This window comes from Megalops cyprinoides, chromosome 11, assembly GCF_013368585.1.
Source record: "Megalops cyprinoides isolate fMegCyp1 chromosome 11, fMegCyp1.pri, whole genome shotgun sequence".
NCBI lineage: Eukaryota > Metazoa > Chordata > Actinopteri > Elopiformes > Megalopidae > Megalops > Megalops cyprinoides.
Genome location: NC_050593.1, coordinates 6,178,081 through 6,319,504, shown reverse-complemented (window position 1 = coordinate 6,319,504; position 141,424 = coordinate 6,178,081). Strand labels below are relative to the sequence as shown.

At 47.5% G+C, this 141,424-nt stretch overlaps 7 protein-coding genes and 1 non-coding gene across 11 annotated transcripts in view; 4 read left to right on the top strand and 4 right to left on the bottom strand.

Moving 5' to 3' along the window:
• Positions 1 to 5,833, top strand: part of gtf3c3 (general transcription factor IIIC, polypeptide 3) — a 12,509-nt gene extending 6,676 nt beyond the window's left edge. Inside the window, exons 11-18 of the mRNA XM_036540910.1 lie at positions 1 to 195; positions 748 to 849; positions 1,226 to 1,361; positions 1,697 to 1,922; positions 3,522 to 3,712; positions 4,209 to 4,333; positions 4,946 to 5,098; positions 5,607 to 5,833. The exon at positions 1 to 195 is cut by the window's left edge and continues 8 nt beyond it. Coding sequence (XP_036396803.1) covers positions 1 to 195; positions 748 to 849; positions 1,226 to 1,361; positions 1,697 to 1,922; positions 3,522 to 3,712; positions 4,209 to 4,333; positions 4,946 to 5,098; positions 5,607 to 5,729 — 1,251 coding nt within the window. The 3' untranslated portion in view covers positions 5,730 to 5,833. The remainder of the gene's footprint in view (positions 196 to 747; positions 850 to 1,225; positions 1,362 to 1,696; positions 1,923 to 3,521; positions 3,713 to 4,208; positions 4,334 to 4,945; positions 5,099 to 5,606) is intronic.
• A 22,807-nt stretch (positions 5,834 to 28,640) lies between these two features.
• hecw2a (HECT, C2 and WW domain containing E3 ubiquitin protein ligase 2a) lies at positions 28,641 to 55,575 on the top strand. 2 transcript variants are annotated; one of them, XM_036540214.1, is made up of 29 exons: positions 28,641 to 29,137; positions 33,808 to 33,915; positions 34,229 to 34,323; positions 35,649 to 35,724; positions 36,697 to 36,866; positions 39,021 to 39,163; positions 39,378 to 39,478; positions 39,869 to 40,644; positions 41,061 to 41,358; positions 42,126 to 42,221; positions 43,398 to 43,548; positions 43,974 to 44,071; positions 45,080 to 45,204; positions 45,610 to 45,795; positions 46,280 to 46,432; positions 47,501 to 47,603; positions 47,992 to 48,088; positions 48,251 to 48,334; positions 48,866 to 48,975; positions 50,166 to 50,286; positions 50,763 to 50,876; positions 51,307 to 51,459; positions 51,971 to 52,069; positions 52,249 to 52,378; positions 52,711 to 52,857; positions 53,435 to 53,549; positions 54,185 to 54,270; positions 54,812 to 54,924; positions 55,324 to 55,575. In XM_036540214.1, exons 1-29 carry the CDS (start codon positions 28,843 to 28,845, stop codon positions 55,433 to 55,435), a joined length of 4,455 nt encoding a protein of 1,484 aa, XP_036396107.1. In that variant the 5' UTR covers positions 28,641 to 28,842; the 3' UTR covers positions 55,436 to 55,575. The 2 variants fall into 2 exon arrangements, with proteins under 2 accessions (XP_036396107.1, XP_036396106.1); XM_036540213.1 differs by having other exon boundaries at positions 50,148 to 50,286.
• A 6,330-nt stretch (positions 55,576 to 61,905) lies between these two features.
• On the top strand, positions 61,906 to 80,221 carry stk17b (serine/threonine kinase 17b (apoptosis-inducing)). The gene is made up of 7 exons (XM_036540352.1): positions 61,906 to 62,754; positions 69,581 to 69,793; positions 72,119 to 72,257; positions 72,628 to 72,754; positions 73,362 to 73,410; positions 74,058 to 74,237; positions 77,181 to 80,221. Exons 1-7 carry the CDS (start codon positions 62,633 to 62,635, stop codon positions 77,392 to 77,394), a joined length of 1,044 nt encoding a protein of 347 aa, XP_036396245.1. The 5' UTR covers positions 61,906 to 62,632; the 3' UTR covers positions 77,395 to 80,221.
• A 3,841-nt stretch (positions 80,222 to 84,062) lies between these two features.
• Positions 84,063 to 90,474, bottom strand: c11h2orf69 (chromosome 11 C2orf69 homolog). The gene is made up of 2 exons (XM_036539962.1): positions 90,120 to 90,474; positions 84,063 to 87,390 (listed from the first exon to the last, which is right to left on the bottom strand). The coding sequence occupies exons 1-2, from the start codon at positions 90,465 to 90,467 to the stop codon at positions 86,695 to 86,697; spliced, it is 1,044 nt and encodes a 347-aa protein (XP_036395855.1). The 5' UTR covers positions 90,468 to 90,474; the 3' UTR covers positions 84,063 to 86,694.
• Positions 90,475 to 90,763: 289 nt separating this feature from the next.
• Positions 90,764 to 95,846, top strand: ftcdnl1 (formiminotransferase cyclodeaminase N-terminal like 1). Of its 3 annotated transcripts, none has more exons than XM_036541155.1 (6): positions 90,764 to 90,839; positions 92,007 to 92,125; positions 92,275 to 92,370; positions 92,470 to 92,625; positions 92,729 to 92,917; positions 94,830 to 95,846. In XM_036541155.1, the coding sequence occupies exons 2-6, from the start codon at positions 92,011 to 92,013 to the stop codon at positions 95,249 to 95,251; spliced, it is 978 nt and encodes a 325-aa protein (XP_036397048.1). In that variant the 5' UTR covers positions 90,764 to 90,839; positions 92,007 to 92,010; the 3' UTR covers positions 95,252 to 95,846. The 3 variants fall into 3 exon arrangements, with proteins under 3 accessions (XP_036397048.1, XP_036397047.1, XP_036397049.1); XM_036541154.1 differs by having other exon boundaries at positions 90,764 to 90,835; positions 94,830 to 95,845; XM_036541156.1 differs by lacking the exon at positions 90,764 to 90,839 and adding an exon at positions 91,105 to 91,155.
• A 1,730-nt stretch (positions 95,847 to 97,576) lies between these two features.
• Positions 97,577 to 101,983, bottom strand: nabp1a (nucleic acid binding protein 1a). The gene is made up of 6 exons (XM_036540534.1): positions 100,980 to 101,983; positions 100,312 to 100,450; positions 99,983 to 100,054; positions 99,224 to 99,308; positions 98,713 to 98,776; positions 97,577 to 98,303 (listed from the first exon to the last, which is right to left on the bottom strand). The coding sequence occupies exons 1-6, from the start codon at positions 101,071 to 101,073 to the stop codon at positions 98,101 to 98,103; spliced, it is 657 nt and encodes a 218-aa protein (XP_036396427.1). The 5' UTR covers positions 101,074 to 101,983; the 3' UTR covers positions 97,577 to 98,100.
• Positions 101,984 to 102,814: 831 nt separating this feature from the next.
• trnas-cga lies at positions 102,815 to 102,896 on the bottom strand. Its single transcript has one exon. It is a non-coding gene; the product is annotated as a tRNA-Ser (tRNA).
• Positions 102,897 to 109,578: 6,682 nt separating this feature from the next.
• Positions 109,579 to 134,219, bottom strand: cavin2a (caveolae associated protein 2a). Its single transcript, XM_036540645.1, has 2 exons — positions 133,399 to 134,219; positions 109,579 to 114,300 (listed from the first exon to the last, which is right to left on the bottom strand). The coding sequence occupies exons 1-2, from the start codon at positions 133,960 to 133,962 to the stop codon at positions 113,461 to 113,463; spliced, it is 1,404 nt and encodes a 467-aa protein (XP_036396538.1). The 5' UTR covers positions 133,963 to 134,219; the 3' UTR covers positions 109,579 to 113,460.
• Between the last annotated feature and the right edge of the window lie 7,205 nt (positions 134,220 to 141,424).

The window sequence follows — 141,424 nt, the reverse complement described above, 5'->3', positions numbered from 1 at the left end:
AAGGCTCTGGGCCATATGGAGGTGGCAGTGAAGAGCTACAGTAAGGTGGTGGAGATGGCGCCGCTGCACCTGGAGGCCCGCCTGTCCCTCTCCACCCTGCAGCAGCAGCTGGGCCACCCCGACGAGGCGCTGCGCGCACTCCACTCCATGCACGACCCCGACACCCTGGCGCAGGACTCCGCCGCCGCCCAGCAGGTACCACCAGGGGGCGCTGCCTCTCTGCAGGGGGGTCAGGGATGGCATGCGTGTCAGCACTCTGCTCACTGTCGTGGAGTGGTCAAGGAGCTGAACTCCTAGCAAGTTTCAGGTTTATAGAATACCTTATTTGAGGAGATACAGTAAATATAGATTATGTGTTGCTTGTGTATTTCAGCAGATGTCCTTCTCCAAGGGTCAGTTAAATGGCTCACATGTTAATAAAGTAATGTAGATTGGATGTTTGTGTTGTGTATGTGGGCTCTGAGTCTTTGCTACAGGGAGGATGTGTGTGTCATATGTATTCCTTTTGAGTCTTTTCTGTAGGACAGATGTGTGTCATGTATATGGGGTCCGAGTCTCTCCTGAAGGACAAATGTGTGTGTCATGTGTATGGAGCTTTGAGTCATTGCTGTAGGACAGATGAGTGTGTATATGGGGTTTGAGCTTTTGCTGTAGGACAGATGTGTGTGTGTGTATGGGGTTTGAGCCTTTGCTGTAGGACAGATGTGTGTGTGTATATGGGTTTTGAGTCTCTCCTCTGTTCTCCAGGAGCTGAAGCTGCTGCTGCACCGCTCCACTCTCTTGCGCTCTCAGGGCCGCATGGAGGACTACATGGACTCCCTGCTCACCATGCTAGCCATGCTGCTGAAGGTCAGAGCCCCTGCAGCCCTCACCCCACTCCTCTCCTTACCAGGGCTGTGCCTAGCCAGGGCTTGTAGCCCATAGGTTATAGGTTCGATTCTCAGGCGGGACGCAGCGGTTGCACCTTTGTAACCCAAGTAAATATCCACCTGTGTGAAAACTGTAAGCTGTGTGGGTTGCTACAGATAAGCGCATTTGCTAATGTAATATAATGATATGTGTCACAATATGGTATGTAAGATGGTTCAATTCGCATCATGATGCAGGTACTGAGGCTCTTTTAAAAAGTATAAAATACAAATTGCACTAGCTTAGCTTGACAGGTAGCATGCAGTACTACCACAGGTTCCTCTTGCTGTGTCTCACTCCTCTCTCCTGGGCCCAGGTGGCAATGAATCGGGCGCAGGTGTGTCTGATATCCAGCTCCCGCTCTGGGGAGAGACACCTGTACCTCATCAAGGTGTCCCGCGACAAAGTGTCCGATATCGATGACCAGGAGGCCGCTTACCTGGATGTCATAGGTAATGTCACAGAGGGGCAGCAGTGTGGTGTAGTGATGAGCAAAATAACCAGAAGTCTTCAGGTTCCAATCCAGCTGGAGCGTTACTGTCATACCATTGAGTTTGTGTTTATCTTGTTTCACATCTATAGCCACAGTAGATATCTCTCAGGCTGGGGCAGACAGAGGTGCTTTCACTGGACCGCTCCCTGCATTCCTTGGCCCCTCCCCATCTTGCATGGCCCCTGTTCCCCCATTCACACTTGACGATTCCCTCTCTCATTTGGCCCCTCCCTTCACGCTCGGCTCCTCCTCTTTATGCCTGACCCACCCCCTTTAATCTGGCCCCTCCCCCAGGGAAGACGAGCGTGCTGTCTCGGGATGACTGGTGGCAGCTGCTGCTGCGCTGTGTGAACGTGCTGGGCGAGCTGCGGCGTTTTGAGGAGGCGGAGCTCCTGGTGGACTCCTCCCTGGAGTATTACTCCTTCTACGACGACCGTGTCAAGAGGAAGGAACTGGAGTACTTTGGCCTGTCGGCTGCAGTCCTGGACCGCAACTACAGAAAGGCCTACAACTACATCAGGTGTGAAACGTGTGCGCCTCTGTATATCTTTATATATATTACAGTGGTGGTTACAGCTGTGTATGTAGTGCTGGGTGCGTGTTGCGGTGGGTGTTACAGTAGTAGTTACAGCTGTGTATGTAGTGCTGGGTGTGTGTTGCGGTGGGTGTTACAGTAGTAGTTACAGCTGTGTATGTAGTGCTGGGTGTGTGTTGCGGTGGGTGTTACAGTGGTGGTTACAGCTGTGTTTGTAGTGCTGGGTGTGTGTTGCGGTGGGTGTTACAGTGGTGGTTACAGCTGTGTTTGTAGTGCTGGGTGTGTGTTGCGGTGGGTGTTACAGTGGTGGTTACAGCTGTGTATGTAGTGCTGGGTGCGTGTTGCGGTGGGTGTTACAGTGGTGGTTACAGCTGTGTTTGTAGTGCTGGGTGTGTGTTGCGGTGGGTGTTACAGTAGTAGTTACAGCTGTGTATGTAGTGCTGGGTGTATGTTGCGGTTGGTGTTACAGTGGTGGTTACAGCTGTGTATGTAGTGCTGGGTGCGTGTTGCGGTGGGTGTTACAGTGGTGGTTACAGCTGTGTTTGTAGTGCTGGGTGTGTGTTGTGGTGGGTGTTACAGTGGTGGTTACAGCTGTGTTTGTAGTGCTGGGTGTGTGTTACGGTGGGTGTTACAGTAGTAGTTACAGCTGTGTATGTAGTGCTGGGTGTGTGTTGCGGTGGGTGTTACAGTGGTGGTTACAGCTGTGTTTGTAGTGCTGGGTGTGTGTTGCGGTGGGTGTTACAGTAGTAGTTACAGCTGTGTATGTAGTGCTGGGTGTATGTTGCGGTTGGTGTTACAGTGGTGGTTACAGCTGTGTATGTAGTGCTGGGTGCGTGTTGCGGTGGGTGTTACAGTGGTGGTTACAGCTGTGTTTGTAGTGCTGGGTGTGTGTTGTGGTGGGTGTTACAGTGGTGGTTACAGCTGTGTTTGTAGTGCTGGGTGTGTGTTGCGGTGGGTGTTACAGTAGTAGTTACAGCTGTGTATGTAGTGCTGGGTGTGTGTTGCGGTGGGTGTTACAGTGGTGGTTACAGCTGTGTTTGTAGTGCTGGGTGTGTGTTGCGGTGGGTGTTACAGTGGTGGTTACAGCTGTGTTTGTAGTGCTGGGTGTGTGTTGCGGTGGGTGTTACAGTAGTAGTTACAGCTGTGTATGTAGTGCTGGGTGTGTGTTGCGGTGGGTGTTACAGTAGTAGTTACAGCTGTGTATGTAGTGCTGGGTGTGTGTTGCGGTGGGTGTTACAGTGGTGGTTACAGCTGTGTGTGTAGTGCTGGGTGTGTGTTGCGGTGGGTGTTACAGTAGTAGTTACAGCTGTGTATGTAGTGCTGGGTGTGTGTTGCGGTGGGTGTTACAGTAGTAGTTACAGCTGTGTATGTAGTGTTGGGTGTGTGTTGCGGTGGGTGTTACAGTGGTGGTTACAGCTGTGTATGTAGTGTTGGGTGTGTGTTGCGGTGGGTGTTACAGTGGTGGTTACAGCTGTGTATGTAGTGTTGGGTGTGTGTTGCGGTGGGTGTTACAGTGGTATGTGCAGCGGCGCGTGTCCCTGCTCTGTGTGTTGACGGCAGCGTTTGTGTGTGTGCGCTCGGCAGGCTGATGCTGATGGATAACGTGGATCGGCCGCAGCTGTGGAACATCTTTAACCAGGTGACCATGCACTCGCAGGACGTGCGGCACCACCGCTTCTGCCTGCGCCTCATGCTGAAGAACCCGGACAGCCACGCCCTCTGCGTGCTCAACGGCCACAACGGCTTCGTCTCCGGAAGCTTCAAGCACGCGCTCGGTACGGCAAGCATGTCCCCATACTCCAGCTCTCCCTCTGTACACCCAACACACCCTCTGTACACCTAACACACCCTCTAGACACCTAACACACCCTCTAGACACCTAACACACCCTCTATACACCTAACACACCCTCTGTACACCCAACACACCCTCTAGACACCTAACACACCCTCTAGACACCTAACAAGCCCTCTATACACCCAACACACCCTCTATACACCTAACACACCCTCTATACACCTAACACACCCTCTATACACCTAACAAGCCCTCTATACACCCAACACACCCTCTATACACCTAACAAGCCCTCTATACACCCAACACACCCTCTATACACCCAACACACACTCTATACACCCAACACACACTCTGTAAACCCAACATGACTTTTGTACACCCACCTCTGCCCAGCATGCTCGTTGTGCGCTGTGTACGCTTCAGTACACTGTCTCTCTAACTCTGCCTCACTGACTCTCCCTCTCTCTGCAGGGCAGTACATGCAGGCGTTCCGGGCCAAGCCTAACGAGCCCCTCTATAACCTGTGTGTGGGGCTCACCTTCTTCCACATGGCCTCGCAGAAGTTTGTGCTGAAGCGCCACCCGCTTCTGCTGCAGGTGGGTGTGCCCAGTGCTGGTCTTCCTCTTCCCTTTAACTCTCCACCCAGTGAAGGCTGATCCAGCACTGACACACTGAAAACGTAGCCACCATAAACATTTGTAACAGAAGAGCAGAGAGGTGAAGGGAGATACTTTAGGAATAGTCCTGTTTCCAACTCATTCAGCCCAAATATTGCTGTTCGCAGAGGTGTCCGATGCTCCTGGCCTGGGACATAAACCTTGTTGTCAAATATAGTCGTGGCACTAATGACAGGGAGTTGGTTATCAGGGGTTCAGTTCTGCCTCTATCTTTAAATCATTCTATCCAAATTCGCAGTGCATTTCTGAATGAAGAGTCTGGTTCCCTCTTCCTCTCCTCTCTTCCTCTCTCTTTCTCTGTTTTACTGTATACCGCATTCTGGATGTGGTGGCGTCTGAGTACAGCTGCATTTGGGCGTTGGACTCATTACATTACATTACGTTCATTTAGCAGATGCTCTTCTCTTGTGCTGGACGTTGCACTGGATAACAGAAGCATATCCATCCAAGCCAAAGGGTTGTTCATGATGTGCTCCACGTATGGGTGTTGAAGTTCGGTAAGCCCCCTTTTCCCTCCACTCTCCCCCTCAGGGTTTCTCCTTCCTCATGCGCTACGTGGAGCTGCGTGGGCACTGCCAGGAGAGCCTCTACAACACGGGCCGAGCTCTGCAGCAGCTGGGGCTGGGACACCTCGCCATCCACTACTACGAGAAGGCCCTGGACTGCCCCCCACCATCCCTGGAGGTACGGACCTTACATGGTGCTTTGGTCACATGTGTGCACATGCTTACCAGGTGCACACTTCGTACAAGATACATAAGAGTCCCCTCCCAAAAGTTCATTCACCATTTAAATTCCAGTTCTCCAGACTTCTTTATGCAGATAATCCAGTGGTTGAGCTCACACATGCTGCTGTAATGGACTGTTTTGATCTAGTGGACTGTTTTGGTCATGTAGCCTTCCTTTAAGTGTATCATTTCAGTGCATGATTTGGTGGTTTTTCTGTAAATGGTGTAATTATACTTTTTGTCCCAGTGAAATTTACACTTCATTTTCCGGTGTTTCCCCTGTCATGCTACAGTCACATACTTAGCACTGTGCAGTAATACCTAAACAAGCACATCCTAGCACACTGGCTAATACAGGAGTAGATTACTTTGTGTTTCTTGTTCAGTTTGATGCACTGGGTTCAGCCTATCCATGCTTTGCCTCTCCCTTTCTCCCCCTCCTGCCCCTTTTTGGTCACTTGCAGGGAATTGAGGATGACCAGGTAGACCTGCGTCGAGAGATCGCCTTCAACCTGTCACTCCTGTACCAGGCCAGCGGCAACAAGGAGATGGTCCGCCACCTGCTCTACACCTACTGTTCCATATGATTCATCTCAGCACCGGCTATACACCTACTGCTGCATCCGACTGAAAGGAAAGGAGCGGGGTAACGTTCCACCAGACAGCTCAGAGCAGCGCTGCTGGACTTCCACTGCAGCCGATATATGTGTGTGTATGTGATTATCCATTTAAAAATGTTTGACTTCTCTGATACATTGTATTTTTTTAATAAATGCCTTGAAAAGCAAAAAGGTGTGATTTGTGTTTTAACTAATTGATAGTACTTCATTAACCTTTCAGCTCCTGTGGCAGTACAGTGGTGCACTTTTGCGACACAAATATAGAAGCATTTAGTAATCAGATGCATTTTAGTATTTTGTTACGATTGCAGCATATGTAGCCAAGTTGCGAAATTTTGCCAACGCCATACGGGGGGCTGTGTATCATATCACGCTGTCAAAGGAGATATTCAACAGCTGCATCTAGCACAGTTACTCAAGCAATGACACGCACTGCGGATGTCACGGTGTTCAGCCGACAGACCACCACACGCAGAGCCCAGCGAGTTCCCACACGGCCTTGCAAAGGCCTGCCCTTTGTCATCCGCGGGTGCTGGTAAGCGCTTTTGTCACTTTTGTCACAGCCGATGTTCGTCAGGTCGCGCCGGTCCCAGACGCCGTAAGTTAAGTAGAGTCTTTGTGATGCCATATGCGAGATGGCTGCTCTCTCGGGTTCGTATGTTGGGAGTAATAACTCCTCGTCGTGACGGCGAGCTTCTCACCTTTAGCTGTAGAGTCAAGCGTACAGCAGACAGGGAGGGGGTGTTCCAGCATGGCATGATAGGATATCGGAGTTCAATAGTGAGGCTCCACATTGTACAGATTCTCTGTACGTTAGTTAAAGGTCAAAGGTACTGGAAAGAAGATTTGCCGATCAGTTGACAGCTTATTTTGCTTTCTGAATTTTCTTAGAGGATATGCATGAGTTGCATATTAATGGGTAGGTACAATCAGATTATAAGTGAAAGTATTAAAACGCAACACGGCATAAATTTGTTAGAATGTTTACTCTGGAAAATCTTTTTTTTTTTCCAAAAACGGGTACGGATATTTTCACGCACAATGAGTTTACATAAACCACATGCAATATATCAAAGTAACGACTTTCTTTGTCGGTAAACAAAAAACTACATTAATGCTCCCCTCATATCATGCAACCCCTTGCACGGAAATAAATTACTGCCCTTGCTCAAATTACCTGTTTGCTATTTATTTTCGGCAGTCGTGACATTCTGGTCTGAGTATGCAGGAAGTTTGCAGCGGTGTTTTGTACACATGTGATTAACCGTGCATAGCCAGCTGAGAGAGCACATGACGATTTCGACACTTGCCTTTATAATTACAGCATCAATGCAAAGGCGTCACCTTCAGCGGTGGCCGGTGGGTCGTGTGAATTGCTTTAAGAATTTCGTCGATCACTTGTGTACATCTGGTACAGGGGTAGGCTCTATGATAAATGTTGCATTTTGATGATTATTATCGGGATAGCTACATGGTTAAATTACTCAGCCCTCTAGCATCTGGAGGCACCCGTCTCCACTGGTCCCTTGTATTGCATGATATATACTGGTATTGAGTACTGTCTCACGGAAATTAATTGCTGGCTTTGAGATCCATTTTCCACATTGATTTCCATTCAGGCAAAGGCAGGTCTCCAGGTATGACAAATTTCTTCGTGCTCCTGTTGCTCGGGGTGCTGTTACGAAAATGAACACCGGAGGTCGCTAACATACAAACTTTACCCCAGATTGAAACATTACATTGGCTTTTGAAGCAGACAAACCCGTATTCGGAAGGCTACTCTCTCAGCCCAGGTACTTGAGCTCCAGCTACCTCATTAGGATTCTACCTCAAAGCCAGAATGGCCCCAGGCAACGTCCAATATGGCCACCAAATGTGTTTCACACAGGTCAATAACTTGTGCTTACTCATTCATTTCACATTTGGTCACATTTATCAGACATTGTAGATGTGTATAAACAGCTTATTGTAGATAGGTCCCAGACAGACTCAATATGGATTCAAAGTGATACTGATGCATAACGTCTGAGCATTGTCCAACCTAATCTAGCATATTTATTGCTCATGGTGCCACAGTGTCCAACAAATGCATTTAGTTTCCCCTGGTCACACAGCCCAGCTCAACATGGCCGCCAAGCATGTTTTTCCACACGTGTGGATAAGTCCCTCCCAGCATTCAGTCAGTCCTCTAACATTTGGCACACACATCAAGGCCTGTCTCTAGATGTGTGTAAACTTGTTGCTCCCATCCTTGGTCCATAGGTACGCACTGTGCGACTGTTGCCGTAATGCAGTTTCTGTGCACCTATCTTCACTAGTGTGATCCACTCTCTCTGTTTTCCACATTTCTCAACCACTGTCTCGGGAGTCACCACACTGTTGACTGCAGCTCAAAACCACCAGCCATTTAGCTTGTAAGCCTTGTGGTTGCCTCTAACCTCTACTTTATAATGTTGTTGTATTTAACACTATTTATAGTCATGGTTTAAGCAGTGGCAAAGGATTTTGTGTCTGCTTTTAGAAAATGTATGTTGCCTGCATACACATACACATACATACATACATGTACACACACTGTGCAAATCAACACAACTCAAACCTACAGGGTTATTACATCCAGCAGAAACTAAAGCTAACTTCAGTCTTTAATTCATTAATGAAAATTAAGAGCAATCTACATTGTGTGTGGCCATTTAATTAAAATATTCTTAAAAGCATTTCTCAGTTGGTAATGGCTGTATTCTTAGCTGTGAATAACGTTCTAAATTACAAACAAATAGTAAATAAACATGTAAATCATAGATCACTGTAGGTACTTCAAAGGTTTTGGCATCTGCAGGAAATTAATCTGTGGAGCTCCTAATGGAAGGGCAAAGATATGACGCCGAAAAAGATTAAACTCGATGATAACTCTCCCTTTGTATTGGGAATAATATCAGCATCTTTTCCATGGCCACCATCTAATATTAACCACTCTGAACTGCAACAGTCTACAGAGAGATGATTAACATTGTTAATTCGGCTAAGATCGTTATTATTTATAAGGTCATCAATTTTAAAGGGTTCATCTCAACAGAGCAGCTTTGATTGACATCTGAAAATGTCAAAGTAAGCGGGTTTCTTTTTGATGTGAGACGAGTTCTTTTAACAATCCTGTAAAATTATGATTATTTATGTTATAGCAACCTTAATGGAGTTACTAAGCAAGGCGACAGGAGGTGATTTGTCCATTTTGATGCTTCAAGTCCAGAACTTCCAGAACTTCATTTCCTAATTCATACACTATACCACCATTTTTATTGGTAAGTTTTGTATTCATGCTTTGTAAAATATTTGAAAAGAGGTGTTGGTTATTATATGCAGCTGTCAACGGCAAATCCAACTAAATACTACTCTTTAAAAAAAACATAGACTTAGATTTTATGTTTTTTTCCCCACATTTAAATTTGTGTTGTTAATATTGCATTAAGGGCTAAAGCTGTCAGGCTACATTTTATCGCGTGAATGGGAAGAGACTTGACCACGGCATCATCTCTCACGAGAATTAATCGAATCAATAAGCGATGTGCTTTGTGGGCTGCCGGACTAAAGTGCAACATGTATTTTTCTCGCAGTAAGGTAAATAAAAGGACCTTGTTTCCAGAGACTCTCCCTCCCTCCCCCTCCGAGGGCTTGGTCTATCCCCCTCTCACCGCCTCCCTAGTCGTTCACGCACAGTAGCACATCAACAACGCGAAAAAACTGATGCTTCGCGTACACTCAACGTTAGACAGCCACAGCAAACGGCCTTTTAATCCCGATGCTACAAGAGAACTTACATTTTACGACAACAGTGAACGGGATAGAAAAATAGGGATAGACACTTATTAAATACATTGGGTTTTCTTACTTAGCTCATTCATACACCCATTAGCGAAGGGATAGAGCACAGAATTTCGGGCCGCCACCGGGACAGATGAAAACCGAGTCCGCTCCTGTCAAGATCAAGCTGCTGTTGCTGCAGAAGCGGAAACGGACGGGCGGATACAGGGTCCTCTAAATAAATAAAAGATGAGCTGAGGTTTATCGGGGAAACCGGTCCGGCTCTAGGTACAAGAACCCAGAACGACTCCGAAAGCAATGCGCTGTTAAATATAACGGGCTGCGTGTCTCCTCAGCCCCGCAGTTTCAGCCAACGGTGCTTGTAAAGCTTGGATGGTGGACGGGGAGACGGCCCCGCCGTCTGCGAGCGCTGGATCACGGCTGACACTCGGCAGACACTGGCCAGGGTTGGGCCCACAGAAGTCGCTACATCGTCCGCGACCCCGATTCGAGCAGGAGCTGCACGGAAGAAATTTTGCATCTTTGTATTTTTGTGATTAAAATTCGTCAATCACAACCATTTTAGATCTGGTGGAACGACTAGACACCTGTGTTTTTATTTCGCCTTTCATCGGATTCACATCCCTCGGAGGGTAAGTGGTGAGGTGTGTGCTTACGTAATGCATTGCTAGCTTTGATTTCCACATTTCTAATTGTTTTTAAGACATTGGAAAGCTTAATAGTGCCTTGCTACCGATGTTGATTATGATGAAAACGATGCTGACAATGAGTAATACTGTATACCAAATCCGCATTAACAGTATTTATGTTCCGTTTTTGTTGAGTGGTTACATTGCGTGGGTGACATACTTTGAGAAAAAAAAAACAATGAGTGTGCTTAAGGTAAGCCAGAGCGAGCTGTGCAGCGTTAAGCGAAGCTGCGGAGATGAAAACAAATACATAAAGGGAAAACCGAGAAGGGAATTCCCTAAGTAACTCTGTAGCGGACACTAGCGATGGCAGTGAGGTATGGATCCAGTTCGCTCATGACAAAACGCAACGTTACGCGTTTCGGTGGCAGTATAACCTGGCGCCACCCGAACAGGCTTGGGTTTGCTGTTCGTCGGGAAATAGGCCGGAGGTTGAAAAGGAGTCATTGTTTATTAATATATCAATGTATGCATGTTTGATAAATACACAGGCAGTCCATCTATCCGTCTGCGGCCTTAACGCAGAAACAGTGGCATGATACTGTAACTTACAGCGACTAGAACCAGATCATTACTGGTGTTGGTGGAGAGTCTTATTATCAGATCCTGGAACTGTGAGAGTGTGGCTACTGAGAGTGCAGTCTGTCGCAGCGGGAGAAACAGGGACTTGGGGTTGTATAAACAGCGAGCTGGGAACTTCTGAAGACTGACCAAAGAAGCTACTTAGTTCTGCGGTAGGGCGGTCAGACAGTAGAGAGGAGAGGTTAGGTGTTTCGGTTATTAATCAGATCACCCTCTCCCCTCTGACTGACACCGATCGCGATTCGCGTCACGCTGAGTTAACTGCCAGGCGGCACCAGCCATGTCACCTCTTTGCGAATGGCTTTCTCGGGATTTGCGCAGAGCCCACATGAAATTTGAAATCCAGACAAAAGCTTTTGCCCAAGCGTTTCAGTTAGAGCCGTGTCATAGAAACGTTCCATGTTTGACGTCTGACAACAGTCAGCCGTGACCCCCACCCCCAATCTCATTGCAAAGAGGTATCGGTTTGCTTATATTTAGCCTCTTAGTTTGTTGTGCGAGGGGAGAAGCTCTGCGAGGTCCAGAGATGGACAGAAATACTTGTGAACGCCGCAGGCCCTGTTAATATGCTGTGGAAACCTCCCCTGTTCGAGAGAGGGAGGGAGAGGGAGCGAGATGGAGAGATGAAGTCAGTAAAGTCGCTCGTGAGCAGCTGTGCAGGGGCTGAGCCGTAATGGTTGACTCAGTGCTGGTACGTCCAACGTTCAGCAGCGCGCTCGGCCCGTAGGGCAGTGAAGGGTGCACCGTGCGGACACCGTGCGGGCATTGGGCTTGGGGTGGCATGAGGTCGGAGTGAACAGTGGGACGCCCCCCCTGGGAGCGAAAAGATGGAGCGGGTGGGTGGAGGACGACGACGAGGGCTAAAAATACTCCGTGCGATGGAGAACAATGCGGTGAAATGACGCTGTTGACAGCTTTGGAATTTCCTGCGTCGAGTCCCCAGGGGACAGTAAAAACGGTGTGGGCCTGCGGCCTTGTTGACCGCTGTGAATTTTACGCACCACGGTGTTTTGCGCACTGTATTCAGTGATGGACTTTGTCTCTTCAGCTGCCAGCGTTAAAGTGCTTTTTTAACACGCTGTGAGCGTCTGCTTACCCTGCTCTGAGTTTGTGTAACTGTATTTGTGTCGATATGTTGGTAGACCTTAATGCATGTTTATAGACGCTTTGTCTGCGACAGGTAAAAATACGTTGGGCAACGTCAACAGGGCTATTGCGAGCTGTGATGTTGGGATTTGCTTGTTGACTTTTGTAGATGACTATTGGTGAACTGTTTTGAAAGGCTGTGCGGGCAATCTGTTAGGTGGCATTAGTTGGATGTGTTAGGGCAGCGTTTCCCAAACCTCTCCTGGAGGACTACTTGTCCTGCACGTTTTAGATCTCTCCCTGCTCCAACACATCTTATTTAAATGATCAGTTTGTTGTTAATCAGCTTCAGGAGTTCATAAGGAGTTGATCACTTGAATCAGCTATGTTGGAGTAGGGAGAGATCTAAGACATGCAAGACAAGTGGTCCTCCAGGAGAAGTTTGGGAAATGCTATGTTAGGGGACTATGCTAACAGGCATATGGGGCAATTGTGTTCCCTGACTGCTATAGCTCTGGTAGAATACGGTCTAATTAAAAACTGAGTGTAGAAGCCACCAATACCAGGAGTCCTCCGTTGCTTGATAGCGAGGGCATCAGTGCCAACTCCTGGGGGGAGCGGATGTGAGTTTTATGTTCCAGCCAATTACCTTGACTTAATTGTCCCAATTTGTTGATAAGCTGCATACATTTTACACTGGTGCCTTTCCCAGAATGCGGTGCGGGAAAATATTGAAGTGTAGGGCGCATTTGCAGTCTTAAGCTGTGATGTGTCCGTTGATTAAAAAAAGGCAAGCAGAGTAAATGATTGGGCTAATTAAGGAATTAAGAGCAGCCGCTGGAGCAAAAACGAGCCCGCACATCATCCCTGCGGGGATTGTGCCTGATGCCCCTGTTCTGTGGTGTGTCTGAAACAATCTGGAACGGCTCTATCTGTGGTTGGGCGCTTTGCCTTTGGAGTGGGCATTCCTGCATTTTCTGCCAGAGAGATGGAGACAGACACTGCCAGTAAGCAGGGGCTAATGTGATCCACCTCCCCCCACACTGACCTTCCCATCCCCACCCCTGCCCCACCTCCTCCCGTACACCTCTACCGTCTGGAGAGCTATGAAATCTTCTGGAAGACCAACCAGGAACTTGAACCCTGTGTTGTGGTGGCTCTGAAACTTAGGCCTGGGTTCCATCAACATTTTTCCTTAACTCAGTGATTAAATGCAAGTATTGGTCTGCTAAGTGACACATTTTGGTGGTTGTTGAAATTGCCAAACTGTGTTTGTAAAGAAACAAAGAACCCCTTGCATTTGGTATCAAGGACAAACATTGAAGGGAATCCAGGCCTCAGGTCCTGGTGACTGGTGGCAGGTTCTGTTTCAATTCTAAAGCCGTGGGCTGGTTTTTGTCATGACCAGCTGCCCTGGCTGAATAGCTAAAATGAGTGAAATGTCTGTACAGAGCACATTTACACTGATAGATCACTCAATATGCTGTAATATTTTAATATAGTCCACATCTGAGGCATTCCTCTGTATCTTGTCTGTTTATCAGAAAATGGCTAAGGATTAAGGAGTGAAGAACAGAGCCTGGAACATAAACCAGCACATGTATCAGACATCTGAGAAGTGGGTTTGAAACCCCCTCTGTACCGGACAAGTCCTAATCGGTCATACACTAGTTTGCCTGAGTGGCTCAATATTGCTGCGTGATGAAGTTCAGCACATTGTGTGGTTAGGGTGCAGTGATGGGACAGTGGGGCTTTGTGAACCTCATGATGGGTAGAGCTGCCAGGCACTGCCAATCTGGTGGTTGTGAACCAATCAGAAGGCTATGCACACAAGAGTCAATCACTGCAATTGGTTCAGCCACTGATAGCGCTTGATAGCTTCCCCTTGTTTTGGAGTATGCAAAGTCTCACCCTCCCATTGCTGGATGGAAGGGCCTGTGGCAGTAAAATCGTGCACTGTTGCTGGTATATAACCTGTTTGCTGAGTCAGCCAGCAGGTGTTACTTTGCCTGTGGTGGTTACTCAGGATGACTGATCTGAGACCAGCCAAACATAGCTCTAGCCTCTCATAGCCCATAGCTTGCAGTTGTCCACTGAGTCATTAAAGGGCACCTGTGACAGTGCCTTACTGTGCTGTTGTTGTTAATATTTATTTGCTTGGCAGACTCCCTCATTCACAACAGCTTACAAAGCATTTCATTTTTACCTGTTATCCTGTCATAAAGCTGGCCATTAGCTGAAGCAGATCTGGGGGATTCCCTGGTTTGAGGGTACAAAGGCAATGCTCAGCCTGGGAGCTGAACATGTGACCCTCTGGTCAGAAGCCCACCTCCTCGTGCCACTCAAACCAGAGCTTCTCACAAATGTGCAGGTCGTCTGTCCTGGACAGCAGCCCTTTGGCTCTGGGGTGCCCGGGGTAAACCTGGGACAGGCATTGGTAGTATGGAGGGGGTTAGTGGAGATTAGGTCATCTGAAGCTCCTCCTCTGTGTCCCAGACTGACGTGGTTGTACTCATAATACCTAAGGGACAGCACCATATTGCCTCCAGGTGTCTTCTGTAGGTGAAATCCACAGCTTCAGGAGATATGGACAGGACCCAGATAGGAACTTTTGCTTTCTTTTTATAAATATAACTTCAGAAACTGAAAAACTGGGACGGGACAAGGGGGTGGATTTGGGGGGGTGTGTGGGGTGGGGGGCTCAAAATAGCACATGTAGTGCAAATGACAAACAGTGAGAAATGAGGGTGTGCCAGCCAGACATGATGGGCGTTATTCTGGGGTTCGCCTTCATCCTGACTCTCCTAAACTATAACTGTTCTTTGGGACAGGGAGATGAGAATGTGGAAATGATTGAAGCCCCAAAAGAAGATTTGTGAGGAAAGTTTCAGACAATCCCTATGTGGCTAACCAAAAAACCGAATTATGAATACCACAGCCTTTCTGTGTTAGTTGTTCTAGGTATCCCCTCTCCACCAGATCTCTACCTTATTTCCTGTAAGTGATGTTCATATGAGGGGGGGGGGGCAGCCTCTGTGTTCTCATATCTATGGTGTAAAGCCTTGGATAGAGCATGAATTGGTCTGTCATTCTGAAAAGATCTTCTAATGTCCTCAGAGGTGTAAGTGTACTGAGCTCTGGAGCTGGGGTGTATAAAAGTGTGAATAGTTTCAAAAAGCTGTTCAATGCTAGCATTCACAAAATACTGAGACCAGCCTCACAGTCACACTCCTGTTTTCCATCAGTCCCAACATGCCTGCCTTTAAAGGTAGCAAAACATACAAACATGCGCACACACTCACACACATACACACACACACACACACACACACACAATAATCACAGCACTTTCCCATTCAATCATCCTACTGAGAGGAATTCAGCTGCTTTTAAAGAAATTGGTCATTATTTCTTTTTACAAATTAAACAGAACCTGCCACAAACTAAACATGTGAACACCAAGTGCGCTAAATTTAGAGCATCAACGGAAAATGATTTCAACAGATCTGGCAAGACCATTCATTTCTTTAACACAAAGGAAGCTGTCCTTCAATCTTCACTCAGATTTCTTCATTCTTTTCAGCCAAAAGTTTGTTGTTTTCAGCCAAAAGCCCAAATGAGCTCTGTTGACCTTGTCTAATCTGTCATTTCTAGACTCTTCATAACATGCAGGTCCCTGTGACATCTCTTCCTCCTCTGGTGTAGTGCCCCCTATTGATGTACAGCCAGAATTTGTTTCTGACTTGCCAAAAAAATACAATATAGAGAAAGTGAGGACACATTTCCCAAATTTGTAATAACATTGTCACGTTAGGGCCTTTTGTGCAGTATTGTTTAAGATAAACATCAGTGCAGGTGATTTGCATGTGACGCTCGTTACTGGTACGTCACCACATTATGCCCAGGGGCGACGGGGCAGGAGAGAGGCGGAGGTGAGAGGCTTTCAGGCCAGTTGTGCGTGCAGAATACTGCTGCCGCTGAGTCACCATGATGACCCGCAGGTCATTTCCTGTCGGTTCCGTTTCTCGGAGCTACGGGAGAAACGGAGAGACAGCCCCTCCGGCCTTCGGGGAAGAGGAGGTGGCCTCGCTGAGAGGGGAACTCCTAATAATCGCCCATCTGATCTTCTTATTCCAAGTCCCCTCCGTCCCTGTAATTATTAGCCCGCTGTCAGCGCCTCAGAGAGCCTTCTCAAAGAGGCGTCACAAGAGCAGCAATCCTCTGCAGGGTGAAACGAGCTATGCCCACCACCAGAGAGGTTTGAATCTCAGGGAGTGCAGCTTGCCCTGCCGATGTCATGTGTCAAAACACCAAATCATTTTTGTCCTCCACATTTTGTACTTGTAGCATGAGGTGATTGGTTATTGTGCAGTCAATGAAGCACATTTCTGGGCAATGTCAAGGGAAAGGACAACATTGACCCAAGGGTCATCCTCCTGGGGGTAACCAAGGCCACGTCGCATTTATACTACATCCCCTTGCGTGTCTGTATGTGTGTGTGTCTTTGTGCATGGGAGTTTGTCCTTGTGAGTGAAAGTGTATGGCTATTGTTCCTGTGAAAAGGTTAGGGCCTCAGCGGGTACTCCAACAGGAAATGGTGATTTCCATGGCAATGAATGACTCCTAAACCAACAGCCTGGGTCATGTGAGGGCATCTCCCACGCTTGCTACCTCCCTGCCCTGAGCATGTTGTCCCAGAGTGACCCACGTGGGCAGGGGGCATCGTCCAGCCTTTGAAGTTTGGGGCTGTCCACAAATGTCCCTGGACAATGACCCCTGACTCCTGACCCCTGACACTGCTGGGCTGCAGAGATCCATACATGCGCCCACTCAGAGCATGCATATTCATAGGGGATCCAAAGTTTCCCAGTGGGCCAGTGCTGTTGTACCCTTGGGGCAGGTATCTAACCTGAATATCTGTCTATGTAAATTGATAACATGTAAAATTGAAATGTAATGTAATTTAATGTAATGTAGTGCTGTAATGGCATGTTATTTGATATCATGTAATATATATACAGTATAATGTAGTGTAGGATTATGCAATGTGGTGAAATACTATTTAATGCAATGTATTGTAATGTAATGCGATATCATGTAGTGTAGTTTAATATAATGTTGTGTAATGGTATGTAATGGTGTGCGGATGCGGAAGCGGGGAGGCACCAGGCACCGCACTGCTGTGCGTGTCTGCAGGCGCGGGCTGCCAGAGCGCAGATGTGGGTCAGCGCTGGGGGGTATGGTGGCATGGCAGGCGCGTGGCATGCGACTGGTATAAATAGCACGGTCCTGCCTGCGATATAAATAGGGCCGGAGGAAATATACGGAGAGGCCCAGGGGATGGGGTGAGGAGGCTGCTCTCTCGCCATCACCCCGGCACCAACGGCCCGCCCCTCCGCTCCGCCCCGTGGGCCTTCAGACCCAGGGGGAGTGTCCCGGATGTGCGGTCGTCCTGGTGCCGCGTGACTTTGGGATGCCTCCTGTGAAGAAGGCGTCCTGCTCTGAAATGGGGTGGGGGGTCAAACTCAAAGGGCTGGATGTGCCTGTGCTTAGATTTGTTTGGGAAATGCGCAAGGGGTGCAACCCCCGTCATGCTCATTGGTTGGGGGATCTTGGCTGTGATTTCAGTGGCAGTTAGGAGAGTGTCGTAGTTCCAAACAGACTTTGCTTGTGACATACCCTTACCTGGGACCACTTCCATAGCTTACATGTAACAGATTTTATCTATTTTGTACTAGTAGATATTTACAGGAGAGGTTTAGGTTAAGTCTTCTTCTCAAGGGTCTGGTGACAGTGCCATTCCAGGAATTGAACCTGCAACCTCCTGGTCCCAAACCAGCCCCTTAAGTACTTTGCCACACACCCTATCAGACTTGTGCTTCTGACCAATCAAACCCGCCGGACAGCTCTGCCCCCACAACCTCAGCTGCCAGGGTGCATTTGGGAAGCGGGTGGGTAGGGTGTGAGTGTGTTAGTGGGAATTAGGATTGTTCAAATCCCCTCCTTTATGTCCGCAGAGCTCTGATTTCCACCCTTGGCAGATGCTGCTGGGCCTACACTCTCCCTCTGCAGCTTGTAGGTGTTTTCCTAACTGGGTGGTGACTTCAGCAGCTATGGGGGAGTAGGTGTTTCGGCTCTGCCGGGCCAGGCTTCCCGGAACCCTCCTGTGACGCCCTGCTCTCCTGCCATGCCATTGGCTGTGAGAATTTGCCAAGGAGGCCAGCTGTTGGAAATGCCTACCAGCCCCAGCGATCCTGTGTCAACAGCTGCTGTCAGAGTCAGCCAATCGAGAGAGCCATGCAGAGGGGAAGCCTCAGAGGTCATGTGATCGGGGCGAGGATGAGGAAGGGCTGGATGGAGAGAGAGAGTGAAGGAAGGGGAGAGGAAAGGTGATGGCCGACCAGGTGTGGAGTGATATACAGGTATACAGAGTTGATAGGTGAGAGAAGGATGGAGAAGGGAGGTAATGGAGGAGGTGGGGACACCGAAGGGGGGGAGAAGAGGGATTTGAGGGAGGAGATAGAGAAGGGAGACTGGGGGAAGGAGAGGGCAGAGAGGAAAGAAGAGGGACCAGTGTTGTGGTAATGCTGGGATTAGTGTTGGCGGTCTGTAGGCAGGAAATCCATCCATTCTCTGGCAGATCCTACACAAGGGATCAGGTGCACTCACCTTCTGCCTTCTGTGTGTGTGTGTGTGTGTGTGTGTATGTGTGTGTGAATGAGTGTGTGAATGCATGTATCTGTGCGTGCATGTGTGAGTGTGTGTGTGTGTGACGGTGTGTGTGCATATGTGTGAGTGTATGTTCATTTTGGAGGATGTGTGATTTTGTATTCCTGGAGCAGACATTGAAGAGCGCACAGTGTGTGTGTATGCAGAATGTGTGTTTTGTTAGAAGCATCCATTAAGGTGTGCAGTGTGTAGTGTGTGTGTGTGTGTGTGTGTGTATGTGCACGCGCACACATGCACGCATGCATGTGTGTGTGTTAACCCATCAAAGAATACAGTTTGTGTGTGTGTTAGAGACTGCATTGCGTCTGTGAGTGTGCACCCATGTGTGTGTGTGCCAGCATTGCAAGGCGTCCATTCCTGGCGCAGGAGGGCCAGCGCTGCAGTCACCTCCACCAGAAGCACAGAGGGACACCAGTGCTGACATCATCAGCCCTGCGCTACCAGCTGGAAACACAACCCCGTCCCCCCCGGCACCCCCACACTGCACAGGCCAGCGTGTCGCATCCAAATAAGAGCTGAGGGCTCCATGCGCTTTGTAGGGGTAGTCCCAGACATTACTAGTCAAACAAGGAGCTGCACATAATGGTAAAATTTAAAGTGACTTTTTTAAAGTCTATTTTTTTTTTCATCTTTCATTTTGTTTGACCTTTGATGAAGAAAGACGTTTGAAAAATGTGCGGCTGTCTCTGAGAGCGAGAGCCCTGTGCGATAGGGCAGGCGGGCGAGCCTTCCCAGCAGTCTGAGAGGGATGATCAATGAGGCTGGGTGTGTGTGGAGTGGAATCACCCTCATCGAATATCGGGCTGTAGGCATGATGCGTGATGGGTGTAATATAAGCTACATGAGTCGCCCTGGCTGCTGGCGTCAGCGGACCGGACACAGAACACACATGCAAGCGCGTGAGAGCAGGGACAGCCCTCTGAAGCTGAGCTCTGCGGGCTGGGGGGTTTGGGGGGAGGGGGATTAGGTGGTTTGTCTGCTTGTTCTTCCACACTCTGAGTCCCTTCCCCTCATCAAGGGTCCCACTACCGCTCTTTCATCTCAAAACCTCGCGTGAATGTCCCCCTGTCCTTGAAAAGTCATGGAAAACTCAGTTGTCTCTCTCCCCCCCAAATGTACAATTACAAGCATCCTGAATTATTAAATTCTATTTCTAACTGAGCCCAATTGCTGAGTCCTCCTAATCCATTAGCTTGATGTCATTTATAATCAAGTCAACATGCTTATATAGCTAGTAAATTAGCCAGCTCACTCGCTCATACATGAAGCCCACCAGTAGTCATTCATGACTAGTGTTTGCTGCTGTGTACACCTGTATATGCCCACCGTACTTGGGTCAAATACAGTTAAGTCAGTGTTGAAGTATTTCAGCATTTATTTATCAAGTGACATTTTTAGGTGTGCTTGAAGCATTTTTGGAATACATGCTGAAGAATTGAAAAAGAAGTACATTTTAAAATGCATACAGTGGTGCACAGCAGAGTTTGGTTCAAAACAATTTAGCTGTCACAGAAATAATTGAAATCTCTATTCACTCTTGGATGGTATTTTTGAAACGAAATTTTGAAATGACTTGAAATTTGGGGAAAGTGATAATTTGCCTTATAATATAGTCTTTTTCAAAAAAGAGTGAATATATCTCAAAATCTGAGTCATTCATGTTCAGAAAATTACATAAAAGCCAATATTTCATGTGCAAGAACAAATTAAAATTACACTTGACGTTAAAAGTGGACCTGTTGAAGCCTTTGGCAGTGCAAAGCATGAAACCTACTTATGTAGCTACATGATCCAAGTGGAAACACGTTATCATTAGATGATTGTATGATTGTATGATGAGTCAATGTCAACATATGCAACTGCCTCCCGAGGACAAGATAACAGTTCCCTCAATAAGCAGAGAGCAAAGGAAAAAAAATTAAATGTAAAATGAAAAAGATGTAAATGGGCCATGATATAGTCTATTAATAAGTGTAACAATATTATAGGGTAGGGGAATATTATCTTTTCATTATGGTCTGGAAAAGTAATAGCTTTAAGATCAAATATCCAAAACGTTCCACATTCTGATGGAAGTTTACATCTATTTCCAGCTCTAATGGAGTGTAGAATGATCTCAGTGGCTGCCACTGTCAGGGAGATTGGATCACTGTGATTGGCCTGTTAATAATGCTTGGCCATTGGGTAATTGACATTGTCTGTCCCAATGGCATGCTTACATTCAGCTACTCTATCATCCTGCCTGCTTTCTCTGCGGCTAGAAGAGAGGCGACTGCATGGACACACTAACATGTAGAATGCAAAGGTGTTTCCTTTCATGGGGTTTTAAATTTGATATCTTTCCATTATAAAAATGATTCACTGCAGTTTTTTAAAATAAAGGCTTTAATATAATTTGCCAATCATTGCTACTCTATATGGCCAAAAGTATGTGGACACCTGACTATCACACCTATATGAGTTTATTGGACATCCCATTCCAAAACCATGGGCATTAATATGGAGTTGCCCCCCCAGTCTCCACTCTTCTGGGAAGGCTTTCCACAAGATTTTGGAGTGTGTCTATGGGAATTTGTGCCCATTCAGCCAAAAGAGGTCAGGGCTCTGTGCAGGCCACTGGAGTTCCTCCACACCAAACTCATCAAACTATGTCTTTATGGATGTTGCTTTGTGCACAGGGACACAGTCATGCTGGAACAGGAAAGGGCCTTCCCTAATCTGTTGCCACAAAGTTGGAAGCATACAATTGTCTGAAATGTCTTTGTATGCTGTAGCATTAATGGAACTAAGGGCCTAGCCCAAACCCTGAAAAACAGCCCCAGACCATTATCCCTCCTCCACTAAACTTTATGCTGTGCATTCTGGTGGGTAGCGCTCTCCTGGCATCCGCCAAACCCAGATTCATGAGATCCATGAGATTGCCAGATAGTGAAGTGTGAGTCATCACTCCAGAAAACACGTTTCCACTGCTCCAGAGTCTAGTGGCGGCGTGCTTTGCACCACTCCATCCGTTGCTTGGCATTGCGCATAGTGATGTTGGGCTTTTGTGCAGCTGCTCGGTCATGGAAATCCATTTCATGAAGCTCCTGATGCACAGTTCTTGTGCTGATGTTGCAGCCAGAGACAGTTTGGAACTCTGTAGTGAGTGATTCAACATAGGCGATTAGGATAGGCGATTTTTACATGCTACGCTCTTCAGCACTCGGTGGCCCTGCTCTGTAAGTTTGCGTGGTCCACCACTTGGTGGCTGAGCTGTAGTTGCTCCTAGACGCTTCCACTTGACAATAATAGCACTTATAGTTGACCGGGGCAGATCTAGCAGGGCAGAAATTTCATGAACCTATGAACCTTTCGTGAATCCTATGACAGTGCCATGTTTAAAGTCACTGAGCTCTCCAGTACGACCCATTCTACTCCCAAGGTTTGTCTATGGAGATTGCATGGCTATGTGCTTGATTTTATGCACCTGTTAACAATCGGTGTGGCTGAAACACCTGAACTCAATAATTAGGAGGGGTGTCCACATACTTTTGGCCATACAGTGTATGTTGGAATTTGAGATGTATTGGCCTTTGTAGAACAAACAATTAGGAGATGTACATGCTCCTACAGTGAATTGTCTTCATTTGAATGGATTCCCAAACATATTCTAAATCTTCCCAAAAGCATTTTCAGATATATTTTGAAATATTCTGAAATTCTCTGTTTGAAATCCCTCATTTCATATAACTTTATAAAAGTTTTACTGGACATACTTTACGTAGTTCACTGGTTGCCGCACACAAACCAAATATAAGGAAGTCTGAAGGAGATTGCGTCTTCAAAGCTGTGCAGTTTCACAGCAATTTGGGTGTTTTGTTAATAAGTAAACCCTGGAAATTTTACAGTGATCCTCAAAAAGCCATAGAAAACATACATCTCATCTGAGCGGGGGCTGCCTGGTGTTCCTCTGGCTGGGAGAAAAGGAACGCAGTCTGAAAGAGACGGAGCCCGAAGGTGATCGAGCCTGTCCCGATTTCAGAGGAGAGTCGTGGATACTTGCCCCCGGGTGTGCCTCAGTGCCAGTCCACTGTCCCTTCCCCGTCTCCATGGCAGCATGCATCTCACGCTCCTCCCCCGGCGACGGCCTGATTGACAGACTGTTGCTCAGACTGACATGTGTCAAAGCCCCCCTGTTCAGGAGCCGGGAAGCTCCTAGACTGATGGGCGGGCAGAGAGATGCAGGGCAGCTGACACCCCTCCTCCTCCTCCTCCTCCAGACCCTTCCCGAGTGCTGACCATTTCGATCTGCCTTTATTGCGGCCCATTGATTTTGCTTGACGCAACCCTGCTGCTCTAAAGCGCTCTGTGCGTCTGAGGCCTGGCCCTCTCGCTCTGCCTCCCCTCGCTCGTCCGCCTGATTTTGATGGGGGTTTCAGTCATTACCCTCTGTTCCTAAATGAGCATGATGCCACATGATTCATCTCTGAAGTAATAAAAATGGTGCTCTCTGAAACGCCCGAACCATTACACTGCTGAGCAGACGCTCTTATCCAGAGTTGCTTGCATAGCTTATGTTTTTACATGTTGTCCATTTAGGCAGCCAGATATTTATTGAGGCAATCTGGGTTAAGCACTTTTCTTAAGGGTACAACAGCAGCACACCACCTGGGATTCAAACTGGCAATCTTTCAGTTACAAGCCCTGCTACTTCCCTCTCTACCAGCACTGCTGTAGCAACGCACCACTGTCTTATTTTATGGACAGATAAGCAGCTCCTGTCCCCCTTCAGTCCCACATACTTTGCTGCCAAAGACGTTCCAGTTGGCAATGAGAGGTTAATTTGGTGTCTGCATAGCTACGCACGTATATCTACACACAGAATATCTATAATTTCATCATTGGCAGAGGCAGAACTGTGAGTGTGTAGCAGGCAGCTGACTATCTGACCAATATATAGAATATTGGTGTCTTCTCTGTCAGCCTGTGCTTGTGTCCTTATGTATCTGACCATTTGCTCCTCCTTTGTGGGAATCTAGGGGTTTTATCTGTGTTTGTCAAATCACTCCACTGTGGGCGAATTATAGAACAGTGGCTTTATTTTGCTTTTCAAGCAGCTGTACCCATGACAACCCACAGAGCATGCGTAAGTATGTGCACATGTACTCAGTTGCACACGCATGTGCACATGCCGACCATATATACTGCATGTTTGTCTCCTGGGATCTGAACCCTGTGACTCTCTGTCCCTAACTGCCTATTTGTTTCATGGCTGTTTCGGGTGAGCAGTTTTAGAAAGGCCGGATCCCAGCCCCCCCGACCGCCCCTCCCTCGGCCCCAACTCCACCGCTGGGTTCAATTTGACACTGATATTACCCAGAAGTCTCTGAATTTTTTCAAAGTCTCCGATTCTTCTAAACAATACTCTTTAGAACAATGAGGTCTGTAAAGACAACTCAGAAGGCTGAGAATGCAAGAATGCTTACATGATAATATTTACCCATCTGTTTCTTGTAAAATTGTATTTAGAGCCTACTCTAACCCCCCCACCATTTAGAAAATGGCACCCCCCTCTTCTGTTTGCACTGTGGTCTGATAGAGACTTTGAGCGACACGATGAATAGAGACTTTGAGCGACACGCCGAAACCCTTCTCTCCTCTGTCCTGCCACGAGCTCCCACTGTAGTTACGTAACCAGCACTCCTCTGTCTCTCCCTCTTGCTCTCCCTCCCCCCTCCCTTTTTTCCATCCTTCCTTCCCCTCCTTTCTTCTCCCTCTTTCTCCATCTGTCTCTGCTGGAGCTCCGGATGTGTGCGTGCGAGCGTTTGCGCGGCAGCCAGCCCCCTGGCTCTGACGGCATAGCTGCGGCCCCGGCGGAGGAGAGTGTGAATGTGGGGACAGTGCGTGTTCGTGCGACTCTGTGTGCGCGTGTGTGTATGATTCTGCGGTGCATGAGGGTGTGGGAGAAGGGAGAGTGTGTTCCTGAGAAGAGAAGCTGTGGGAGACCAAGAGTGTGCATGGGAGTCTGCGTGAGAAGTGAGTGAGCGTATGTGTGAGTGTGCATGTGTGTTTGTGAGTGTGTGTTTTTTGTGTATTTGGGTATGCCTATCTGTGTTTGTGTGCTTGTGTTTGCCTGTGTGTGTACGTACGTATCTGTAAGTGTATGCATCTGCATGTGTGTATCTGTAAGTACGTGTGTGCATGGATTTGTGCGTTTAAATTAATTTGTGTGTCATTGTTTATGTGTGTGTGCATGTGAATGTGAGTATATGTGTGTGTGTTTGTGTTTATCTGTGTGTGTGTGTGTGTGTGTGTATGTGTTTGTGTGTGAATATGTCTGTAAGTGTATGTGTGTTTGTGTTTACCTGTGTGTGTGTGTGTGTATGAATGTGTGTGTGTGCGTTTGTGTTTATCTGCGCGTGTGTGTGTGTAAGTGTGTGTGTGTTTGTGTTTATCTGTGTGTGTGTTTGTGTTTATCTGTGTGTATGTGTGTGTTTGTTTGTGTTTATATGCGTGTGTGTATGTGTGTTTGTGTTTATCTGTTTATCTGTGTGTGTGTGTATGTGTGTTTGTGTTTATCTGTGTGTGTGTGTGAATGTGTGTGTGTGTTTGTGTTTATCTGTGTGTGTGTGTGTGTGTGTGTGTGTGTGTGTGTGTGTAAATGTATGTGTAAGTGTGTGTGTTTGTGTTTATCTGCGTATGTGTGTAACAGTACTCCAGCAGTAGTGTCTGGCTTGGCTCCAGGGATGTCCTGGCTTTCCTCACATTCATTCAGCTCCAGTTTCATCCCTGGACTCAGCAGCTCTCGACCTGCCCTATAACAATGACCAGCTATGCAGCGGGACTCATGCTTTTCTCTGCTCAGACCCTCCATCCTCCTTATTGTGGGTATAGCAGTAGTTGATGCTTAGACCCTCCATCCTCCTTATTGTGGGTATAGCAGTGGTTGATGCTTAGACCCTCCATCCTCCTTATTGTGGGTATAGCAGTGGTTGATGCTTAGACCCTCCATCCTCTTTATTGTGGGTGTAGCAGTGGTTGATGCTGGGTCGTGTTCATCTCCTCCCTTACATTAACCAGCAGTGGCCTCTATTAGTCTCTCACAGAGTGAGAGAGGAGTGGGAGATGTACTCAAGCAGAGTATGAAACAGGAGCTAACTGTACAAGTCACTGTCTTACACTGCAACCCCTGCGCAGTTTAGTGTCTTACACTGCAACTCCCTGCGCAGTTCACTGTCTTACACTGCAACCCCTGCGCAGTTCAGTGTCTTACACTGCAACTCCCTGCGCAGTTCAGTGTCTTACAGTGCAGCTCCCTGCACAGTTCAGTGTCTTACAGTGCAGCTCCCTGCGCAGTTCCCTGCTGCAAACTGCTGTACAGTGTACTGGCTCATACTGTAGCCCCCTGTCCAACACCCCCTTTTCCAGCCAATCACCAAGCCACCCTGGCGACCCTGGAGGAGGAGGAACAAGACAACTCAGCAAGGAATACTCCTAGAGGTCAATGAATAAAACTTGGAAATTTTACACTAAAGCTCAAAAAGCCGTAGAAATGATCTGAGCAGAGGCCCTGGCTGTTTGTTTTTGTGTTGTGATTCTGTAGGGCGATAGCGGCTGTGTAAGGGGGCTTCTGTACCGGAGCCTGTCGGATCGGTCCTGCGCCGGCATCCAGGCCCCGGCGGCTTTGCTCAGAACCACCTCCGCAGGCGGTGACGGCGCTCCTCTGGCAGGTCTGACGGACGGGGCTAATTTAAGAGCCCCCTGGGAGCCACCGACCTCTCGTTTTGCCTCCTGCAGCTTTTCGGGTTTTTGGAAAGCGGCTCTGACTGGCAGCTCAGAGCAGAGTCAGGAGCGCGCCGATTCCGTCTGTTCATTCTACATTCTTGAAGTCAGGAAGCTGTCAGTGTTTGCTGCTGCACAGTCATTGGTTGTTTGCTGCTTTCTGTCACCTCTGGTTTGGCGACGCTGTTGTATGTCATGCCTATGAAGTATCTTGGAATTTGAAAAAAACATGAAAGTATTGGGGAGAGAGGCAGTGGAGCTATGCAATGAGGAGACAGAGGGAGAGAGAGGAAGAGAGACCTTTTTTCAGCAGCGGATGAGTTGCAGTCCTTGTTTGATTAAGTGCTGTAATGTAATCTCTCTCTCTCTCTCTCTCTCTCTTCCTCTCTCTCTCTCTTCCTCTCTCTTCCTCTCTCTCTCAGATGAGATTAAAATTCCAGCCAGAGGAAATGGTTGCTGGGATTTGTCAGGGACTGCCCCATCACTGTGGCAGAGAGAGAGAGAGAGAGAGAGAAGGGCAGGCTGATGTCCTCACAGTGAGTCAGGGTTCCAGACTCTGCCTTCAGTGGTTCAGCACCCTGTAACGTAATCATCGGAGAACCATTTCAGTCTGATGCACTTGCAGCTCAGAGGAAGGCTTTATTGGCTGGAGCCTGGAAGGGGGAGGAGTCTGTGTGTTGAGTGTGGTGGTTGTGGGATTCCTCTGGGTTGGGCATGTGCTAAGTGGGATTACTATGTGTGCTGTTTGTCACAGTGGGTGCTGTGTGCTTGCAGAACCAGTGATGGTGCTGTGTGTGTCTACAGATCCAGTGTCAGTGCTCTGTGTGTCTACAGTACCAGTATCCAGGGTCAGGGCTTTGCACTTACAGATCTAGAATCAGTGTCAGTGTGTACACAGTGTTGGTGCGTGCTCATGCTGAGTGTGACCCAGGGTTATCAGAGTCTCTCCGCCCTCTGCCCTGCCCCTCCCTGGTGGGAGTGGGTTCCCCTCTGTGGGCGGAAATCAGGTCAGGGGTGACGGCCATGGGGCCCCAGCATCGCGCATTCCTCTCCCTGTGTGCACCAAGCGAATGGGACAGCACCAGAGGCTTATCTCTCCACGTTTGACTGATGTTTCCTCCAGCGTCAGTGGATTTTATCCTCATCCAAGTGTAGGAGAGAATATCCCCCTCTTCTGACTCACTTACAGGCGGGGGGAGGCGGAGGGGGAGGGGGAGGGGGGCTTAGGGTTGAAACGAGAACAGGCTGTGTGGAAGTGACGTCCGATTGCGATCCCTTGCTCACAGAGTCACTGGAGTTTGTGAAAAAGCAGCCAGAGAATGTTAGAGGGATTAGTTTGAAAGGGGAAAGGCGTTCTCCGAACCTCCCCCCGTAGCCTCCCTCTCTCGTTCCCAGTTAAAACTGAAGTCCTTTATTTGTAGAATAAGCCGTCTTGCCATTGCATAATTCTGCTATTGCATAATTCCAGGCGACAGTCAGCAACCTAGGGACCGTTGGCAAGGGGTTTAGCGGATTTTTCTCAAAACAAAGTGTTTTTTTCATGCCTCTGGATTTTGTCCTGCTATGTACCTTCCCTGGAGCGTGAAATTATTGACCCCCCCTATCTTTCCTCTCTCCCTTTCTCTCTTAGGTAAGCAGTTCAGCCCTGCCTCCTCTGCCTTGACTCCTCCTACGTTCCTGTTACTGGACTGAGAAGCGTTCCCCTCCAGATTTGGAGTCTTCGGTGGCACTGACTCCGCCCCCACCCCGAGACTGGTGAAGTCTCTCAGTCAAAAAAGGATCAAGGAAGCTAGGACCCCTGTCCCCTTGGCCCCCTCGCCCCCACCTGGTCCTCTCCATCCCACCTTCCCTCATCGCTCCTCTGCCCTGTTGGGAGGAGGCTGACTGACCCCAGATCAGTGTGGTTGTGGTGAACCCTTTCTTCAGAGAGGGGAGAAAGGGGAAACTCCTGTTCTTGGTCCCATCCTGATCGAGTTGGTGGAACATGAGGGCTGCGTAGAGATGCAGGCGTCCGCCCGATTGGAGGATGACTGAACAGGTGTGTGATCGACGACGGACTGACCGCAGCTGTGTAAGGGAAGACGCTCTAGAACTAGCCTGCCTATGACCGCAGGGCCAGGCTTAACCTCAGAGTGATCAAGCAGAGGCCGAAACTGCAGGCGGGACCCCGTTTTAAAGGAGCACCCTGACCCCTGTCTCTCAGATGACCCTTTCCGCCAGCGGCAGGCGATTCGGAGCATGCCCATTTGAGGCGTAGCTCGTCCGTTTCTCGTTCTCCTCCTCGCCGTGCCCCTCCCCCCTCACCATTTTACGGCCTCTCCTCTGCCCTGCCCGTGTCCACCATTCGCCCCTCCCTCACCACGGCCGTCCTCCCCCCCCGGCCCCGCCCCCAGCCGCCGCCGCCCGGCGCCATGGCGGCCACAGCGCGGGAGCACCTGCTGGTGGTGCGGCGGCGGAGCCCCCAGATGAGGTACACGCTGAGCCCCGAGAACCTGCAGAGCCTGGCGGCGCAGAGTGCCGGGCCACCCGAGGCGCTGGGGCTGCCGCGGGCCAACAGCGACACCGACCTCGTCACCTCCGACAGCCGCTCCTCCCTCACTGCCTCCACCTACGAGTTCACCCTGGGCCGCGCCCCCAACCTCATCATCTCCTGGGACATCAAGGAGGAGGTAGACGCCACTGACTGGATCGGCCTCTATCACATCGGTGAGACCCGCCGCTCAGTAGCAGGGCACAGGCTGAGGAAGGGAGGAGTCAGGGCTCTTTCTGATATTGTGACTGATGGTATTATGCTATTATACTGATGAGAATGCTAATAATGCTAATAGTCCTAATGCTAATAATGGTAATGGTAATGCTAATGCTAATAATGCTAATGGTAATAATTATAATGCTAATAATAATTATAGTAGTAATAATAATCATATTAATTGTTATTATTGTTGTTGTCATTGTTGTTATTATTATGTGTCATAGTTACCATTTGTTTATTTGGCAGATGATCTAATCCGTGGCAGTTTATTGGCCGTACAGTCATAATGCAGCTATAAAGCTGCAAATGCCACTGCATTTGTGCAGCAAATGATATCATAAGTTTAATTACCACGCCGGTTTAACTGCAGTGTGTAATGCCTGTAAACTAAGTGATAAAAGTTTAACTGATCAGCGGTCAGGAAATAAGAAGCCAAGAGTGTAGCTGAGGGGAACTGAAGAGCTGTGGCTGGTGAAAGTTGGAGTCTGATCTGGGATCTGTGTGGTGCACACTTGCTCTTTGCTGTTCAGTCCCACTGCGCCTTGCTGTCACCTGAGTGTCAGTGACACAGTAATGGGTCACTGCTGTCTGCTTCCCAATAGGGAAGATGACCCGTTTTCTCTCCCAGAACGTGGTGTCTGTGCACTGTCCCCTGAAAGATCACACACACACACACACACACACACACACACTATAACACCCATGTGCACATATTCATACATAAACACACGCAGAAATGCACACATACATGCAGGTACACACTGGTATGAGGTGACTGTGTTAATGATTGACTGTGAAATGACTCTCTGAGTGAACCCATCTCTATATGTGAGACAGGGCATGAGGGTGCTGCTCTGTGTCTGCTGGAAAGCGGCGTGGATAAAGCTGCACATATTCAGGCTGGTTTCAGTAGGAGAGGTGACCTCTCCTCAGCAGAATTTATATATATATATGTGTGTGTGTGTGTGTGTGTGTGTGTGGCTGTGAATGAGCATTTTTGTGTGTCTGTGTACATGTGCATGTGAATGAGTGTGTGTGTGTGTGTGCGTGTGTGTGAATGACCATATGTATGTGTACATGTGTGTTTGTGTGTGTGTGCGCACGCGCACGCGCACGTGTGTGTGTGTGTGTGTGTGTGTGTGTGTGAATGACCATATGTATGTGTACATGTACGTGTGTGTGTGAGTGAGTGAGATACGCTCTATGCGGAGTGGGTGCTGACTCAGCAGAGAGTGTGCTGCAGAGACACTTTGTCATTGGACAAGCTGACTGCTCTCACACGCATGCTCACACAGGGTCTCTCTCCCCTATCTCCTCCCCGTATCACTCTGTCTCTTTCCCTCCCTCTCCTTTCTGCGTCAGGACCCTGTGTCCCTTTTCTCTCTCTTCCCCCTATCTTCCCCTCTATCTTTCTCTCTGCTTCTGTGTCTCTTCATCTCTCCCTTTCTGCCTCTCCTCCAGTGCCTCTTTCGTTGACAACTCTCTCCCACAAAGCTGCCTCTCTGGTACTCGTGGGTGGTGCTAATAAGCACTTACTGCAGCTGTGTTTTCAGTGCACATTACTCCTATGTTTTGATAAGCAGCGAGGGCATGATGACCCTTGATGTTAGGCAGCATTAAATGCTGGGCAACAGCCGATTTGTTACCGCGTGTCACACGGTTATTACCGGTGACAAACCGGGCTCTCATTGGATCACACGCTCTTCAAAACAGGATATATTAATTGTGACTGACTGTGTGCTGTAATTGGTTAACCACACTAATCCCATGTGACACAGATGCTAAGGACTTAGGTCTGGACTGTAAGGCATGTCCTTGTAAGATATGTGTGTATACGTGCACACACAAACACACACACACACACACACACACACGGATACCTGCATGCACACACTCCAAACATACATTTACAAGACATTTCATTGTGTGTGTGCGTTTACATGGCTTTTGGGGACCAAAAAAAGAGGTTTATTTGCTTCATGTGGAGGCAGTGAGAGTGATGGCTAATGAAAGGTTATCCATCTTGACACCCCTCCATACACCCCCACCCACCCACTCCTTCCTAGACAACCTCTAGAGGGGTATTGATCCCCTGCTGCCTGGCGGATATTCTGGAGGCAGGTTTTCGAGGGATCCACACGGGCGCCATGCCCGGCCAGATTGATTCAGAAGGCCATCAGGACTTCATTACTGGCAGCAGGGTCCAGTCCCCGGGCACCGGGGTTTGATGGATAACCCAGACCTCCGGCTGCAGGCCCTCGGGCACTAGGGTCACTGGAAACCGGATACTGGATTACTTATTACCCTCCCCACGGGTCACTCATTAAACTCAATGTGGGGAGAGACTCGGACTATACTTTTATGAATGAAGGGTGAGGAGTGGGAGGGGTTACACTGTCGCCATGGTCACCCCCCTCCTTTTCATAGTGTGAGGTTGATGGTTTTGGTGGGGAGAGGGGTGAGGGGGATGTTTTCATGAGGGATCTGCACTAGCGTATTGGAGTCCTGAGCTTTTTCTGTGCATCTTGGTTAACTAGACCGTGAGCCATCAGTAATGACCTTTTTGTGGAACTAATGACCTTTTTTGTGCATCATCATGGGGTGGTAGGTCCATAAGGCAGCCAATAGGGCAGCCTGGTCCATAGGCTGTCCCTGGAAAACCGCAAGCTTTTACCATGAAAGTTAATCATAACATTCTAGATGTTCTAAATGTCCTACCAAAGCTTATGGGAACAAGAACATTTTCCCCTGAGATTAAGCACAACCAGACAATAATAATCAGGGTTTTTTTTTTAAAAACAAGTCTGATGAGTCAGCACACTGGCTTCTGATTGGACAAACCTGGAGCACACCAGTTTCTAGAAAGCAGCTCTGGCTTCCCCTGTGAGCTGTCTTTGCTGTTTCTGTGGTGTTTTTTACATGAAGAGAGAGGATTTGTGTCAGCTGTACATGGAGGGCCACAGCAGAAGGTTCATGTCTGTAATGACTGGGTGGGGTGTCCCCCTTGCATTTTGTGTTAATGTCTGGCTGTATAGGTGGATCCGCACACGTTAGCGGGTTGCCGAGGTGCTGAGCAAACGATAGCGCCGGTGAAAGGGAGGAAGGCCCGGACACTCCGAGTCTCCGCAAGTGCATTTACTCCTGAAGAATCAATTCAGTGGCCATCCCGCCTGTCAGGCAGGGTGACGTCACCGGGAAGAGCTGAGCTGGTTATTTCCCCCTTGCTATGACGTTCGGCCCTTTAAAGAGCTGCTAACAGGGAGACCAGGAACAGGAAATTAGCCTGTCACCACCTCCTTGAAAACCCCTGCCTGCCACTATACACACATATGTATGAGTGTGTGTGTGTGTGTCTGTGTGTGTGTGTATATGTGTATGTGCATGTGTGTGTGTGTGTGTGTGTGTAGGAGAAAAGATTGGGTGCTGGCCTGAAACAGTAGCAAATCAAATTTAGTAAGGCTACATTTTCAATTTCACAGGCCACGGTTATCGTATTAATGTTGACCCCCGTTTCAGAGGCTGGGGTTGAATGCCAAATGTAGTTAGCTTCTTTGTTATTGCCACAAATGTTGAATGAATGTCTGCTCTGTGCTCCTTTCTGTGTACTATCCAGCTGTTTGAAAAGGGAATGTGTAAAAATGTAAGCTATATAAGATTCCCTGTGAGTATTTAAGTTTTGCTAGGCCAGAAGAAAAAAAAACAAACAAACAATGATAATCCTAATAATGATAATAAGTGCTTCAAGCGACAGTGTCTGGTGCATTTCCCTTTTGTCAGTGTAGTGGAAATGGTATTGTCAGTGGTGCTGTGGTGGCTGTAGCAGGCCTGAGGGAGAGGCAGACAGGGCAGAGAGGGGATTGGGTAGCAGCGCCGGGGCTGGGCCTGGAGTGGGGGAGGATGGTGCATCCTGGGAAGGGAGCCGGTGCGGCCGGGACAGCAGTGTATGACTCAGCAGGGGTGTGAGGCAGAGCGTGGGAAGCGTGACCTCCGCTGTCCCCCACGTCCCCTGTGTCTCGTCAGTGTCAGTCTTGCAGCCCTGACATCCCGCCGGCGTGAGTCACGGACACGTCGAAGGGCGCGTCGCCGCGGGCGATCTGAGGAAGAGCTCGCCAAACATCCTCTGGCAGGAGGGGGGAGGGGGGTGCAGGATGTTGTAGGTCCTCTGTTTTCTTTTTGAAGCTGCAAAGATAGAATGCAGCTGATCAGTGAGTCGGTGATGGGTGCCCTGCTCAGCGAGAGCTTCCTGTTCCTGCAGAGGATTCTGGGAAGTGGTGGGTGGTGGTGGCTGGGGGGGGGGGGGGGGGGGGTTGATGCCAGCACGAGGGGCAGGATTTCCTGATTCCATGACTTCATAGCAAGGATGGGGACCGCATCACTGAAAGCCACTGCCCAAACCTCTATCCTGTAACCTCCAGGGGGCCAGACCATGACTCACACATGTGCTCGTATACACACGCACGTACACTTGCAAGCATGCACTATCCTCACACTATGAAGCACAGTTAAACTCAGACACGCAAGTGTGTCCAGAAAGAAGAGCTAGATGTGGTAGTTACTGGTGTCTGGTTGGCAGGGTGCTGTTGTAGTCTCTGATGCAGTATTCTTGTCCACCCTTCCTCTCCAGATGAGACCTGTCCCGCCAACGTGTGGGACTCCAAGAACCGCGGGGTGAACGGCACACAGAAGGGCCAGATCATATGGAGGCTGGAGCCCGGGCCCTACTTTATGGAGCGTGAGTGCAGACCACCCATGGTGGGGGTAGGGCTATCAGGGGAGGGAATGGAGATATGGGGTAATGGGGTTAAAGGCAATGGAGATATAGTGTTATAGGGTGTGGAAATATGGCGCTAGAGTGTAGATACTAGGTTAAAGGGGGTGTAGATATTGTGTTATAGGGGTGTGGATGTTTGGTTAAGGAGGGTGGAGTCACAGGGTTAAGAAGAGTGGAGATAGGTGGGAGATATTAGAGGGGATGGACGGAGGAGGGGAATTTGCCATATCATCCTGGGTCAGGTGACTTCCTGTGTCTGCGTCTTCCCCTCCAGCCGAGACAAAGATCTGCTTTAAATACTACCATGGAGTGAGCGGCGCCCTCAGAGCTACAACGCCCTGCATCACCGTCAAGAACCCTGGCGTCCTGGTGAGTGCCCACGTGTGTGTGTGTGTGTGCGTGTGTATGTCTGACCTCTGGATTCTAAGCAGGGTTGGAACATTGGTCCACGGACCCACAACTCCCAATGAGACGGGACTCGTTTGCTCCAGATAAAGCCCCAGGACCGCAGTGTGCGGCTGTATCCCTGACTACAGGGTGACGTCACCCCCCGTGGCAGCCGTGCAGCTCCGAGCCCGTGTGGCCACGCATGTGCTTGCGGTGTGTGTGCGGCGCACTCTTCCCGGAGTATCTGAGAAATGCAGCTTCCAGGGGAGTATCATATTCCTGTGGATGAAGCTCTCAGCACGGCTCTCTCTCCTTAACGCCAGCCTGTGATGCCAGTGAACAGCTATGGCAGCAGGGAGGAAGGAAGGCCTGCAGGTCTTTTCTCTCTTCATTATAGTCCTACACACTGGGGGAGGAGCCAAGACACTTTGTGCAGGTGTGGGTGCGGAGCAGAGATGTGTGTGTGTTGCTGAGCAACGTGTGAAGAGGAACCAGGAAGTCATCCACGCAGTCCCGCTCCTTTGCTGTTGTTCATTTCCTGTGCAAACAGCCACTTCCTGTTTGCCTCTCCCCTTATCTCCCTCCCCCCTGCGGGCGGGGGCTCCGCATTAGCTATCACTGGCCCCGGTGTCGCTGACACCAGCTGCCGCGAATTAATTTGATGTGAAAAAATCGGGAGCTAATCCCCCGCGATCAGAATCCCTGGCAGAGGTCCACGGCGGGTGCGGGCGGGGCCGGGTTGGGGTGGGGGGAGGGGTGGATTTTATGACGGGATCTGATGAGCTCGGATGAGCACCTACCTCATGCTCACGCGCTGCATGCCCCTGCTCCATGCAAACCCGTTGCCCTGTCCTCAGATTCTCCCTTCCAGGAGTCCTTGGGGTCAGGGGGGAGGGTACAGGTTAGAGGCGTCAGCCCCCGATGCAAGAACAATACCGCATATCCTTAAGCACAAATTCGGTTGTGAGCTGTCAATCAAGGAGTCAGGATAGAATAACATTGCCCGGGATTCGTATGAGACTTTGGTAGGCCACTGGAGCAAGCCCTACACTGTTTGTTATCATTGTTCATTGTTTTTATTGATTGGCCTGGCTGTTGCCCTTGTTCTGAGTCGCCTCACGCACGTAATATGTTACATTTTATCCCTTTGTAGACCAGGGGTAAGGGTCTTGCTCGTGGTTGCAACACCAGTGCCACTGTGTGTTTGTGTGTGTGTGTGTCTGTGTGTGTGTGTGTGTGTGTGTGTGTGTGTGTGTGTGTGTGTGCGTGCATGCATTGACTTGTTTCTTTGTGTCCCTCTCGTACAGGCAGGGGACGAAGGACAGGCGCAGGGGCAGTCGGTGACGGAGCACTGTCGCAAGCTTGTGAGCTTCACCCTGTCAGGTGAGGCCGTGAGCGTGGGTGAATGTGTGTTACTGCGCACAGGTAAATGTGCAGATGTGTGAGCATGCCTGCAAATGAACTTGCATCAGTGCATGCTAGCGTGGTTTCATTTAATCGTCAATGAGCGTGTGTGCACGTGTGAGTGCGGCCATATACATGTATGTGTATGTGTGTGCGCGTGTCTGATATGAGTGTGACTGGGTTCCCAGATGTGTGCTCACATGCATGCGCTGGCGCGTATGGAGGCTGACCCGCATCCAGCTGAAGTCTGTCTGGGTCTGGCTCCTTAGGAGCTCATCTTAATCCGTTACTCTGCTTTTAATGCACTCTGCTGCCACCGCCTGTCCACTCCACGCCATTGCACACACAGACCTCCCCATCCATCAATCACAGGCTCTCCGCACTGATGCGCTTTGCGCTGAACCACAGGGATGGTCTGTTTAAATTAATTTCCTTTGGACAGACGTTTGGCTGAGGGATTTATTATCTAACAAACACTCGGAACATTTTGCTGTGATTGGTTTGGGCAGGTGGTGCGGAAGACGGCAGTGACCCTGACCGTCTCCGGGCAGTGCTGGTCACTACAGCTGCGCATAGCTCTTTCCAACGGTCCCGCACCGTTCACCTCAGCAGACTAGTGTGACTCAGCAGTCTGTCAGTCTGTCTGTGGAAAACAGCATGCGGCTTCAGAAACTAAGAAAAGTGTGTGCGTGTATGTGTGTGTTGTATCTGTGTGCTTTGAGAGCTTTGAGAGCATATGTGTGTGTGTGTGGATGTCCAGGCTCTGAGAGTATATATGTGTGTCTGTGTAGACACCCAGCCTCTGAGAGTATATATGTGTGCCTCTCTATAGCTATCCAGTCTCTGAAAGCATATGCATGTGCCTCTTTGGAGATATCCAGGCTCTGAGAGTACACATGTGTGTCTTTAGATAACCAGGATCTGAGAGTATATGTGTGTGTCTCTCTGTAGATATTCGTGCTCTGGGCCTAAAGAAGGGCATGTTCTTTAATCCTGACCCCTATCTGAAGATGTCCATCCAGCCTGGCAAGAAGAGCAGCTTCCCCACGTTTGCCCACCACGGCCAGGAGAGACGAGCCTCCATCATTGCCAACACCACCAACCCTGTCTGGCACGGAGAGGTATGCTCGCAGATGCAGGCACGCACGCACACACACACGCACGCACGCACACACACATCTATCACACACATACACATCTGCCAGCAAGCTTGTACCTTGCCTGGCCAACTATTGAAACTTGGTCATGCAGCACTTCTAATATTGTGACTCCATGTATGGCTTTTGCTTGTGTTGTACTCTACCTCACACATGCATAGTTCATTTCAGTTTGACTCAGTTCAATTCAGATTTTAAATGTAATTGAGTTTCTTTTGGTTTTGTTTCAAGTGTTGCCAAAACAATACAATAATGAAAAAAGGCATTATAAATGTGAAAATCAATAACATAATCATAATTATTTTGATTAAAATAAATAATAGTATACATTATAATTACCATGCACAATTATATTCACATGAATAAATAAATACAAATTAATGCTTTTTATTATTAGTAATGTGGTAAGATCAATAATGGCTTACAGCAATGTGTTTATTTGATTAATTCACATATAAAGAGCTTTATACATATAACTTTACCAACAGCCAGGTGCATTTTGTGTTTATTGGATTAATGTCTTGGAATGTCATGGGATCCCCATGCCATAGCAGCGGTTGATATACTGATTTTTGTGCTGTGTCTTTATGTTCTCCAGCTGGTAATTTGAGCTGGCTTAGGGTATCCAGCTAAAGTATGTTAGGAATGGTACTGATGAATGTAGGGAAGATGTCTCTGTCCTGAGTGCATTTATCACAGTCTACAGAGAAGTCTGCCTCCGTTTTTGCTGCCTCAGTTGCATACTCAACACAAAGATGATGCTTTCATTGTTGCCGCTGGGTTGGCTTGTGTCTGCCAGCCTGCTGCAAGACTGTGATCATTCAGTCTGTCTTGTATTGATGTTTCTCTACTTTTATGTCTTTCTTAAACTTCACAGGCACAGGCTGAGATGGTGTAGCGGTTTTTGCAGCGTTCCAGTTTGTTGTGTGTTTACTGTCTCCTTTCAGTCAATGTTGTCCTTTGTTTTGAGGGTCGGTTTTGTTCTGTCATGGTTGCGGCTGCCATTTTGTGGCTCTTTGGCTGCTATGAAGCTTAGAGACGTCAGTATAGCCAACTGTACAGTTGGGTCAGCTGGCTGGTGGGATCCCTCCTTCTCTCTCTTTAGGGTAACATATTGGTCGAAGCAGCTCTAAGGTGATACAGTGTCTGGACTTGGGGCTGCTCTGTTTTAGGGCGATACAGTGGTCGGACTCTGGGTGAGTCTGTTTTAGGGCGATACATTGGTCAGACTCTGGGTGGCTCTGTTATAAGGTGATACAATGGTCAGTCTCTGCTTGGCTCTGTTTTAGGCTAATGCAGTGGATGAGGAAGTACTCTGGTCAGCTCTATTTTAAGTACAGTCAGAAACTGATTATTCTTGCCTTCATTTTGAGAGAAAGAGGGAATCTTCCCAATTCACTTGTTTGACTCACATTAGCCTAAATTCTGATATATAATTCATTTATGCTGGTGGACATTTACTGAAGTAATTTAGGGTAAGTGCCGGGATCAAGGGTACAATAGCAGTGGCCCATTGGGGAATTTTAACCTGTGACCTTTGGGTTTAGTTTCCTGCTTCTCAACATTTGGAAGTGGAAACCAACCGCAAATGAGTTCAGAATGAGATGCATCAACCAGAATGAAGGCTCATTATTAGGACGCCAGCATGCAGTATGGATTTTTGTTTAGAAACTGGCACCAGACCATATTACATTAGTCTATGTTAATGAACAGCCCTGAATGAGCAAGTGCAATTACACACACACACATGCATGCAAATATGGATGCATACACACATACACACGCACACACAAACACGGACACATAAACAGACTCTAAGTAGTATAGAACAGTGGGGCACTCTACATGTGTGAATCCTCACAGCTGTTGTTACAGAGGACCGAGGGGGTCTCATGATGTCTCAGGGGGTCCCTGAATGTCTTCATAAAATGAATGGGAGCAGCGTGTTTTTGCAGGGATGGATGAAATCAGCATAGTGATCAAACAATGAGGCACTGGGAACAATGAGATGCTGCAGATGGTAATGAGAAACACCACAGGGGCTGAGGCCATACTCTCTGTCCTTCTGTGAACCTCCATACATGCTCACAGTTTCACTGCTTCTGACTCTCCCTGCAGAAGTACACCTTTGTAGCCCTGGTGACAGACGTTCTGGAGATTGAAGTGAAGGACAAGTTTGCCAAAAGCCGCCCAATCATCAAGCGTTTCCTGGGTCAGCTGACCATCCCGGTGCAGAGGGTGCTGGAGAGGCATGCAGCTGGGTGGGTAGCTAACACACACACACACACTCACATATGCACATACACTCACATACACACACACTGACACACACACACATAGATGCATACACATACACACATGTGTGCAGGCAGACAGACACACACACAGACATATACACACACACACACACACAGATACATACACATACTCACACACATCCCTGCAGCATGCAGTCACGCTGGTGTGTTGCCACAGGGACCAACCGCTGAGCTACACCCTGTGTCGCCGGTTGCCCACTGAGCATGTGAGCGGTCAGCTGCAGTTCCGTGTGGAGATCACCTCTACTGGACACGAAGGTGAACAGGGAACCAATGGACTGAGGGGAGGGCGGGGCCTAAAGCAGAGGGGGAGCGATGGAGGGTGGGGCATATGGTTTAGGAGCCTGCTGGTGGGCAAAGACTGGCAACTAGAAGATGGAGTGAAGGTTGAGGGCGAGTCTGTACATGTGCTATGTGTAAGTATGTGTGTGTTTGTCTGTGTTTGTGCAAATCTGTGTGTCTGTGTATGTTTTGTGGGGACTGTGAGTCTTTGACTGTGGGAATGTGTGTGAATGTGTTTGCTTTGTTTGTGTGTGTTTTTCTGTGTGATTCTGCCTGTATCTGTACGCGGTATCTCTTTGTATCTCATTAGTGGGCTCCTGGTTGAGGTGTAGCCTGCTGAATCTGTCCTCCTCCCGGCTCTTTCAGAGGCGTCCCCTGATGCCATGGGCTCACTCCTCGGGGCTGCAGCCGTGAACGGGGACCCGGGGAGCCCCTCAGACGACGAGGACCTGCCCCACCCCCACCCCGGGGCCGCCCGCGGCATCTCTCCCACGGGGTCAGAGGGGTCACTGCCCGGGGAAGGGGCGAGGAATGGGGAGGGCGGGGCTGAATTGCGGGAGGACGAGGAAGGCGGGGCCGAGGGAGGGGCCGAGGGGGGAGCCCCTGCCCACACGCTGCGGCAGGTGTCCCTCAACGACTACCTGGACGCCATCGAGGCCCCGAAAGGCCCCGGGGAGCGGCCCCTGGGGGCGGCCTCGCCCAAGCTGCGCTCCAGTTTCCCCACAGACACGCGCCTCAGCGCCATGCTCCACATTGACTCGGACGAGGACGAGGAGGGGGCGGGGCGCGACGCCGGCCGGGCGGAGGGGGGCCTGCCAGTGCTCAATGGGGGTGCGGAGGGGCCGGGGGACGTCTTCTTCACCTCAGAGATGGAGCAGGAGGCGGAGCTGCAGAGGAAAGGGGAGGGGCCAGAGAAGGAGGAAGGCGCCGGCGTGGGCCCCGCCCGGGGGGAGGGGGCTGAGTCGGAGGCCGCCGCCCCCAGCCCTCCTTCCAAAGGCCAGGATGGGGCAGAGGAGGGACGGGAGGCCGGCCAGGGACAGGCGAGGGAGGAGACAGAGGGAGCCCCCACATCTGGTCCCACTCGACCGCTGGCTGGCTGCTCCACGTTGGACAGCACCCGCCACCCAGCCACCTCCTCACAGGTGAGTCACTCAGCCATTACAGAGCCCTGACACAATGGATGCTGACACTTCATCTCTGACACACTGTCTGTGCACTGTCAAGCACAGCACAACATCACAGCTCTTTATCCTTGTCGTGTTTAGCTGCACAATGGAGCCGAAGCAGAATGTTTTGATTGTTGTTGAGTGCTTTATATTTTCCGGCCAATTGAAGATTTTAAACAGTCCATCTGTGCCTGTTTCTGTGCATGCTCGGCTATGTACTAGCTTTAAAGTGGAGCGAGAGGGGCCAGTTTTGCAAAGCTGGCAGTGCCATGCAGTGGAAACACGATATCAGTGCTTGGTGATGTAATACTGGAAACACAGTGGACAGCAGTCAGACTTTGTTTCTGACCCCCCTGTTAACCTCTAGCTGTTTGCCGCTCTGTGATTCGTAGGAGGAAGAGGAAGGGGCAGCAGCTGCCACTGACCCGGGGGGAGGGGCTGTCAGCAAAGCCATGCCCACTATAAGCGATGTGGCGGATGAAGGGGGTGGGGCCTGTGCACCTGATGTGACAGAGGGTGAAGCTTCTGGGAGCTCAGCCGATGGGGAAGAGGAGGGGGAGGAGATCTGGCAGAGGAGGCAGAGCCTGCAGGCAGCCGGTGGTGTGTCTCAAGAGGAGGAGACGAGAATGTCTGGGATGGGCGGGTCGGTGGACTCGACACAGAGCGCCACGGAGACGGATGGAGAGTCAGGTGAGAGGCAGGGTATTTTTCCTCACCTGAGGTCAACTCTTGGCGGATCACGACTAATTTCACCAGACTTCCTCTTTAAAGTGTTTTTGTCCTGCTGTGTTCTGTTCTGAGCTGAAAATGGGTCTGAAATTTAGGGTGCTGATGAACCAGCGTGTCACTGGTAGGCATACAAACAAGTGTCAGACAACAAACCAATCAAAATTCACCTTTTGCTTGTCACTGCCCAATCAGCAATCTGTCACATCCCCAGCTTGTTTTGGCCTTTGCCTGAGAGGTGGCTCAGGTGTGGCAAACAGCTTGCTCAATTAGCTTATGAGCCTCTGCGGTGCAGCGTTTGCATGGAGTTTCCCTATAAAACTGGATAAAACCCATAAAAACCCAGGAGTAGATTTCAGCCTGAATCCATCTTTTCATCTTTATGTTGTGTAAGGGGGGGGGGGGGGTTGAGCTCAATGTTACGCCATGGAAACATTCTCTAAATCTGGCTTTACGAGGAAAGGCTTTGGGAAAAAAATCCCTGGTGAAATTGTTGTGTTTTTAAAGGGCTTGGGGACCGTCCATATGGGCAGGATTGTCTTATTTCTAAATATCAAATAAAGATTAGAGAGGCTTTAAATCCCCTGGATTGTGTTTACGGGAGGCCCGGCCGTGTACGAGCGAGGACGGTGTGTGGTAATGGCGCAGGGGCAGAGTTAGCGTTAGCGCTGTGCGCTGCAATCCCCTGTGCTCGCTGCGGTGACTGACCCTGGCCCCGCCCCTCTGTGTAGGTGCCCAGCTGAACGGACACCAGCCTGTGCGTTCCCTGCCCTCTGTGCGACACGACATCAGCCGCTACCAGAGAGTGGATGAGCCCCTGCCTCCCAGTGAGTGTGTGAGAGAAACAGAGGGCGCAGCAATACAGTTCTCTGTTAGAGAGGAGGTGCAATTACACAGTTTTTGCGTATACAGTAGCACAGTTCTATGTGTTAGAAAGAAAGAGCAGTAACCCATTTCTGTGTGTTAGAAAGAAGGAGATGTATCACATTTCTGTGTGTTAGAGGGGAGCTGCAGTAAGAACTCTGTGTGTTAGTGAGGGGGTGCAGTAACATCTCTGTGTGTTAGAGAGGAGGTGCGGTAAGAGCTCTGTGTGTTAGAGAGGAGGTGCAGTAACATCTCTGTGTGTTAGAGAGGAGATGCAGTAACATCTCTGTGTGTTAGAGAGGAGGTGCAGTAACATCTCAATGTGTTAGAGAGGAGCTGCAGTTACAGTTCTGTGTGTCAGAGAGGAGGTGCGGTAACAGCTCTGTGTGTTAGAGAGGAGGTGCAGTAACATCTCTGTGTGTTAGTGAGGAGGTGCAGTAAGAACTCTGTGTGTTAGAGAGGAGGTGCAGTAACATCTCTGTGTGTTAGAGAGGAGATCCAGTAACATCTCTGTGTGTTAGAGAGGAGATCCAGTAACATCTCTGTGTGTTAGAGGGGAGGTACAGTAACATCTCAATGTGTTAGAGAGGAGCTGCAGTTACAGTTCTGTGTGTCAGAGAGGAGGTGCAGTAACATCTCAATGTGTTAGAGAGGAGCTGCAGTTACAGTTCTGTGTGTCAGAGAGGAGGTGCGGTAACAGCTCTGTGTGTCAGAGAGGAGGTGCAGTAACATCTCAATGTGTTAGAGAGGAGCTGCAGTTACAGTTCTGTGTGTCAGAGAGGAGGTGCGGTAACAGCTCTGTGTGTTAGAGAGGAGGTGCAGTAACATCTCTGTGTGTTAGTGAGGAGGTGCAGTAAGAGCTCTGTGTGTTAGAGAGGAGCTGCAGTTACATCTCAATGTGTTAGAGAGGAGCTACAGTTACAGTTCTATGTGTTAGAGAGGAGGTGCGGTAACATCTCTGTGTGTTAGAGAGGAGATCCAGTAACATCTCTGTGTGTTAGAGAGGAGATCCAGTAACATCTCTGTGTGTTAGAGGGGAGGTACAGTAACATCTCAATGTGTTAGAGAGGAGCTGCAGTTACAGTTCTGTGTGTCAGAGAGGAGGTGCGGTAACAGCTCTGTTTGTGTTTTCGCCTCAGACTGGGAGGCTCGGATCGACAGTCATGGACGCATTTTCTACGTTGACCATGTGAACCGGACCACCACCTGGCAGCGCCCCACCGCCCCCCCAGCCCCCCAGGTTCTGCAGAGGTCCAACTCCATCCAGCAGATGGAACAGCTCAACCGCAGGTTAGACAAAACACATACGTATATACTAATGCATATATCTACATGAAGTAAAGAGTATGAAATGAATGTGATTCAAGAATCAGGAATTGAGAGTGAATTAATTTGCTATAATTAATTGGAGTGGACAGCCCAAGTGTCTCTCTCTCTCAGATCAGTTCTGTTTAATTAAGTGCTTTGTTGGCATATTATATATGTGCTGTATATATTACTAAAGCTCAAAATCAGTAACGATAATTGTTATCCTGGTATGAAGTATAACAATATATATGAATAACAACAGCATTAATTGTACAGGATTCTGTCCCTCCTCTCTCTTCCTCTTTCTCGCCTTCCTCCTCTCTCCTCTCTCCCTCCCCTCTCTCCTCCCTTCCCCCCTCCCTCTCCCTCTCTCCCTCTTTCTCTCTCTCCCCCTCTCTCTGCCTCAGGTATCAGAGCATCCGCAGGACGATGACCAGTGAGAGGTCGGAGGAGCAGGCGGAGATTCCCCCGGAGGATAGTGACCTGATGCACCACTCCATCCCCGGTACGCTCAGACGCAGTGCGTGCTGGGAGTCTGAAGACCCACCTGCAACACACAGCCTCAGAGTCCTTGCTGGGAGTGTGAAAATACACCCCCCATACACAGTATGAAGTGTAGGATGAAAATATGGAGTCACACAAATTGCTTGCTGGGAACTTGGAGACACACACGCACACACAGACACACACTTGTGTAATGATATGTCTTCTGTGACCTGACACACTGACCCACTAATGTACTGATGTACAGCACTGATGCACTGATGCCCTAAGGAAGGTAGACATGTTCACGGCCGCATCGATTTATCCATCAGATTTTACTCTTATCAAAGGAAGAGAGCACTTCACAGAGTAACTTACAGAGAAACATGACAAGGAATGGGTGGAGAGAGAAAAAAAACAATTAAGAATGCAATAGATAACAACAGATAACACAGTCATGGTGCTAAACGAACAGGGATGCATTAACGCTGTACTATGAGAACTACCAGGCTGTGCCTTTTGGGTAGACAGCCTAATAGGGTTGTAGTGCTAAGGAGCAGGGTTTGAAACTGAAAGGTTGCTGGTTGGATTCCCTACTGGGGCACTGCAGCTGTACCCTTGGGCAAGGCACTTAACCCACAATTGTCTCCAATTGATATCCAATTTTTGGAAATTAAAACCTGATATTCTGACATGCACAAGTTAGGGGACTATGTATTGATAAGCTAATGCATAATGTGTTCTTGGCATGTGGCATAGTGTTGAGTAAGTGTATTTCATACTTTTCTGTCATTGATACTGTATATCTCAGTTGCACACTAATCATTCTACATGTGATGCTTTTAGCCATGCATGTACTGTATTTATCACATTAAAATGAAAAACCCTCAGTAGTATGAGTCCTGTAACAGGTGATCGCAGTGCTAATGGAATTGCCCTCATGAACGGACCGTGATGTGCGGTGACAGTGTGACGTTGTTGTGACGTTGTCGTGGCGTTGTTGTGATGGGTGCGCGGCGCTGCGTTTCAGAGTACCGGCGGGACAGTGCGGTGGGGGCCTCCAGCTCGCGCTCACGCCTCAGCCTCCTGCTCCAGTCCCCCAGCGCCAAATTCCTCACCAGCCCCGACTTCTTCACCGTGCTGCATTCCAACCCTGTGAGTCCTGCTTTTACATTATTATTATTATTATTATTATTACACTGTGCTAAATTCCAAACCTTTGAATTCTTCTCTTCCAGTATTGTTCATAATATTAGTTTTCATCATTATTATTATCATTATTATTTTTGTTAGTGTCAGCATCATCATTTTCACCATCTTCCTCATCGCCATCATTATCATCATCATTATTATTTGTGGTATTAGCAGGTGTTCTGTTATGATTTATTTTTTAATGTATTCTTTAGCCTTATTCCTAGTTAAAAATGGCTATAATTAACATTACAACCAGATATGCACACACAGATTCACGTGTATGTTCACACACACACACACACACACACACACACACACACACTCAGAAAGGAGCACAGTTGTGACTGAGATCCCCTGTCCCTGCAGAGTGCCTACCGCATGTTTACAAGCAACACCTGCCTGAAGCATATGATCAGCAAGGTGCGTCGCGACGCACACCACTTCGAGCGCTATCAGCACAACCGCGACCTGGTCACCTTCCTCAACATGTTCTCCAACAAGCAGCTGGAGCTGCCGCGCGGCTGGGAGATGAAGCACGACCACACGGGAAAGGTCGGGGGTCACCTGTCTGCGCTCTGCCTCTGTCTGTCTCTGTCTGCCTTTTCTCTGTGTTTGTTTCTCTCTCTTTCTCTCTCTCTCTGTCCCTGTTTCTCTGTCACCTCTCTCTCTTTCTCTCTCTCTCTCTCTTCAAATGGCATGACATCACAGTGTACATCATTGCCAAGCAGTTTTATGAATTCAAAATGTACAATACAGTGGTAATGATGATAAATAAAAAATAAGAATCATAAAAGCAATAAAAAGAATTGACAGAAAAGATAACGTAACAATAAAATAAAGAATAGACTACTACCCTCAGACTTGTGTTGGTGGCGTTCCTCTGTTATGTATTTCACTCTCAACCCCTCTGTCTCTCCCGCTGTCTTCGCTTATCTTTTTCTCTCTCTGTCTTCCTTTTCTGTGGAAGCCATTGCTGACCCCGGTTCCTCTCTGATGCGCTCTGTCTGTTTGTCTGTCTGTCCGTCTGCCCGCACAGCCGTTCTTCGTGGACCACAACTGTCGCTCCACGACATTCATCGACCCGCGGCTGCCGCTGCAGAGCGCTCGGCCCAGCAGCCTGCTGGCTCACCGGCAGCACCTAACCCGCCAGCGCAGCCACAGCGCCGGCGAGGTGAGCACGCGGCGCCTGGTGAGCCCCGCCTGCCCCCACACGGGGCCCCCCGCCCATCCACACCCGCTACCCCACCCACCCACGCTCAGTCTGCTCCCCCTTTCTGATACAGGCCCCTCCCACTCCAATGCAGCTCCACCCACAGGAACGCAGCCCCTCCCACTGATAAACAACTCTGTGTTTTGACCCATGACTGTAGTGATTCACATAATCAGTCAAATATCACAAGCTCTCCCCAGCCGATAAAAGTCCTTCCCCTCTGCCTAACCAACAGCTCCTGCCATTGACACTCGGCCCTACCCCTTACACACAGCCCCTCCCATGTACCATATGACAAATGCTCCTGTAACTGATAACCAGCTCCACCCATGTACCCACATGTCCTCCAGCACACATGACATTACATTACGTCATTTAGCAGATGCTCTCAACCAGAACAACTGCCAAATAAGTGCATCAACTTCCAAATAAGTGCACAGCCATTCCTCCTACTGATCCCCTGAACCCTCCAGAGCTCCAGTGGCTGGTACTGTTACCCAGCTGTGTCAGATGCTCAGCTGCATGGCTGGACTGTGGTAGTCAGAGCACAGTCAAAACACTCACTGCCATTTCATGCACCCAGCAACAAAACATTCTGTTGTTTGACATTGTACCAGTTTTTGATTTATATTGTACCAGTTTGGGTCACTGTGCCAGTTTATGTGCTGCAAAAATGATGCTAAAGCGTTAACTTTTTTACCTTGAAGACAGATTTTGTAGTACTGAGAAAAGTAGAACCTTAAATGTCTTTTCTCTGTATATGGGGCTTTTTCTCTCATTGTTCATCTTTTATTTTGATTGAGATGATGAGGAACAATTTATTTGTCAAAAATAAAGACTGGAGTCAGACAGAGAGTCACAAAGGGGTCATGCAGGCAGACAGGGTTCAGGTGAGGTCAGGGAGGGGTCATGAAGGGGTCATGCAGGTAGATGGGGTTCAGATGAGGTAAGGCAGGGGTCACACAGACGTTAAGCAGGTAGCTGCCAGACGGACAGAGCAGACAGTCAGTGTGTCTGTTCTGAAACTCCGTGTCGCCTCTGATCCAGGTGGGTGATGACCCGCGGCATTCGGGCCCCCCTGTCCTCCCCCGGCCCTCCAGCACCTTCAACACGGTCAGCCGCAGCCAGTGCCAGGACGTGGTACCTGTGGGTGAGTGCCCCGCCCATGTGGGCGGGGTTAGCCATATCTGACAGCCTCCAGTCTTTCCGCTGACATACATGAAACGTTTCCATTGCTCAGATTCTAATTCAATAAAAGGACACTGGTGTGTATGATAAGGCTGTATGAACAGCAGCACATACAGAAAACCAGATTTGAAGAAAGATTCCATCTATATTAGATGATGTCATTATTCAGAAAATCCACAGATAACCAGTCCTTGTGTGCAGTAGATTCATGATGGCACTTAGAGTAGTTTAAGGTAAAGCAAGCTGGATTTATGGGGCGATCTAGTAATTCAGCGCAATGGCTCCCAGCCAGCTCAGTCATCATCCTGGCCATGTCACATGACTAATGACCCCCACTGTCTCCCTCCCAGCCTACAATGACAAAATAGTGGCGTTTCTACGGCAACCCAACATCTTTGAAATCCTGCAGGAGAGACAGCCGGAGCTGATCAGGAACCACTCACTCAGGTATATGTGTGTGAGTGTGTGTGTGCGTGTGCAATGTGATTATTATTATAGTGAATGTGCTCATCTGTTGTGATCTATGTGTGTGTATAAGGCTCAGTGTGTTTATTAAGGTACGGTGTGTTTATTGTCATCATGAATGTGTCTCTCTGCCTGGGCGTGCAGGGAGAAGGTGCAGTTCATTCGCAGTGAGGGTGCCTCTGGGTTGGCCCGACTCTCCAGTGATGCAGACCTGGTCATCCTACTCAGGTAGACCGCTGTAGACTATACTAGCCCACCCCGTTACACCACTCTTCCTCAATTTCTGTGTGTGTGTGTGTGTGTGTGTGTGTGTCTGTGCCTGTGCCTGACTGTGTATCTGAATGTGTGTTTGTTTGCATGCATTCTTGTCTGTGAAAGTAAAGTTGGCTTGTGTTGCAGGAACCATGGACACACAAAAATAATTAATAAGCAATGCAAATATATGAGATGAATAGAGCAGAGTCAGACTAAAACCCTGCCCAAGAATACTAAAGTCATACTCAAGTTGGTGTTACTCTCTTCTGCTGTGGCAGGCATGATCAATCTGAGTTGTTATCCCAACATTCTGTCTCTCTGAGAGAATGCGTTTCTTTACAATGTGTGTATGTGTGTGTGTGTGTGTGTGTGTGCACGTGCGTGTGTGCGCGTGTGTGTGGGTCGCCCTGGCCCTCTCTTGTAGACCGGTCCACCAGAAGACCTCTCTCTCTCTCTCTCTCTCTCTCTCCCCCTCTCTCTCTCTCCTCCCCTCTGTCCCTGCAGCCTATTTGAAGAGGAAGTGATGTCATACGTGCCGCCCCACGCCTTACTGCACCCAAGCTACTGTCAGTCTCCTCGCGGTTCCCCTGTGTCCTCTCCGCAGAACTCCCCCGGTGAGCATGCTGTCACCCTCGCAGGCCTCCGTCTCTCCCCCTCTCTCCATCCCCCCTCTTGCTCCCCTCTCCTCCGTCTCCTCAGTCTTCTGTTCAGTCCATCTCTCTCATTCTGCTCCTTTCAGCCAGCACACTGCGTTCTCTCTGTCATTTCAAATGTGCTGTCGAGGCATGACTGAAGATAATGCATTGCCAAAGGGATGGATTTCCATCCTCCTCTTTCTCTATCTTTATCTTTCTATCTCTCTTCTGTGTCTCTCTATCACCTCTTTAGCCCTCTTACACCCCACTGTCCCTTTTTCTCCCTCTTTCTCCTTGTTTCTCTCCAGGACCCTCTCTCTTGCCCCATGTCCCACTGCCTCTGCCTCTCCTCCCTGTCTCTTCCCTCCTTCCTTTGCCCTGTTCTCTTTTTTCTCTCCTACCTCATCTGCCTCCTCTCCTCTCCCTTTCTCTGTCTCATCTGCCTCCACTCTCTCTCCTCTCTTTGCTGTTCCTTTTCCCTGCTCTCCCTCTTTTTCTTCTGCTTCCTCTTCCTCCCTTTCTCCCTGTGCCTCCTCTCCCTCTCTCTCCCTCTCTCCTGTGCCTAATAAGCACATAATCACACATACAGAGAGTGCTGTCTGTTTCCTCCACATAATTAGTAGTTTTATCAGAGTGGTGCAAACAGAGTCTGTTTCCTCCCTGCCCCTGCCATTGCAGGGGGAACATTTGCCGCTGCCCCTGCCTCTGTGCTCTGTAATTAGGCCCACTCTAATCAACTGCTCACCGCTGATACTGCTCTAGCAGCCCTGCTATTTCAGCAGACGCCCGCAAACAGCGCCATTGTGGTACAGAGCAAGCCCTGCGGTGTAGAGGGACACACACTCAGGCCGGCCTGGCTCTCCGCTTACAGTGACATCCCACTTCACCCTAAATACTCTTACAGCTTATACATCCTCTGCTGACATGTTGAACACTGGATATTTCTAGATGTATATTTGCAGGAAAAAATGTCAAATCCCTGCCCTGGGACACAGCCAGGGGTATTTGGTGTGGATTTTGTGTAATCTCTTGTTTACTGTTTTGCTGCCACATCCACACATGTGTTTACAGGGCCGCCTGGATCACGATCGGTAAAGGCAGGCTTTTAACGCATGGCTCTGTTTCCAAGGCGACAAACCAATGTGCCTCAGATTTGTTTTGTCTTCCAGGCACCCAGCGGGCAAACGCCCGTGCGCCCGCCCCTTACAAGAGAGACTTCGAGGCCAAGCTGCGAAACTTCTACCGCAAGCTGGAGACCAAGGGATATGGTCAGGGTCCTGGCAAGCTCAAGTGAGTGACCGCGCTGGACTGGACAGTGACTGTAACCGTGAGAAATGACCATGAGCGCTACCATGGCAGATGAAACAGCCAACAGACCTCAGGCTTTTAAATTAAATTGCTCTGGCAGGGTGAAGAGACAGGGTACACTAGAGGGAAGTAAGGGGTGGAAAGAGTTGCTTACAATGGGCTTTTAAACCCAACCCTCCCGATTAGCTGTGTCCCACTGTCCTCCCTGCCTGACCCCAAACTGTGAGCTATGTATCCCTGATTAACCCAGTCAGGTATCTAACTTGTGTCATCCTGTTCTTGATTAACGTGGTTATTCCTGGTCAGAGTTGTCCCTTGACTGATTCACCTTGTTTAATATCAAATTAACATGGTCCTGTCCTGTCTTTGATGAACCCAGTGTTGTTCTTGATGAACCCAGTCCTGTTCTTGATTAACATGGTCCTTCTCCTGTTCCTGATTGGCCTCTGTTCCTCCAGGCTGATCATCCGCAGGGATCACCTCCTGGAGGATGCCTTCAATCAGATCATGTGCTACTCCCGCAAGGACCTGCAGAGGAGCAAGCTCTACGTCACCTTCGTGGGAGAGGAGGGGTGGGTCGCTTTCATTTGGGCAGAACCGGGAGAGTGGCGTCAGCGCGGTGTAGTGGGAATGAGCAGTGCTCACAGCCCAGGGGTTATCTTTGGGTAATGAGTCTTGCTCCTTATTTGCCAGTTCAATTCTCTGTTGGGCGGCAGCTGTTGTACCCTTGAGCAAAGCAACCTGAATTTCATCAGGAAATATCCAGCTGTATAAGTGGATAACATGCAAAATTCTAAGCTATGTAAGTTGCTCTGGATAGCAGCGTATGCTAAGCTTATGATGTAATATAATGCAATAACAGCGGAGAGGGAGAGTGGAGCCCTCTGCAAGAGCAGGGTGACCTACAGTCCCAACTGTGGAGTTAAACATCTTCTCCTGTGCGTGTGTGTGTGTGTGTGTGTATGTGTGTGCATGTGTGTGTGTGGTGTGTGCTCCAAACAGACTGGATTACAGCGGGCCCTCACGGGAGTTCTTCTTCCTGGTTTCACGGGAGCTCTTTAACCCTTACTATGGTCTGTTTGAATACTCCGCCAATGACACCTACACCGTGCAGATCAGCCCCATGTCGGCGTTTGTGGACAACCACCATGAGTGGTGAGTGAGACCAACACCCTGCATGCCCAGGGGACTCACTGAAATGACCTCTGAAGTGGCAGCGGTTTAAAGATTCACCCCACTCGTCCACTGGAATGCTACTGTACTGAACATCTGAACCAGAGCAGCTGCTCCCTGTCTGACAGATTGTAACAGCTGTGGCACTTCAGGGTTCAGTGTTCTAAACCTGTGATTTAAACCCCTTTGACAGTTATGGCCGTTGACCCAGGGTCTCTTGTATGTGGACTTTTTCTAATTGGTTATGCACACATAAGTATTTTCCTCATGAAGGTGTTATGTAGCCTATAGTTACAACAATATGTTTACAGACTGCATTTTAATATATAGTATTCTATATATTGTTCATCGATGTAAATGTTATGAGTTGTCAATTGTGAGTGTTTGTGTTTTGAGTGAGGGAAGCAGATTTTGAACCTGATTAATGTGAATGCGATGTCTGCTGTGTTGTGACATGGTGCAAGCTTTGGTTTTGTTGTGGTCTCGTTTCCAGGTTCCGGTTCAGCGGTCGCATACTGGGTTTGGCACTGATCCACCAGTACCTGTTGGATGCCTTCTTCACACGTCCCTTCTACAAGGGCCTTCTGCGCATGTAAGTTTGACGCCTGAGACGAGCTGCCCCCTGTTGGCCCCCGGGTGGTAAAACATGCTTAATGGGGGAGGGTCCTACTCACTACTGTCAGCCAATAAAAGAGGGACAGCCCTGTTTCCATGGTAGCTGCTCCAGTCCGTCAGTGACCCTGCTGACCCTCCTGGTCCTGCCGTCCCCAGCCCCTGTGACCTCAGTGACCTGGAGTACCTGGACGAAGAGTTCCACCAGAGCCTGCAGTGGATGAAGGACAACGACATCAACGATATGCTGGATCTCACCTTCACTGTCAACGAGGAGGTCTTCGGGCAGGTCAGTGTGTGTGTGTGCGTGTGCATGTGAATGCATGCCTGTGTGTTTATGCTTATGTTTGTGTGTGTGTGTGTGTGTGTGTAATTATATGTGTTAGTGCATGTGTGTATATGTATGTACAACATGCATGTACGTTAGGATGTACAATAGCATGTTACTGGGCCATAAAGGGGTGAAAGAGTATGTGTGTGTGTGTGTAGGCCTGTGTGTGTGTATGTGTGTGTGTGTGTGTGTGTGTGTGTGTGTGTGTATGCGTGTCTGTGTGAACGTGTGTGTGTGCACATTGTGTTCCACCACACTAACACCTGTGTGTCCGTGCGTGTGTCTGGCAGATCACAGAGCGTGAGCTGAAGCCGGGCGGGGCTAACATACCGGTGTCTGAGAAGAACAAGAAGGAGTACATTGAGCGCATGGTGAAGTGGCGCATCGAGAGGGGCGTGGTCCAGCAGACGGAGAGCTTAGTGCGGGGCTTCTACGAGGTATGACGCCCTGCAGAGAGTGCTCTTTAAAAACTCTGTTTGCTGAGCATTTACATTATTTCAGTGTGCATCAGTCTGGTAGACAGTCAGCAACACTGGCACAGAGTGGAGCACTAGTGATGCTTTACGGCAGTAACACTGACTCAGTGTTAACCAATACAGGTGTGGTAAAGCAGTAACACCAACACAGTGCTGACCAGAACTAGTGCTCTAGAGCAGCCACACTGACAGTGTTAAGCAGTTTTTGATAACCAGCCGTATGTCTTTTCACACGTTTCAAATGTATGTTGGCACTAACATGAAATTTAATGAGTGTCTTCATTTGAAAAAAAAAACAGTATTTCTGCCATAAAAAGCAGTAACGCAGCACATTTATCAGCACTAGCTTCCTAGAGAAATAACACTGACACAGTGTTAACCATTACTTGTAGTTTAAAACAGTAACATAAAAAGTGGCAGTGGTAACCAGTACTTGTGCCATAAGGACCCACTGGCACAATGTTGACCAAGACAGTAATCGTTACAGTGGTGTCACGGTGAGATCTGTACTTTACTGTGTGGGTGATGCTGTACTCAGGTGGTGGACGCGCGGCTGGTGTCGGTGTTTGATGCGCGGGAGCTGGAGCTGGTCATCGCTGGCACGGCGGAAATCGACCTGGGAGACTGGAGGAACAACACGGAGTACAGAGGAGGTACAGTCACTGATCTCAGTACAGCCCCCTGATCTGTCCACTGTCCACTAACCCCCTTCTCCTGCTTATGCAGATCATAGTGTGAGAAAGGGCACGGTCATTGATCTCAGAACAGGCTCTGATCTTTTTAAGGATAGTAATCTCTGGATCCGCACCTAGTACCATCCAAGTACACAACAGTAAGTGGCATGTCAAGTGTGTCCTATGAATCTACTGATCAGAGATCAGTGGTTCTCAGGGGAGTAGAGAGGAAGAAAACTGTGTGGCAGTCGATGGCTACTTGTGATAATGATAGCACTTGTTCATGTGTGGTTAGTGGACTCCTGTTTATGCAGCTTTTCATGCCACTTCATTAGATGCATTGTGTAAGTTGCACTGGATAAGAGCATCTGCCAGATGACAATGCTGTAATGTAATACACTACTGTGGTAGAGCTCAGGGTTATTTATGCACTTGGCAGCGGATCTAAGATCAGTTTGTACAGCCCCAATCCAACCCCCAGCCATTTAGTGAAACATTTTGAGTCTAATCCAGGATCAGATGACAAGGACAAAAATTTTTTCTTAACTATGTGTGAGATGCAGTGGGAGGGAGAGTCTGGTGAGAGAGATGTCTGACCTCATATGCCTTCACAGGTTACCACGACAACCACATTGTGATTCGCTGGTTCTGGGCAGCGGTGGAGAGATTCAATAACGAACAGCGACTCAGACTCCTGCAGGTACTGGCTCCATGCACACTGCCCCCTGCTGGCTCTCATCGGGCCCTGCTCATTCTCCAGAGAAACACCCTACCATCTGCTGCAGTCAAATAAAGACAATTAGATAAAACCAAAGTGTTAATCAAATTAAGATCCTTATATCATCCCATTAAAGTGTACGGCAAATTGCAAAAATGTTTACCCTCAAGATGTACAAGCTCTGTGGAAAAGAGTGATTTTCTTTGGCATTCAAAGAAGTATCCATCAATACTTATCATTGTTACTATTAGGTGTTATTCCTATTAACAAGGCCTATAACCTAGGGTTGCAATTCAGATTCCTGTCAGGACATGTAGTTAGTGTTAGAGTATTCCCTATGACTACTATTAGCACTGCTTTAGCACTCCAGTGTTCCCTGTGATTGCTATTAACACCGTGCTTGTGTTAGAGAATTCCCTGTAATTGTTATTAACACTGTGTTAGTGTGAGTCCCTATGATTATTATTATTATTAGTTATTCTTAATAGTCTTACTTAAATGCTGCTTGTGTCTCTCTCTCCAGTTTGTAACGGGTACCTCCAGCATTCCCTATGAGGGTTTCGCCTCCCTACGCGGCAGCAATGGACCACGCAGGTTTTGTGTGGAGAAGTGGGGCAAAATCACCTCCTTGCCCAGGTACTGTCCATCTCTCTGTGTTTCTTCCCCATCTGTCAGTCCCTAAGGGCCTCTCTCAGTAGCAGAGTATCTCTCTATCACCAGCATCTACAGAGCTGTGTGCTGTCTGCCTGCATTTCTCTCTGATTCTCCCTTTTCTATGTCTGCCTGTCGCATGGTGCTCCTGTCTGTCTGTCTGTCAGAAGGATTCTGTCTACGCAGTGTGGCTCTCTCTGAGTGTTTGCTTTGTCTGTCTATCTGTCTTTTCATCCCCATGGTATTTGTCCTGCTGTGTCAAGTTTCTCTGTCAGCTTTCAGCCCTGTCAGCTGAGCTCTGGCCTCATGAGACTGCATCTTTTCTGGGCTGTCTGCTCTTGTGCTTATCTTTGTGTGTGTGTGTGTGTGTGTGTGCTTCCTCAGGGCGCACACTTGCTTCAACCGGCTGGACCTCCCCCCGTACCCCTCCTTCTCCATGCTGTATGAGAAGATGCTGACAGCCGTGGAGGAGACCAGCACCTTTGGCCTGGAGTGACCCCACCTCGCTCGCCAGCTCAGCCCTGCACCCCTCCTCTGACCCTGGGCTCCTTCGGACTGCGCACAGCCTAACCCCCCAACCCTGACACTCCCAGACACTAACCACACACTGACCACACACTGACACTCTGACACACTGACCACACATACTGACAGACTGACCACACACACTTCAAACACTGAAACTCTGACTACACATAGGGACACAGTGACACGCTGACTACACATACAGACACAGACACACTGACCAAACACATGGACACAGACACACAATGACCTCAAACACTGACACTCTGACGACACACAGGGACACAGTGACACGCTGACCACCCACATGGACGCAGACACACCCACCACACGCTCACAGACACAGGCACGCTGACACCACATGTGTGCGCACCGACAGCTCAAGCTACCGCAGCTGCAGCGCATGCCGGCGATGCTCCGATGCACAGTCTGAGCGCACACTGTCATGTAACCACAAGGGCGCATGCTTACGCTGCACCGGCAGGCACCTCCCGCAGCCCCGTCCCTCTCAAACACACCAACTCACTCATCAGCCAGCGGGCCCCTGCTGTGCCTGCTCAGCGTGGACCGCTCCCGGGGAGGCGGTGGGGGGTGTGACGGTGCCTCTCACCTTCCCAGGCCTCTGTGAGGAGGGGAGGGGAGGGGAGGGGAGAGGGCGTTGACATGCAGGGGAGGAGGGTTCGACACTGGAAGACTAGCATTGTGGGACTCGTATGGCCTCTTTCAAACCCCAGCGTCCGAACATTTAACTTCGCCTCTTATCAACCTGGAAATGGAGTGGGAGGCATGGACAAAGCTCTCCCACCAATCACAGGAAGTCAAGCAAAAAAACAACAAAAAACAAAACAAAGAACATATGAATGAATCACTACAGACTCATGTTTTAATATTTAAAATATGAATTTCCAAAGGACTATGTAAGACTTGTTGGGGTGTTTGGAGAAGCCCCTAATCTTTTCCTCTCTTGGGGGGGGGGGGGTATGCCTTTGTAATGGTGGGGGCGCACCCAGAACACAGACGGGATGTCCCGTCTTCAGATAGGCTGTAGTGCATTACAGGCTGGGGGTGCACGCTGACTGGACTGCCCTTTTGGGGGAGGGAGGTGCAGTTTTCCCCTCATCCCCCACTCAGTGGACTAACAGTTCAAACCAAGGTTGCATCTGACGGCCAGCAGGGGGCATCATTTCGCCTCTGTGGCCTCTTCAGGTACACACTCACACATGTTCAGACACACGTCCACAAACGCACACACGGATGACGCGCACAAATCAGTATCCGCCTAATGTAGGAGTGCTCTACACTTATCAGCTGTTAATTTTCTGTCTACAATAACACAGTAGAACAATATTTTGTTATGATACAGCACTGGTGATTTCTCAAATGCTCCCAGGACCTTCAGAACAATCTCCGAGAACAATCTCCCCGCTGACAAAGTTAAACATGCCCATGGGAACATAGGCCATTTTCAATCAATTCATTTTCAGCTGGCATGGAGTAACAAGACCTCTCTTCACTCCATATTGATTTTATCATTGTTCTCGTCGTACTGTTGTGAATATGAGAGTTGGTAGCAGTGCTCAGCTGTTATAAGGTGACCTTATGTAATGAGGGCTGTCTGCACTGAGCCCGTGGCTCTGGTTCTCCATTATGCTCCGCTCTGAGCTTTCCTCGGCAGAACCCGACCCCGATCACCGTTCCAGACAACATCATTGTAAGAATGGAGCACTGTAACAGCATTTATTAGTATTGGTTATGAAGAATATAGCTATTATTTGTAGTCACATTTGTTATACTTTCAGAAGCCAGTGAAATATTGTTTGAATAGGAGCTGAAAATATGTTGTGCACGCACACACATACACTGTTACACTCACGCACTAATGAGCACGTCAGCACCAAGGCGTGCACACACACACATTCACACTCTCTCTCTCTCTTGCTGGTGCAATGGCCAGGCTCTTAATGAATGTGCTCACCACGAAACAATCACCACTGAATGCTGGATGCTAGCGGAGTGAGTGACAGTTGGAGGAGGGCGGGGGCAGGGCGGGGGTAGAACTGACCTGAGAGAGATCTCTCGGCAGTTAGAGCGGAGGGAATGGTGGGGGATGGGGCGAAATGGGGAGGGAGGGGCACTGGCGGCTCCCCTGCCCGACTCATGATCTGTCATGGTGCACTGACTGATTCCTGCCACCAGGGGAAGCTTGGGATGCCAGTGTTCTCACTGGGGTCACTCTAAGTCTGTCTGCCCGCCCCCCTCTCTCCAGAGTCTATCCTACTGTTTCTGCATTGCTGCATTGGGGGGGGGGCAGCCAGTAGGCCCATTTGGGTAATAGATGTCCCTCAATGGAATTTTTTTATAGGGCAAAAAACATGTTAGAGAGTTATGTAAGACACTCCCAGCTTGGAAAATCATTCACAGAACAGTTTTTTATTATAAATAAAACAGTTTCAACTATATAAGTGAATTTAATATAAAGAGCTGGAACAGAGTAGTTGGATTTTTTGTTTTGTTTGTTTTTAAGGCTTTTTTGGTAAAGGTTTAGGATGTCCTGTAGGTGTGCTTTTAGGTGCATTCAGGTGCAGAAATGGTCGCCCCACACGTCCACTCTTGATTCTGGAATAGGACCCTCTGAGGGGGCCAACGGGTGTGACCCACTTGCTGTCCTGGGTTGTCCTCCCCCTGCTCTATGTAGACAGGACACTTGGGGGACTGAAGAGCAGGTGCTGTCCCTCTGACCCCCCCGCCACTCCCCCCATCCCCTCTCTCTGCATAGATGCCTTGGTCAGGGGGGTACACCTCCCACTGGCAGAATTGAGGATTCCAGGACGTGTCCTGCTCCACTTGCTGTGGGTTCTAATGTCCTGTTTATTCAGTAGGGCTTGTTGACAGCGACAAGCCCTGTGTCTTTGATCTGACAGGCATGTGTGTCAGTGTGTGTGTGTGTGTGTGTGTGTGTGTGTGCGTGCTTGTGTGTATGCTTGTATGTGTGTGTGTGTGTGTGTGTGTTTGTGTTCCTCTGTATATACAGTATGTGCATGTGTGTGCATGAGTGCACAAGTGCATTTGTTTATTTGCGTGTGAGGATGTGCATGTGACTATGTGTATGTGTGTGTGTTTGCGTGTGGATGCACATGCGTGTATGTGTATGTGTATGTGTGTGAGTGTGAGTACCAGGATATATACTGGTGATGTGCAGGTTCCACTCCCCCGGTCTTCACTGGAAGCAGCTTTTGTAATCAAACTCATCAGATTTTATACTGCATGCAGGTTTGTGCCACTCTGTGAAGTAAACCATCTATAGGAGTCCTGGGGTTGGGGAGGTGGGGCTAGTGGGGCCTCGAATGCCCCTCCCCCTTTCTTTCAGCAAACCAAAGCTGCTGGTCTGCTGTGTGTTTTAAAGCTTATATTGCATGCTGGAGGAATCGCAACACACAGGTCTGAGTAGCTTTTTCGGGGGGATAGGGGCTCGTTAAAAAAAACACAAGCCCCCCGTTTCTCTACCCATTAACTGCATTCATCTTTCTATACAAGGGGTGTGAGGTTGTAGGTCACAGGACACAGCTGATCAACAATGCTCAAATACGTGGTCAGCTTCAAAGAAAGTGAAAGATGCTGTACGTTTTACATAAGTATGTCTCTTTTTGTTTGTACGTAATTGTTCCGAAGTGTCTGTCCAGTCCTGTGTAAATATTTGCACTGAATGTACCAAAGGTTTGGGGCTGGCATAGACTCCCCAAGTCTCTCTCTTTTTCCCTCTCTGCCCTTCACCTCATCCAGCATTAAGCCTGTCCCTCTCACATGCATGGACGATCTCCACTGTTACATTGTTTGATTTAACTGTTTTATCTGTGGCTTTTTTTTTTTTTTGTTATCCACTCCCTCTGTTCAGGGGCGTCCACTCCGACCTCTCTTGATGTGAAGGCCCTCATTTGTGGACCTCGGTGCCGCGTGGCGCTCCGAGAGCCGATGGGTTTGGGTTGCACCTCTGTCTGAGCTCCACTCTATGCAAAGCTTTTACTCCATCTCACACTTATGATTGTATAAACATGGAACACAAGTTTTAAAAAACACTACGCCTACTGTAGTTCTTGAAGCCTTTTTGTTGTTTTTTTTTCGGGGGGTAGATACTATGGTGGGTATCAACTTTCTCGTTAAATTGATAGGTCACCAAACCGGATGGACCGCCTCTCTCCTTACTGCGATAATGTAAGGTAACCCAGAGACCCGGAACACAGTCCCTCTCTGATGACCTGACGTACTGTTCCCTTTGAAATGTGATGTCACCTTCTTCATGTTTCTTAAACATGACGTATTATAAACAGCCACACATGCTTACGTACCCTAAAGGTCACTGGGTCCTCCATACGTCAACGAAACAAAATTGTACTTTGTCTTTGATAAACATGGACCTTGCCTCAGTCAGCATTACCTTTGTGGGTGATGACTGCTGGTCACCTTGGTGAACAGCAGGTAGGGTACACACAATGTCAATGAGGGCTCAAAGGGGTAATGTATTTTGATGAAAAACATGGTGTGGGAGGGGGAAGCTTAAATTGAACATGCTGCATCAATCACCAAACTTGAAGCTCTTTGACTAAGGCTACCTGATGTTTAATTGGAGGGTTGCTTTTAGCCACTCAGGGAGAGTCTGAGGTTATCTCTAGAGTATCTAATGAAGACGACAGACACAGATGTTTAGACCAATTTGGAGGTAAGAGGCAAGAGAACGGAGCAGAATGTCACTAAACAAGTCAATCGGTTTCATCTATACAAATATACGTGATACTGTAGTCAAAGCTTCTACATGTCAGTATAAGCCAAGTGCCAAACTGACAATTCACTGCTGAACAATCCAAACTTTCTAATACATTACATTACATTACATCACATTTTTTGCCATTTAGTAGACGCTCTTATCCTGACCGATTTACGTAGGTTACAGTTTTTTACGTTACCCATTTATAGAGCTGGGTACTGTGGCATTTCTGGGTTAAGTACAAGGGCACCAGGATTGACCCAATTCAGGTGATTGCCGAAAAACAAGGACATATCATGCTAGTCTTTCACAGTAGCGATGAGGTGGCAAAAAGGTGCATATTAAACATGGACGCCCGTAGAGGAGCCATACAGTCGCCTTGCAGCTAGGGTGAAAGCAACCGTTGCGGAAAAGGAGATAACCTTGTAGATGCGAAAGTCCAAGTGTAACTTGTATGATGTCATTGCTCCGGATAGACCAATGAGCTTAAAGGACGTGTCAAAATACTAAAACTCGCAGATTATTTCTTTTAAAGGAAAGACACAAAAACATTGAATTTTCGTTCTTTTTCAGAAAATCGCGGGTTTCGGAAAAAACGAAAAGTAGTTGTGCGAAAGTTAAAGGATAATGTCAAAAAGAGAAAGGAAGAGCCTTTGAATTGCAAAGAGTGGTTGCAGACCTTACAAGCGATTGTTTATTTAGCGCAAACAAGTGCAACCCATAGCATGATTTGTTTCAGCACCCAGGAACGCGAAAAGCATTTTAATCTCATTCTCATTCAGACAGTATCGAATACAATCAATCAAATGTTCACTCTTTGTAATCAACGACATAAATACATCTATCGATAGATATTTCGCACGTTTCCGACCAGACAACATAAGAATAAGCACTGGAGGCGAAGGCTGTGTCGTCACCGTCATAAGATGTTCGAGGTTCGACAGTAATCTTTTAACTGCTAGTAAAATTACTAGTAATTAATATGACATTGCATAATATCATTATGTTTAAACAGTATAAAAAGGTTCTCCAAAGAAAAGATGACTTGTTTTTCATATTGCATTTTAATAGTCTATATTTAATTTACAACATGATTTTGTTTAAATACTTTCATCAATTAAATCAGTCAATCAAATCAATTTGTGATAGCGAATTCTTACAATCAAGATTGTCACAAAGCACTGTATATAATGCATTTTCCATAGGAAAAAAAAGAAAAGAAAACCCAGGCTATTTGGGAAACACGTAAACGTATTCCCTGGCCCCGGAAAATGGAGGTCGAGAAAATAATAAAAAAGATAACATTAGTATTATCAGGCATCAGTTTATCTCAACACTTCATTAGAATAGTTGCATCCTAGTAATGTTTTAAATTTGACATTTGCAGAGTGATTAATCATACTTTGACATCTGTATTCTGTTCAATTTTTTCATTTCCCTTATTCTCTTACCCTAATTAGGCTATCATTTTTTTTGCAATTTCTCTCAGGTACTTTGCGACCCTGTTGTAGTGGCATTCTAGATGTCATTTGACACTATAAACACTGGGCGGCGCTGCGATGAAAAAGCAGAAGAAGAGTGAAGCTGGCTACGTCATTCGATTTGGAGCCAGCCCTACCGGTCACGCTCTGATTGGATTAATCCGAAAAGTGTGACGTAATGCGGGCACCCAAGCTCCAGTTTTCAAACGAAAATCGACCCGGGGAAGCGAAGGGGCCACCGACTGGAGTACGGATGCTTTCCACGCAATCTGTCTAACTCACAGCCCGGGAGAAGATCGCTCATAACTTTCGGTCGTAACTTTTCAGACTCTGCTCTGTGAGTTTAATCGACTCGAGGAAGAAAAAAAAACTGACAAGTTGGCACGGAAACCGTGAGCAACTGGTGGCGGTATGACTTCGCTAGCTGGCTAATCTAAATTTGTCTGATCAAGTGTAGTTTCATCCGAGAGAGGAGTGACATTTTGGGCATGCGAACAGAGGATGTTTCATCTTGATAAGCCAAAACAAACTTTGCCATTCTACTTCAGCGATTGCAGGAAACTGACATTTCTTGTGAATCTGCAACCACTTTAGCGAGATACTTTTGAGGCTAGCGAGCTAGCTATCTGACGTTGGACGTCTGTTGAGCCAGCTAGGTAGAATAGCCAGTTAGCTAGATAAGTGGAGGAAAATATCTAGGTGGACACCTAGTTGGTTACGTGTCGTCCTTATTACCAGTATAGCAAGCAAAACGGCAGAAGTGCAACGGTTCACCGGGGAAAACAACACTAGCTGCTAATTACGAGTCAGGTTGGTCCAAATCTCTTTGTGTGTAGTACTGAACTAGCTAGCCTCTTGACATTAGCCCGTTAAGTTGCTCTTAAGAGAAGGGCCAGCTCGCTATATAGCTGGATCTCACACCGGTGCGATGATGTCCCGGAGGCGGTTGGATAGCCGCAGTTGCCCCACGGGGCTTTTCGGGGAAATTCAGACCCCAATAAGGACCGAGCCCCTGGACAGCTTGTACGAGATCACCAGCGAACTGGGCAGGTGAGACATTTATCATACAAAGTTATTTTGTGTAGTGTCCGTCCATCTCCTACTGCATGTCTCAGTATATTGCCTGTTCACAATTTCCAACTGGACTAACTGCATTTCGATTTTATTTGATAGGTATTCCTATTAGCCACCGACTTAAAACAAAACATCTTTTGCCACGGTTCATAGGGACGCTATGGAAATTATAACCTGATACAGATGATCATTTCCAAATGCAAATTCAAATGCCTAGCTGTTTTACTTTATTGCTACGACAGATTATGTCAAATTATGTCACAGTCCTGTGTCTCACCCCTCACACTCTTCAGTCCTTCTCCACTAGAAGTTTCTGTGAGGCGGCGGGGCTCTGAGATGCAGGAGGTCTTGGAGTCCTGTTCAAGTCAGGAGGGTTTTGGAATATGGGTCACAGTGTATTTACGGTGGGATTTCTGGTCTGCTTGTGTTTTTCGCCTTTTAAAAAGGCGGGCTCATTTGACCCTCTCAGTGATAGCGGAGATGATAAAGTGCCACTGCTGGACAGGTACCAGAAGGTTGCGGTTCTGCGATGCCACTGATCAAGGCGAAAATCGGGCTGCATGTATGAATAAGATGTTATCTGTAGGCTATGTAGTTCATCCGGACAGAGAGTGTTAGATAAGGAGGTGGATTTTAATGTAGCTCAGTGAGTCCGCGCTAAGTGTCATGTTTGCCTTTGTCAGCCGGGCTGTGTACAGTCTGTCAAGCTAGAATGGATACCGTGTCAATGTATTTCTTAGTGGCTGATCATTCTCAAGAGTCAGGCTTGCATTGTGTATTTTAAGGGTTATAACTGTTGTAAAAGGGTCTTGTAGGTTTACTGTACTTTTGCAATAAACCTGTGATAACAGCTGTGTGTGACTCATCTCACCATAACTCATTTTCTGACGTGTAAATGATGAATAACTAACTAATTCTGAGCATTGTTTAAGAATCAGTCCTAAAGAAGAATGATTACAGAGAATGCAAATACAGAAAAAAACAAGCACTTCAGGTTAAAATATGGCTATTCTCTTGTATTCATAAAATACGGTGTTAGTGATGTGCTGCATGCAAGAGAACAAATCTTTTTGGGGGTATATATGAGGTGCGTGTGACACTGAGCAACTAAGATCGTGCTCATTTTTGTATTTTCTTTTGCTGTAAATAGGAAGACGTTTCTTTTTTGTAGTGTTCACCTGCTGGCCAAATACCTTGTCCTGTAACCGGTAGGGCACACAACATTAACTCTGCACAGCATCTAGACAGGACTGTACGAAACAAACCTCTGTGGTCATGTATTTTGAGATGCCATCAAAGGGAAGTTCCTTTCTAAGAATCACTAGGATGGCTTATGGCATTTGTTTATTACCTTGTAAAATGATAAAAATCGCTTTTCCTTTGTAATAAGGCACGAAGAGGTGAGGTGTGTGTGTGTGTGTGTGTGTGTGTGTGTGTGTGTGTGCACGCACACACCCAAGTGGGTTCCAGACTGATAAACTCTGACCCCCTGTATCATGTTAACAGGTACATGTTTGGGTCCAAAATTCACACGCATAACCATGCGCACTGGCAAACCTTTCTGGAACTTTCCTTTGAAATGGAAAGCATTTGATACTATCTGGAATGAGCTCATGCGGAAGTATTTACAAAACATTTTAAGTCACTGAAACACTGTCTTTCCAGCTCCGGCACGGATGGTGCAAGTTACTAGTTACCTTAGTAACTGGTCCTGGATCAAGATCAGAATTTGACATTTAAATGGTTGGGGTTAGTGTTCGGGGTGGGCGAGCTGATCTGAGACCTGTCGTTGGAGGCAGAGTGTAACCGGAGCCGTCGCACGTTCCGTGGGGTTGGCACTGTGTGCTGGATTGTCAAAGGGAGAGCATTTCGGTTGGAGAGAGGGCAGACAGGAGCGTGGGAGTCTTGTTTCCAGCAGGGTGGATGGGGGGGTGGGGGAGTCGACACAAGGGGCGGGCCCGCGCAGGAGACCCAATCACCTGGCTGCCCCGCTCCGCCCAGCCCCTCCCTGGCTTCTGTCAGCCTGCAGGTCCGCCGCTGTGCCGTGCGGCTGGGCAGCGGGAGCAAAGCGCACACAGGCCTGCACTCAGAGCGAATCAGCAGCCAGTAGGGATCCACTGGGCTGGAGATCAGTCCACTGTTTTTTTTCTTTACCTCTCAAGCACTGAATGGAGCTCTACTTCCCTCTAAGTAGTGACTCACTGTAAAGACTCTATACTTACTGACCACACTTTCAGGCAGGAAAATATCATTAAATGAACCATCAGTAAATCTCATTTTATGCAGGGTGCTCATGCTCTCCTTCCTGATCATTGATGAGGAAAAAGTTAGCTCTTGAATTTTCTTGCTCTTTTTTAAAATTCAAAACCAACCATTAGACTGCTAATTGAAGTAATTGTTTAGCGATCTCACAGTTGTACATTTGAATATTTGGTCTCATTTCTTGCAGTATTATCCTATATTGCTTTTAATATTCATGTATTTCCCTCTGGGCTGTTCCTGGTCAATCTGGAGTGTGTTGAGATTGCTGTAATTACTGTATCTTAATTTTAAAATATCTGCACCAAGTGTGCTTAGCAGATAATGGTCATCGTCAGGTCCCCGCAGAAATGAGCATTTTCTGAGTGCCAATCTCCAGAGCAGTGATTAATCGCCATGGTGAGGGCTGAAAAAGCTGGTGTTTTGCTGAAGATTTTGATATGGACCATGGATGTTTGATATGTGGATTGGAGAGTCAGCTCGACCCATTCCACAGGGAAAGTTCTGTCTCTCAGTGTTGGAGATGGAAATGTTCTGATTCACTGCCTTGTGGTGAGCATCCCTGATGAGGGCTGTTCTGAAGCAGGACATCTCATAGCCAACAGAGGAATGCGTGTATACGCTGTTGCTGCTGTTACTGAGGGTTTTCTCACGGACCTGTGCTTCACTTCTCACTTCTCCAATGTGGGACAGATATGACTGTCAGGGCGTTCGGGGTTTACGTCATATTTGCATCATGTCCCATATGGAATTTTACATTGTGTTATTACATTATTGTAATTGTTGTGTTATTGTTGTAATGTAACGGAATTGAATTTTGCAGTGATTCGTTGATATACCGAATGCCACGACAAACCACAGATTTCGTTAAATCCTCTGTTTGCTCAGAATTGCAGAATTCGTTTTGCCCTACATTCAGCACTGGAACCTCCAGCACAGAGGATGGAGGAACACAGGTGGTCTGTATGTGGTCATACAGAATACCTGAGATTGAATGCTTTAAGGAGGCAGCAAGTCGAAAGTGTCCCAGGTCAGTATTAGGTCATGGGACCCGAATGTGACCGAAGCCCTGAATTCCCCCTGAAAGGAAAATGGCAGAGGAGACGGTCATGGGGAATTTGTCTGTGACTGCCAGGCTGTGTGGATCGCCCTATGTGGATCTCCTTCCGCTTTGACTGGGATCCTCTGGAGGGGCCGAAGAGGGAACTGAGCTAAGATTAGTGAGCCTGGGGCCTCCTCTCAGCCCCTCAGAGCAGACTGTGGCACCAAGCCAACAAGCTGGCACATGCGAATATTGCTATATTTGAATAAACATGGATTTTCAGGCTGATCCGACCGTGATCCTAACTCAAAAATCATCACTTTTCACCCAATGGGACCGCGCAGTTTAGGTTTCCAAAGGGATGGCGTATGTCTCCACGTTGTAAGATGGCATTTGACATGTGCTTCAGCACCCTCACCCCCCCAGACAGCTGGCTACAGTGACCGAGCATGGTGGCATTGTGCCAGCGCTGAAATAAAAAGGAACAAACACACACACAGACCCCTGCAGTGTTTCTGCAGTAAGAGGAAGGAAGCCATCATATGAGTAAATAGCCTTCAAGCCCAGCAGTGCTCTGAGAAACAGGAACCTGCCACTGTGTTTGGCCTACTCTCAAGTTCCTTTTTCTGTGTGTGTGTGTGTGTGTGTGTGTGTGTGTGTGTTGTGTTTGTAAAGCCTGTGTGCATATGCATTTGTGTATGTGCATGTGCATGTGTACATTGTGTCACGTGTGCACGTATGTCTGTGTCCTTTTTGTGTTTTCTGTGTGCGCTTGTGTGTTTTTTTTCCATATATATTTGTGGATCTGTGTTCCTTGCATGCATATGTGTATGCGTGTGTGCATGAATGTGCATGCGTGAGTCTGTATCTGTGCATATATGCATGTGTTTGTGTGTTGTACCATAGTACTGCAGAAGGACTCTTTTCACAAGCATTTCCTCCCTTCCCAGAATGGAAGTCTCCGCTCCAGTGTTCAAATTTGTTGTTGTTAAAGAGCAAATCCAGTTCACATTTGATTTACAGTGTCACAATAACACAGCCACATACAGTTACGATGCTACTCCTTGCAATTTCTCATTCTCTCCGCCAATCCCAGCATACTCTTACAGTTCTATGGGGGCATTCTTAGTAGCTGGAATAAAACTCCTTTTAGAATGGCCTTATAAAACATAGACTCAGGAACACTAATGTTTAGTGGCTTCGTGGATCATTTGGACCATAGTGTTATGTACTGTACTTCTGTGCCAGCCTGTCTGTCTCGCAGGCCTTTTTGAGTATGGGTGGTCTGGTGTGGGTCACCAAACAAACCGCGGCACAGAATCGGTTTGAGTTGCACTTGACGGGTCCTCCTGGAGGTGACTGTTGGCAATGGGTTGGGGTCAGGAGCCCCTGCTCAATGCTCTGCTGCGGAGGCAGTGTGGTTGAGGAGGGAGGGCTCAACCTCTGTGTGTCTGTCTGTCCATCCATTGTGTATGTGTTCCCTGTGTGGTTACAGCAGGCGCAGACTGGATTTTCTGGCAGGTGTGTGTGGTGGCTGTTGAGCCACAGAGCTCAGTGAGTCAAGACATAGAGTTGGCGTCAGAGTCTGAGTGTTCTGGAGACGGTGGTGGGCCTTACGCATTTGAAGCTGAAAATAGGAACTGTGTGTGTGTGTGTGTGAGAGAGAGAGTGAATGTGAATGTGAGTGTGCGTATGTTTGCTGGTCTTCCATTTACAGCAGAACTTTAATGGTGCATACACTTTGCTGTTCTTCACACTGTTGATTTGGGGGTTTTTTTGCACAGGAAACTCTGGTTATCTGTGTGAATGTGTGTGTGCTCTGTGATTATGGCTAAGTCTGTGCTACTAGCCACAGCCTCTGAGTTTTGGCACTGAGAAAACACCAGGGATTTTTTGTCTTGCCAAGTTTAGGAATGACAGGCATGTATGACTTTTTAAAAGTTCCCCATCACACATAATGTGACATAATTATGACCAAGCGAAAGTGAAAAAGGAGCGTGTGTGCAGAAATCACCAGGGGCTGTCCGTCAGCTTCCCTGGCACATGCTGTCCTCCCCCGCTGTCATACTCACAGTGTGACAAAGTCACATGCGCCTCCCAGCCCTGCAGTGGGCCTGACCGTGCTCTTAAGTGAGATAATATACACTATATGGACAAAAGTATTCGGACGCCTGACCATTAAATTGTAATGACATTCAAAGACATATACTTTAATATGGAGTTGGTCCCCCTTTTGCAGCTATAACAGCTTCCACTCTTCTTGGAAGGCTTTCCACAAGATTTTGGAGTGTTTCTGTGGGAATTTGTGCCCATTCATTCTGTAGAGCATTTATGAGGTCAGGCACTGATGTTGGACGAGAAGGCCTGGCTCGCAATCTCCGTTCCAGTTCATTGCAAAGGTGCTCGATGGGGTTGAGGTCAGGGCTCTGTGCGGGCCAGTCAAGTTCTTCCACACTGAGCTCATCAAACCATGTCTTTATAGTCCTTGCTTTGTGCACTGGGGCACGGTCATGTTGGAATAGAAAAGGGCCTTCCCCAAACTGTTGCCACAAAGTTGGAAGCATAGCATTGTCCAAAATGTCTTGGTATGCTGAAGCATTAAGTTTGCCCTTCACTGGAGATAAGGGGCCTAGCCCAAACCCTGAAAAACAGGTGTGGCCGAATACTTTTGTTCATATAGTGTATGTGCAAGATCTGAGCAATCAAAATCAGAGGCTGTTTCACCTGCTCATGGCCAGGAGGCATCTTTCATCACATCAGGGAGCAGAGGGTAGGAAAGCAGTCCTCTCCCTTGCTGTGAGGCCTGGTCTTCACATACTTATCTCAGTGTGAGGCATGGACGATCAGGTGTATTACACAGCACTGTCCCTGAGGGCCTATATGTGAGTGGCTGCTGGCTGGTGCTCTGTGAGTGCAGTCAGCTGATGGGTGTGTGTGTCATCGTCACCACTAGACAACTCTTCCGTGCCCCTAGACTCTGTGTTCCGTGCACCGTTGGCCACTGTGAGAGCTCCATGGTCCTCGCTAATGAGGCGGAGCCCTTGGGCGTAATCAGAACGCGGCCTTCCCTCTGGTCATGACCCACTCCTGAATGCCTGACCATATCTGCCTTTGCCTCAGGCCTAAATCTGTGTCTGTGCACCTGACGGTTAAAGATGAGTCAATGTGGGCATGTGGGCAGCAGTGTGGCAAGGTGGTAAGGAGCAGGGCTTGTAAGCTAAAGGTTACTGGTTCAATTCCCTGCTGGGGAACTGCTGCTGTACCCTTAAGGCACTTAACTCACAATTGCCTCAGTGAAATATCCAGCTGTATAAATGGATAAAACTGTAAGTTGCTCTGGATAAGAGGGTCTGCTAAGTGCAATGTAATTATGTGAAAAATGCTTCAATGTGTGTGCAGTGGAACACGCCCTCTCTGCCTGCATTTACTAGTGGAATGAATGTGATATTGAAGAGGGCTGAAGAGAGTTAAAACCCCTGTGTCTCTCTCTCCCTCTCTCAGGGGAAAGTTCGCAGTGGTGAAGAAGTGCGTGGAGAAGGCCACCGGGAAGGAGTTTGCCGCCAAGTTCCTGCGGAAGCGGCGGCGCGGACGGGACTGCCGGGCGGAGATCGTGCACGAGATGGCAGTGCTGGAGGCCGCCCGCAACAACCCGCGGGTGGTCAATCTGCACGCTGCGTTCGAGACCGACCACGACATCGTCCTGCTGCTGGAGTAGTAAGTGGCTGGCCTGTGTGGGGGGTGGGGTAAGGGGCGGGGCAGGGGTGGGGATATCCTCCTTTCAGTGGACACAGTGTGATGTTCTGCTCCAGGAAATGGGCTTGTTAGCCAAAGGTTGCTGATGCAGGTTCAAGGTGGGACACAGCTATGACGTGTGACCTTAGGCAAGACACTTAACCTGAATCGCTTCTGTAAATATCCAGTTATGTAAATGTTTAATATGTAGAAATCCTAGCATTGTAAGTCCCTCTGATAAGGCCACCTGTTAGGCAAATAAATGATGCTAAAATGTTTTTAGATTGGAGAACAAAAATGGCTTCAAAAAGTACGCACAGATAAGCTGAAGACATGGTGAAAAGATTCAGGTTTTCAGGGACACGAGATGACTGTTAGGAGTAATTGGGACAAGCTGGTTCAGGTTCACTTACACGCCCAGAGATGTTCTTGAACACTCCTTTAGAAGCAGGCTCTCACACGCACCCCGGGAGCAAAGTCCACCCAGCAAAGCAGCCACTCCTGAGAGCTTGGGCCCAGTCAGGAAGAGCAAGGGCAGAGAAGTTCTATTTAATGACCAGATCTTTAGACCCGTGTTCCTTTCCATTCTCCACACATCTGACTACAAGAGTCTCTGATTGATGACCACAGATCCTGCGTTGATCCACTGCTACCTATGAAAGTTCTGTCTGTAAATCAACACTTAAGCTTCAACAATGACAGACAGAATATCCAGTGTTGAGTACACAGAGCCGAACATCTGTTCAGCAAATAGAATATCTGTGGCAGCACTGTCCACTCTAGATCAACGTGGTCATTATGATGTCACAGGCAGCTGGGCAGGCTCGTTCAGGAGGGGGTGCAATCTGTGTCTGTGATTAGCTGGACTTTAAACACAGGGATAGAGAGAGGGAGAGAGAGGGAGCAGGGAGAGGAGTAACCCTCCCACCAACTTTAAAGAGGATCAGAGAGGGCAGAATGCCGTGGGCTCACAGCCAGTAGGGTGTGGGTTCAAATCTCTGGCAGGCAGCTGCTGTTGTAACAGTTAATGAGTAACGTGCGTACAAGTGAAAGCAAATTTAGCAGCGTGCGATAAAAAAGGACCTGGATAAAGGTGGGCTAATAATCTCAAAGGAAATGCTAATGTCACCTATTCCACCCTGTATTTGGCCTGCATGCATGTGCTCATAGTCCCTTTGCTCTCATTTCCGTGAGGCTGCGGTTTTATCGAGTGTACGTGCCAGAAGCAATTAAACAACCACAACTACAAGTAGAGAAATATTTGAAGCAAACCAGTTGGGCAGAAACCAGTGCTGGGTTCACCAGAAACGCCACTGTGCGTGTATACGCACAGATAAAGAGAAAGATCTCGGTATATCCCTGATTCTTTGAACTGCCTCTGCGCCCTCACGGCTCTGACAACTGATCTGTGCTTGATAATCTCCTGTGACCTGCGAGGGCTTCAGCACCGAGCCTCTCTCTCTCACTCTCTCTCTCTTTCTTTCTCACCACCTCTCTCTGTCTTTCTTTCCCTCCCTTCTCTCTTAAATCCGGTTCCCTTCTCTCCCTCTTTCCTGCCCCAGCCGCCCGGCCTGTGTGTTCAGGGCGGTTCGGTGAATAAAAGCGGGCAAGATGTTTATTCTGGGTCAGAGTTATGAAGTCTTAATCCGCTGTTTACGGCCTTGGCCTCAATAAGGGCATGTGGGCTTTGAGCAGATCAGGAAGGAGATGCAGGAAAATGTATGTACATATAGTCCTGATCTTGACCAATCCCATTCAAATGCAGTCAAATGTTGTTCGAAACTTAAGACGGAGACCCACTGTAACTGCAGAATTTATAGTTTGGTTATGGATCGTTAATCTGCAAAGCAAAGCAAGGACCAGATTTGTGGCTGGCAGGGTCAGAGCTTAACCTGATTTTATGTGGTGCCCAGGTGCTGACGTATGAATGCCCCTAGACGTGATGCCAGTCTGTCACTAGGCCGTTACCCACAATCCGGCTTGGAATCATAACACATAGTGCCAGGCAGGCGGTTACCAGTTTTAACGTCTCTGGAGTGAGCAGTCTGAGAACAGAGCTGAAAACACTCTGCGGTGGTGCTGACACTAACCACAAGGTCACTGAACCGGTTCGTCTGCGAGGCTGGCACCCTCATCCAGTTCAGATTACACTTTTTGCTCTGCTCAGCTGTAGCAAAAACTGAAAGAACCGTCCCATGTCAGAGTTTATACCTGTGAGCAGGTGTTTCCTGCTCTGATCTTCTCTGGTTAGCCTGGGTTTGAGTACCTCACAGTGACGCTGTTTGCACGCGTGTGTGTGTGTTTCAGTGCGGCAGGGGGAGAGATATTCGATCACTGCGTCTCGGAGGAGCCGTTGCCAGAGCGACAGATTACCCGTCTGATCCGCCAGATGCTGGAAGGCGTTCACCTGCTGCACCAGAGCAGTGTGGTGCACCTGGACCTCAAGGTCAGCTGCCAAGCCTCCTCACACCTGCACACACACACACCTGTCTGCTCCTGAACACTCCTCCTCACACCTGTATGCTCCTGAACACGCCTCCTCACACCTGCACACATACACCTGTCTGTTCCTAAACGTGCCTCTTCAGACCTGTACACACACCTGTCTGCTTCTGAACACACTTATACACACCTGTACACGCACACGTATGTACTCTGAACACTGTCCTCCACACCCGTGTATTCCTGAACACTCCTGAACACGTGGCTGACCCCCTGTACACCCCGTCAGTGAGGCACTACGGGCTGCGGTAGGGAGGGGACCAGAATTCCCTTACAGGGTTACCATGACAGCGTCCCTCGCCCCTCTCTCACAGCCTCAGAACATCCTCCTCACCAGCCTGTCCCCGCTGGGTGACATCAAGATCGTGGACTTCGGGCTGGCGCGCAAGCTGGGCACGGCGGGAGAGCTGAGGGAGATCCTGGGCACGCCTGAGTACGTGGGTAAGGCTCCTGCGTTGCTCCGCTCCGGCATCGCCCCGCTCCGGTGTCGCCTGTACACGCCAAATTCCACACCTCTCCTCAGTGGCTCCCAACGGCCTGCACAGACAATGAGGACATCTGTGTCTGGCGCATAGGAAGGCTTTGCAGAAGGCTGTGCCAAAGGAGTGGAAATAGCTCATGCTTTATACAGAAAGGCTCGCTCTTAGAGTGGGCTTTACTGTCTTTGTTGGTTCTTCAGAACAAATGGAGCCTGTGTTTCACTGGCAGTGATTGATTGATTGTTGGCTGACTGACTGACTGACTGACCGACTTACTGACTGGTACACTGACCTACTGACTGACTGACTGATTGCGGGGTTGATTGATTGATTGATTGATTGATTGAGAGAGTGATTGCCGGATTGATTGATTGAGAGCACGAATGACGGATTGATTACAGGATTGATTGTTTGATTGAGTGAGTGATTATGTGCGTTCTCAAGTCAGCAGCAGCCCTTGTTTCCGTGCCCTGTTGGGGAAAGAGGAAGTACCCATCGGAAAAGGAAGAGGAAGTGCATTGCAAAATGTGCTGCTGTGTGACACTGCATAATCTTCCCCTTTATTGCAGCCCCCGAGATCCTGAACTATGAGCCCATTACCACAGCGACGGACCTATGGTGAGTCCCCAGGCCATGCTGTCCAGTCACGTTGCTCTCAGCCAAACAGATGAGTGTGCAGTGCTGTGAGAGGCCTCCATCTGTGAGAAACATGTCCTGTCACGGGCTGTGGGTGTGTGCGCAAACGTTTGGCAGGGAGAGTGTGTACGTGCCAGTCACATGTGTGTCAGAAGGTGTGTGTTAACTGTATGTTTGTGTGTGTGTGTGTGTGTGTGTGTGTGTGAGAGAGTGAGAGAGTGAGAGTGAGTGCAGATCATACACCTACGTTAACTGGCAACCAGATGTATTGGCACCTCTTCCCGTGCCCGCTTATTGACACTTTGGGAGAGTGAGTGGGTTGTAGGTTGCGCCACTAAATTGACCAGGAGCCAGATATCAACAATGGTGTGTGAGTGTGTGTGTGTGTCTGTGAGTGTGTGTGTGTGTGTGTGTGTGTGTGTGTGTGTGTGTGTGTGTGTAGGCCTGTGTGTGTGTATGTGTAGGCCTGTGTGTGTGTATGTGTAGGCCTGTGTGTGTGTGTGTGTATGTGTGTCTGTGTGAGTGTGTGCGCGCACATTGTGTTCCACCACACACTCACGCACGTGTGTGTGCGCGCGCAGGTCATATCCCTGTGTTAACTGTTTATGTGTGTGTGTGTGTGTGTGCAGGAGTGTGGGGGTGATCGCCTACATGCTGGTGGCCGGGGAGTCACCCTTTGTGGGAGAGGACAAACAGGAGACCTTCCTGAATGTGTCCCAGGTCAACGTGGATTACTGCCGTGACGCCTTCTCCCAGGTGTCCGAGCTGGCTGTCGACTTCATCCGCAAGCTGCTCGTCAAGGCGCCCGAGTGAGTGAAGCATCCCTGCCTGTCCCAGCAGGCCGTTCTGTTTCATCACTGTAAACTGTCACTGTGAATAACAGTCAAAATACAGAAACTGTTTCACCCTTTACAGAAGAATAAAAAAAACTTATTAATAACACTGGAACAAGGAAAGGACAGTGAGCCTCTGTAGAATCCAGTCCAGTTAACTTCAGTGTATATTAGTTGAGCATCAAACCAGCTGTGTCAGGTGATCTCCCATCATGCATTGCTGTGCTGCCAGTCTGTATTTCTGCATTGTCTTGGACATTGCAGGTTGTGCACACTGACTTGTCTGGGAGTTTGTGGAACTTGTATGTAAAATTATATATTTTTCTGCTTCTACTGAGGGAGAGTTTGAGCATTACTGTACCCCTGCGGAAACAGGTGATCGCACTACCACATGCAAAGCAAGTTTTTCAGCTTATAAAATGTCACCTTTTAAGGAGTTGCTGACACGAAACAAGAGAGCATGTTTGCTATTTACAGTGCATAGGGGAAGTGCAGTGACTATAGCAACAGTAGCTATTTACCTTTGGGCGACACCAAATTGGACCCAATCTACTACCTCTCCTTGTGAGCACAATACAAAGTTTCAGACAGATTGGTGTAGGCACTGCACTGCCTGTGAGGAGACAATGGCATCTCTGCTCTGACTGTCTCCTAGCATGCTTCACTGTGGCCCTGTGGGAGGAACAGTTGATGTACCTCTGTACGTTGTGTGAGAACTCCCTGGAACGTGTATGGTTGTAAAATACAGTTGCGCATGAGCAGTCTTTGAGCATTAAGTAGATGATATGCTTAGGGCTGGTAGACAAGCATTTAATTTCATCACCAGCATTTGCTTTCAAGATGCGATTGCTTTCTTATCACAACACTGTTCAATGCCATTGTCGAGTCAGACGTACCTTTGACCTGACAGCTAATTTCTGAAGCGTCTGCTTTGCTGGACCTCGTACGTGAAACGTCTTCAGCAGTGCGCAGCTGCAGATAAGACCGTTTTAGGTCAGCCCAGTCAGGCTTGTGAGGAGAAACTGAGCACTGTGTAAAGACATGCAGGCGGATACACAGCTAAAAGTGAGTCTAGACTGCTGATCCATTCTGAGAGCTCGATTGTGATTCAGTTTCAGACATCAAATGAATACAGGCATGTCTCACCCTGCTAAAGTAGGTGAAACTCCCAATTAAATGCAGTTCAGCACTTTTTGATTGGCCGCAGTGGACTGAGTAATCATTTTGATTGCCGTTACCGGTAAAGGAGCTTCACGTGATCGTAAACAAACGTGGAGTCCTGGCAGGCAGGCCGAGTTTTTGGGATAAACACAGTCAGGATAGGTGCCCAGCCCCCTGAGACAGACGCAGGCGGGACGGGCGCGGACATGCCGAACAAGGGCTGTCACACCGCGGGAGGCTTATGTAAGCGGCGCAAGGATGGCGGCTGTTGTTGCGAGGAGGTGGCGCTCCCAGATTCCCAGCAGCTGAGCTCACCGGTGCACTGCGGGGCAATATTTATTCGCTCAGCAGACGCTTGTGTCCAGGGCAACGTGCATACCTCGCATTTCTTTTACATAGCATCCATTTACACAGCTGCATATCTGCCAGAGCAGTGTAGAGTCAGATGATCGAGGGCACGGCGGCTGTGCCACACCTGGGAACCAAACCCCGCAACCCCCCCCCCAGTGTGACTGATGGGCTTCCTACAGTAGTATGAAGCACGCACTTCACAGTATCCGTAACAAGAATCATCTCTTTGTTCTGGCAAGGCACCACGCTTGTGGATTCTTGATCTGCATGCGCTGTGAATTTATCCAGCTGTCGCCACAGTACAGTATGAAGCGCGGCCTTCCTGAGTGATTTATGTGTTTGCTCATTATTGCTTTCATAGCAGATCTTCTTATTTTCTTCCAGTTCTGGAGAGGCACTCGTAGCATTGCAATGAATACACAGCGGTATTAATGAGCTGTAATGTGCAGGTATCGCAGGTTGCTGGGGTGAGGGTGTCTGCCCGGTGAACCGTAATGATGACAGCGCGTCCGCTGTTCGTCAGAGTTTCCAGCGCCGGTCACGGAGGGCTCCCTCCCGCTCCAGCTTTCCCGGCTGGAACGAGTGGTCTGAACAGTACTGCTACAGACCGTAATTATGGGATGGAACGCACGGCACAGCCGCAGACTCCTGGCGCTGCCTGACATCGAGCCAGTCAGCAGAAATCCGCGAAGCGCGATCCAGCAAGATTTTCCAGCTCCCCTCGCCCTGCCAGCGCCCCGCTGGAGCCGGGGACAGGAAGAGGAGCCGGCGCGGGCGGTGGGGATTGGCTGAGCCAGGCGGCCCCGTCGTGCGGTGTGAGAAAAGCTTACAGACACCAGGGCCTTTCAGGACCGAGGCTGCAGCTGGCACACATAGCCGTCCCACATCCAGGATCAACAGCGGGTCCTTCCATCCCAAAGCTGCCAATACTTTTCTTTTTTTTGGGAAGGGGGATGGCTCACACTCACTCAGATTTTCTTGAGCTGAATCTGAACTGCAATTTTACAGCTGAATTTGACACCCCATCTCAAAAACCACTTGGAATACAGAGCGTAAATTTCAGATTTATTTATATCAGTTGTCAAGTAATATTTGGTAGCAACCTGAATCTGGGACCATTGTGTGCGAGGCATCGGTAGACCTGATAGAGTGACTCTCTTGTAAAATGTGCTCCTACGACTACACCAGCACTGCACAATGATTAAGAAAGTGGTCATCTGGTGAAATGGTTAATCGCTGACATCCCCACTTACGTAGTAGGATCGATAGGGCAAGATGTGTTCATATGTAATTCCGTGTGTATGTGCACTGTGGGGCTTAGTGCAGAATGTCATATGAATTTCCGTATGTGTGTGTGAATGTGCATGGCAGGGACTTCCAGCTCTGAGTGTCCTCTTGCCCACACAGGGACCGGCCCAGTGCAGCTGACTGCCTGTCCCACCCCTGGCTGTGGCAGCTGGGCCCAGAGACAGACCCCCCTGTGTTCCGCCCACAGCGGGAGAGGAGCATGGGAAAGTGGGCGGTCCCGCCGGAGGACTGCGAGGACAAGGAGAACTTCCTGGACTCGCCGTATGGGAAACGGTCCCGCCTGGAGGACGCAGTGTTCGAGGGCGCCCCCTGATGGACAGAGTGGTAAAATAAGGCAGCGGGCTCGGTCTCGGTCTCGCTTTGAAGACTTTTCTAAATTAAGTATTGCAAGTATTGCATGCTGGGAAGCCCTGTGCCTTGTCCGTCCGTCCTTCTGTCCAGGGTGCGGGCGGATCGTCTGCCATCTGGCAGCTCTTCCTGTCACGTTCTGTGAAGGTGTTCAGCTAAACCAAAGAAAATGGTGTCTTCACTGATTGAAAACTGTCCACTTTAATATCAAAAGGAATCATCTTCTGTGTTAGAAGTTGACTTTTGTTTTTTGTGTATTAATTATGCATAGGTTTAAGGTAATTGCTTCCATTTACTTTCCAAGAAGCGCTTGCTATTGTATTCAAGTTATATATATTTTTGTCCTTAATGTTGGTTGAATCTCACTTGTGTATTATTGAAAATTGAAGGCCATAAGTCTTGAGTGAAGAACAGTTGGTAATCTGAGTCTCCTGGCTGCCAAAGTACTTATCCAGCTGTGGTCCTGGGGGGGGGGTTTGCCTGATAGGATTTTTTCTCATCAGGGTGTGGCCTATTGCAAAGTCCCCCCCTGAGGTCACACAGAAGGTCAACCTTGCCCATCATAAAATCTGTGTGCGCATATATATATATATATATATATATATATATATATATATATATATATATATATGAGCTCTCTCCTGGCGAAGGAGTTTACAAAACAAGCCAAACTGTTTTTCCTGTTTCCAGTGCTGTGTGCCGTTCCTGCACAAGCTGGTTGTACTGTGCGAATGTCCCTCTGAAGGTGACATTGACGCCAGGTCAGCCTGGAGAAGGGTCCAAATTAATGGTCAAGTGAGCTCTTTTCTTACCAAGTGGCACATTGGGTCTGGGCATTTGATTGACTGATTTATTTTGTCCTACCCCATTTTGTAACCCCTTCATAAAGGTTATGGGGTTCCCCTTGGGACCTCTGTAGAAGAGGAGGTTGTTTAATTTAATAAGTTTAGTCCTATGTATCCAATCAGCTCTTAACTTTTCCCAACTGGAAGAGATTTGTGTTTGTTTAATGTATTGCCTGAGCATATATGTCTGATCCATTCTTTTAAAAGTTGTATTTTAAAAGTGCATTAATCTTATATTTTAATGTAATGTAATATAAATGTGTTTTAAATAGATGTGCCATGCGTTAAATCAGGCCAGTATTGGAGGCTATCCCGCCAAAAAGGGGAGTAAAATCACAGCAGGAGGTGTGCACGGGGAGGGAGGCACAGCATTGGGCATTGTTATGGTGCCCCATGCCCAAACCCTCTGCTAGTGCTGACGCTCTGTCGCTAACGGTCTCTTCAGCCGTCTACGCTCGTTCACAGATGGACTGCCCCTGTCAGGGCTTGGCTGCTCCCCTGGCAGTCCTGCTGCAGTGAACGTTACAGATGTTCCCTTTAGGACACCTGTGTGCTCACTGTGTCTAGACACCGGGGTTAGAGAGGTTTCAGCCTTTCAGCTGAGAGCCTTTCCCCCAGCAGCACTACACGCCGATCCCCCCCCCCGGGAGTCACACTCCCAGACATTCCATTTAGGTTTCAGGGTGGCGCTGGGACGACGGGGGAGAGATCCCTCTGGCGACGCTACATTCCAGACCCAGCCTTTTGTTTCATGTCTCCTCTCACCCTCTCCCTGCTGGACAGGTATTGATTAACCGGTAGTCAGAGAATGCGATCCATTGTGTTATGTGTGACGCCTAAAAGAAAAGCGCAGGATTGTTTATCCGCTCTTAAAAAGCAGCCCTACAATTTTATGGGGACTCCTCAGGTTTCTCTGAAATACCCTACCATCTACACTGACGCAAGGAGAGCACTGTGTGCCACACCTGGGCCCCAGTGAAGCAGGGTGCAGCCTCAGAACACCTTGTATCGAAAAAGGCCTGTGAATTTCTGGCGCTGCCCTCCTTCCGTAGTCTTGTCTAAATGCCCAGAATGGAGTTCTTCTGAAGTGTTTTTTTTTTTTTTTTTTTTTTTTGCGTGGTAATACAAGACAAAACTAGTTTTCTGTTTCTCATCAGCTGTACTACACCCTCCCTTAAAGAAGGCACAGCAGCTAGGTTGGTGTTAATGGCAGATTTTGTGCCACATTGAAGCGTTCAGCTTTTTTATCAGCCTAATTTCTACATTTCCTGGGACTGGAGGTTAACTGTATGAAAATGACCCTTTAGTGTTGTGAGAAACATGCTGTTTCACAGTTTACACACCACACCCACATTACAAATGTGTTTTTGTAATTCACAGTTTTTTTCCTCCATTATTGTGAAATTTCCTCTTGCAGTCGCTCTAACTTTCTGATTAAAAGTGACCAAAGCACTTTTGAGCCTCCCCTCCCCTATGTCCTTAGCCCGTCCCCCAACTTAGTGATGTCACAATGTTCTTCTTGTCCAATGAAAGCATGAGAACATAAAAAAAGCATGATATGGAAATAAACAAGAGGAAGTTATTGGTGAGAAGAGATGTGAAAGAGTCTTAGATGTCCAGATCAGCCATGTCATTCCATATGTGCTGTATGTGCCATTCTATATGTCTGATGCTCAAAGGTTGAGCCTGTTGGACGGTGGTCAGGATCAGTTGTGAGTTTTCCTGCTCTCATTGGATCAGACCACCTCATGCATTGGGGGACCTAAAAGAATGAGAGGGTGGGGAGTGGGCAGGGTTGTTGGCTGAAAGTAGGCCAGAGGGTGCTCCTGAGGGGTGTGTCCATGCTGTTGGCGGAGGGTCTCCCTGGCATTTCTTTACAGCCTCTTCTGTTATGTTCCAACTCCCTCCCTCTCTTTCTCTCTCTCTCTCTCTCTCTCTCTCTCTCTCTCTTTCCTTTCATGCTGTTGGGAGTTTTGCAAAAACATGAACATTCCGACAACCCCCCCGACCTCAGGTTAACTCAGACTGCACAAGTCACATGACCAGCCACTGTTGTGTGTGTATGTGTGAGTATGCATGTGAGTGCGCGCGTGTGTATAATTCATACAGCCTGCTCTTTCTTGGTGCTGTACCAGTGTTCACCAGTGCCTCTGGGCCCAGAGTATCTCTTAGCCTAGTAATAACAGTCACTTACCAACCCTAGACTTGGAGGATTGCCATCCTGCAAGTTCGTCAGCTCTTAAATCTGCACCAGGTCACCTGTGTGTGCATGCATGCATGACAAACTCATGAATGGTGTTTGGTTGGACAAACATACAAATCACCAGCGCTACATTGTTTTGTATATGTGCCAAATAGTTGTATATGGAGTCAGACAGATTGGTATTTTACGTCCAACCAAAGGCTGTTCCTGGGTTTGATGTCTGAACAGGTTTCTGGCTGATGGAAAGGTTGTGCTTTCAGATGTTTTTCAGGAACATTCCCCTTGCAGGGGTCACACTGCCATGTGAAAGTGAGCTGACTGCGTGCTGGAGTGTGTGCACCGTTGACATGTCATTTATTTAGAGTGGAGATGCAGAGCGGCGAGGTGCAGGTGGGGACAGATTGTGAAAGGAAAGAGGAATGTGTGATGGTGGGGAAGGAGGTGAAGCAGCATGTGGCTGTATCCACCTGAGCGCCCGGTCAGAGTGCTTATGAATCCAGGAAAAAGCATGTGATTCCATGGGGAAGCAGCTGGGGTGTGTGTGTGTGTGTGTGCGTATGCGTGTATGACGGGTCTTAAAGAGGGCAAGGGCAGGTGTTGGGGGTCGTTAAAGGACAGGAGGAAGTGTTCTGAGGAAGAGAGAATGATGGGGGGGGGCTTTGTTAAAGAGGAGGAAGAGCACAGTGGAACAGCCATCATATGGCTGTGTACATAAGGAGGAGCAGGACTGGACCCAGGAGAAAGAGCTCCAGGGGGTTTGAGAGGAAAGGCGCTGGCGGTCGGCGAGAGGAGCACGCCACGGAGGGCGTGCCGGAGCGGCTGCATCTGACAGCAGGGCCCGCTCCTGAATGCTGCTCTTTGTCTGCCCAGATGGAAACGTGGTTTGTGTTTGCCGCTGCCGGACTCCTCGGCTATGTCGCTGGCTGGTACACATACACAAACTACAGCCTCAGTGCAGTCAGAGAAATTACACAGAAGCCTCTTGAGAGAGTGGTTTGCTGTACCACTGTCCAGAATGTATTTGCAAGTATATGTGTCTGTGTGGAGAACGGAATTGGCAGTAGAGCTGGTATATGTGTCTGTGAGGAGGGTGGAATTGGCAGTAGAGCTGGTATATGTGTCTGTGAGGAGAGTGGAATTGGCAGCAGAGCTGGTATATGTGTCTGTGAGGAGAGTGGAATTGGCAGTAGAGCTGGTATATGTGTCTGTGAGGAGAGTGGAATTGGCAGCAGAGCTGGTATATGTGTCTGTGAGGAGAGTGGAATTGGCAGTAGAGCTGGTATATGTGTCTGTGAGGAGGGTGGAATTGGCAGCAGAGCTGGTATATGTGTCTGTGAGGAGAGTGGAATTGGCAGTAGAGCTGGTATATGTGTCTGTGAGGAGAGTGGAATTGGCAGCAGAGCTGGTATATGTGTCTGTGAGGAGAGTGGAATTGGCAGTAGAGCTGGTATATGTGTCTGTGAGGAGAGTGGAATTGGCAGCAGAGCTGGTATATGTGTCTGTGAGGAGAGTGGAATTGGCAGCAGAGCTGGTATATGTGTCTGTGAGGAGACAATGGAATTGGCTGTAGAGCTGCTATAAGTGTGAGGACACAGTGGAGGTGATTATAGAGCTGGTATACGAGACAGTGGAATGGGCTGTAGACCTGGTATTTTGTGAGGATGCAGCACTGTGACTGATTTTTCCCCACTGATTTCTTGTGTCCTTCCTGCTTTCCCTGGGTCCAAGACTGGAGAACACTGGTACACACCTACTGTAAATTAGACAACAGAGAAAATAATTTGTCGGGAAGAAATATATATTTATTTTGTATTTTATAGATTTTTTTTAAAGATGGTTTTATATTCCTGATTTATAATGGATTCATAGTTTTAGATCAAAGTCTGTGTTGAGTCCAATGAAAAACTCCAAATGTAGTTGCAAGACAAATGTTACGTAAGAAAAGATGATTATTAAAGATTATGGAAAACCCCAGCAGTCAGAATATGAGTGGTCTTTTTGTTCTGAATACTTTGGTTTGGGTGGTGTACACATGCGAATGTTGCTGATTATATATACCACCCATTCAATTTATCTAATCTCTCTGGCCAACAAAGGTGGGGAATACCAATTATTATGGGATGGGTGGCTTCGGAGGTCACTAGAGGGTGAATCTCACTTTCTCAATCCACTGTGTTACTGGTGTGCTCTCTTGGAAATTTGCGCTGTGCATCACAAAACCTCTCTCACAGCCGTGTGTATGTGCATGTGTGCACATGGGCTAAATAACAAAGCAGCCAAAACTAACTGATGACACACATGATCAAGTGAAATCGTGATTAAAAAAATGACAGTGTAAGCAGGGCAGGTAAAAACATTAATGAACATGTGATGGTGCTATGTGCTAACTGACCTGTTGAAATCAGTGTGAACGCACAAGGTAAAGACATCCTGCGGTTCATCCTCACCGAACTGGAGCCGATTTGGCTTCCTTCCCGAGCGATGCGTTAAAGACATCCCAAAGGTAAGTGACAGGGACGTGTGACTCCACCCTGGAGATGTCCGCATGCTGTTGCCCCAGCTGTTAGCGTGAAACGAGCACTTCCTGGCCAGTTGCTGGCTGGGATGAAGTCTGCCAGGGAGACGGGAAGTGAATAAAAGGTGAGTCATTGGGCTGCGTTCTGCACGTTTTTGGCTCGCCCCTTTCCGCTTGCCTACTTCCTGTCCTCAGGGCGGATGTGGTTTTGACTGGTCCGATTTCTCAGTGAGCCAGTCTGAAGTTGCCTGAGCTGCTGACGCATACTGTATGTATAAACGTGTGTGTGCATGTGTGTGGCAGTACTGATGGGCAACACTTTTTCCCAATCCTTTTCCGTGTTTTTTAATACACGTGCCAAATTGAGAAATCATAAAGATCAGTGCTAATCGACACAAACCCCACAGCGCTGTGCCACACCTCCAGTTCAGCGAGTGCCTTGTACCAGCCTGCAAGTTCTGCTTTCTTCCCCGTCGGCCCGCTGTGGAAAGTAAATACACCTCCCCCGCGCATGGCATTAAGTCCAGGCCCAGCTGACTCATCACCTTACCTCATTCCACAGGAATGCACCCCCCCATCATGGTTTACCTGCACTAACGCACTAACACACACACACAGGATGATGTCATGCCATTAGCAGCAGGCTTCCTTGTGTGCTGGCCACACCCTGCTTTCCTAAATGCATTGAACCTGTATCCTTCTACAGTGGATGGAGTCATATTACACCTGGTATGGGATGGGCCTCTGTGTGAACTGCAGGTGGGGCAACAGGGAACTTCTCAGACTTGGATTAGTGTGGTGCTATCATACCCTGGTAAATACACTCAACAGAAACTATTTACAGCTGCGTGTTAACATACAAGAGCTTGCACTGGACTACCAAAGGAGCCCCGGAGTTTTTGCTCAGTGTGAACCGTTTCCAGAACGTGCGCCTTGTACATTCTTGTTTTCAGATGATCTTGAAATGAGGTCACCGAGCGGAAACATGCCATGTGGTCATTAATCACTGCTATGATTACGACCTGGCAGGACCACGGGCATAAACTCAGACACAGTCATGTTTGGTCAGCATGTTTTTTATTACTTCACTCAATGCTCTGTAGGTTTATGTTTCTACATTGACACAGGTCTGGCCTCACAAGAGGAACAGCTGGGCCTTTTGGCATTCGCATTGAACATCCTGAGACCCCAGGCTACAAACACCTTTACAAAAACTGAAACTGACCTTTTGTGCTGGGCATGGCAGGTCACACAGGCTTGTACACGTCACTAGAAGCCACGATGGTTAGAACATGTAGGCTGTTGCAGCTTGTTGCATTGCTACACTCAGGGTCTGGGTATGGGTTTACTCCTGATGTCCTCAGAAATGAATGGCCTCAAACATGTTCAATTATGTCTGCACTCCGCATGGGTCATCCCCACTGCCTTCAAGGTCTACCACGACTACAAAAAATTGCATAAAAGGCTCAGGTTCTTTACTAAAAGCATGAAGACTAAGAAAACAGAAATCAAATTTCGAATAAAAAATAAAAACAAACATGGTCTGACCATAAAAAGCTTGGTTAAAGAATGCTTCAGGACCACACTTGTTTTAAGGAGCTGAGCATACTGTTAGTGCATTGGCTGAACAGTCTAGATGATCAGTTTGAATAATGGAATGGGCAAGAAGGAAATAAATACATTCATTGCATCTTCCTCATTACAACTGTATTCACTAACAAAACAAATAAGGAGTCTGAAGTTAGTGTTCGTTCCCATTTACCTGAACACACTTCAGTTTTGCTGTATAAGCTTGTGCTTCACATATTTTATCCTCTAACACAAAACATTCACAAATACAAACAGAACATTAATTATTTATTCTTTAGTTAAGGTTTCTTCTCCCTTGCTGAGCTAAACGAACACAGAAAGGGGGCTTTAACGGAAGTAAGAGGCTAAAGAGATCATTTCTGATCAGAAAATAAAGTGCCAGAGTTTCAGCATGGTGCTTCACATTCCGAGGCCTGTACAGCACTGCCTTGCTGTAAGCGGCAGCCATTATGGATCAACAGCACTACTTCACTGTGATTGGTAGCCATTACAGATTACATTGAAGCCCCAACATCACTACTTCACTGTGATTGGTAGCCATTAGAGATTACATTGAAGCCCCAACATCACTGCTTCACTGTGAGCGGCAGGTATTACAGATTAACACTGAGGCTCGAACAGCATTGCTTCACTATGAGTGGCAGCCATTACGGATCAACACTGAGGCCCGAACAGCATTGCTTCACTATGAGTGGCAGCCATTATGGATCAACACTGAGGCCCGAACAGCACTGCCTCACTGTGAGAGGCAGCCATTACGGATCAACACTGAGGCCCGAACAGCACTGCTTCACTGTGAGATGCAGCCATTACGGCGCAGGGCAGTGCAATGCTGAGGCCAAGGCATAGAGCAGGACGGATCAACTCCTCTTGCTGTGCCCTCGAGCGAGGTACTCCACCCAAATTAGTCTGGGAAACATCCAGCCCTATGCATGGGTAACATAACACATAAAACCTGTGCTATGCAATTTCCAAGTCTCCTGGACCACTGAGCAAATAACTGGGGAGCGCGTCTAAGTGAACATGCGTTAGCATGTGAGTGTGTTGCAGGGTTTCCTTAATGACACAGTGGTCTGGTCATGAATGCAGAATGAACCGACTGAGCTACGGTTGAATCGGCTGTCGTTTAACAGGCTGTGGTCAAACAAGTCACGTTCAGCTGGGTGGCAGGCAGTCGAATGGGCTATGGTCAAACAGGTCGCGTTCAGCCGGGTGGAGGGCAGTCGAATGGGCTATGGTCAAACAGGTCGCGTTCAGCCGGGTGGAGGGCAGTCGAATGGGCTATGGTCAAACAGGTCATGTTCAGCCGGGTGGAGGGCGGTCAAATGGGCTATAGTCAAACAGGTCACGTTCAGCCGGGTGGAGAGCGGTCGAATGGACTATGGTCAAACAGGTTGCAGTCGAGAAGCGAGTAGCATTTACATTCAAGCGTCTCATCACTTGAAAAGGAAGGAGAGAAAGGAGCGTGAGTTGAAAGCTTGGCTCTAGGGCTGGAAGGACTCGAGGGGTGAGATCCCAATGCATAACCCCCCCTCTGCACCCTTTATCCCTTACCCCCAAGCCACTTTTAACCCCTAACTCTTCAGCCACCTTCAAAAGTACTAAAAGTGGCAGCAGCAGAACTGGCAATCCTAAATATGAGCTTATATCCATTTTCTTTTTCCCTTCCTTATTGTACATGTATGGAAGCCCTATGATACCACAAAAGATAATTGAGATATGACAAGGAAACAATGGTCAGCAACTGAACTTTGCACTACTCACTTGTGCAGGTAATCTGAAAAGTCAGTTACTGATTGGCCCTGATAGGAGGCGGAATGGCCCAATCCCTTGTTGTCATGCGCAGCCTGTTAGTCAGGCTCCTTCTGTTTATTTGGGCTCTGTCTGCTTCCTCGAAGGGCACTTTCCTCAAAGAAAGCTGTCATTCAATATCAGTGCTGTGAATGTGGATGCTATCATCCAGTTTCATCCAGGTAGGAGCTGAGGGATACAATGCTATATAAACACTCCACGGAAGTCTTTTAAGACTTGGGAAACAGATTCCGCACCCCCAAAATGAAGTTTTCAGGAGAGCATCGTGGAGTCGTGGAGGGCTGGTTTCCCCCGGCGACCTCAGAACTCCTGGATGACCCGGAAGTGGTTGTCGATGGAAGCGGGCTCGTCCTCGAAGTGCAGCGTGTTGACGAGGCGCGCGCCGAGCTCCTCCAGCGTCCGCACGAAGCGGCGGTGCTCGCGGCCCACCCAGGCGCGCATGGGGTCGCGCACCTCGTAGGGCGTGACATGGGCGTGCAGGGCTGCACCGCTGGCTGCCAGCTCCTGCAGTGCCCTCCGGTCCGTCACCCAGGTCTCGCTGCCGCCTGGGTGTCCCCCGTCCAGCCAGTACATGTCCGTCACGCTCCGCAGGAAGGGAGCCAGCTCGGGGTCGGTGCGCGCCCCCGCCAGCTCATACACCATCTGGTTGAGCACCACGCAGCCCTTGCTGAAGCCCACCAGCGCCAGAGAGAACCCGGGAGGGGGGAAGGAGGGGCTGGCCGAGGGCAGCAGGCCGGCTTGCTCCATGCCGTGCCTCAGCAGTGCCCTCAGGTGGCGCAGGGCGCCGTAATCGGGCGAGTGCTCAGGTGCCCCAAACAGGTTGCTCTCCACAAAGTTGTGGTAGCAGCTGAACTTGTGCAGGTACATGCGGGAGGCACGTATCACCCATATGTGGCGGCCAGGGAAGCGGCGGCCAAGGATGAGGGCCACGCGCTCCAGACTCCAGCACTGCCACTGAGCGCCCTCTGGCTGTAGACTCATCTCTTGCTGGAAGTTCTGCACAGGGAGGACAGACAGAGGGAGAGAGATGAGGGGAGAGAGAGAGACAGAGAGAGAGAAAGAGAGAGAGAGACATTGTGGGAGGGAGACAGAAAGAGACAGTGAGGTAAGAGAGAAGGAGATGGAGGGGGAAGAGAGAAAGAAAAAGACACGGGGAATGAGAGATTGAAAGAGTGGGAGAAAATAGATGGGAAAAGGGGGGGGGGTAATGAAGTGAGTCCAAATCATTATGATAATTATGTGTTTACACATTTCTGAGAAATAGGCCACCCGTAATTTTCCTCTTGCTAACGCTGAGGACACTGTATCCGCTTATTGTATTTCCTTTGTCCAGCAGTATACCTAACCCTAAGTTTGCACTTTGGAGGCTTATCTAAGGCTTGCTGACATGACGTTTTTTATACCAAGTGTTTAGTGTTAGTGTACAGTACAGCATTCCTACAAGTGCCTGAAGGACATGTGGTTATAGTCTAACAACCATCTGCCAGTTAGGTCATAGTTACTAATATTTAAGTGATTCAAATATAGCAGACTCCTTCAAATATGACCCAGGCCAAGCAAGACATTCTCCACTTAAATAGCGTAATGAAATGAAACAGAAAAACTACAAATTGCACTTGAATTCAGGAACTAAACATTAATCAAATGGATAAACACATAAGTGATGGCAACTGCAGCACATGTATGGTATTATATTACCCTAATATATCATATTTGAGTGGCCATAACACAATTGTTCCACATAAATGCAAATAATTAATTCTAGCAATTACATGCACCCACATAACATTTTTAGTATGCAGGCACAAACATACAAATATGCATATTTACAGAGTGCTGACAGAACCATGCAATAGCTGCATTGTAAGAGCCAAGCTTAGACAAAATTGCTTTGGACACCTGCATTATGCACTCAGATAATTCACACCGATGAAATAATGTATTAGAAAACAATGCGTTTTAAAATGGAACACTGGTTGCATGCAATGTGACAAAACTGCAAAGATCTGTCACATAGCCATATAGAGAGACAGCAGTCCACTTATTCCTCAGCTATGTGTGGCAAAGATCCGGATGGCTACAACCCAAAGACCCCCCCCCCACCCCCAATGCAGCATGGTAGTTAGAGATCCTTTTGGTATTCAGTGATGTGTCCCCAATTGCTAGGGCTGGGAAGACAGACAATGTGCTCATTCACACCGGCCTTGGGTCAAGGGGCCACCGCAAGGCCCCACGAGCTCACTGGGGCCCTGAAATACTTAAATCCCCTGGGAATATCGAGACCCTCCAAGAATACTAACACCCCCCACTACCAGGCCACGCCCACTCCCGCTCGATAGGAAAATCACTGCGGGTCTGCCTTCGTCATATATAATCCCATATTATCATCAAAGCACGTATCGTCAGGGCAGAAGCAATGATCCCACCGCACTTGGCTGCCAAAAATATCATTCAGAGTAGTCCAAGATTAGTGTTAATCGCCGTCTTCCGTGTTCCGAGGTTAATCTCTTCAGACAGCAAATAGCGGTAAATAAGTTGTTTACATTCCCGCTTTGAACTCTTCAATAATAACCCCTTAAAGTAGCCTTTTTCCTCACTAAAAATATTTTGCAGTGATCTTTTTGCAGGTATCTTCGGCTCTGGTCTCATTGTTCGTTCGTGTAAGACACGTCTGTCTGACAGAACACAGATTTTCTACGATGTTTAGTCTGGTTCATAATTATATACTGTATATGCTGCCCTTGCTACAGTCTCAGTATTGGTTTGGTAATCAGTGCCGTCTCAAACAGTGATCTTGATTCCATCGCGGATCATTTCAATTCATCCATCACCGAGTGATGTTAATTCTGTACATTGAAATACAATAGAATGTGACTTAAAATGCAGGTTGTAATAATCAGAAGATGTTATAAATAGATTCAATATTGTCGACAGCACCCAGCGCTAAATACGGACGTAAACATTAACAGGCAGAGGTAAGACATTGTTAAATATTAAATAAAATAAATACATGTATTCACTATATGACTGATTGGTAATCAATTTGTAACTTACTTCCCACTCTGGCATTTTATCTAGCAAACTGGTATATAAACACTTACTATGTCTCATTCCCACTGTAATCTGTATCGTTGTGTATAACATGTATAACATATTGCAATATGTTTTGGCGACCGATTATATTTAAATTGGGAATGATACACATACTTTAAACACGTTAACTGTGAAAGTATCCGTTCATATTTTTAACATATAGTACAAAGGCACGTGGTTAGGTAAAGTGGAAAGGTAAAAAGTATCTAAAACCAGCACAACCACAGATTCAGCCCTTAATTGCCTTCAGGTGGATACGTCAATGTGTCATAATTTGTACAGCACATTAAACGTTAAAAACGTTAGCATATGTGGATAAACATCACATTGGTGGCTAACTTGTTCGATTTAATGAAGTGTAACTAGCGAGAAAAACAGACGGGTAAATACTTCCTAGATAGTGGCGAAGTAATTGGATGTCGTCACACTAATAAAAAATCGAAAATAATCCACCAAGTAAGGAAGCGATCGTTGCCACATAAACAAATGTACGTGTGCTAGCTGGCTACGTAGTAAGATAGCTTGCTCATTCGCTTAATATGTCTGTGAGCAGTGATTGCATTGACGGCGCGATTAAGCCGTTTGACAGCGGGATGCTGGACGCCTTGCGATTCAGCAGGCGCGTCTCTAACCTGAATGTCTCCCGGGAAAAACACTACGTGCCGATTCCCATCCTCAGCGGCCTCTGTGTCCGAGGAGCAACGGCTGTGGGCTCCAGCGGGGCTCAGCAGCAGCATGTCGTTCACCCGGTGCGGCTCGTATCCCGGTACCGCAGTCAGTCTGAGCAAGCGGGGAGGACTCCCCGAGCATGAGGCGCCCACTCCAGCTAGACACAGCCCCGGACCCTCGGAAGATCCAGCTGCGGCGCTCATAGTCCTTGCCACGGCTATTAGGGAGAGACCAGCAGCAACAGCTCGGATGCTTGACATGGGCGCTAGAGGGGGATTACTCGTAATGTCGGTGCTTTGAGAATCATCCATCTACTAAGGCCACCCTCCACTGGACATAAACAATGCAATGGCGACACCTGCTGTTCAAAATTAAAAGTGGCATGGATGAGGTTCGTCATCGTTGAGTTGTATTAAATTAGTGTGGCCATCATTTAACAGCACTGGGGTTCAACGTTATTTTTAAAAAAGCAAAACTTTTTTCTACGTTTAACTTTTAATTCTGTAAACGACAACAGTTTTCGTAGTAACAGCTCCTTTTCTCCTCTAGTGGCGCTACGATGACGAACTGTCCTGTATGCGCAACTGCGCATGCTCAGTCCTTGTCACATGGGTCGACACCGGGAACAACCCAAAAGTTTTCGTGCGACTGCGGGTCTCGCAGAATCACCGTAGCTAACGCAAGTATACCTAATTTTATCACGCACTATTACCATAGTGAACGTGCAAGCTCATTTTCTGCAGTAACAATTTGACTAGTTTTTCCTGCATGCGTTAATATCTGTTTGTGTAAATGATTGCTTGTTTCTTCAGTTTTTAGCTGAAAAAAAAAAAAAAAATACAAAACAAAAAACAAGACCATGTCCCTGGACTTTGAACAGTTGCGAAACCTGGAGCTGAGAACAACTAACGTCATTTCTCTTTGTTTTATTAGAATTAAAATAGACTACACGAGGTGTCTCATAGTTTTTTCGTACTAAAGCTATGAATTATATATAAAGTAAGAGGAATTCGGAGCATTTTAGTACCATGCTTTAGTAGCATTAGTACTCATTGCTGTATTTGATTTGTCATTAGAACACAGGAGATACACTTAACATGTCAGCATTAGACCTTATGAAAAAGAATAACTTGAGTTAATGCCCAAGGATATTTATCTGGGAATGCAGGGGTCTCAATGGTCAGTTGAACAGCAAGGACCTCACAGAACAATCAGAAAACAGATCTTGTATATACTAATTGCTGCATGTATTAAAACTATTGAAAAATGGACATGCTGTCAAGGGAACTTATGATAAATATGTACATTACAATTATGGCGTAGTATTCACAAAAGCTTTGATATGCTGCAGCTGGATTATTTTCAAAACTACGGCAACATATAACACACGGATAGTGTGTGTGTTCTGAAAGTGGGCTCTGGTCCCTGTCTCTGTGTTGGGGTCCAGGTTCTTACCTTTACACCTAGAGGTCCTTTAGAGAAAATAGGTAAGGGGGAGTTACAGCAGCAACTATGCAGATGTGGCAGTGCAGGGCAGCAGTGTGGATGAGTCATTGAGGAATTCTGACTAGAAAGCTTCATGTTTGAATCCAGCACTAGGCATGGTCATTTTTTTCCTTGCACAATCCACTTAACCTTCGGTAATTATTCCACAGTGTGAGTGGATAATGTTGTGGATGTAGATAAGATGTTAAGCATTATCAGTCACCATGAAAAGTTGGGGTTTAAAAGATCATCCACTGATGGATATCTGCATGACACAAAACCACGGATCTAAGCAGCAGAGAGGACTCTCTGAGTTTGATGATTCTGGGTGAGGGTGAGTGAGCATGTTTTCCTCTGTGTTGCAGGAAGATGGCCCCTGTTGCCATAGGTCAGCGCCTTGTTGCCTGTATGCTCAACATCTCAGAGGCTCGGAGCAGGGACGTCGTGGAGAAAGTGGCGCGGGCGGCTGTCTTTGACGGCAGAGGTGTGGTTTTGCGAGAACCTTCACAGGGCAACAGGGGGCTGTGCCCTGCATCACAGAGACCCATATGTGTTAAATATCGATCACTCAGTCTGAGTTTGGCCCCCTCCCCTACATTGTCACTGTAAGTGTCTCTCTGCCTGCATTCTCAGGAGGCCAGCGAGAGGGGACCACCGTTCTCAATATCTTCAACGACCACGACTACAACCGCTCTGTCATCACCATCACTGCCAGCATCGACCGCATCAGTGAGCTCAGCTGAACTTGCGTAGTTAGGATGAGAAACATTGGGATCTTTCGGGGTCCACCATGAGCCTGGTTTTTTTTTAAACTGCTGGTCATTTCAGGGGAGGCTGTGCTGTCGGCATGCGAGCAGGCCTGTCAGCTGATTGACATGCGGAACCATGTGGGGGCCCACCCCTGCATGGGAGCTGTGGATCTGGTGCCCATGTACCCTCTGGGAGAGGATGTGGGGCTAGAGGATTGTGGGAAGGAGGCAAGAGGTGAGGAGGCCTGTGTAGGCCTATATATACAGTATATATGTGTGTGTGTATGCATTGTGTTTTCTTTCACTGTTTGGCTGATGCAGGATCTGTCTGTGTGCAGCGCTGGCCGCTGCCCTGACTGAGCGGATTCCTGGCACCAGTGCCTTCCACTTTGGGTTTGCCGATTTACCCCAGAACCGTGGCCTGGCCCAGAGGCGCAAGGAGATGGGCTGGTTCCTGAAGGACCCCAAAATGGAGGCCATCAAGCCAGATGTGGGGGAGAAGCTCGATAGGAGATACGGACTCACAGGTCAGCACACAGCCAAAGCACGCACACAGTGTCCAGAGCACTTGCAGGGCCTCCGTAATGCTGGAAACAGACACACAGCTGTGGGATCTGGTGTCTTGCTCTCTCTGTCTCTGTTAACCTCTTCTCTAGCTGGTCTGCACTCAACGTCCTTTTTTATCTGTCTGAGATGGGGCACTTGGAATCAGTATTTTGCATTTTGCAATCAGTATTTGTTATTTCTATTCATAGTGTATGACTACTACTGTTGTCATTTTTACTATCATCATATTACTACCATTACTACTACTACTTGTTATTTTTAGTTTTCACTTACACAGTTTTTGCATTATGTTTGTATGTATGTGTATGTGTGTGTGTGTGTATTTCCAGGGGGTTGGGAAAATAATGGAAACACCACAATGGCCACATACTCATATTTTCAAGTATTTCAAGCTGCTAGATCACAATCAAAAAGGAATCTGAACATGTGTTTCTGTAAATGTCAGTACTATTTACCAATATGTTTATGCTATAGAAGGCATTCTAACATCAATACTTAAATATCAGTTTATAAAGCAACATGAGCAATCTGACAGTTTCAAGTCAAATACTTAGTGCCCAAATTACAGATGTGTTAGTCACAGGAATGACAAAATGATTTAATGTGTCATGGGGATCAGTGCTGAAAATCATGGTTGCTTATGCCGAACAAGGAAAAACTGCATCAGGACCAGTGGTCGTAAGTTTAAACTCACTGAGAGGGATAGACAGACACTTAATGGGATAGTTGCTAAACCACAAAACAGCCTCAAAACGAAGTAAAGCTACACCTCTGTGACCCAGTCTCAACAAAACTTCATGAGCTTCACAAAGCTCATATTTATGGTTGGGCTGCTGTTTGGAAACTGCTTATAACCAAGGTCTGTATTTAACAATGCATAACCTGGTGTAATGAGCACAACACCTGGATTTGTGTGCAGTGCAAGAAAGTAATGTGGTCTGATGAGTTGTTTCCCTCTTCCCTTTCATTGTTTTTCCTACATCTGGATTGGTTTATGTTTGGGGAAAGCCAAAATAATTCTTCAGCCCACACTGACTGTTGCCAAGTCTTAAATATGGTGGTGAATCTGTTATGATTTGGACAGCCATCTCATGGGTGTCATTTGGTCCACTCATCACTCTGCATGGTAGAATTATCGCCAAGAAATACAAAACCATTTTAGGTGACCAGGTGCTCACTATTGTGGAAACATTGTTTCCTCAAGATGTTGCATTATTCCAACATCATAATGTCCCCATAAATACTGCTAAATGGATTCAAGAGTGATTTCATGATAAAGTCAAACACCTCCATGGCCTTTCTAATCACCAGGTCTAAGCATAACTGAACCCTCCGTAACAGCATTCCAAGAAAGATTGAAGCTGTTCTGAATACACAGTGTGACCCAACTCCTCATTAGTCATATGAATAGATATTCATATATTGTTTGGCGTTTCCATTATTTTGCCTACTCCTTATATATGTATATGTACACAAGCGCACATGTATAATACAAAAAATGTAATGAGAAAAAAAAACAGAAATAGCAATGATAAATAGTGATTGCTGGGGACACCAATTGCCACGTCTCAGACAGAAAGATAGAGGATAGAGTCCAGACTTAAATGATTAACTTCTGTTTTACTCAACTTAGCCTGTCTGTCTTTAATTTCTTATGATACAGCAGATTGAGATTGAATGTGAAAAGTCTGTTGATGATAATATGTTGTCAGCAGCAGCAGTAGCAGTGGTAACAGTAGTAGCTGCAGTAGTGTTAGCAGAAGTATCAGCAGTAGCATTATCAGCATTAGCAGCAGCCGCAGCAGTAGCAGAGGTAGTGCTAAAGTATAGCCCTTTGACCCATAGTGCCTTGTGCCCATGCGACTCCCACAGGCGTAGGCGCCAGCCCATATGTGATGAACTGCAATGTGACAATCGACACTCAGGACCTGGGCACGGGCCGGCGGGTTGCCCAGGCACTGCGGGAGTCCAGCCCGGGCGGGCTCCCAGGGGTGCAGGTGCTTGCCCTGCCACATGAGGGCGCCATGGAGATCGCTTGCAACGTGGAGAGTGTGCTGGGGGCCCCGCCTGAGGAGGACTGGCCCACCTTCAGCATCCGGGGGCAGCCGTACTGCCACGCTCCCGCTGTCCTCATCTCTACCCGGGTGGCTCAGCTGGCCGAGGAGCATGGCGTAGGCACAAAGGGAACTGCCCTCGTGGGGTTCACCCCCCAGGAGTGCAGGGGTCTGGCAGAGTGGGCGCTAGCGCAGGGTATCGCCGAATTCTGGAGGGAACAACACAAGGTCCGCATGTGAAAGGGGAGGACGTTCTTTGCTTAATTGCAGAACGACGTTAACACCATCTTGTAATCTAAAATGGTGCTCATTCAGTGCTGAACAGTAGTCCATGTCTTACCAGTGTGCTTGCTTGTACATACTTGCAGTTAAACTAGGGTAAAAAAACAAAGCCATATTCACTGCAGTGTTGAATACTTTGTCTGAGTCGAAGGAACTAAATCTGGCTTTGACGTGGCTTTGATACCACAGTGAATGTGTGCAACGCAATGGTTTGACATTTAAAGCCATATTCGATCCAATAAAAATGCAAGTATGTTTGAGGATTCTGGGGATAGGGCGACTTCCTTATCAGTGTTGTAATGACCAGTTGACTTTAATGTGCTGTGATCAGGTTCTGTGGCCCCTTCAGTGTTTCCATTACAGTATTCTCTTGAGCTGGGAAGTATGACTACGAGCTTGATGTTGAGAATATTCCTTGGTTACTGTGTCTTACACTGTGTCAAGTGTGTAGATACAATGCATCTTAGTAGATTATATACAGTTCAGTGCTGGGAATAATGCCCTACAGGAAGTTACTGTGGAAATAGTGCATTCCTGTTATCTTGATAACATGCACTTGCCACTTTCCTTCCTAATTGTTGTTGTAAAACAAGAAAAACAACACCATAAAGCATTGTTATGGTGCAGAACAGGACTGAGTCTCAGTATTTTCATGGAACCGTACATGAAGTGTTCATGAGCTGTTCTCCTTTTTTATTTTTTAAAGCTTTGCCTCAGTTACAATTTTTGGCAAACAGTGTTCTTTTCAGCAATCAGCGGAGTGTGATGGTTTCTTGCGTGTTAACTTCAGCGTCGCATGGTTTTCCGCAAGCCTTGCAGAGGCCACACTTGAGAGCGCTGATCGGCCTTCCGTAGCAGGAAGCGCTTTCAGAGCGGAGCCAAGCTTGAGCAGCAGCAGAGACTAAATGTTATTTAAAGACGTGCCATTGAAACGAGCGCTGTGGGACGTAATGCAACATATCTAGCGGAGTAATCTTCTCGATGTACGATTGATGTTTTGAGCAGGCAGTATGACTGCTTTGTGATTTGCTGGTTGGGAAGGACATCAGTCTTCTGGTTGTAGCACTGTTCAGATGTGCTTTAACACTTACTTTTCCTGAAGGACAGTGTAGACAAGAAGTAAATATGAAAAAGGACTGCAAGGAAACTTATTCAGATATGTTAGTAATGGTTATGAAACAACTGGGAAAAAATACTATGCAAGTATACATATACAATGAATCTGAGATAATGAAAATAATTTTGGAAGAACAATTCTGCTTTTAGAATGGGTTGTGGTGCCCTCTATCTGTACAGCAGCAAAGCAGCAAACAGGAAGTGTAGGCCCTTTCCTGTGCTGAAATGAATGGCTTCACCCAGTAGAGCACTCCTCTTTCTCGCAGGGTTTGATATGTAGAGACTACACAGAGGTTTCTGGCCACTTCCCACAATAACTATGGCTCCAGTCATAATCCACTCCCGGGTGACAAAGTACACTCCCGAAACACCAACACTTAAGAAGGTTTTTGTTCTTCACCAGCTACAGAGCAAAGGTTTTGTCTATTAATTTCACATTGGTAATAATATAAAACAAGTTGAGAGATTGTGTGTTTTTTAGACCCAGATTTTTATTATACATCGTTTTTCAAGGCTTTTAAAGTTGGTGTCATAAAACATGCACCCTGTTTGTACAACAGTATCTCAGTCTCAGTAATGTTAACTCATTTGAAAAAAGTTGCAGAATGTGCTGTCTACTCTCAACACATGGGTACTAGTGCATATACACAAATTTACGTAAATAGTTTAATAGATCATTTGATATGAAGCATTTTGTGGAGTGGGACCATTTCCATTGTCATATACATTTACAGACAATTTGACTGATCAGCTCAAGATGCTTATGGGAAAGAGTGAGAGGAGCTGTTCTAACAGAATTCAGCCCCTCGCTAGGGTACTTGAGAAAACTTGAGCTTCATACGGCTGCAGTTGGCCCATTTAGACAAACTATGGTGTAGGTTCTCACTCAGAGGAGTGGTCTGCAGTTGATCTCAAAAGAATGTTATAACTGGGAACTGGGGCATTCAGTGTTAATGTTGCACTTAATTTATGAGCTCTGCATCACACTTGATGAATGCAGCTGCATTCCCTGCACAGTAAAGGCCTACAGGCATCACATTGAAAGGCTGAATGTGAAAGGGGCCCAGAGGAAAACATGTCAATCACTTCACCTGGGTTTGAATGTTGGTTTTTGGGGTTCAATGTGATCCCACCCCCCCAAACAAAAAGACAACACTTGTGAACACATGGGGGGTTTACATTTTTATTAGTTCATACTACTGGAGTTAGCCTAGCCTAAATGTAGAAATCCAAACTATTGCCTTTCCTTTTCACACACTCAATTCTGGCATGTTTTGGTCAAGAGGGGGTAGCGAGGAACGGATGAGAGGTGGGGGGAAAAAAAAAAAAAAAAAAAAAACTAAAACGAAGCAGCATGTTTGTAACTTCTCTAAATCAAAACAAAGTTCACCAGCTTAAGCCTTTCGAATAACGAAACAAAAAGCAAAACAAACATTCCTGAAGAAAATTACAGCAATGACTTACTCTTAAGGTCATTATAAATTAAAGAGTAGAAAGTGCATTAAGTGTTCAAGTAGGGTGTATAGTTTTAGCAAATGGGATCAGTCGGATTGAGTTGGGCTGGGGAGGGTAGGAGAGAGGGGGTTGGGGGTGTAAGGGTTGGCGTCGCTGGCACTCAGGTGAGGGGGTGGATCTGTGCGTTTCCCTGTAGGGGGCAGATGGGTGTGGGGGTGAGGGTGTCGGCCTCCGTCTCATCTCTTGGATGCACGCCTTGGATCCCGGCCATTGCTGATGGTGACAGAGGGTTTTGGGTTGGCAGTGGGGCCCCCTGAAGGGACGATGGAGGCGCCGTTCCCTGGGACGCGCCCATTGGCCCGGCCCAAACCCCCGAAATTGGGGTCTCGGGGGGCCGGGGAGGAACTATTGGTGGAGAAGTTCTGCAGAGAACCATTTCCTGTAAGATAGCCCGATTATGATTAGCAATAAAACAATTGCTAGGCCATTATCTTCATTTAAACAGACCCTGGGCTGCATTCACACACAGTTGCCATTTATCACCTCTTTATTGCAACTGTATTCAAATAAAACAGGGTTCCATTCTTTTGTGTTGCACAATTTGCAATCAAGTTAGTATCATTTAATAGTTAAAAATGTGTTTAAACCTGCTGCTCAGACTGACTATTTAGTATTAACAAAACTCAAAACATTTGTTTTTAAACAATATTCCAGTCTACACTAGACTCTCTCCAACATTCCCAGCATTCATTCTGTGTAATGAACAACATTCAACTATAAGGTCTAAGGCTCTTCCCAACATTTTGTAAAAAGTGAATATCCCTTGCGCAGTCAGCATATTCTCTTACCTGTCTGTGCAGCAGTACCTGAATTCTGATTGGGTGGGAAGTTACCGGGCTGCTCAGCTTTGGCCTGTGGGGACGGGGTAGGGGAAGACGATTCGAGTTACAAATGCCCATCTCATGACGACCAATACCGTGCGCCAGGCTGCTCATGGTAAGCAACTTAATTAGCAGCTTATTTAAAAGCTAGAATGATTTCTGATCCGTTTTGTGAGCACTATGACATGCTGTGTGAGGAGGGACAGCCAGACATCGACTGGCCCCGGGCGGTGGACTAGCCTGTCTGTGAACCACGACTGGTTACTCTGCCTGCATGGTGGGAATCCTGGGAAATTTTCTCACAGCACTGGCTGGGAGTACAGGGGGTGGGGGGGTGTGAGTAGATCAGAATGACTCCACGCTATTCTGGGCGAGGGAGGCCCTGCTATGAAAGGAATGCAATAGGCCTGAATCATGTGACTTAAAGAAGGGGGGGTGTATATGACTCGGCCCCTGGGGTTGAGAGAGCAGTACTCACCGTCTTGTTCTGGAGGTTGGCCTGGGCCAGCAATTCTGGGTTTGGCTCACTGAAGTTGGGCACCTCGGAGTAGACCATGCAGAACCTGAGAGACAGAGCAAGGATAAAGGGACAGGGACATAAGGGATACCTCCAATGAGCAAAAATGGACACCAGGAGAGCCCCATGTAGATCCTGCAAACATCAAAGAGCATCTGACATACACTGAAATGTACCCAGATGACATGTAGCCCAGAACATGAACTACAAGCCCCATTACACAGAGAATATTGTAAAGCACTACACTTAATTTTCCGAAGATGCCTTGCACAGTTACTAAAGGCTCACTCTTGTATATTTGGAAATGACAGTGAATAAAAATAAATGTCACCATTTATCCATTTATAACATTGCAAATCAAGGCCCCTGATAATGTGCTGCTTGTAAAAATTAAAATGAGCTGACAGTGAAAAGACCAAAAAATAATACAAACAATACAACTGGGGTGACAAAGGTAGGGTTGCATTCTGCTAGATCAGATCTGTATAATATTTTAACACACAAACTGATCTTTCAATCATCTAGGAGACTCAGGCTAATATAGAGGGCTCTGGGAACAGCATATCGGCCTATTCACGTGACATAAGGATCAGTGGACCGCCATGATTATGACAGATGTTTTTAAACACCTTAGCATCGCTAAACACAGCTGAAATGTCACTTGAAACAGGAAGTGCACCCAGAACAGGAAATACAGAGAACAAATGGGTCACTACTCACTCTCCAATCTTCTGCAGGTCTCCTCCTCTTCCAGTGTAGAGAGTCAGACAGCCTTTCCAGATGGAAGCGTAGCTGGAGACAGAAAGATGGCGAGATGGTAAGCTGGAGAGGTGGGGTGAGGACTGGGGAAGAATAAGACAGTACTGAGCAACTGCTCACAGGCATAAATTAACAGCATGTCAGGGTGGGCTGACAGCGGACACTGGCTATTACGCTACAGCACTCATGCACAGTGCAGACGTCTCAGCGCTTGCTCTTAGTCAGTGCCTCGGAGAATGTGGCAAGTTAGCAGACCCTGGTGTCGGCCGTGAGGTGGGTGTGCCACCTACCCTCTCGTAAGACGGATGATGTCGCCAGGTTGGATGAGGCTGCCCAGCTCGTCCCAGACAGAGATGGTGATGCTTCCGCTCTTGTCGGCCACTTTACAGGACCTCACCTCATGGCCATCCTTTGTCTTGGTCACCCGACCTGTAGGGAGTATTAAAAAAAAAAAACAAACAAAAAAAAAACAGGCGCCTTGCTCAACACTTACCCACTGCGGGCCCTTTCAAAGGGAACTATAAGTGGAAGAGAGTCCAGTGCTCATTAAGGACTGAACTGGGTAATGTTTTCACCTTAATCAATTTTCCAAAAATACTGGCTAAATCGTCGCTGAGTATTTCTAAAAGAAAAACGCATGGGAAAATTCACTTTTTATGGATTAGCCTGAAAACAGTTATATCAAATGTATCAAAAAAGTATCTGAAAAACCGCCAACACCATCTGTTGTCTCACTAATGGCTGGAAGTACCCAAAGTTACAAAGAACACAAAGTTACAGAACACTACGTCACGCTACAACAAAACGCATACACATAGCTGACGTTCTTAAGAAAACTTCGTTAACTGTGCGTCATCAAGACCAGAGTCCACGAATCAAAATGGTTCCTGTCCCTTTAAGAAAAAAAAATAAAGCGTGATCTTTCATGAGGGATACGGGGTTCGCCCGAGTAACTTACCGATTTCCAAAACAATAAAGATGATATTTAAATTTTTCAGTCCAGGCTTTACATCTTTTATCAAGAACACGGCTTCGTTTGGGATGGTCGACATTTTGAGGAGACTGGGGAATGTAGCTAGCTAGCTAGCTATATGGCAACTGAAACACTTAGCGGCATTCGGGTGTGGGAACTGGCTAGCAAGCCAGCTAAGGTGAAATTCAACTAGCTAGCTAGCTGGCCATACATAAGACTGCTCGCCTTGGCAAGTTCTGTATGTGCGGAAATAGCAGCCAAATGGATTCCGAGGGGAAAATATATCTTCTCCCTGCGCTTTAAACCTACAGAGGCACTTTCGTTTTTTAACTATACCTAGCTAGCTTGATACCAGACTACTTGTATTGACTCACTTCCTCTGTACGGGTTCATCTCCTACAATAAACCCACACATCTTGATAATGAACCTTCTCCGTTCTACGACTATAGCTGGCAATGTAGCAAAATCAATAGATTGATACGAATCGTGATTACATTCCGCCGTGGCTAACGTTATATAATTTTGGTTACAAAATGTTTCCGATATCCACTGTAGTCTGAACGTCTTAGGTCCGAGCCAGGGTTGTAAGCTAAACCCCTTTTACAATGGTGAGCTTCAATCACAAAAGACTTATCTACTGACACCCAGATTTTTTGGATTCCGCTGTTTACCGAACACTGAGGCACTAGGGCCTTGTTTTATTTCAAAATCCAAATTCCCTCTACAATCGACGGAATAATTCCATACCAAGTGCGTCTTTTGTGACCGGTTTAACTTTTGTTACACTACAAGTCCAGCTAGCGTTACTATGTTGCTAGTTAACCTACTATAAATGTTAGATCTCCACTTTAAGCAGACGTTTAAGTGTTGCTATTTATATAAGGTTACATTTAAGAGACCTGGCGCTTATTTATCAAATGCAAAGTCTATTTTTAACGCTTTCTGTACAATTAAACCGCATTACATTCAACACCTCCCCTCTCTCCAAACAATGCCCCGGACTGCGCCAACGTGCCATCCGCCGGTAATATAAAGAGACCGGATTATTCCATTCCACCCTTTCAAAAAGGGGGGATACGGGAGGGTACTTTTGTGTTTCATCTGAAACAACAGGAACAAATCCTGTATTTAACAATACTTCGTTTGTTGATATTGCATTACATTTAATGATGTTGTGGCATGCTTACATGACAGTATGTCACCTTAAAGTGCAAAAAACACATTAAATCTATCGAAGAGTTCAACAGAAATGGTACTTCCCGTTTTCTCCATCCATACAATAGCCTCTGAGATGTAAAATCTGATTGGGCAACAAAAGAGCATGTTTCGACATCTAACGATGACATATATTATTTCATTATTATTGAATAATTTTCCACGCAGCTCTTATGCAAGCAAATTACTTTCTTGAATTTTTGTTACAGATATAAAATTAGGCTACGAACTACTATATCAACCACCCACCCCCCCCTCAAAAAAGAGTTGTCACAGTTGATACAAGCCATACAAATGAATGTTTGTTCTCGGAAGTTACATAGCTAGACTATGCATTTACATTTATTTCTAGCATTTATTTTTGATACTAGAAGACGGTATGGGCGATTAAAATATATGAATGCAATGCCACAGCTGTCTAGATAGCTCCCTATCTAGGGTTGCTGTGTTTAGTACTGTTCGTCTTGTTTCAGTCTTGGTCGCTACATCATCGCAATCCTAATAGTCAGATTTCCATGCCTACGTTTAAAAACATCAGCATAAACACCTCATATTTCACAGCTCCCCTTCCAACATTTGATACTGTATTTGAAAAAGTGTAGCTCGTCACGAACAGGATTCGAACCTGTGCGGGGAAACCCCATTGGATTTCGAGTCCAACGCCTTAACCTCTCGGCCACCGTGACACACAGTAGACGCTGATTCTTGTAATCTATATACCTGCGTGTGACGTAGTTATGTGGCAATACATACCGAAAGAGCTTAATATTCATTACAACACATGGATGATCTCTCGAATTAAATTGTGAACAAAAAATACAACCATACTGTCTACTTTATGCGGAAGAACATCACTGCCTAGACTGCCACATAAATGTTGCGTCCTAACACTAACGCCATTGTGCTTAGCATGGCGAAGTACCCGGATGATAATAGTATAACACTGTTATTTACCATAGTTGACTACTTATTCATATTCACCTCTTTTTCATCGTGAACGAAAACGCCAAAACATGTAACAACCCACCAGAACCTTGCTACATGTGTCAAAGCAGATATTCTCAGAAACGTAGTTTTCTATTAAAACCCTTTGGACAAAGTCTCGTTGCAACCAAACGCCCTAACCAGCTATTCAGCTCGAGTATTTCTTAGTTATCATGCTATAAAATTAGCTATTAAGACCTGTTGCTACCAAGGGTCAACCGTCAACACAGTTAAGTTATAGTTTATCCATTGCCGGACTTTCATCAAACTTTAGACCTCGTTCGTTTAAACCTTATATCTTAACCTATTTAACTGTAACCTATCCCTAACGTTAAACACGTTGTTGTATTTAATATTTAGTTACGATAATCACGTTAAACCACTACGCTATGCCCAATAATGTTACCAAATCATTTTACGGCCTAGCTGCACTGCACTGTTACAGGGTATAACATAGCCCATATAGGCTTCAAACACCGAACTTATTTTAACTTCAAATCTGTTAAGACGTCCACAGACACTCAAAGGTTTGCTATAGGGAAAAACACAACCAGCAGGCTTAATAGCAAGTAGTTGCGCTATGCCGTTCCGTCTAGTTGCTGAGTTAAGGCTGTCATGTGTATGTTTGCTGTGTTCACATTCAGGCATGTAGCTAGTTATAGACGTATCTCTCTGCTGACAAACTAGGTGGTGCATCCAAAAATAGGTGCTGGCTTAAATATACATGTCAGCAGGCCTATTTAATTAGAATTGTATATCGTAAAATATCTACATAGCCATTTACCACAGGTAGGCGTAGTATACTTTAGCCTACCTAGTGTGGGATTGGCCCATAAGTATGCGATTCTTAAATCAAGCGATTTATCGGTATTGTTTAGTTACGTGGACGAGAATTCAACATAGCGGGTAGTGTTATTAATTTGTATATAATTAAATTAAATTTGTATATAATTAAATTGTATATAATTAATTTGCTATATTAAATTGCAGGTCATTAGCTTCATTGTAAATTAAAGTTTAAAATGATATGTCTACCTAAGAGGTGCAATAGATTTAGTTAAAACGTTCTAACTAATTTACCAACCAACTAATTCCAGGTATGATTTCTGTACAATCGGCATCGATAAAATTAAGCATTACTGCTCTTGGGATTCTGTTGCAGTGTTGCCTCTAGGTGGAGAAAAAGAAACGGCAGATTGGGTTGGGAGTAAAAACAAACACAGAGGGCTTGTCATGGCTACATGGCTATTTATGTAACTGTTTTTTTTTTTTTTTTTTTTTTTGCGTAGAATGTTATTTTCCTGCCAAAGGGTGCACGCAATACTACATATCTGACGCGTAAGATGTCTATCATAAATCACTTGTCTCAGAATGTTGTGTCACTCTTGATTGCCTGGGTTCTTAAAGTCCCCGTCTCCCTCAGTTTCACTGTCTCCTTTAACATTTTCCTCGGAACAGTTGGGGAAGGCTTTTATAACAGGCACATAAGCCTACAATAATGTGTACTTTTTTTTTTTTTTTTTTTTTTTTAAAGGCAGTAGGTCCATAGTCAATAAATAACAAGATATCTGCATACTGAAACAAGCCCAGCTTTGTGCAACATATTTTGTCGGGATAAGATTATAATTCCTCTTATTGTAAATGTATTTAACATTAACATTAATAAAAGTATTTTTGGACTTTAATATAGGAAAAAGAGTCATTAGAAACCAACGGTTGTGTTGTGATGCATTGCATCGATCAGGCGTGTAGATAACTTTGTACAAGAAAAAAGCAAAAATGAACAACCTTAGGTTAACCTTCTTGTTTCCACAAAAGGACAGATATCGGAAGGAACAATAGTTTATGGACACACAATGTAGGCCGTGCTGAAGGACATGCTCACAGTGAATGGAATTGCGTTGAAATGACGAGCGCAGCCTGATAACGATCCCTGTTTCCCAGAGCGAACAATGTCAGCGGTGTGCTATTGTTCAGAGGATATACTTGGCACACTGTCCTGTATCTTTGATAGGTGCTGCGTCCACGCGTTGGTGTTAATGTGCAACAGGTTCTCCCCCAGAGGACTTGACTGCAGTTTTTACATGTTTTGCTGACAGAAGAGTAAAAGAAAGTGTCTAAAACTAGTATCGTAGTGTTATCAGTAACGAAAAGGAAGATAGAGGAAAAACTAAAACTTCCAAAAAATCCTAATTTGATATGTAATTTGATTAATGATTTGATTTCCAATACTGTTAATTACTTAGTGTTCATTTAGTGTTATCAGTGGAGATAGTATACGTACAGGCGAATGTGATATACACTGGCAAATGTGTTAGTATTTACCATATAATTTCAATGCCATATATTTTTGGAATTCTTTTTTTTTTTTTTTTTTTTTTAGCATGCGGAGTCATGAGGAGTCACGAGGAGTCTGTTTTCTAATACAGGAGGGAATTACACAATTCCAAAGTAAAACACTGCACAATCCTTTTGTAAACCTGGCCTGCTGTGCGATTGCATACGCCTCCATGGGGAATCACAAGGAGGGGCTCTATGCAAGTGCAAGCCACATTCAAATGAAACCAAAGAGTGCTCTCATTAGTCGCTGAAGAGAGCTGGGCTGTGAGGGATGCCAGCAATCTGAGGAGGCGTAATTGTTCAGGATTAGTCAATGTGATGAAGCTTCAACTACAAAAAATGAAGGTCACAACATGTTTAGTTGTAATTTTGGACGATACCGTCGACAGTGTTTTTGTAGTTAAAACATTTCCCACTAGATGGAGACACAGCCCACCGTACTGTTGTTCTGCCCTGCTCTGAGCTGGGCAGTTCTGAGGGCTTTCTGACAGGCCAGATTGTAAAAAATTGACATCCTGTTTTGTTTCTGTGGCATATGGATGTTCTTGTTCATGTGGTTTATGTGGCATCTGAACAATCAATCAATGAACATTCTCTTTGTTGTGTTATCTTCAGGATGTGGCAACTAATTGGAATTTGCAGTTCATGGGATGTCAGGTACTTGTGGTGTGATGCCTTTTGAACACTGAATATTTTCGACATACTCTACCAGAAAGAGCATGGGAGTGTCGTGTTTTGATTGGTGGCTGAGGCCACCTGTCATCTCTGCAGCTTTGTTACACACTGTTGTGTGTATGTCTGCAGCCAGAGGTGAATATTTTCCCCAGTGTTCAAAAACAGGAAATTATTTGCGGATTGCAGTTAGGGCTGCTGTACTATTATGATTCTCTCAAATCTGTACAGCTAAACAAAAAGATATAATGTTTCCACTGTGCTGTGCTCATTGCTAAAAGAATTATTGCAAGGACACTTTAAAAAGTTGTAATGGTGTCATTGTACATATGTATGCATGTGTTAAACTCCCTCTGCATTGATTTACAGAATTGAACATTGAAGTTAAAATAGATTAAAAAACTTGTTTTTATAACCAAACTTACCCAAGTAATATAACAATAACCAAACTATGAAGTGAACCTCTGATATAAATGACATCACCTGCTCGCCAACACAGTGCCCCCAGTTACAGAGGTTTGAGAGCATTAGCAGGTAGGAGGTTGGGGAATATTTCAGATTTTTAGCATTCTTGACAATAATAATAATAAAAAACATGATTGCAAGATTATGTTTGTCTTTTTTAAAATGTTTTTTTTTTCTTTTCATTCTTTCTCCTGACTGGTGTAGCATAGTGGTTAAAAAGTAGGACTTGTAACTGAAAGGTTGCTGGTTCAATCCCCGCTGGGATGCTTCTGCTGTACACTTGGGCAAGGTACTTAACCCACAGTTCCCTCCAGGTGTATAAATGGATGACATTGTAAAGAACTGCAACCTATGTAAGTTGCTTTGGACAAAAATGTCTGCCAAATGAATAAATGTCATGCAAATGATTGCAGGGGAGCTTTACCTTCCAGTGCATGATGCAACCACCCTCCTGTGTAATGATGTTAGGGATTTGTTCCCACCAGATTTACTTTTGCCTACCCTTTCTTATCCCTCATTGGTCTGAATTCAATCAAGCAGAACACTGATTAATTTTACATTTTACATTTATTCATTTAGCAGACGCTTTTATCCAAAGCGACTTACATAGGTTACAGTTCTTTACAATGTTATCCATTTATACAGCTGGATATTTACTGAGGAAATTGTGGGTTAAGTACCTTGCCCAAGGGCACAGCAGCAGTGGGGTTCAATCCCCTGCGGGGATCGAATCGGCAACCTTTCGGTTACGAGTCCTGCTCCTTAACCACTATGCTACACTGCCGTCCCACATCTGTCTTTTAATGCTGTCCTTGCACAATTAACACTGTAATGTATAGAATTCACTGGCCATCTGCCCTAGATGTTCATGTAGGACTTTACTGTCTGGTTGCATGTTTTTTCAAACATGGATCACATTCAGAGTGACATGTGGTTTAAGGCAAATACATTGTGAGGGAGCCCCTTGCAAGGAAGTAGACTTCGCCAGTCTAACATAAACCCAGCTGCTGACCACCAAAACAAGTGGAGTTGAAATAAAGTGCCTTGCCTACATTATGCAGTTCCATGACTGTTGTGGTGCTGGTCAGCGTCTGTGAGACTGTGAGAGATTGCATTGTCCAGTGTGTGGGGGAGTAGATCAGAGCATTTAGCCTCTGTAAGAGGCCAGACCTGAACTCTGACCTGCTGTCTGGATCTGCCACCCCCCCCCCCCCCCCATCCATTCACTACCTTGAGGACGCAAACAGAGTTCCAGCATCCTACCTTGTCATTCTACAGCGGACTGACTTTCACTTAATGAACCATGCAAAAAATACATGTCCATTTAGTCTTTTATAACATATATCCCGGGGTTTTATCTCGATTGCCTTTTATAAGAGATCAGGGAATATTTCTGTTTCTCCCCATTCAGTCTCCCTCTGGTTTTTGCCTATTTTGTCAGGAAGGAGTACTCTATAAACTGCTCTGTGTCAATCTGATGGTTGTATTTTATTCATCTGTGTTCATCAATGTCAATTGTGTGCATATTGTTATTTATATTTTTCAAACTCTTATCTAAAATGTGTTTTTATACATATCTTGACATATGTAACATGCTCTTACATGTGAACATGTGCTCTTATGTCTTCTATCATTGTCATTTCCAGTTTTTTCTTGTTTTTATTCTTCTGCGTAACACTTTTGTTAAATGTAAGAAAGATGCTATACATTCAGTGACCATTTTATTAGGTACACCTGTACACCTGCTTGTTGATGCAAATATCTAGTCAGCCAATCATCTGGCAGCAACTCAATGCGTAAAATCACAAAGACATAGTCAAGAGGTTCAGAATCATCAGAATAAGTAGGAAATCTGATTTAAATGACTTTGCCAGACCGGTCCAAGCTGACAGGAAGGAGACAGTAACTCAGGAGGTGGATGGGCTACAGCAGCAGAAGACCCCTCTGGGTACCACTCCTGTCAGCTAAGAACAGGAAACTGAGTGGGCATCGGCTCACCAAAACTCGACGGTAGATGATTGGAAAAACATCTGGTCTGACGAATCTCCATTTTATCCTGCGACATGCAGATGGTAGGGTCAGAATTTGGCATAAATGACATGAATCCATGGATCCATCCCGTCTTGTGTCAACGGTTCAGGCTGGAGGTGGTGGTGTAATGGAGTGGGGAACATTTTCTTGGCACACATTAGGCACCTTAATACCAGTTGAGCATTGTTTAAATGCTACAGCCTACCTGAATATTGATGCTCACAATGTGCATCCCTTTATGACCACGGTCTACCCATCTTCTAATGGCTACTTCCAGCAGGATAACGTGCCATCCCACAAAGCACACGTCATCTCAAACTGGTTCTAGGAACATGACAATGAGTTCAGTGTACTCCAATGGCCTCCACAGTCACTAGATCTCAATCCAATAGAACACCTTTGGGATGTGGTGGAACAGGACATTCGCAGCATGAATATGCAGCCGACAAATCTGCAGCAACTGTGTGATGCTATCATGTCAGCATGGAACAGAATCTCTAAGGAATGCTTCCAGCACCTTGTTGAATCCATGCCATCAAGAATTCAGGCCATTCTGGGGGCAAAGGGGGGTCCTACCCAGTATTAGAGAGGTGTACCTAATGAAGTGGTCACTGAGTGTATATTATTATTATTATTATTATTATTATTATTATAAGGGTGTGATACCATTTAAAAGTTGATTGACCGATTGATCATAGTACTGTTTCACCTTCTCTCCAACACCAAAGTTACATAGGTTCTATTACAACCTGTTTCTCCTCTTGTCATGGCAGGGGCACTCTGAACTCTTTCTTCGAAAGAATCTGACTTCCTCTCAGAGATGCCTGTCTGTTTTGGAGCTTGGTGCAAAATGAGGAAGCATGTGACACTTGAAACTGTGTTACAAATTCTTTATTTAAATTCTGGAAGAGTTTTCTGGAAAAAAGTGTTTTAATAACAATAGGAAGGAATACAGGGAGACAAAGTATCACAGTGGACATGGTTACTAGCTGTCTGCCATGGAAAAAGAGCTTCTTTGGCATCAGTGATAATAATTTTCATTAAAATATGATTATAAAGACAACATACGCTTTATATATTACTTAGTCATCTGCATGGTTAGCATCCGGAAAGATACAGAATGAATTCACAGATCTGCAATAGCATTTAAAGATAAAAAAATGACAATTTTTTTTAAAAGACTTGGAATAAAACCTCATCCCTTTTCACATGTGATTCAGATCTCTACCCAAGGCACTCAGAAAACAGACTTGCTAGCAGTAATTGAGAATATGGACACATGCTTTATAAAGACTCCCCTCTATGATCTTCAGTAGTTCATAAAAACATAATTAAGCACAAACCCCTGTGGTCCAGATGCGTGGAAATATTTTTTGTTGACTGCTGTCGCCTACTGCAAGGTTGCAGCCTAACTCTGAGTGTTTGGTTTCTACTTGTAAGGATGCATTACGTCACTTGTAAACCAGGTGACTTCCACCTATGTTCTCCCACTTCCTGGTTCTGCATGCCTTCCTTTGTAAACTCTGAAATTTTGCAAAGGGGGGGGGGGGGGTGGGGGGGCTGGCAGGGGGAGTTGTTAAGGTGGTTGTTTGATTTTTTATGCGTTACCTTTCAAAAAGAACCCTTCCCTCTCGACGCGTGGTTTGCCACGAAGCTGATGAATTTCACACTCAGAAATAAACCTGTGAATAGGTATAGTATATGTGTGTGTGTGTGTGTGTGTGTGTGTTGAAGGGGGATGGGGGGAGTGGAGTTTAGGATTCCTGGTTGTGGAAGAATCTCTCTCAAGTTCTACCCTTCCTCTCTCTGTCTCTATGACTTGTGTAGGTTTGTCAGCCATATTGACTGGACTGCTGGTGAGGACTCAATTCATTCTCTTTCAGCACGCCTGTCATCAGCTCTGATTTCTCTGCCCTGACTTTGAGGTTGTATGTAGGTACAGGAAAGGAGGCCTCTGGATTGTCACAGATTGTGTGGACCCATGGATTGTCACATAGGCTTCTTCTGTACACACTTTGTGCTGTGGAGATGTTTCATTGTGGAAATGTGTGTGAGAGGGAATGAGTGGACAAAGCTTAGTCGAAAGTTTCACATGTCTTTCTCACTGTTTGCCTGTATCTCTGTATAGGTATCTCTCTGTGCTTCACACCTGTATTTCTATACTGGTATCTCTGCCTTAGTTTTTACCAGTATCTGTCTGTCTGTCTGTGCCCCTCTGTTTACCCTCAGTCTGTACAGGTGTCTCACTTACTGTGTGCAGGTACACCACCCTCCTCCGCTGGTATCTCTGCCTCACTTTTGACCAGTTTCTCTGTTTCTACAGATATCATTGCCTTACTGTTTTCCAGTATCTGCCTGTACAGATTTCTCTCCTTTGGATGCATCCCCCTGTCTACCTCACTCTGTACAGATGTCTCCTTCTGCTTCCCTGTGGAGGTATATCTCTGTCCTTTCTTGTACAGGCATCTCTCTGTGTATTGGTATCTCTCACTGCCTCACTGTTTTCCAATACCCATATCTGCCTCTCTCTGTGCAGGTATAGGTATCTCTGCCTCTCTGTACAGGTATCTATTTCTGCCTTACTGTGTCCCTGCACAGGATACCTGTGATTATGAGCACAACTATACGAAGGTCTGGAAAGATCTGCAGCACTGACAGCGCTGGCCCAGGTCCATTTATCCTGAGGGTCTTAAATTATAAGGTTCTATCTGTCATTATTGTTTGAAATGAATGTGTAACATAAGAATGCTCTTTGTAATATCCTTCTGCTATACAATTGCTTTAACACCTAAAATGACCTTTTTTCAAAGTGTGTTAAAACTCACAGACGCATTGCAGAACAATATGTACAGCATTTAAAAACTTTGGAGCTTCATATCTCATAACCATAGATAGAAACTTTTAATTCTGATCTCCCAGGACCCTCTGTTGCCGCTGTCCTTGACTCTCCTTGTGACACAACACCATAAAAGTACGATCTACAGGTTTATAAATATAATGGACTGACACCCGCTGGCATTTTCAGGGTCTTTCTAAGCAGATCACTCCCTGACCTCTACTTGCCTGTGTTTGCTCAAGTTCCCACAGTCCCACTGGGTCCCTGCTGGACAGGAAGTGACACATGGGGGATGGCTGTCTGGGTGAGTTTGCACACGCGGTCGCACTAGGCGATGTTGAGGAGGGCGACGTTAAATTTTCATCCTGGACGTTCCTGAGGCTACCATTCTATGAGCATCCTCCCTCTGAGGCTGTGGAAAAAACTCCCTGCTGATGCCCCCCCGAAATTATGTGTACAAGAATGCAAAGGTTGCACCAACAGCCATTCCCCCTTGGCTCCTGTCTGCTCCTATTAGCTCAGTCAGCATTGTGTAATTGGCTGGACAGACTAATGAACGTGCAGCATGCTTTCAACAGCATAAGTACATTCTTCACAAAGTGCAACGTTTCTGTGATCCTAAGATGTCAGTTTGTGTTTGTATCCCGTGTTAACTGTGGGACAGTTCTGAAATGTAATATCACTTTCTGACACCATTAGACTTTCTCACATGTCATCTTGGCAGCCATGTTAACTGACCATGGTAAGGAAAGGTAAAAGCAGATACGTTGCTGCTGACAGGGGCTCGAGACGATCAGCAGGGCTGCCCAACAGACATTGAGACAGGTTTCGGGGCTTTGCGCTTCATGGCGTTATGAAAAAAACACCACTAAGCCCATTTTTGAGCAGTAGCTCATGGGGCTGGCAGGCTAGGCAGTGATTCGGACTGATCTCAATTCAGCTCGGAGGCCCAGGATGATGGATGGAGCGCCGCCCAGGGCTGTGCCAACCAACAGAATGTGCAGACAGAGGGAGTACAGCCACATGTTGCAGAGCGTCCCCCTCCCTCCTTCCCCCAGTAACACTAGCCAGCACTTTTCTGACAGAGGAACCATCAGGCAAACAGACAGGGAGAATGGCAGACCGACAGGAGGGGGGAGGAGAAACAGGGGCTGACTCATGCTTCTACTTGCCATCAATTAATATGGTTGCTTGCTCTGTAGCAGGAGACCGACTTTTTTTTCATTCTTTTTCTTTTTTTTTGCCTAGCAACACTTTCTGATTGGCTGAGCTTTCTTTTTCTGACTCGGCCGGGTTGACAGAGGCAGCAATGGAGCTGCAGTCCCGCCTGGAGGACCTACTCAGCATGGAGAGCCATCAGACCTGGGTGAGTAATCGCATCTGGAAGGAGTGAGTCAGAACATCCTGAATCCCGTACTCTACCAGAGAGGGCCAACCAAGGAGACTGCAGGAGGGGGGAGGGAACGGAGTGTATAGGGAAGGGGGGGGGTGCTCCAGATTTCCAAGTCCAAATCTTTTTTGGCCTTGCCGGCGCCCACGTCCCCTGGCGATGGAGGGGTAAAGATTGATCGAGGAGTGAGAGTCCGTGCTGCCAGGATGCCTGGAGAATATGCGGGCAGGGCATCAAAGCGCCTCGGTTTTTCGGGGGCTAGCCTCGTGAGCGTGTTTCTCTGTGCGGGACAGAGTGGTGCCAGCTAGATGAACAACAAAGAGAGAGATAAACAGGAGTGCGGGGAGTATAGGGGCGTGTGTGTGTATGAAGATTGAGGGCTTTCAGGGGGTTGGGGGGGGAGAATGGCTGGGTTGAGGGGCTGGGGGGGTGTCCTCTGAGGTGCGTATAGGAGGCTGATGCCCACCCTGGGTAATGGGGGAGGGGTGGAGTGGGGAAGTATGTGGAGGTGGGTTTAGGGGAGGGGCTGACATTACGAGGCTTGCTCCACCAATGGGCTCTCCTTCCCCTTCTCTCCGTCTTCCTCCTCCTCCTCCTCCTCCTCCTCGCCATTCACCGGAGGATGGAGGGTGGAGGACAGGGCTGGGTGGGTGTCCTCCTGGGGGAGGGTGGCGGACAGGGCATATTCGGGGTTCCCATCCTCCGTGATAGACAGCTCCGCCTCCAGGCCACTGGAGGAGGGGCTTGCGAGCTCCTCCTCCTGCTCCAGTGAGTCGGCGGCAGCCTTGGCCTCCTCTAGCTCCGGGGACAGGTGGGAGTGGACCTCGGTGAAGGGCAGGTCCTCGTCCGGGCTGCTAAGTGGCGCCAGCTCCACGGAGGCCATGGCGGTGGGTGAGCTGCCCGGCTGGGGTGAGGCCTCGCCATCGCGCACCTTCTTGACGTTGAAGGTGAGCGGCGACACCTTGAAGGAGGAGCTCTTGGAGCTGGGGCTCTTCTGGTGGTTGGGCGTGAAGCTCTTCTTAATCTTCTCGCGCTTCTCCTGGGAGACGATCTTGGTGCCGATCTTGTTCATCTTCTTCTCGATGTTCTGACGTGAGAAGGCCTTCTTCAGGCTGTCCACCTTCTTCAGGCTGGACCGCTTGAACCTGTCGGCGCGGGACTGCTCCAGGCGCTCGCCGGCCTCCTGGGCCACCGCTGCCTCCTCATCCTCCTCGTCAGGCGCCAGCTCCTCGTCGGAGGACAGGTTGATGGTCTGCATTGCCTCCTCCTGGGAGCGGTTGACGTCGACTGCTGCCGGCGCCTCCTCCTCAGCCTCACGGGGGTACGGCACAGGCTCCTTCACAAACACGCTGGCAGGGATCTCGTTCTCCTCCTAAAACAAGGCGACACAGCAACACGTTAGCAGAGCAGCAGCGAGGAGTGATCTCTAGTCTTGTGACCTGACTGTCCGTCATGGGTTTGAATCCCACTGTTTGTAATGCAGAAGCTAAAAACCTTCACTTGAATTTACCCCGCAAACTGTCAACTCTGTGAATTGATTACACATAATACTAAAACGCTGGCGGTCGCCATGGCTAACGCATAACACAAACAGATGAAGCACCAAAAAATAATTCCGTAGGCTGCTCTCACACGTCTTGGCTAATTATGAGCACAAAAAGGGCTATCGCGTGGTCGTAATTGGCGGGCGCAGCACTGAGAATGTTTATGCCGTTGTTGGCGGAGAAAATGACTCAGCCTGGTTCATACTTACAGAGGCACGTCTCAGTGCTCTCGGGCAAATTGGTTAAGCAGAATAAAAATCACAGGACAGGTCATCAGGACACAGCACTTAATCCATTCTTTCGAGGTAATGCCAGCGTTCCAGCATTATGAAGCCATTAGCTGGGAATGTCTGTGATACATATCTGGCTCTAATGGCTGCCTTGTGGTTAAGGACCCTGACGCATCACAGATCCTTCACAGTTGCATGGTACCCTCTCACACCCCTCAGTCAGTTTAAGGCTGTCCCTTTCATACACAGACCCTACATAGTGTGAGGATCCACTAAAATGACTCCATCAAAGGGACTAATGATCTTTGGTTTTTACAGCTGCTGATTTGTTCTAAGCACGGTATACAATTCCAGTGAGAGGCACGCCAGATTACTTTTTTCTCTTGCTGTGATATGCATTTTTGCTGGAGTTCGTAACAAATCCTTGTATGAACTGTTGTCTGTGATTGCTTGTAACTGTTGACGGAACTATGTATCTCCGCGATGTGGCTCAAGTTGATTTTGGCCACTGGTCATAAATGAATTCCATTCATTTTTGTGACATGCCTGTGGAGCCCAGAGCGCTCGCATCCCTTGCTCTTGTCATGTTGACAAATAAGAAAGAATCATTGGATTGAAGATACTGATCCGGGTTAAAAATTATATATCTGTCTCCATGTGTAATTCTTTACTGCATGTTTGAGTGCCCTCAGGATGGACCCATGGAAACCTCAGATTAACTGCTGTCCCATGAGACCCATGTAATCGTGGGCCTTGCTGGCTAGCTGCAGTTCTGCTGGGAGTGGCACTATGTGAGCAATCAGGCCACAGCTGGGTGAAGTGCTGCTGCATAGCACTGGGCACACACACACACACACTCACACACACACGTGCACACACACACACGCACGCGCACACACACGTGCGCACACACACACGCACGTGCACACACACACCCACAGACACACACACACACACACACACCATTGTTGATATCTGGCTCCTGGTCAATTTAGTGGTGCAACCTACAACCCACTCACTCTCCCAAAGTGCCATCAGGATAAGCGGGCACGGAAAGAGGTGCCGATACATCTGGTTGCCATGAGACAGCTCCTCAGAGCCCTGCCTTCACCACCACATCAAATACTGCTATCTTAACATACCATTGTTAGATGTCTCATTGTCTTTGTATTGTTTGTCACCAAAACACACCCAAAAACAGGCTTTTGAAAACCCCTCGCCCGCTGAAATGCAAGTGTGGATTTCCTTCGTTGTTTCTGCTCCGCCCGCAGATTGCTCCGGCGGTTTGAGTCGCCTGTGTGGTAGAGGCAAGGGGGAAGAGGGGAATGTGACACACACACACACACACACTCGGGCGACCATCTCCTGGAATGCTGGTTCCAGGGAGAGGCCACGGACATCATAACTCTCAGTGAAGAACACTCCTCCTCTCCTCTCCTCTCCTGGTCACAATCATATGGTGAGTAGGGCAGTGAGGAGGGGGGGGAAGGAAGCCAGCTCAACTAAGAGTTTCCACTGAGCACTGGAGGCCCTCCAGACAGGAGGTGGAGGAGGAGGAGGAGAAGGAGGAGGAACAGGAGGAAGGCGGGAGGAAGGCTCTGGAGGGGAACCCATTGAACTGCTCTCCCACGCCCTTGGGGAGAGGTCCCATCCCAGGAATCTCAGGCATTCTCACACCACGCTGCTGATAAGATCCTTTCTCCCTGCACATCTTCCTGTATACCCGAATGACCCAGCAGTGGACTGAGCCTCACACACTCAGTTCCCTAACACATTCAGCTCCCTAACACACTCAGTTCCCTAACACACTCAGCTCCCTAACACACTCAGCTCCCTAACACAATCAGCTCCCTAACACACTCAGTTCCCTAACACAATCAGCTCCCTAACACAATCAGCTCCCTAACACAATCGGCACAGAATACTGTTATTGACAATAAAAATAATATTAATATGTATAATAATTTATATAATTATTTAATTCAAACAATTTTGAATGTGAATATAAATTCAGTGCCCCTGTCCCTCCCCAGCTACCACATGAAGCCCTGAGTTTTTGCTGACCAAAAGTCTGCCCATGCACTCCCATTGGCTGTAGACCTAAACCCCAGCCTCACTGAACACATATGCTCCCTTTCCTCCATCACACAGTGCATAAATCTGGGCCGTCAGGCCAGCTATGTGCTCCTCCACCCCCTCCGATCACAGGGGCTTTCACCCATCCGTCTCTGTCCAGGACGGTGGGCACAGCTCTCCTGTTTTTCTTCCTTGTCCCCCTCTCATTTTTGAGATAGGGGAACGGGATTGAGCAACCTCTTGGTCCGCAATGAGAGAGAGATTTGTGCCCAGCTGCAAGCATCCATCGCCTGGAAGAATGTGTGTCTGTCTCAGGCTGTGGCCCCTAGTGCACCCTGGCCTCGGTGGTGATTTACGTTGCTCTACGCCTCTTATAACGTGCTGCGTGTGCGGGAATGCAGTTTTGGATCGCCCCCCAGGGCCAGGGAGGCACTGGAGAAGAACACGGAGGCAGAGAGATCCAGCTGAACACAACTGCCTCGGAGCGGGGTGGGTGACACGCACGGGCTGGGACCGCTTTGGGAAGGCTTTGGGTAGGGTTTGGAAAGGGGAAGGTCTGGGAAGCAGTAGGGAGGGGTTTGGGAAGAGTTTGGGAATAGTTTTGAGAATGCATTGGGAAGGTTTTGGGAAGGCCACAAGAATACATTGGGAATGCATTTCAATGGATTTGGGAACACTTTCAGAGAGGCTTTGGGAGGACTCTGGGAATACATTGGAAAACTATGGCAAGAACTTGGGAATGCTTTGGGAAAGGTTTGGGATTGTATATTGGGTCTCCTTTCAGGTGGCTATGAGAATGAACAAAATGCATTAGGAAGACCGTGGGAAAGCACTGAGAGTGCATTGTGGGAAGACATTTTGATACATTGAAAATGAAGCTCAGTAATCTGAAAAAACAAGAGTATTGCCCTGTGGGATCAGTGAACCTGCCCGGCTCCATGTTCCTGTTCTAAAGGCATCTGCTGCACAGGAAACTGGCAGACACAGACAGCGCAGTCCCTCAAGCAGCTCATTGTGTGGATTCTTCAGATGCTGCCTGTCGAGCCAGCAGGCTCTAACCAGCGCGAGCCGAGCCTAAGTCACAGCAGTGACTGGGCCAGCCAGAAAGGCCGGAAAGATCACATTACCTCAGCATGTCCCCACAAGGCAAAATGGGACAAACCTCAGTGTGGGGACCTGGGTTATGCAACGCTCACATCAACAACAATAACAACAACAGCATGGCCGTTGGAATGGAATTTAATTACCCCCCATACATGGATCCTCTGGGGCCAGCAGTTTGATTGCACCTTCATCTTTGGGCCGCTGTGCCACGACCATGCGAATCTGCTACAGTGCCTCTGAGGCCCCGCCCGCTCATACAGGAATTGGGTGGGGCTCTGAAAAAAAGGGGGGTGCCGGGTTTCACAGCCTGGAGAGGAGAGGGGTTCGCTTTTCAGCAAGTGCTCCTTTTTTGAGCCTTTTTGTTTTCTTTTTGGAGGGTTCCAGTTTCAGGGTAACCGGTTTCTCTCCCCTCCTGCCTCTGGTGAATTGACATTGTTCCAGTTTCACCTCCTGACTGACGCAGGACAGAAATATGCACTGGCAGAAAATGCTGTGGTTATGTTTACAACATCAACAATGCAGGATTCAAACTTTTTATTAACTTGGAGATAGTAAATCTAGTTATTATGGTGTGGGGGATCGTTTGAGCTGGACTCATGAATACGGTCACACTAATAGCTGCTATTTATAGCCTGGCTCCCTCACGCGTAATGGGGAAGTGGCTTGTTAATGCTGGGTACGTGCTCTGTGTGTGGAAATGTAAGGCCGAGCTAATGGCATGTTTCCCTCTTGCTGTGAGAGATGTAATTACAGGGAGGCAGAGACAGAGCCCAGAGCAGCTTCACAGAGCCAAGCTCTCGGTTCTGGTCTGCTCTGTGCTGCCTGGGAATGGAGCATAGCTAAAGCAGGTGGTGGAATGATGGATTCACTTGTGAAGAAAACGTGATTCAGTCTGAATGCTGAGGGGAGAGAGGGGGGTATCCTATGGTGTCTGTCTGTGTGAGAACGCAGGACAGAACCACAATCCTGACTTGCTGTGCAGCCTGCAGAAAAAAGGGCGGGGCCAGGGCATGCTGCATGAACCATACTCCAAAGCGTGTACATGTTGGACAGGAGTAGGGATGTCTGACCTTCGACCCCGCCCACTGCACGCCACCCTGAACCTCACACAGACTTAATGGCTTTCATGTAGCTGGGGTGGAGCTCATTCTGGTTCATGCTGTCCGGCTGCTGCCGTCAGCTGCTTGGACACCTGCCTGCCACGCCCGGCAACCTGCATCGCAACAACCACTGGCCCCCTTCCCAGATCGGCTGTGAGCAAACAGAGGGAGCTCAAACAGACAGAGAGCAAATGAAGGGGGGAGTCTTTGTCAGGTAATGAACAACGCACAGCCACTGTGTAGAGACTTTAAGAGTGGGGATATAAGTGGCCACATGCTAAATCAGACCCTGCACCAGCTGCAGTGGCAGGCCTCAGGACTGTGAATATTTCTCTTTTAAAAACAGAATGAGCTGCTCACAAGCAGGCCACAATGCAGCCTAAGTGTACTCAATGAAAATATTAAAGTATTATAAACAGGGAAAAGGTCAAAAATGAAAAAACAAAGTAATCCCACAATGCTCAGGCAACGGGAGCAATGTGTTAGTCCAAACCCGGGTTTTCTCAGCACACTGCAGGACACAGAAAATATAGGGACTGTGCCTGAATTCATGGGATTCTTAAAAAGGGCAACGTTTCTTGGCTGTGTGGCTTCTGTGTGGTTCTGTGGATTGCTGCAGGTAAAAAGCTGGATTCACAACCCACAAGTCCATCTCTGCTGTTGCAGTTCCCCTGAGTGGGGCTTCGGTAAATACCCAGCTGAGCAAACAGATAACAAGTGTAAAGGTGAGCTGTCTGAGTCACCCTGAATAAGCCCTTCTGCAAAGCAAATAAATAAGATAAGAAAGTAATATGTGCAGCTCTCTGAGTGGCTGTGTCAGCTCAATCCACTGTGTGTGCCACACAACACTAGCTCAAGCACTAGCACAGGGGCTTTTATTTTGAAATGGGACACCCTCTGGGAGGGCTGCTTCTCTCCTCTAGGACGTCCCACTTTGACCTTGAATCCCCAGTGTGAAAGGTCTCTGTATGTAACGTCCCTGGATAATTGGTGCTCCCCAGAGCTGGCCCCTGTGACTTCTGAGATCACCAGAATGGATACTTCACAGGAGGGTGAGGAGAGGGACAGAGACTGGGGTGGGGGTGTGATGAAAGATATGAGGAAGGGAAGAGTTTGGATAGAGAAAGATGGGGATAAGAGATGGGGAGAAAGGGAGGGAAAGAGAGACAGAGAAAGGAGATATGGTAATGAGATGTGGACATGGGAGAGATGGATTAGAGAAAAAGAGAGGGATGGGGTTAAACATATGGAGGAAAGAGGGATGGGACAGAGAGATAAGGGAGAAAGGGATTGGAGACTGAAAAAGATTTATGAGGGTAGAGAGAAACAGAGGAAAGAGAGAAATGGGAGGAGAGGTCTGAGAGATGGAGGGGGAAGAGAAGGCTAAGGGTCTGCAAGTGCAAGAGCAAATTGATGTGGCGTGTGGGGAAAGGGAAAAGCTTCAGGGGGAGGGGTGGTAAAATGTTTATATGACAAAGTGAAGGAAAAAAGTCAAAGTCTGCTGAACCAGCTAGTAGGGAACCAAAACCGAGTGTCATATTCTACCCAGTTGTTAATGCTGGTCCCTTCTCACTCTGATCATGGCCTATTAAGATCAGTTATATTGCTGCTTGATGGATTGACAGAATGGAAGATGTTAGAGGGCATGCCTAGGTCATCTCTGTGCGCTGTAGGTGGGATCCACCCTGCCTTTCTCTCTGTGATGCCTGATTGCTCGGCCCCATACCACCACTGGAGGCAGCCTGGCACCAGGCCAGATTAGCGCTCTGCACCTGGCGAGGAACAGTCAGGTTCACACATGCAGCGGTGAGTTGGCTCAATCCAGCAGTGGCTGGGATTATTCAGATTGTCTGCCGACGGACGTGGGGAGGGGGAGGGGTACGAGAGAGAGGGAAAAGAGACTAGCTACGGTTAGAGGAGAGGGAAGGAGAGGGAAAAGGGGTGAGGGGAAGACAGAAGGGGCAGGAAAATGAAAAAATGGAAAATGTGTTTATGCAAGTATGCATACTTGTGTGTTTGTATGTACACAGGTGTGTATGCATGAATGTGTGCTTGTATGTATGCATGCATGGTTGCACACAGGTGTGTATGCATGCATGTGTGCTTGTATGCATGTGCAGTGCAGTGTACAGTGGCCAAACAGTGGTTCATCTCAGCTCAGACCACACTGTTGCAGAGTGTCCTCCCCAGGAACAGCACTCCTCTCCATCTCTTATCTCCCTTCTTTCCTAGTGTAACATATTTACTCCACCCTAGCAGATAACAGGACTTACAGGAGCAGCTGTGGAGTGTATGTGTGTGTTAGTGTGCATGCATATATGTGTGGCATGTGCATGTGCACGTATGTGTGTGCATGTGTGTGAGAGTGAAGTGTGTGTGTGTGTGTGTGTGTGTGTACGCGTGCTCAAACGTTTGTGTGTGTACGTATCTGTGTGTGTGTATGCGTGTCTGTGTGTGTGAGAGCAAAGTGTGTGTGAGTGAGAGAGTGAAGTGTGTGTGTGTGTGTGTGTGTGAGAGAGTGAAGTGTGTGTGTGTGTGTATGTGTATGTCATAGCAGTACGTATCTCTCAGTTATGTTTAGATGTTCATCCAGGTGTAACAGGCTTATCTACACAGAAGTGCTGCTGAGAGCTGGAGCCAGCGGAATGTTCCCACAGATTGAGCTCACACTCCCTCCCCACAGGAAACCAGCTCAAGGAGAGAGGGGGGGGTCACAGGCAGGAAAAAGGGGACAGCCGCTCCTGGAACATAACTGGAGTACAGTCCTGGGGGGGCTGTGGAGGAGGAAATGCGCAGACGGCCCGGGCCATAATGCAGGGCGGGGGGTATGCAAGTTGGACCTGTGAGAGTCTTTCCGGAAAAAAGGACTCCCAGTGACAACCTGTTGTGGTGGGATGATGTTGTGGCCGGCTGGTGGGGTCACCAGGGGTCTGGTTACAGTGAGGGTCTCCTCACTAGTCATAACTACCCTCCCTAGAGTGAACCCCCTCCACGCCCCCCCATTCAGCTGAGCTCTGCACAAAGATGTCGTGCTAGTTGATAGATTTCTGCCCCCCCCCCCCCCTCCCCCCTAACCCCATGTCTCTTTTCCCGCACGGAAACAAGATACTGCAAGTTATCTGAGTGTGCTCCGTAGCAGCGAGCCTGCTCTTCCGCCCTGCTGCAGGGCTTCCCGGCTTGGCCCTGTGTTTATCTATTGTTCAAGGAGTGTCCCTTTCCCCAGCATTCTCATAGTACTCTCTGAGAATGTAGGAGTGGAACCACAAGCACGCACACGCACACACACACACACACACACACACACACACACACACACACACACACACGCGCACACACAGTAGAGAAAGGGCTGCCAGTTCATGTCATGAGACAGCACACGACAGCATCAGTTGTGTGTATGTGTGTGTGTGTTTGTATTTGTGTGAGTGTGTTTTTGTGTGTGTGTGTGTATGCGTGTGTATGCGAGTGTGTGCATGCGCATGCGCTTTTGTGTGTTTGTGTGGCCTATAGGGCGACCTGTTTGTGTAGGAAATAGTAACGAGTTCCGAGCACAATCGAGGCGCGGGCGGGGTGCGTCCTAAAATAACCCGCCATGGCTGGCACTGGCGCTCACGAGGAGACGCAGTCCAGGGCTGCCAGCCTCTTCAGCTGCGTTTCTGTTTCATCTCCTACATCAAACACAGGGACGCCGAAGGGGTCCTCTCACCCCCAGCTCGTAAATCTAGCCCGATAAAACTGGGGGAGCGGGTGTCCTGTAAGCGCACACCCCTCTAGGGGCCGAGCCATGGATTAAACGTAGGCCGGCACCTCTCTCCGGATGTTCATCGGCACCTTTGCGATCGTGTAGAACAAACGCTGAATGTGCACAGCCATGAGCAATAGACTTATAAGGACTCGGTCTGCATACACGCTAGAGTGTTGTACAGACAGAGGGAAAAAAATTGCTTCATAACTGGCAGCCGATCTTTCTCCCGTTTGCGCCCGGACTGCAGAGCTGGGGGGGGGGCCTGCATTTCTACTGCCCAGGAGATTTTTTTCCTGGGAGCAATGGCACTGTTTTGCCTGTCTCGTTACCAGGACAACTGCGAAGGGAAATCCCCGTGGCGATGCGAGATGTGGGATCAGTGAGTCAAGGCAGTTGAGGGCCAGTGGCCCCCCTTGGCGATGAAGGGAAGTAAATGGGGGGAGAGGGGGATTCCTCTGCAGATCGGGCGCGCTCTCGGCCAGTGATACGATGGCTCTCCCTGCCTTTGGTGCAGCATTACTTCACAATTGAGCCTTGCTAGGCACAGACTGCAAACACACAGATCATACACACCACACAAGGAGATGTAACCAGTCGAAATCCATCTATTTAGCAGATGTGCTTATTCAGAGAAATACCTGAATTGCAGAGACATTACACATTAACTTCACGTCACAGATGCAGTGAAAGCAGCAACATGGGTAAACAATACCAAGTGACAAAGCAACAGTGAAGCACCAACCTCAAAACTGCCCTAAGGTGCCTTGAGAAGTTTTGTTGGTCTTAAGCACGCCCTAACAAGTCCCATAAATATTACCAGAAATGTTTTTGAGAAAATGTGGCTCCTGGAACTGGTTTGATTATTGGTTAATCCAAAGCTGTTGTGAGGAGCCACCCACTGCTTATGGGTGTCACTGTGTCAGGCCAATGTAATTCAAGGTGAGCCCAGAGGGCCACAGAAATGTGGGTCCAAGCCTTATATTGACTCCCTGCTAAAACCAATCACACGTGATTAAGCTCAGTGGGCTGTGCCTTTGTGAAAATGGCCAAAATGAATGGTTAATTCACTGCAGGGTGTGGCAAATATGTTTAATATTGGACCTGCAGCAAAATGCTTAATCCAGTAAGAAAATGTTGCAAATGAGGATTTCGCTGCGTGGGTCAAAACACACATTGCATAGGGCAAAATGCACTGTATACAACAAAATCCGCTGCAAAGGTGAAAAGGTACTGCATTGGGCAAACTTCTCTATATGGGACAAAACTCGCTACAGTGGACAAAACTCACTCCATAGAGCAAAAAGGTGTCAAAGGCAGAGCTCACAATAGCAGATGAAACTGCCAATGCAGGGCGCAGAACAGCTCTCAGTGTGACAGGGGAAAAACAGGCTATGCAGGATCCTATTGAGCGCACAGATTCCAGCTGACAGGGGGTGAGCTGGGAGGCGTGGCAGCGGGGCCTGGTGCGTTAGCTGGAGGCCGCTCCACACACTCTGCTCGTCTCAGGGCTGCGAGTGGGGGCCCCTCTGTCCCTGCACCCACCCTGCTATTGTCCAACGCATGACTGTTCAATCCCTGACAATGCACTGTCAGTAAACCTGCCCCTCCATCCCTCCCCCTCCGTCTCTCAATCAACTAATTTAACAGAGAGATGGAATACCATCTCCCTCTCTCTCTCCTAAATCAACTAATTTTACAGATAAATGCACTTCACTCCTTTTTTCCTCTCCTTTCCTCTCGCTGTCTATCAACTAATTTTACAGATAAATGAAATGCCTTCTCTTTCTCTCCTTTCTTCTCTGTGTATCAACTAATTTTACAGATAAATTAAATTCCTTCTCCTTTCTCTCTCCCTTCCTCTCTGTATCAACTAATCCTACAGATAATTGAAGTTCCCTCTCTTCCTGTCTCTGTTTCTCTTGTTTGGCAGTTTAGGTGCTTTGGCATGGTGTGAGACAGTGTTGCCAAAGCAGAGGTGGCAGTACACAAGAGCAGACAACAACTAATTATGCAGCTAAATGGCATTCCATTTATCATTTTCTTCCTGTGTCTCCCCCTCTCTGTCTCTCTCTATGCTCCCACCACCCTCTCTCTCTCTCTGTCTCTCTCTCTATCTCTCTCTCTCCACAGTCTGACTAAAACAACCCACTCTTGAGTAAATAGGCGTTTCCCTCCCAAGCCCCAGTGTCACTCCCTCCACTGAAATTTGACTTGGAAATGCTCGATTTGCATTTGTTTTCATTACACTGAGAGAAGAAGAAGAAGAAGAAGAAGCAGATTAAAATTATACTCCATATGCAGTGGGGCCTGTTGCATAATCACATAATCGGTGCTGGCAGGAACCTGCATCCTGGAGGCGGGCTCACGCCGGATAATTCACCACATAACTCCATCATTTCCCCCCTCTGTAATACATACGCTTTAATTAACCTTTTCAATAAGCATTAATCATCCAAAGCAGCCATCAAGGCAGTCATCAAAGAATAAAATCATAAATAAAAATAAAAGTAAAATTAAAAATGGAAACGTTACAATAATTCCTGTAGTACCGGAGATGTGGCTGGCTTTTGTTGCATCCTTGATAAACTGGATTGGTTTGATCTGGCTCTGTGTTTTCTGTGTTTCAGTCTTAAAAGACGCCCTAAAAATCACCAGCCAGTGCTGCTAACTTGCCTATGTACCTAAGTCTTTGATTGTATCACATCTGACTTATAAATAACGCAGGCTACATTGAAAGCCACATCAATAACTTTCTGTAGTTATATGTATGAAAAACCGGGAATCCAATGAATTGGATAGCATATTTTGCTTTGTTTGTGGGATAATTCCACTCAATGTCTTTGGGGATTCATGGCCTTCAGAATAGTGCCCCTCAAAAATGATCTTTGGTGGCATAAACTGCAATAAGCGTTCGCAATAAGCAAAGCAACCGGGCTCCACCCCCATGCCCCACCCCTCCTTGAAGGTTGCGGGTTTGATACCCAGACGGAGTGCTGCCGTTGTGCACCCAAGCGAGGTGCTTAACCTGAAAATGTCAGTGACATGCAAGTGACCCCGGGTGAGGACACCCGCCGAGCAGAAAACACATCCCCACCCAGCTGGGAAAGCAGGCGACGCTCGCTTGCTCTCACGATCTCAGCGACGATACCCAGTTCAATTCAAATCCTGCATTCAAATGCTGAGCTTACTGTACAGGGGCTCCGGGGCATTGGCCTGCCCTATCTGTGAGTGGCTGCTATTCTATAGTGGGAATGTGCTTTTCTATTCTCTGCTTTTGGTTACAGTCATATTGTCTCTAGACAATATCGCACCATGGAGCTTGATGGTCACATAGCTGTAGGGAATTTTCAGATGTAACTTTACTTCCTTCAGCTGCTTGGTTCCATCTCTGCTGCATTGCATATCTGGAATCTAATGGATGCATTTCCCCACTACCTCCACATCCCAATCATTTCCCCACTGCTTATTGGCTGTAAATCACACATATGCTGAGAACGAGTGCAGCAGGCAGATTCTTTTTTTTTACGGGAGATGGTGGTCGTAGATAGAAGCCTTTAGAACGCAGCAAACAATAAGCCGATTGTTGTGCTCTGTTCTCTCAGACCTCTGTGGCCGTCTCTCTGTGTCTTATCGGGGGTTCTGTTTTCAGTGCTGGAGGAAAACTTTGTCCATGTGGTGCTGACGTTCGGGAGACTCCCACGCCCAAGGCTGAGTATTTGGCCTGTCCGCTCTACAACCCACACAGCGTGTGAAGGACTGAAATGATTCCCCAGCCCTTCAAAGTGTGTGTCCACCATTCTAACAAGTCCAGAGCTCCAAGGGGCGCAGTCATGGTCTACGATCATGTGTGTTGTGTGGGGATTATAGTGGATTTTCTGTCAGGCTCTCTTAAGGGGCTCCCCGGTGTTCCTCGTCTGTAACAGCCTACCCACTCGGTCACAGATCTGCTGTTTTGAAACTGTCCGGCTGAGCATGGAAAAATGTATGCAATGAAGGTCCGCACGCACCGACCCCTGTAAACCTGCCCTTCCTGCTACTCCATATCCTCTGGCTAACGTCCACTGGGGTCAGATCTGTGACTTTCTGCTGCAGCTGTGAGGTGTATGTGCGCATATGTGTGTGTGTGAGTGTGTGCATGTGTGGATGGTGGGGGGGGGGGTTAGGAGCAGTGCTGGGTGTGTATGTGTGTGATGGCCAGTGTGCAAAGAGGGTCTGAGGGAAAATGTTTTTGTAGTATGTGCTCCTGCATAGAGTAAGACTGTACTGGATGTGTATGTGAGTGTACTGGTGTGTATTTATTGTATTGAGTGCGTGTACTGTAATACTATATGTGCGTTTAGTATGTGTGTGTGTGTGTGTGTGTATTGTAAGAGAGAATGTGTGTGTGTGTACTGTAACAGTGTGTGTGTATTGTATGAGAGAATGTGTGCGTGTGTGTGTATACTGTAAGAGTGTATGCTCATGCGGCCCACCACACCTTTTCACATGCCCCTCCAGAATTTATCTCCATCCAGAGGAATGGGGTGTCCCTGCCCCAGAGCCAGGGCCACTCACCTCGGCCTGTGGAATCCTGGGAATCGCGTCGCTTTACTTCACTCTTTACTACCTATGGAATGGATTCCACTTGCATTCAAATGAGCGGTGTCAGTGTGTAATGCCAGGGGAGTCAGGCTGCAGACAAATGTAGCTTCATTTGAATGCCTTGGCCTCACTAACTGGCTACAGCCTCCTTGCCTCCACACTTAAACACTTGAGAAGTTACAGGGCGCCAGCCATGTGTGGTGTGTATGCTACTGGCAGATTAAGGACAGCTAATTGCAAGAAAGCAGTGAAGTGGGCTTTATGAGGGTAACCTTTAGCCTGAGTGTGAGGGAGAGACAGAGTGGAGGTCCTGGTAGAAATGAGGGGTGAGAGGGGTGAGGGGTGAGGATGTAGTCAAACCTGAGCTTGATGAAACTCAACAGAGCTGGGCCCTAAGGCAACAACAGCGGGGGCTGACACGCCTTCCCAAGCTGCACTTCTCTCGTAAATCTGTTTTTTTTTCCTTTCTCTCTCCCCTCTCTCTCTTACTCTCACTCTTTCACACACTCACGTATGTACGGGGAATGCAAGGGATTATCTGAGGAATGAAACCGGGGAGAGAGGAAACACGAAAGGAAGGAGGATGAAAACAAACAAACAGGCTTGTGGGTATCTGCGCTGAGCCTTGCACAGCGAGCGCTCCCAGTGCAGGGCGCACAGCTCCCAGCGAAGCAAAGATAGCCTTATTTGGCCATGGCAGAGAACTCCCTGTAAAAATACACAGTCCACAGCCTTCCTGTTTCAGAATTAGCCTCAAAAAAGGAGCGAAGCCCTCCTCTGCAGCTCAGGGAAAGCCCTGGCCAGCATCTCTGTGCAGAAACAGAGAGTCAGACCACATCCCAGCAGGGAGCCTTTAACAAGGGAGTCTTAAACAAACTGTCACCAAGGCCTGGGCTTGATGGGAATTCACCCCTAAGTTTGACTGACAATAAAATGCATGTCACTTTTGTAACTTGCGACAGAAGTGTGTTTGTGCCAATAAGAAGGAACTCTTGCATGGAATCGTCAGTCAAAGGACAAATGTTCATTGAATCCAGGCCAAAATGTTTTTGTCGGGTTGATTCCTCTACCGAAACAGAAGAACCTGAAAGAAAATGCAGCATTTTGACAGATGAAAGACCTGATGTCGGTTTTGCACCTTCCTACCCCTACACCTCGCCCTCATGTGAGTGCATGCCATATTTCCCCCCCATGTTTCACTCCAGAGAAAGTCCCCCCACCCCAGACTCGCTCCGCACTCGCGCAGCAATTTATCGAATCGTCTCCTCTGTTCGGATCACTCCCAGTAGACAGGCTTGCTAAACTGAAGGAATGTGTTAAGCCGAGCCAGCAGCCAGTCTTGTGTAAGAATGCCGCTCTCCCTCTCCAGCTGAAAAGGTGGCTCTGAAAGCTGCTGTCTGTCAACTCCATTTTCCAAAGCGAAAAGTGAAACCAAAATGAGTTGTTGCTCCCAAACCACACCTAAACGGTAAAAAAAAAAAAACTACCTGGCACACGGTGTTATGACATATCAGTGAGGAGAGCAGCTCCCCAAACACATAACAACACCCTAGGGGCTTCCAATTGCTCCAGAGGAGTTTCTCAATTCATGTAATGGAATGAGGGCACAGTTCCTGGCCCTGTCAAATGTTGCGGTCGGTGCCAGGCACGATGAACATACTTGATGCCCTACAACAGAATGACTTTGTTGTACACAGACTCTCCTGTGTGAACATTTCTCTTGATCGCAATTCCTTTAATCACAAAGAGAGCTTCTGGTTTGAGGAAGAATAAATGAATTACAAGGAAAAATGATTTTGCTACGAACCACATGACGGCTTTCAGATGTTGACTGTCGACCTGAAGGTTGCTGGTTTGAATCCAGGCATGCCAAGGGATATTTCATAAGGTATTTGACTTGGATTTCTTCAGCTGTGTTACTGTATGACCAGATGATATAAAAAATGTAATCTATGCACACCTCCCAGGGTAAAAATGTCTTTTGAGCAAATTTATCATTGTAACATAGATAAAGTCGTAAAGGAGTTCACTCTAACAACCACTATTCTTCTTCGAGTAACAGTTCAATTTCCTTGAAGGTCTCTTAGGAACATTTATCTCATCAAGATCAACTGTGCATATGATGCTGCACTGTGTGTGGAGTTGTTGCATCATGATGTGTGTCTGCTCAAACAACAGCATAGCTTGTGCATGTCTCCTGTCTTTGGCCCTGTCACTCCAGGTGATTTGCATCTTGTGCTCACACATTGCAACACAATTGAATCATGTTGTGATAATTCCTTGGTTAGGAATGTCATGTTTAAAACAATATGGTTGACAGAATCTTAATATTGGGAGGAACAAGAAGAAAGGTGGTCCAGTCATGGCTAGTGCCCCTGCATCTCATTAGGTCAAACCACCAATGGGAAGACATTTAGGTGGCAAATATTTTCCACATTCCATTACAGTCAATGGTTTCTCCCACACTGCCCTCACACCGTTGCCATACAACTTTGTCCCCACTACATTACTCCCCAGCATGGTTTGATATCTGTTGATTGCCAATTTCTGCCCCTCTAGTATAGAAATCAGTTGATTCTCATGGGCACAGGAGCGCAAGGTGCGGCGACCACAAGCTTGTTCCTGCAGATGAACTCTTTGTTCGGGAGCCATGCTGGAGGGAGACGCCCCACCCCTGCCCGGGGGCGTGGGAGCATGCGGGCGTCTGCTTCGGTCCCCATGCAAATCCAGCCAGTCTCTAATCTCTGTGTGGTCCCCGCCACCACCCCCTTCGGGCAAACCCAGGGGTGCTATGGAAAACACCTGCGCCAGGAGCATACCAACCAGAAATCATCGCACAGAGGCGCAACTTTGATCACCTCTGCCCCACCCCTCTAAAAGAACCCTCTCACATCACAAACAAATTCAGGAGGCGGCAGATGGATACGATCTGTGCCAGTCAGTCCCAGGAGGCAAGGGAAATAACAGACTCTGCATAATTATCATGATTATATCATTCATATATATTAAATCATTTCTGTATCAGTCATTTGCTTGGGAGAAACCTTGAGTTACAGAGTTACAGAGAAACCAGAGTGACTCACAGAGTGACTCACATTTTTACAAGCTATCAATTTATATAGTGGGATATTTAATGGAACAGTTCAGGCTGAGCATCTTACTCCAGGATACAATGGCAGTACCCCACCTGGGAATTGAACTTGCAACCTCTAGTGTTCTAAGAAGCCCACCCTGAGTATGATTGGCTGAGCCATGTGATATGGAGAGAAAATGACCCATCCCTTCAAATGATGGTTCTCAGTCACTCCACCCCCTCAGACACACCCTGCACCATTAAACGAACAGTGCCATCAAATCAATTACATTCAGCGGAAAGCTTATGGCGGTTCTGGAAGGATCACACACTGATGTGCTCAATATCGTGCTGCTAATGTAGGCCTTGCTGCTTGAGCAATATCTCACTGATTGCCTGTTAGAGCCAGAGCTCCCATAAACCTGTTAGAGGCAGTCACATCCTATCAGAGGACTTCCCTTCATGGCAACACCCCTGGAGTGGCACTCCCAGTCTCCACGGCGATTACAGCCCATAATACTGCAGGTTAAATAAAGCCCGCACAAGCTGCTCAATAGGGTGAAAGCCCGTTTGTGCCTGATGTATTTGTCATGACATGGTTTTAAATGGTCTTTTTGTCAAAAGAGGCAAAGCTAAACCAAAGATGAAAAAGAAAACACGAACACTAATAAAACAAACAGCAAACTGAAGTTACAGAGGCATCAGAGATGTAGGCTTTCACACTAAACGCACATGCTCCTATGCTTAAACAGAAACATGAAAGCATCAAACATCAGTACATCAGACGGCTTTGCTAATTGTGTCGAACATAAATATGTATGGCTGCCAAACATCTGGGGCTTCCACAAGCTCTTCTGTACATTGCAGGCCTACACATCAAAATCAACTACACCTTCTCCTGAAGGCTATAAAAAGGTTGAATCCAGCCTGTCAAAACCACATCAAAAATGGGCATTAATGAACTATTTATCGTCCCGGTGGACAAGCAATTTCACTGCAGGGAGTATTACCTGTCAGGCAGCACATAACTTATATTTGTGAGTCAGAGCCCAAAGTGCCTTTTACAGATTTCTTCAGTTAAAGCACACAAAAAAAATTTGTCATGTACCCATTTGTGCAGTGCACTAGAGCACACCCGATAATAAATTGACCTAAAAATGGCATTCGTTAATGGGGCTATCCGGGCACAGATCGACAGATCGTAGGAATTCTTCAAAAATGTGTGCAGTCACACGTGTGGATTCTGATGCCAAACCACACTGTACCAGTCCCCCATGCAAAAAAGGTAAGCAAACAGTTAAGTTTCCTGAACATCTGATCGCTACAGACATTCGCAGATGTAGACAAATTTGTCTCCACCTTTAACGGCAGCGACAGAGCGGGCCTCCGTGCGGCGGGGGGTGGGGGGGGGGGGGTGGTGGTGTTTACGCGCTGGGCTCTTTGAGAAGAGAGGGGACACAGGAGGGGCTTTGAAAACGAGGAGCAAAAACAAACAACCGTAATTAACGTCTTTTCCACACTCTTTAGGCAGCGAATGAACGCATTCAAGCTTATAGGCTAGCCCTTGCACATTTCGGCCAAATGTTCCGAGGGCTATTCAACCGTCAGGTGTTCATCTTCAGGACAAATAAGGGTTATTTCCCCAAACATAACGCACTGGAATCTGTTGTCCCGGTAATTCAAACTAAATAACAACAACAAAAAACGTTAAGCTTCATACGGCAATCAAAATACTTTGGGAGAAGCAGATTCACACAGAGCTGTGCCGTGGCCTTCAGTTTACTTTTGAATCTGAAACGCTGACGCTGAGGAGAAACCGGCAATTACTGCGCGGGTCTGCCTTCCAGCGCCGCGCGTCATTCCTTCCAAAACCGCGGAGGAACCAGAGGATGGAAATCACGCAGCGGCGGACTTTCGCCTCTGCTGCATCACCTCGGGGGGACTCCGCTAGCTCTGTGCGCTACGTGACAGACCACACCTTCATTTGGGGAGGGGGATTAATTTGCCTGCCAAACACACTCCACCCCTTCCACCTGGAGAAACGAGATACGCTCTCAAAGGGGGTTTTCCTCTCCACCTGCCGATCTCCGCCAGAGGCGGCAGCCCGCGCCCATCACACGAACTTTGGGGAATGTAGCTCGCTGGAAGAGCAGCTCCTAAGTCCCGCTTATCTGCCTCTTACGGCCCGTGTCCAGCATTTTTCCATTCCCAAAACCCGCGAGAGGACAATGCGCGGTAGGTCACTCTGTGTCGGAGAGTAGTTACAACCAATATAGTCTTCCAGGCATCACGTTACTGAATAAAGCAACTAAAACACTGCCCCAACGCCAACCCCCCTCCCAAATCTCCCCACCCCCGGTCAGGGATGACCCCTAAGTCATAAACAAGAGAAGCAGAGATCTTATTCATGGTCCAGACTGTCTTGAATTATTTTTTAACTTCAACAAGCGTGCCAACTTGAAGAAGGAACACACTCTGGCAGCCAGTTTCTGAAACATGTGTTAGTTATGCCTTTGTGTGTTTCACATGAACTCAGTTTAGTTGCGCTATAATAAGAATCCTTTAACATAAACTGTAATTACAGTTGGTGAGAAGCACTGAAGAGTAGCACTATGTAAAAAGTAGAGTCCTCCTTTTACATCACTTCTTGAGCTATACAGTTTCTGTCCTATAAAGTGAGTCAGGTTTCAGTTCCCTCGCTCAGGGGTGCACAAGCACTGACACACCTGGGGATGGAGTGTGTACATGTGGGCTACAGCACACTATGGCACACTGCCTCAGTGCTGCCATTCTTGGCTGCCAGTGGGTATCCCAAACTAAAAGTGGTGAACTTGTTCACCACAAAGAAAAAAAAACAAGGAAAAAGTGGTTCAGAACCATTTTAAGTTCAAAGATAAGTTCTCCGCCCACCCTGTGCCCTGCCCCTGGGGCACTCTGTGACCCTGCTCCCCTCTGACCCCACCCACCACCCACCACCCTCCCCCTCCCCCCTTGGGCCGCGTCCCGTGACCTCTGACCTGGAAGATGAGGACTTTGAAGTTGTTCCTCTTCAGCAGGTGAGCGTGGTTGGCCTCCAGCTTCTTCACTTGCACGGCCTGCTTGTCCATCTTGTCCTTGACCTCCTTCATGTGGACGCTGACCTTGCGCGACTTCTCCAGCAGCTTGCTGACGGTGTTGGAGGTGGAGGTGTGGCTCTTGGAGAGCTTGGTCATGTCGCTCTGGATGCCGTGCACAGCGCTCTCCATCTCTGCCTGCCGCTGCTCCATCTTGTGCTGGTTCTCCTGCACTGTGTCCAGCATGTTGACCAGCTTGTCCAGCAGGGTGAGTACGGTAATGGCGTTCACCTGACCCTCCTTGGAGCTGCCGGCCGCACCCGCGGTCCCCCCCCCAGCCACCGCTGTCGCCACGGCCGCCGCCCCAGCCGCCTCGCCTCCCGCTCCGCCCGGGCTGCCACCCCCCAGCTGGGACAGGCTATGGGTGGGGGAGGACTGGGTGGGGCTGGGGGTAGGCACCACCAGGTCCTGGCTCTCGTGCGGGGAGACCACGCTGCTCCGCTCGGCCTGCACCGCATCTTCGCCCATCCTGAAGCTTTGTGCGTGTGCAACCCTGACACTAACCTAAAAGTGAGGAGAGGAGGCTTCAGACGCTTGTTTCTCTGTCCTTCTTCCCTCTCACGCTCTCTCTCCAGACAGAGCTCTCTCTCACTCGTAGCTCTCGTCCTGACAGGCTCTGGAAAAACTTCTTCACTGCTCCCAGGTTTAAAGTCCACACCCCTTTTTTAGAGAGTTGTTCTCTCTCTCTCTCTCTCCCTCACGCTCTCTGAGCACAGGCAGTTACACTGTACTCCAAAGCGCAGCAACATTCCTGTCGCCCCGCTTAAAAACCTCCCTCCCCACCCTGAGGGGAGGGGCCTGGTTGCCGTGGCAGCTAGCCCGGCCCAGCTCTGTGAAAATTCTGTGTGTGTGCCTCTGTGTAGCTCTGTGGGGCATGAGCTACACTCTCCACTCCCTCGATCACCCCCCCCCCCCCCCTTCTTTAGCAGCGGGCTGGGTCTCTCTCCCTCTCCCTTGTTTTTGTGGAGCACACGGAGAGGAGGAGTGCACAGGGCCCTGTTTGAACAATGAGATCATCTGTGCCAGTGTGGAACCCTGTCACTCCTGGCGATGTGCCCAGCTCCACCCCCCTGCCCCTTGTGAGGTGACTGGGAAGGTGTGTTTTCCCCCTAGAGAGGGCTTCCACAGAGCTCAGTTACCTGGGGCTGGGAAACTAAGAGTCCCTGCTTTGTGTAAGTGTGTATTTATGTATGTGTGTGTGTGCATGCATGCCAACCATATGTCTGCATGTGCATATGAGTGTGTATATACAGTTTCCTCCATACTTATTCATGCCCTTGTTTAAATGGTAAAAAAACATGAAATAACAGAAAAAAGCATACATAGTGGATGGATCCTTTTCTTACTTACATTTTTAAATGGTGTGCTTTAATCTTAACATTGTACAGAACAAAATCCATTTGTTCACAAATAATACGTTTGATTTCAGAAAACAAGAGGGTTACAATTGTGCCAAACCTGTATTTTGTAAATCCTCTTCTGGCATGGATTGTACTTACAGGTTGCCTCCAGGCTTGTAAACCACTTTTGAACCTCAAATGGCAGATTGGATTGGGGTCTGGAAATTGAGATGGCCAGCTGCAAACATTGATTTTGTGCTCAGCCACCCATTTCTTTTGTAGATTTGGATGAATCCTTCGGAACGTTGTCATGCTAGAATGCTAGAAAGTCAATTTGCAGATACATATGAGGCAGAGAGAGACAAGCTTTTGGCCCAAATGTCCTGGTATGTGTTGGAGTTCACGACTCCCTCAATCTTAACAAGGGCTCCAGACCCTGTTCATGCAAAATAATACCAAAACATAACAGAGCTTCCATATTTCACAGTCAACATGAGTTTTTTCTTAACCTTTTTTAAGCTGAACATAACACTGCAGAGCATGTCCAGAAAGTTGAAGAGGTACATTTTTTAAAACTTATACTTGATTGATCAGGGCACTGTATGTGTGTGTGTCTAAGTTTGCGTGTGTGCAATGTTTCCCTGAGGAACTCTCAAAGCACACTCACTGTAAGTACGGCTCCCTGATGCCAGTGTGGTGGTGATGGCATGTGCCACTGCTGGCACATAGAGAGCGGTGGCACCTGCAGGGGGGAGGGGGGCGGAGGTGGCCGATGACCCGGCTTTTAAAAACAAACAGCCACACTGACACGCATCGTATGGGGGTGGTGGAGGGGGGTGCAGTTTGGGCTCTGAACAAATTTCAACCGTGACAAACGGCTACAAAAACAAAAAGACGGGCTGCCAGGAGGGTGATGCTCGGAGCGAAACTGAGGAGGCCGTGAGCTGCTGCACCCTGTCGGGTGACGTGCTACCAGACAGCTTCCGCGCCGCAATTACACCACTTGGTCAAACTCAGGAGACCGCGCTCGTGCCACGGGAGGGGGGACAGGCACGCACAGGCCGCCCTCTCCTCTTCGAGAAGCAGTCTGGTGGGCTTCCTGGATTTTACGCGCTTCCTAAAAAAGAGCTTCATTACGAGCCCTGGGAGGCGGGGCATGTGGAATGATGACATCTGCGCCTGGTTTTCTTGCCCCTCCACCAGTTGTATTAGAAACAGTAACTCATCCCAATATCTGTGGCACAGAGCAGCAGGATAAAGCATATCCCCTGGAAAGAATGCTGGGCCGTTACCAACAATCCATCTCTTTCAATATTGAATGAGGCAAAAAGAGACAGTTATTATCTTTTTCGAAATCCTTTCATATGAGTCCGTTATTTCACCAGCTCTTTGACAAACACTGACACTTCCCAGCATGCTTCTCTGTAATGTAGCCTTGGCACGAGACAGTATCTCCTACCGTGCTGATATTAAGTCCTCTGTGGCTTTGAAGAAAAACATTCTGGTGTTTTGGCAACACCCCGTCAGAATGGTGACATCACAACGGTGACCTTTCAACTCTCACCTCCATGAAAGCAATAACTGACACCTACTAGTGGCTGCCTGACCTTTGGCAGTAGGGGTCAGTTTCCCACTTCCTCAGAGAAAAGAAAGTGGTGAAAAACAGACAAAATAGACACACACACACACACACAGATACACACTTTCCAACATAAGACCAGCAGTCCATCACACATTGGCTAAACTGATAGTTTCAGTCTTGTGGATGAAGTTGTGCATGTGTACATGAAAATATACAGAATCAGTCACCTTCCCTCTGTCTCTTCACTCTCTCTCTGCCCCACACCCTGTCACACACAGTCTTAATGAGGCTGGCTTCCTCTGTAGGCCATTGTTGTTGAGTGGAAGCCTCCATGAGGTCACCTTTCCTTCCCTGTGCTGAGGCTGTGGAAACAAGGAGCTTAATATCCCCATCCGGATTCTCCTCATACACTAATACACGAACACACACACACACACACACACGCTAATCAACACTCACACAAATACACACCCACACCCACACCCACAACACACACACACACACACACACACAAACACACACACACTTGATATCACACACAAGCAAATACAGAAACACATGAATTATGCATTTCTGATGAAATGTTTGCAGTTTCCCAGTTCCCACTGTTTGTTTCACCACTTGAAAACAATCAAGTCACAGTGAGTGGTGCCCATGTGCCCTCTGCTGGCGAATATACAAAACAACAATATAGACTGCGAAGCAAACTAAAAGATTATAATAAGGGATAAGACATTTCCAGTGGGTATCTGACGGCAGGGAAAAACCAACGACATGGATGGAAGGTCGGAAAAGAGAAGTAACATCAGACTGATTCGACAGTGGCTAGGTGTGAGCGTGAATGAATGAAGGAGAAGCGAAATGGACAGGAACCAGCTGCGTGAGCGTGTGAGCGTCTGCAATCTGGATTTACCCTGTCTACATACTGTCTCGTTACACACTTCATTTGCTTGAGCGTGAACAAGCCTGAACCCTGCCACGCTTCTGTGCAGACGCGCATGTTTACATCCGTGAACTCATCAGGATTCGCCACGGCGAATCCAAGGCAAGCCGTGACAAAACGTTGAGCGCCGCGCAGAAGGACCAGTTTAACCGGGTTTCAGGCTTGTGTTACTAGAAGCTCTTATCTTCTGTTCTGACTATTTTTAACCCCCACAGATGTCTGGGAGCCAACGTCCAATCAGAACGCCTCCCAGCTGTGTGACTGGAGTGGGATCGCGGTGGCATTTCGGACCGCTGGTTACTGACTGGACAAATGCCCACACGGGGGTGCGAAGCAACGGCACTCTATAGGCGTGTCTCGCCCTGCATGTGCAGGAATGCTCGGAGAATACGCGGTGACTTGCTGATACTGTACGTGCAGATTCCAATATAATAAAGCAACCAATATGAATGCAGGAGGGATGCGACGCGTTTGGGTGAACTTTTTAACCGCTGATTGCAGTTGCCGCTGGCGCGCTCAAACATGAGAACGAGCGGCGAGGTTTTCTGATGTTTAGGCTCAGTAGCGTCTACACATTTATTCAGCTGGTCTCTGTGGTCATTTTTTAAACAGGACCTGTTTTTGTTCCTTGGGCTGGAACACCCCCTTTGTTTGCCGGGGGAGATTTTATCCTCCTCCCTCACACGCTCTCCTATGCTGCTGTTCTTTTGCCTAATGCCCGGCCTGGCTTATAACAGGCAAACACACTCATCATCACTGTTATTAGCGTTGGCATTCCTTAGGGAAATTTCACACTGCAGCCATGGCTCTGGAAGAATGGCCAGGCCCCGTAAAACAACCCGCACTCAGAAAGAGCAAGAGAGAATGATAGAAACAGAACAAGAGAGGAAGACAGAAGGAAGAGAAGCAGAGAGAAGCGAGACAGAGAGAGAAGGGGGGGCAGAGGAATGAGGAGAGAGACAGAGACAAAGATTAAGAGTGAGGGGATTAGAGTCAGAGGCTGAGACAGAAAGAGGGAGAAAGAGGGACAGAGATGGAGAGAGCAGCAGACAGAGGGAGGGGGAGAGAAAGATAGATATAAGTATATAGCTCTGAATCTTTCTGAACTATAGCTTTCATATTTCTGTGAAGAAGCAAGCATGATCCAAGCCTACCCTCTCCTATGTCATATAAACTGTGAGCAACTTCGCCAAAACAAGAATGTCTCATATATCTAATCTCAGGCAACTGGCACTGTAAAACAATGAACGTTTCCTTCTGTAAAATGGCCTGCTGGGGGTCTAAAAGGACTAAACGAGACAGTATTGTAGTTAACATATCTGGCCACTAGGGGGCAGCAAATGATACTGTTTGTGGATATTCAGCAGAGGCAACAGCTACAGAAGGGAGCCTGGTGCAGACTGATACAGGGGACACCCCCCCCCCCCCCTTTCTGTAATTTCCCAACAAAGTACATTATATAATAGGCACAGCAAAGGTGTAAACACATTACACGCAATATAAACCATTTACACATGCAGTGAGCATAATGCACACACAGCTGATTTATGGCTTTATTTCCATATGTTACAGACTTGTGTGTTGGAAGGCATCACCAATGCCCATAAAAACTGAAAAAAATGCCTTGGAGGGAACAATTTATTATTATGAGTTTCCAGAAATATGAGTATGATTAAAAAATAGCATCTATACCTGCTTCATTGTTACTACTTACACACACACATACATGCATACACACACACACACACACACACACACACACACACACACACACACAAAAGCACATTCTTCATATTATACATGCTGTTAATTATTTGTGAATGTGGTTAGTTAGATCAGTCCAAAAATATCTAAAAGCTAACACAGTCTTTGAACTGGGCAGGTCATTGATTGTTTCAGCAATAACCAGTGGAGACAAATATCCACTAAAGTGATGTCTGTGCCATTGTAGTCTTTCAAATGGATAAGCCATTGCCGAAAACCAGGATGGGCTTCAGTTTGTTTAACTGGGGATGGGGTGCAGGAAGGACTACCATTTTGCACAGCCAGTCAGAAATGCCCCAGGCTGGATATACATTTAGCTGGACTAAATATGATTCAATGACATGTTCAACTCTGCTCTAAACTCCACAAAAACCATGAGTGCTGAACTCGTGGATACAAGCAATATAAACAGTTATAATGAAAGAATTGTCAGCACAGCCAAAACGAAGCCTGATGAAGCTTTTAATTTAGTTACCCCCCCCCCCCCCCACCAGCAGGCAGGCACAGTTTTCAAATACACAATGCCACACGCCACGCACAGTCCTCGTCCAACTGACAGCCGCTACGCAGGATATGACTTAAAGCAGACAATAGAGCATATAGCAGATTGTTTAACAAAGCTAAACTGACGCTTCCTGATCGAAGCCCACGTGCACTGGTGTCCCGCATATTTCTCTGCTCTATCATTCTGACTAATTTTGTACTGTAAATCTTGGTAGACCAGCTGCAGAATAGTTTTATGCACAGGCATACATGCCTGAACGTGCAGTAACGCGTGTGCCTGTTATCTGCTGATAGCGATGAGCTGCAGTGGACATGCTGTTTATAAGGCTGTGTGCATTTTCAACGCTACCGAACGCCAGGCTGGCAGACTGACAGCTCAAGACCGGTACATCTTGCCCACAGAGTTTTGGAAGCACCCAAACATCTGCCATCACCTATAGTTTTGCCAGCATAAAAGCGGTGACAGCTATCCAAAACTTCAAGCGTATGTACAATGGATTATGAAAAAGTATGGCGTGAGAAAGGTGTCTACAGTTTATAAAATGAGAAAGTATAGAACTCATGGAGCCTGAATGTGGGAAGAGTGACCAGACTGGCCAATTATGAGCTACTGGTAGGCAAACTGGGACATTAGTATTTTGCAGTCAAAACAACTACACAGATTATTCTTGTTTGAATGCAGCAAAGTTATATTTTTAAAAAGCTGCAATACCGCAATGAATGAATAATGAATAAATGGATAATCACCACCACAAACATTACCATCATCATCGTCTTCAATATCAATTGCTTCAATATCCACTGGTTGAATAATGTAGCACTGCAGTAAAAATGTTTTTCTTAAAACATCAAATTTTTTTATGTGGTGGAATAAACCCCAGATGATATTTTTGGACTTTCTTCTCTTCTGTAAAGAAAGGTGGTCGAGAGAGCTGGGATATGCCAACGGTGATTAATACCAGCTGCAATGGACGGCAAAAAGGTTTAGACTCAGAGGCAGCGCTCAAGGTCTGGTCACTGGGTTTGACTGGGTTTGACTGGCCTGCACTGCAATCCTCATTGTTGAGTCAAATAAGTCACAGCGGCAAAGATAGGTAAACCAAAGAAAAAACACAGTTTCTGTGCAGAGGATCTTGGGAAATGAGGTTGGTACTTGGAAAAGAACACAGAATGAATAACAATATCACACCTCTTCATTGAAGTGAACTGAGCAAAGTTTGCACAAACATTTCTCTTCTGCTTCCACATCTGTCTCAAACAGGGACTACGCCTCACATGAAACAGAACAGGTCTCCTGGCTTTCACATCAGCCAGATGGCACAACTTCTTCTGGAAACCTGACTGTACTCTCACACAGTACCACCTTTGGACCTATCTGATGCATAGATGAATATAGGTGGGGCTGGGCTGAGTTAGTACTTTGATAGGAGACCACTGGGACACTGCTGGTGTCGATAGCCCAATAGGGGGCGGTCTTCTGTCACAGGAATGCCACACTCTGTGTGCATATGTGTGAGTGTGCCTGTCCATTCATAATCCTGCTATTGTCCCTTTACTGGGTAAGATCGCTCCAGTCTAGTTTCTTTGTGTGTCTCTCTCTCATAGACACACAGAAATACACACACACACATCATTTCTGCTGCACTAAGCGTCTTGAGTTAGGGAGTGCTGACAATGCAGAGGACATCAGAAAAGCGTTCATGTTTTTAGGTGTAAATGGTCCCTGAGCACAGCTAATATGAGACACCTGCATCACCAGGCCCAAATGATGGTTGAGTATCCACAGCTGCACATGCT

Excerpts from the sequence above, each read along its gene's own strand:
- stk17b (XM_036540352.1), top strand. The coding sequence starts at position 62,633 with ATGATGTCCCGGAGGCGGTTGGATAGCCGCAGTTGCCCCACGGGGCTT. Across the intron at positions 73,411-74,057 it reads ACCACAGCGACGGACCTATG|GAGTGTGGGGGTGATCGCCT; the intron begins GTGAGTCCCCAG and ends GTGTGTGTGCAG. Across the intron at positions 74,238-77,180 it reads CTGCTCGTCAAGGCGCCCGA|GGACCGGCCCAGTGCAGCTG; the intron begins GTGAGTGAAGCA and ends TTGCCCACACAG.
- cavin2a (XM_036540645.1), bottom strand. The coding sequence starts at position 133,962 with ATGGGCGAAGATGCGGTGCAGGCCGAGCGGAGCAGCGTGGTCTCCCCG. Across the intron at positions 114,301-133,398 it reads TCAAAGTCCTCATCTTCCAG|GAGGAGAACGAGATCCCTGC; the intron begins GTCAGAGGTCAC and ends GCCTTGTTTTAG.
- c11h2orf69 (XM_036539962.1), bottom strand. The coding sequence starts at position 90,467 with ATGGATGATTCTCAAAGCACCGACATTACGAGTAATCCCCCTCTAGCG. Across the intron at positions 87,391-90,119 it reads TTTTCCCGGGAGACATTCAG|AACTTCCAGCAAGAGATGAG; the intron begins GTTAGAGACGCG and ends CTCCCTGTGCAG.
- nabp1a (XM_036540534.1), bottom strand. The coding sequence starts at position 101,073 with ATGTCGACCATCCCAAACGAAGCCGTGTTCTTGATAAAAGATGTAAAG. Across the intron at positions 100,451-100,979 it reads CTTTATTGTTTTGGAAATCG|GTCGGGTGACCAAGACAAAG; the intron begins GTAAGTTACTCG and ends TACTCCCTACAG. Across the intron at positions 98,304-98,712 it reads AGGTACTGCTGCACAGACAG|GAAATGGTTCTCTGCAGAAC; the intron begins GTAAGAGAATAT and ends GCTATCTTACAG.
- ftcdnl1 (XM_036541155.1), top strand. The coding sequence starts at position 92,011 with ATGGCCCCTGTTGCCATAGGTCAGCGCCTTGTTGCCTGTATGCTCAAC. Across the intron at positions 92,126-92,274 it reads GGCTGTCTTTGACGGCAGAG|GAGGCCAGCGAGAGGGGACC; the intron begins GTGTGGTTTTGC and ends CTGCATTCTCAG. Across the intron at positions 92,918-94,829 it reads TAGGAGATACGGACTCACAG|GCGTAGGCGCCAGCCCATAT; the intron begins GTCAGCACACAG and ends CGACTCCCACAG.
- hecw2a (XM_036540213.1), top strand. The coding sequence starts at position 28,843 with ATGGCGGCCACAGCGCGGGAGCACCTGCTGGTGGTGCGGCGGCGGAGC. Across the intron at positions 43,549-43,973 it reads ATGGAACAGCTCAACCGCAG|GTATCAGAGCATCCGCAGGA; the intron begins GTTAGACAAAAC and ends TCTCTGCCTCAG. Across the intron at positions 45,205-45,609 it reads CCGTGCTGCATTCCAACCCT|AGTGCCTACCGCATGTTTAC; the intron begins GTGAGTCCTGCT and ends CTGTCCCTGCAG.